The 144,179-nt window shown below is 41.8% G+C and overlaps 2 protein-coding genes across 2 annotated transcripts in view; one reads left to right on the forward strand and one right to left on the reverse strand.

Moving 5' to 3' along the window:
• Positions 1 to 4,312, reverse strand: part of LOC110533362 (gamma-aminobutyric acid receptor subunit alpha-6) — a 24,019-nt gene extending 19,707 nt beyond the window's left edge. Inside the window, exons 1-7 of the mRNA XM_021617488.3 lie at positions 3,666 to 4,312; positions 3,397 to 3,524; positions 2,864 to 2,931; positions 1,828 to 2,048; positions 1,283 to 1,365; positions 1,042 to 1,185; positions 518 to 670 (exon numbers count right to left, since the gene is read on the reverse strand). Coding sequence (XP_021473163.2) covers positions 518 to 670; positions 1,042 to 1,185; positions 1,283 to 1,365; positions 1,828 to 2,048; positions 2,864 to 2,931; positions 3,397 to 3,524; positions 3,666 to 3,754 — 886 coding nt within the window. The 5' untranslated portion in view covers positions 3,755 to 4,312. The remainder of the gene's footprint in view (positions 1 to 517; positions 671 to 1,041; positions 1,186 to 1,282; positions 1,366 to 1,827; positions 2,049 to 2,863; positions 2,932 to 3,396; positions 3,525 to 3,665) is intronic.
• Positions 4,313 to 17,174: 12,862 nt separating this feature from the next.
• Positions 17,175 to 109,227, forward strand: LOC110533363 (gamma-aminobutyric acid receptor subunit beta-2). The gene is made up of 10 exons (XM_021617491.3): positions 17,175 to 17,351; positions 17,472 to 17,563; positions 18,271 to 18,338; positions 58,371 to 58,591; positions 72,406 to 72,488; positions 93,112 to 93,249; positions 98,179 to 98,331; positions 99,519 to 99,763; positions 101,074 to 101,214; positions 104,811 to 109,227. Exons 1-10 carry the CDS (start codon positions 17,269 to 17,271, stop codon positions 105,153 to 105,155), a joined length of 1,569 nt encoding a protein of 522 aa, XP_021473166.2. The 5' UTR covers positions 17,175 to 17,268; the 3' UTR covers positions 105,156 to 109,227.
• Positions 109,228 to 144,179: the final 34,952 nt, after the last annotated feature.

Here is a 144,179-nt window from a genome sequence, read left to right on the forward strand (position 1 = left end):
CCAATTGGAAGGGAATAGAGATAAGAGGTAGAAGACATAATATATACCATGTGACTGTGCTACCTATGTCCTCTAGTACCACTCTACATAATGCAAACCATTACCATGTCCTGCCAAGAAAACACATTCAAATACTGAAGTACAACATCTTCACCAAATGTACATAAAAGGATACAGAATAGATCATGTTATGAGTGATGAAACTGTGTTATCCAAGGTTAGTTGTTTTGTTATCTTAAAAGAGGCTCTATTGTTGAAAAAAAAAACTGTTGTTTGTGAACTAACACTTGCACGTGCCTCCCCCCCTCGCTGATAGCTACTCCATTGAGGAACAATGAACTTCCTATGATAGTGCTATGTGGTTGTCCAACCTAGCTAAATGACTAAAATGTACAATGTAAATGTAGATATCACTTTAAGGGAACAACTTATATTGGGACTTGTAGGGGTTACCCTGTAACGTAAGCATGGTGGACAAGACAATGGAGTTAATGGTGGAGATCAGGAGGAGGCCTACCAAATACAGTTCGTGCAGGAACCGATTCCTTATTGATCCAAAAAGAGACCTGAGCCAGGATCACGGTCATGATACAGGGGATGTATGTCTGAATCAAGAAGAAGCCCATCTTCCTTTGCAGGTGGAAGTGAACAGTCATGACTACATATTCACCTGTCAGAAAACAAATGGAATACTGTATGTGGGCACAGAGAGTTTCGAACAGACACGTTGGTAAATCAGCATTTCACAGAGCACATAACAGATTTGTGCTACAGAAAACAGATGAGACAGTGAACTTCTCAGGGAGACCTTGTACATGCAGTACATGCATACTCTAGCACATGTCAAATTCCTGCATTTTGAATGTGTACTAAACAAGCATAGATTCAAATGAAAATTTCATTTAGAAATAAAAAAATGACTTGATTGAAATCTTCATTCAAATCCATATGCATACGGTATGCATACTGCTAGCATGGTTATTTTTTAAGCTTATTTCTTTAACCATTACTAAAGCATTAAGTGAATGAATCTATTCTTACCAGTGTTGGATTTTAACCTCTCACTGGACACTGTCTGTCCTATTAGATCGTACTGTAGCAAGCTGGAGGACTCCTCTGGGACTTCCACAGAGAACAGTGGTCCTTTTTTCCATGTGTACACAATTTCACTCATAGGGTAGGCATCTGGACAGCAGAAATAAAGATAACGTAGTCACTCTGTAATCACCAGCTAGCCTGGTGGAACCATCTGTCTGACTGAGGTTTATGAAAGACAACTTACAGCTACCAAACTTGAGAGGACAGGCATGGCCATCCATGGGGAAGTTCATCAGTCTCATGGGACACTCTGCGTTTATCGTCAATCTGCAATGGAATGGCAAAGAGTATTGGACAAACTTTATGTACAGTGCACCAATGGTCACCTATGATCATCTACAACTGATCACGTACCAGGCCAAACCGTCTTCTGAAAACAAAGCAATACTGATAGAGATATGCCTGGGTAAGTTGACGTGTATCGCACAAATATCTTAACCAGGGCTCTCCAACCCTGTTCCTGGAGAGCTACCGACCTGTATGTTTCGCTCCAACACCAGCTGTAACTAACCTGATTCAGTTTATCAACCAGCTAATTATTAGAATCAGGTGCATTAGATTAGGTTTGGAGCGAAAACCTACAGGACGGTAGCTTGGTTGGAGAATGCCGGGCACTAAACCATAGCCATGACTGTGTTTGTATGATACTCAGATAGATGTCCGGTAGAACACAGACTACTGTCCTACACAGGTCAGTTTTGGACCTGGATGGCTGTGACTCAGTAGTACCTCATAGTGTAGAGGATAGTTCCGTTCTGCATGATGCGGAACAGCTTGTTGGGAGTGGTCATGTTGTGAGAGATGGACCTCTTGCCATTCCGGAAGAATGTGTCTGGTGTCCAGATCTTGCTGACCATGAGGTTGTTGAGACGCAGAATCTCGATGGGGCCCTCGAATTTCAACCTCTCGTCAATCCACGTTTGACGGAAAAATACATCCATGGTGTACTCCTACAACATCGCAGTTTGGAAATCAAATCAGCAATCAACTCATATGCTAATAATGACATTGCTGTACAGTACAGTACATAGTCTACAGTACATCAGTGACCTAATTTACGTGAATGAAGTGTCGATAATAAGTACGATTATTATATTAAATATTTTAAAGTCTTCCTTACATGTTGTTTTTGATCTGTTGAAGTACTGTGCAGGTCCATATTTCTCAACTTCTCCACTAAGAAAACTTGAATGTATTTCATCACAGGTTCCAAGAATTATCCAAATTCTCTAACCCAACAGTATTGATTTACTTTGCTTTCTTGAATTTCTTGATGTGTACGCAATTCAGCTTTTAGCTGCCATATATAATGAAACAAAACTCAATGGATAATGGCTTTTTCAATCCAGGAATACTTTTAGCTCAAATGGATTTATTTACAGCTCTGGTCTTATCTATACTGCCTATGGGATGGCTACTAGTGGATCACATGGTACCAGAAGTGGGTTTTAGATGCTGTGAAATATAATATAGTGTGTAATGGAAATCAAACGCTCAGCCGGCTCGGGACCCTCACTGACAGGGATTGTCAACCAGATTAAAATCCCTAAGCTGCACTAATGACATCCTGCCCAGAATAATGAAGGCTGGTAGGAATATGACTTGAGGCTGTGGACGGACATGCTAGGACTGGGTGCACCAAGCAATTATTCTGTCCTGTCTGCACTAACACAAGTATGTGTTATTGAAATATAAATAAATGCCAACACTCTGGAGTTTTGTGTTATATAAGTGGACTGGATAAAGTAGTAATGAGGCCACATACCATCTCAACATCTGACACTGGACCAAAACTTGTGACAAAGATGTCTGTTTTGACCTCAGTAACTGGACCTACAAAGATAAATGTTGTTTTGACATAAGACATAAATAAACACAGCTCTTCAATCTAAAAACAAATGGACGCTGGTGAGATATTGACAGGATAAAAACGTTGTTATTGTTAATTATATCACTTTTCTAGTTTACAGTTACTTGACCTGTAGTTGTTGGCTATTACAAGTCAGCACAATAACATCCCTTAGTAGGATTGGAAATTAGCAATTTGTGAGAAAGAAACCCTGTGGTCAGTGGGTTATATGAATTGCCTGGACACTCGATGTCACAAATTCGACAGTTATATTAATGACACTAAAAGCAGCTTCCAACGATGGGACAGTGACCAATAATTAAGCTCTATCTGGAACATAGGCGCCTCACTACTGTGGAAAGGAAAAGTTTATTAACTACGTGAGTAGACTTGAATTGAGACACATTATCAAACAACCTGTTAGAAGTATTAAATATGTATTACTGTACCTCCAAATCCAGGTCGCAGTCTGTTGTCATATCCATCTAGTAATCTATCCAATACACGCGTGATGTTATCCAAATAGATATTCTCAGTTTGCGTTGATTTCACATGATTTCCCCAAACATTGCTCACACTGTAGACAAAGTGCATATTCATTATCTGGTGGCTCATTCTACTCAATACAACTTGTTACTGCATCAAAGTTGCACAGTGTACATTTATCAACATTCTAGCACTCGTAAAGTCGGGGGGAAATGAGTTCACTTGTACTCACCAGGACAGAAAAAAACAATTGAAAACGAAAGCCATGCCTCGTAAACACTCCACAGCCACAAAGCCGTGGTCAACTGTTATAATTTCCATATTCCATCATTTAAAATCATACAAAACGCTGATCACACGGCTTAGTCTAAAAACGAGAAGGCTTTTGCGCCAGTCCTACTCGACTTCCCCAGTGCGGCTGCGCCTCATCTGACTCGCTCAGTAGAAAAACTAAAGAGTTTTAAGAGACTGAAGAAGAGCAGGCACGGAGGGCATTGACAATAATCGAATAAGGCATTATGGGAGATAAGAACGAAGAAATCCACTGATAGTTTTGGCAGGGAATCAGTTTGGACCCGTTTGGAGATTTGGAAAAGGCTCAAATATCCTCCTGGAAGAGATTGCACCAAAGATGGTTTCAATTTCTGAGGAGGAGAGCAATTTTACAGATCATAATTCCTAATAAAGTTGAGGAGATAACAGCATCACTCCATTATTGCATGTTGGACTTGGTCATGTCCAACTTAGCTGTTTCCATTAGCTGTGTCCATTACAGTCTGTTTACACGTGCTGTCCTTCACATCTCCTGCAAATCAGCATGTGGGTTAACAAATAGAAAACAAATAAAACAGATACACCTTGGATGGTGTATGTGATTGTGCTGTTGGTGGTGGTGGTGGTGTTGGCAAGGCAGAAGTGGGAGGGGGTTTGCTGTTGACATTGTCAATGTCAGTTCATTTTCGATTTGGCACAAATGTGACTGTTACCACAAAAGTATTGCTTGTGTTACACCACTAAGATATAATCACAGTTGCATGGACAGATATTTTCTGATAAGTACAGTAACTGTAGGTCTCGTTCTAAATGAGAAATAAAGCACTACTCAATACAGCACAAAGGCAAATGTGAGAGCAAAGTGATTAGTGCAGTTAAATATTATATGCTGTTTAGTTCAGGTAAGTTCTCTGTCACAAGATCTACTCTGATTTTTGGTTCAGGCGTTTGATTAATCTTATCTTCTATCTTGTTAATCTGTACAGAACATGGCACACTATATTTTATTGTTAAACTCGACTTATCCATTAAGGGTATAACATTCCACATATGTATAATTTATCTAAAGCATGTTTTCTTTAAAAGCCTTAAAAGAGTTATGCAATGAAATCCCACTATCCTGGTCTCATTGTACTCAATATGTAACTTATATAATGTTGTTGATGCACTTTGAACGGTGTACACCCACCTCCTTTAAGATGTGGTGCAGTGTGTAATGCTGTGTCTATGTGGACATTGGAAAAATGTGTTAAACCAAGGCAGTCAAGAGAATAGCCATGATAAGATATGTGTTTGTATGTAGGACAATGATATAGTTGTTTTATTTATAGTAAGAGGCCTGGAGACTTATATTAGCTCCCTAAGCGAATGCCTTGGTTTAAGTTCTGCGGGCTAAGACAGTGTTGGGGGGGGGGGGGGGGGGGGCAGGAGATCTGAGTTTGACCCCAGTCACTTACAGCAGCACACTAATCATAGTAAGAGCTTGGGCCCGAGTCCAGTATGTAATAGAGTTGGGTCAATGTGATTTCTGCATTATGATGCATTTACATGACACTACGACATTCTATGGCAGCCATGTTAACTCCACATTAACATTACATGGGTAACATTAAAACAATGCTATGTAACTGAATGTCTAGAATCAAAACAATGTTCACAATTCCAAAAATAAGCCTAATTCTCTAAATATATGGCATGGGTCACATGGTCAGCTAAATCTCCTGGCCCTGATAATACTAGAAGCAGCACTGATCGTTGTAGAGGCCATAGTGATGGTAACATAAGCAAGGGCCGCGGTTGAATCAACATTATATTAAACATTACTGCATAATATGATTCACTTAGCATTAATGGAAGCCATTCTCTGAGCCAAGGTGCCTCTTAGGAAGGGAGCTTATTTCCGATTTCATTGGTGTGAATCTGCTTGTCATGCTATGTACTGCCACCATTGAAATGACACAGGGCCATAATCCACATCCATGACAATAAAGTTTAAGCACCAGGAAATGGGCACAGCATTATTAATTAAGGAGCGTGAGGACCATGGTCGATAAAGCAGAGGTTTCAACCACAGATCATTAAGGAGAGTGAGAACCATGGTCAATTCAGCAGAGGCTTCAACCACAGATCATTAAGGAGAGTGAGGACCATGGTCAATTCAGCAGAGGCTTCAACCACAGATCATTAAAGAGAGTGAAGACAATGGTCAATTCAGCAGAGGGTTCAACCACAGATCATTAACGAGAGTGAGGACCATGGTCATCGTATCTCTGCCAGCACACAAACACACATGCACGCACACACACACACACACGCACGCACGCACACACACGCACGCACGCACGCATGCCACTGAAGGCTTGTTGGCCCACAAGTGTAGCCTTATTGCTAATTGCCAATATACAACAGATCACCGGAATCTTAATAGTTGAACTGTATACATATTAATGATAATAATGGTTTACATTCAGGTTGAGGACTAAACAGCTCTAAAAACACTTTATATTGCACAGGTAACTTGAGGGGTAACCTCATCCAACACCAATGTTTATTTCTGCACTGTTGCCATTTTGAACCAGGATTTTAGTATTTAGTATTTATTAGAATCCCCATTAACTGCAGCCAAGGCAGCACCTACTCTGGGGTGCAAACAGGAAAAAAAAAACAGTTACATCATAACACAACAACAGTTTACATCATATAACAATACATCATACAATACAGTATTACAATATTACTGTATTATTACACATTTACAATATATAATGGACAATACTAAAATAATACAGTATTGTAATGTGTGGGATATCACACAGATTCAACACTGGAGAGGTAGGTGTAGGTTTTCCATTCCTCAAAAGATTTTGAAGAATAAATAACTTGGCCTTTTTTTGTGAACTGTGTCATAACTGAGTCATCTCCATAGATGACAAACTGACCTTGACTAAACCTACGACAACGTCTGAGTGTTGGCGCACAACTCTTAGTTTTATAGTTCTTCAATCAAGCAGCTTTCTCAGTGCCTTGCTGTTTCTTGCTTCACAGAAAACGTCTTTTATAACTCCCTGAACTTTGCCAAATTTCCTGGGAAAATAGCATGTTTGAAATGTTGTTTTGTTAAGTTAAAATAGAATGTTGTAAATGTTGTTTTGTTCAGTTTAATACATTTTGTTTTGGGCATCCTAAAAAAAATATGTATTATTTATGAACTGAAATGTTATCGTTCATAATTGTGCACTGAAATGCAGTAAATTAAAGTTAACTTTCTTCACCCCATAAACTTCAGCAGTGTACACTTCAGCACTGGACAGCGGCATCACCCTACCAGACCTTTTTAAGGCGGTCTAAAAACCTCGGCAATGGAAATTTCAGCACCCTGGACAGCAACAGAAGGTTGCGTAGAGCTGTGATGGCAGTCAATGCATTTAATGTTATAAAAGTTAGTAACAGCACAAGCTAAGGAGCAGGCCCTCCTCTAAACTACAGTACCCAGATTGTGACCCAGTGAATGTCCTCTTTTACAGCCATCCTAATCTGGGGCATGTTGTTGTGCTTGAGTGTCAGTCTCTTTCAATCCTAATTATATCCCCTGCTTACTGCATCACCTCTTTAATTATTTACAACAACTCTGGATAAACAACATATCCCATCATTTCACTAATTCAATTAGATAAATGTCTATTTCTAATCAACATTTTTTAAATTAATGACTTCTTAGTTCAAATGTATAACGTGTTTGAGTGTAGTAGGCGACTTAACTTCATCAGTTCTGTAGTGGTGTGTTGTATATCATATACCGCCTACAGTAGATGTGGCAATTCTCCTTTATTATACAGTATCTATGGTAACGGTTCGCTCTTACAGAAAAATAAACTCAGTGAGTCAAAGTCAGAGAGCCTGCAGAGGTGGTGTAGGTGGCAGTGGTTGTTCTGAGGTTGGGTGGGCAGTGGTTGTTCTGAGGTTGGGTGGGCAGTGGTTGGTCTGAGGTTGGGTGGGTAGGGGTTGGTCTGAGGTTGGGTGAGCAGTGGCTGTTCTGAGGTTGGATGGGCAGTGGTTGTTCTGAGGTTGGGTGGGCAGTGGTTGTTCTGAGGTTGGGTGGGCAGTGGTTGGTCTGAGGTTGGGTGGGCAGTGGTTGTTCTGAGGTTGGGTGGGCAGTGGTTGGTCTGAGGTTGGGTGGGTAGGGGTTGGTCTGAGGTTGGGTGAGCAGTGGTTGGTCTGAGGTTGGGTGGGTAGGGGTTGGTCTGAGGTTGGTTGGGTGGGCAGTGGCTGTTCTGAGGTTGGATGGGCAGTGGTTGTTCTGAGGTTGGGTGGGCAGTGGTTGTTCTGAGGTTGGATGGGCAGTGGTTGTTCTGAGGTTGGATGGGCAGTGGCTGTTCTGAGGTTTGATGGGCAGTGGTTGTTCTGAGGTTGGGTGGGTAGTGGTTGTTCTGAGGTTGGGTGGGCAGTGGTTGTTCTGAGGTTGGATGGGCAGTGGTTGTTCTGAGGTTGGATGGGCAGTGGCTGTTCTGAGGTTTGATGGGCAGTGGTTGTTCTGAGGTTGGATGGGCAGTGGTTGTTCTGAGGTTGGATGGGCAGTGGTTGTTCTGAGGTTGGATGGGCAGTGGCTGTTCTGAGGTTGGATGGGCAGTGGTTGTTCTGAGGTTGGATGGGCAGTGGCTGTTCTGAGGTTGGATGGGCAGTGGCTGTTCTGAGGTAGCCTAGCAGGTCTCTTCTGTGAGGGGGCAGAGATTGGGACAAATACAATCAAATTGTATTGGTCACATATACATGTTTAGCAGATGTTATTGAGAGTGTGGCGAAATGCTTGTAGTGTAGTGAAATGCTTGTAGTGTAGTGAAATGCTTGTAGTGTAGTGAAATGCTTGTAGTGTAATGAAGTGGCCAGAGGGGGGGGTGAGGAGCAGATGTTGCCTTGAGGGTCTCATGTGGGAGGTCTGCCGGTGGAAGAGCTCCAGTCCCTCTGTTGGAATCTCCATCTCTGAAGCCAGGACATGAAAAGGCACTGTTTGCCAAGGTCGCTCAGATATTCCTCCCAACTGTGGCTGAAGCTGACTCTCACCCCAGATTTGGCGATGGTGTCCATTGTCGTGTAGTGTGAAGGGCGTGGTGACTTTGAGAAACAGCGTGTGGCGCCTCCTCTGGTTGGTGGAGGATGGCATGGAGGATGGCCGATGGTTTCCGTTTTACTGGTTATCTACACTTTCAAGGTTGAGCTCACTCCTGGCATTGGCAGGGACACTGTTGATAGTTTTATCAAAGCACCCTGGTGTCTGTCACAGTGGAGGAAAACCAAATGGCTGCTGAACAACATTAACAGATAAGAGGTTAAGAGAGAGGCAATGTAATGCATTGTGAGATTGAATTAAATGTAACGATTGGTATCATAATTCCCTTTTTGGAGCAAATATGGATATCAGCTGCCTCTGATGTCAATGACTTAAGATCTACAAATGGTTTCAAAACAACTTCAGAAGCAGCACCTTGTTAATGTGTCAATACAGTACTGTGTAAAAGTATTGTCCCCTTTTCTGATTTTCTCTATTTTTGCATATTTTTGATACTGACTGTTATCAGATCTTCAACCAAAACCTAATATTAGCTAAAGGGAACCTGCGTTTACAAATGGGATACTTTTTGGATGACAATGGTCCCATTTTGCCTGGCGAAAACCAAACACTATATTCCATAGTAAGAACCTTATACCAACAGTCAAGCATGGTGGTGGTAGTGTGATGTTTTGGGGATGCTTTGCTGCCTCAGGACCTGGATGACTTGCCTTCATAGAAGGAACCATGAATTCTGTTCTGTATCAAGAGATTTCTACAGGGGAATTTCAGGCCATCCGTCTGTGAGCTGAAGCTGAAGAGTAGCTGGGTCATGCAGCAAAACAATGATCCAAAACACACAATCAAGTCTACATGAAAATTGCTAAAAAGCAACACATTTGAAGTTTTGGAATGGCCAAGTAAAAGTCCAGACCTAATCCCAATTGAGATTTGTATCAGGACTTGAAATGAGCAGTTCATGCTTAAAAACCCACAATGTCACTGAGTTGCAGCAGTTCTGCATGGAAGAGTGGACCAAAACCCCTCCACAGCGATGTGAGACTGATCAACAACTACAGAAAGCATTTGGTTGGATTCGTTGCAGCTAATGGTGGCACAACCAGTTATTGAGTGTAAGGGGGCAATTACTCTTTCAGACAGGGGCATTGGCTGTTGCATAACTTTGTTTCTGAAGTAAATTAAAGAAATATGTTGTTGTTTTGTTATTTTTTCACTCAGGTTCCCTTTATCTAATATTAGGTTTTGGTTGAAGATCTGATAATATTTAATATGACAAATATGTAAAAGTAGAGAAAATTAGAAAGGGGGCAAAAAGTTTTTCACAGCACTGTATACTACTCTATTCAGCGCATCTTTTGCCATGAGAAACAGATCTGGAAATGTCAAGTTCATACTAAAATACAGCTTGCTTTAGAAATCAGACTTTATTCAATGAGTCAGCTATGATCAGTCCTAGGAGTACCAGATGTCCTTTTGAGTTTTCATGCTCTGATTATGTGTTTAATTGGCCAACCTCTGTGATTTCATCGCCATAACACTCCTTTGACTAAACATCTTGTCAATAGAGAAGCATCATTCAAATGTACCTTTTAGGACTGTGACCCCCCATTGAGTTAAGAATTCTTAATCACCACTGTAAGCCCTGTCATCATTTCACTGCATTTTAAATACACTAAACCTTTTTAATTGTGGCGGAAAAAAATGTGATTATGATTTTGATACATGACACACTGTACATACAACAGGTAGAGAGAGATACCAAACAACCAAATGATCATTCAGAGGATGGGGTTTGATAAATGATGAGTACCATCTAGCCTCATTGTACCATCCTGGCATCCTACCACATCTCCATCTCCCTTTGGTCCCTGGACATGTCAGACTTCCACAGGGGTCTATACACGGATCTGTGACCAGGTGCAAACTCCCCACAAACTTTCCAAGCCAAAGAGGTTCATTAGGCTTAACAAAATAATCCAGTCTGTCCACACGTTCACTGCTATCCACTGAATCAAGTGATGATATTATTGTTAAGTATTATACTTTATGTACAGTGTGTGTGTGTGTGTGTGTGTGTGTGTGTGTGTGTGTGTGTGTGTGTGTGTGTGTGTGTGTGTATGTGCAAAAACATCCCTGGTTAGAATAGAATAGTTTGCAAAGGTTGTTATTGTGTTAAAATTTCTAGATAACGATGAAAAAGATTAAACCTATTGGGCTCCAATTTACAATCAGTTGCTTGCTCCTGAGGAGGTACATTACAATTACAAGCGTCTCCTTGGTAACAAGATTGTACTGACATAACATTTGATTCAATAATCCCTTTGAGACGTGTGATGGCATGGCAATAAACGTGTTACTCAAAATAACCTGTAGTTGGCAAGGTGTGTTAAATAGTCCTAGTCTATTAAGATCGCCATATCAAGACCATATCACCCAAGGGACAACAGGGGAAATGACATAACTGGCATTGTGTAGTTTGTTACATGTAACAAAGTCACTTTGAAAAGTGCAGTTATATATTGGAACAACAAAAAAATGCCATAAGAAAATATATCATGGGTAATTAGGCTACACGTGTGGAATTAACTTCAGCAAGTTGATTTGTAATCACACAGTCCTTGTTCCAATTGTGTAACAATCTATACCGATATACACTATAACCATGTCATTCCATAGCAGTTCCAAAGTAACCACAATGTTGTTGTAGTGAGGAAACACAGGCAAGATAGAGGCAAGTTGGTACGGTGTTAGCCAAGTATCTCTTTGTACCATTAATGTTTACATATGGAAAGACAAATGATGTTGCTTTGAGTATACTGAGTATACTTGTACTTGTGGGATCTTTATTTAAAATTATTATAATTTTTTTTTACCCCTTTTTTCTCCCCAATTTTGTGGTATCCAATTGTTTTTAGTAGCTACTATCTTGTCTCATCGCTACAACTCCCGTATGGGCTCGGGAGAGACTAAGGTTGAAAGTCATGCGTCCTCCGATACACAACCCAACCAAGCCGCACTGCTTCTTAACACAGCGTGCATCCAATCCGGAAGCCAACCGCACCAATGTGTCGGAGGAAACACTGTGCACCTGGCCCGCCACAGGAGTCGCTGGTGCGCGATGAGACAAGGACATCCCTACAGGCCAAGCCCTCCCTAACCCGGACAACGCTAGGCCAATTGTGTGTCGCCCCACGGACCTCCCGGTCGCGGCCGGTTATGACAGAGCCTGGGCGCAAACCCAGAGTCTCTGATGGCACAGCTGGCGCTGCAGTACAGCGCCCTTAACCACTGCGCCACCCGGGAGGCCCAGATGTGGGATCTTAATTTGATCACCATTTTGTTGCTGAGAATTTTCCTGCGCTGCAGCAAATGCTGATGAGCTTCTTGATTTACATAAATTCACTGAAAACACAATTATATTAACAGTATTGCACTTTTCATGTAGTCTAATTTTGGCCAGCTAATAGCCTATTGATCAAGGAACCTTATGGACTAAATGTCCTGTTACTACAGGATTATTTTGCTGCAACAATACTGGTTAAGTTAAGATCCTACACTTGTATACGTTTCCTTTGATCTGAAACGTAAAATGAAATCAGACACGTGCAGAGAGAAAAGGGACATTGTCTTCAGTGAGGAGATTGTATTACTTGTCAACAATCAAGTAAAAAGTGATCTCAAACATCATGCAACTTTGGTGTTTTCAAGAGTTTATCATTTTGAAATGAGTCATTGTCTCTTAGCATTTGAGGAATGTTTCTGTGAGTGTTTATGTGTGCCTGTAAGTTAATTGTAAAACATTCAGAATTTGAGTTATGACCTTTCAAGTTTGTTGTTGTTGGAACCGGCAAACATAACCCATCCCTGAGTGAGTGGGTATCATAGTGTGATGACTGCTAATGCTTACTTCCCCCCTCTTTTCACTGCTTGTGGTGACAGTTCAACCCAAAGTCATGGCAGACGATGATCTGTGGGGTGCTATCTGTGTACACCAGCTCCGTGCACATACAGGCCAGACAGGCCTCTCTATCAATACCCTGGATGCCAGCAAACAAACCCTGTTTACTAAAACACAGCCACAAACGTCCTGTTCCAATACATGGTGTGATGTAGTTTGACCGGACATGAGAGAGAAAATATGACTCATGTTTGATTATAATGACTCAGGAATCCATCAGACATTATCAGGCCTGGGTTCAAATGCATGTGTATATGAATGTCTGATATTTGAAATACTTCTTGGGGGGTGTATTTTCGTGTTTTCAAATACACAGCCCAAAACAAGTACTTTTATTTGGCTATTTGAATGGTTAGTTGTAAAATATATATATATATATCATAGTATATATATATATATATATGTATATATATATATATATATATATATATATATATATATATATATATATATATATATATATATGAATATTTACTCTGAATGAATGTGAAAGTATTTGAGATATTTCATGCAGTATTTGATTATTATTTGATTAGTATTTGAGGTCTGGGGATTATCATCTCGTTGCCCTTCAATCTCAGTGCTGAGTGAAATACATTCAAGTCCACTCTGGATCAACTCAATCAAGAACTGAATATTTGAGGTCTGTTCTTTAAAGGTGCACAACAAATGAATGGTAATCAAATGAGTGAAGACAGAGTACCAGAAGGGGTGTGTGTGTGTGTATGAATTAATGAAGTAGTAAACATTTAAAAGCCCATAACATTGCTGTTGTTTTTGTATTGTGCATGTGTTTTTGTATTGTGCATGTGTTTTTGTATTGTGCATGTGTTTTTGTATTGTGCATGTGTTTTTGTATTGTGCATGTGTTTTTTTTATATATCTGCTGTAAGCCATGATGCCAAATACAAATGTCAATGTTTTTGCAAATACACTGTAGACAAAGCTTTTGACCTTGACCTCGTTATTTATTTCTATTTGGCCACTAAGGCCCATGGTTTTAATGACATATGTTCTACTGGTTATTGTATCCAACCGAGGACAGGGTTTTTCTCTACATGGCCTAATTACAATCGTGCCATCATTCTCAGAAAAGCCAGGTTATACTACAGTACCTTGCAAATACACATCTCACTTCTAGCAGCTTATAGCAACCAATTAGGCTACAAGTAAACCTAAACAAAACATAAAGTAGCCGATACATACCGCAAGAGGGGACTTCAACATGTGCCATAATGTCTACTAATATCATTTTGATGTACACATGGGCCAGCTACAGTAGCTTAATGATACACATCTTAATTGTGGGTTGTTAAGGAATGACAGATGAGAGGGAGTGAGCCGATGATTAATTGTCACCATCGTCCAGGGGTTTAGTACGTTCCCCGCCCAGTGTCATGCAGCAATGCACCGGATTCCATCAAAGCATGACCACTTTAACGCAGAGGCGTCTGTCCGGATCGGATGTTGGTAGCGCTTACTTTGAAATGTATAGCGTACTTGCTAGTGTTCATGTATTATCTCAGCCTCGAGGCGCAATATTGACGTGAGCAATAGCTCGTGGTAATGTAGTCGCTCTCCATTTGAGCACGCCTGTGCACGTTTGCATCAAAAGCACGAACGCGTAGGAGCGGATCGGTTGGTGAAATTGATTGGGAAGTATTGAGTCATGTCATAATAACTTTGACGAGCATCTCTCATCGAAATAAAGAAAGAGAGAGAGAGAAAGAGAGAGAGAGAGAGAGAGAGAGACAAAGAGAGAGAAAGAGAGAGAGAGAGAGAGAGAGAGAGAGAGAGAGAGAGAGAGGGAGAGAGAGAACCCATCCAGCACAGTGCATGCATGGGTAGCCTAAAAGCCGATTTATGCTTGAACCGAAAATGAGGGCGAATGCCCTAACTTCTGCAGAGGCCATATCACAGTAAATATCATCCCAGCCGCGTCCTCAGAGCATGCGCAGACCACCTGGCTGGTGTGTTTACGGACATATTCAATCAATCCTAATCCCAGTCTGCTGTTCCCACATGCTTCAAGAGGGCCACCATTGTTCCTGTTCCCAAGAAAGCTAAGGTAACTGAGCTAAACGACTACCGCCCCGTAGCACTCACTTCCGTCATCATGAAGTGCTTTGAGAGACTAGTCAAGGACCATATCACCTCCACCCTACCTGACACCCTAGACCCACTCCAATTTGCTTACCGCCCCAATAGGTCCACAGACGACGCAATCGCAACCACACTGCACACTGCCCTAACCCATCTGGACAAGAGGAATACCTATGTGAGAATGCTGTTCATTGACTACAGCTCAGCATTTAACACCATAGTACCCTCCAAACTCGTCATCAAGCTCGAGACCCTGGGTCTCGACCCCGCCCTGTGCAACTGGGTACTGGACTTCCTGACGGGCCGCCCCCAGGTGGTGAGGGTAGGTAACAACATCTCCATCCCGCTGATCCTCAACACTGGGGCCCCACAAGGGTGCGTTCTCAGGCCTCTCCTGTACTCCCTGTTCACCCACGACTGCGTGGCCATGCACACCTCCGACTCAATCATCAAGTTTGCCGACGACACTACAGTGGTAGGCTTGATTACCAAAAACGACAAGACAGCCTACAGGGAGGAGGTGAGGGCCCTCGGAGGGTGGTGTCAGGAAAATAACCTCACACTCAACGTCAACAAAACAAAGGAGATGATTTTGGACTTCAGGAAACAGCAGAGGGAGCATCCCCCTATCAACATCGACGGGACAGTAGTGGAGAGGGTATTAAGTTTTAAGTTCCTTGGCGTACACATCACAGACAAACTGAATTGGTCCACACAGACAGTGTTGTGAAGAAGGCGAAGCAGCGCTTCTTCAACCTCATGAGGCTGAAGAAATTTGGCTTGTCACCAAAAGCACTCACAAACTTCTACAGATGCACGAACGAGAGCATCCTGTCGGGCTGTATCACCGCCTGGTACGGCAACTGTAAGGCTCTCCAGAGGGTAGTGAGGTCTGCACAACGCATCACCGGGGGCAAACGACCTGCCCTCCAGGACACCTACACCACCCGATGTCACAGGAAGGCCATAAAGATCATCAAGGACAACAACCACCCGAGCCACTGCCTGTTCACCCCGCTATCATCCAGAAGGCGAGGTCAGTACAGGTGCATCAAAGCAGGGACCGAGAGACTGAAAAACAGCTTCTATCTCAAGGCCATCAGACTGTTAACAGTCACCATTAACATTGAGTGGCTGCTGCCAACATACTGACTCAACTCCAGCCACTTTAATAATGGAAATTGAGGGGAATTGATGTAAAATATATCACTAGCCACTTTAAACAATGCCACTTAATATAATGTTTACATACCCTACATTACTCATCTCATATGTATATGTATATACTGTACTCTATATCATCTACTGCATCTTGCCATCTTTATGTAATACATGTATCACTAGCCACTTTTATGTTTACATACCCTACATTACTCATCTCATATGTATATACTGTACTCGATACCATCTACTGCATCTTGCCTATGCCGTTCTGTACCATCAGTCATTCAAATATCTTTATGTACATATTCTTTATCCCTTTACACTTGTGTGTATAAGGTAGTAGTTGTGGAATTGTTAGGTTAGATTACTAGTTGGTTATTACTGCATTGTCGGAACTAGAAGCACAAGCATTTCGCTACACTCTTATTAACATCTGATAACCATGTGTATGTGACAAATAAAATTTGATTTGATTTGAAATGCTGCACAGCCAATGCAGAGGTCAGATTGACCACGCAACATCCTTAACTCTAATTTCAGAACCATGGACAGATCCACACGGGAGTTGACCATTTCCTTGATTGACCAAGAGGTTTTCAAAAATGCCATTATAGGTTTATTTAGGCTATACATGTAGTGTTTGAAGGTACTATAAGAAATGTTGCCCCCTCTCCTTTGAACAAACAACTAACAAATAATCCGATGATTACCTAACAATATTTCTGCTCATCATTCTACACCTTTAAAAGCCCTCACGCGCGCTCTCGGAGCTGTGGCTACACATAGCTCCCCTCCAACATTATCAGGGTGCAACAACCACGAATCTGTAAATGCGTGCATTGATGTTAGACAAAGTAGCATATGCAACACCTCATCCTAATTTCTCCTAGTCCTCTTTCCCATGTTCCCACTTCGTTCAGCATGTTGTAGTTTTAAAACATGCTCTTTATTGGAATAAACCACGTGTATTAACGGAATATAAGAAAATAAAGAAAGTAAAGGTTAATCTATATTACGTTTATTTCACAGTTTTATTAAATATTGAATGGCGAGGGAGAAGCATCCGTTTGCCTCACTTACTTGTTGGCTTCACTTTCCCCTTAAATAAAAAAATATCTGTCCTGGAAATTGCTCTGCCACCAGCATCAGTAGCCACTGCTCCTTGATGTTGTGGTAAAGCATGCGCATGCGCCACACATTGGAATTACTGCACTGGCCAGAATAAGTTGGATCACGTCTGTCTTCACTGAAATCCAAAATCATATCAAAACTATGGCGGTGTTGAGAATAAGAACAATGAGATACTTTGGGGTTTGGACCTTCCTCGTAATAGTGGCTGTGGTCTGTGCGCAAAGGTAAGTGGTCGGCTTAGATGCTCTTCACTTCGAATGAATATGTTATACACTGTAGAAAACACTTCAATAATGCCTTTGGAAGCTTGCACATCTAAGAATGTATTCCTTCTCCTTCTCTAGGGTCAATGACCCTAGCAATATGTCAATCGTAAAAGAAACGGTGGATAGACTGTTGAAAGGATATGACATTCGCTTGAGGCCAGATTTTGGAGGTAATTAAATTAATTTAATACAAACTGTAATTTACTTTTCTGTTGTCAGCCCTATAACACTCAGTTGTTGCTCTAATTGTGTAGATCCTCCAAATCCCTCGTCTTATTTTTTAAAGTTAAACGCACGTAGCCTACCCTTCAGTTTGTCCAGGTAGCCTATACATACATCGGGCCACCTCGTTCCACGTGTGCTAACGACACGGATTAGGATCACTTTTTAACACAATACTAGAAGGGTATTAGAAGTTGTAGGCTCAATCAATGATACACCTTTTGACTGTAGTGTCATGGAATGAGATGATAAATTCCCTAACCCATTGTTATGTTGGCGATTGGTGTCTACCTTACGAACGTTGCTATATCTTTATTCAGGTGTAAAACCCTTGACATTTAGCTGGGTGCTTACACAAATACAAGCTGTCGACATAGGTATACAATTCCAATTTAATCGGAAGCATTTAGACGTAATGAACACCATGCACTGTGTTTTGTGAAGAAACATCAGAGACACCGTGCGCACCTGCTTTTTGAAATCCCATATTGTATCGTGTTATCTGGCTGACAATAAATGAATGACTGATTGCTCGTGTGCTGCTGCTAGGCAGTTGCTATGCAAAGGGTTACATTTGTGGTTTATGATATTAATGTTATAAACCAAAAATCATTAAATGGTTAACATTACGGCCCGTTTTGTTGGTTTGTTCTAGGTCCCCCTGTGGGAGTGGGGATGAATATAGACATAGCCAGCATAGATATGGTATCTGAAGTCAATATGGTAAGTACTCGATTATCACTCTCCCAATGGTTTGTGGGCATTGCCCTAATATTATATGCATTGTCTTTCCTAAAGGAAACCCAGTGCACTGCATGGAGTAGGTTACCAGTCAAACCAATGCTAAAATATGTAGTCTTCTCAGAGCTATGACAATCGACCTTTTTAAATTAACACCGATACGCCTAGCCATTAGGTGCATGTTGTTGCTAATTCACCCATAACAGAGTTTCACATCTGTGAATGTTTCCTAACACACGTTTCAGGTTGTAACCTGCATATCAATTTATGGCAGTTGATTATATAATTTCCTGCCGTAATGGATGAACACAACATCTTGCATACCTGTGGTTTAAGTCTTTGTAATGTGTTTACATGTAGTGGAAGTATTTACTAACGTTTTAAGGAATTTATGAAGTACATACTGAAGTGGAGGCAAAAGTTTTGCTTCATGCAAGAGCATCCCCTAGTGCTATTAGTCAGAACTGCACGTCAGTCGAGAGAGACAGGGTTTCGGGCTCTGCCTGAGAGGAATGGTCCCTACACCAATCCTCTGAGAATGTTTTTGACAAAATCCATGGTTATGCTTCCTGTCACCATGCCAATCTCTCTGCTAATCTGTGCTATTAGCGTGTTTTTTGGTTGTTTTGTCATTTGTACATTTTGAGTGTTGTGGGAAAAGGTACGCCTCCATTGTAGAAGACGGATAAGGCCCCATTTAATGACACTGAAATGGACATGATTATTATCTCTGTGCATATAAATAATGTTATGAATACATATATTTAGATTTCTGTTGAGTAGGATTGCAATGACTGTATTTGGGATGAAATAGCGGGCACTGGGCACGGACGTCACTTCAACGTTGATTCAACCAGTGTGTCCAGTGGGAAATGTCTTTTTTCCAGTTGAAATGGGGCTCCTCATAGTATGAAGTTAAGAGCACCCAACAGGCTATTTTTGGCACAAATACCCAAAGGTCTTAGTTTAAACTGTTGTCATTGTATTCGTCCCCCAGACCAAATGCAATTCTAGTTGGGTTTATTGTTTAAAACGAGATGTATGATTAACAAGATGTATGATTGCTCACAAACAGTCTTTAATGGTGGAAGTTGCCCTTGTCCTCCATTTATCATAGATCACTGGTCTAGTGCCTTCTACATTTTATTTGTCTGGCTCTGACTTCTGCATGCATTCATCTGGATTAAACACAGATTTTCACTGTGTAACCAAAGTGAGTGACCAACGCACCATGAACTGAAGGTTTTGTCAAGGTAGGCACCTCCCTGTGGCAATGTGGACTCTCGTCATTCATGGCATTTCATGGGAAACACTCCCTTTATGTGACGACCCCTGTGTGATGGCAAAAAGCTGGCCTTGGTTATGTTTAATCTCCTAATAAACGGCCTAATCCATGGCTCCTGGTTGGCTGAACCCCTGAATGAAGCAGCTGGGTTATTGTTTTAGGTAATGATTTTACCTTTAATGCTTTCAACAAATATGCTCAGCGACTATTACAGCGTTGTGCTAATCCACAAAGCCAGGCTGGAAGTCAACACAGGAAAGGGATTGTGCTCTTCTAGGTCCTCTGTGGTTGGCCCATCACCCTCTTATCTCTGGGTTGGGACTTTCACACTGCACCTAAAGGAACAGGATTAGTGATAGATCTCACTACACATTCTCCATAGCTGTACCACTCACAGCCAGCCAGTCAGCTAGCCAGCCAGTTGGCCAGTCAACCAGAGGAAACAGGCAGCAATACAGGCAGCACCAAATCATACGTCATCTCCAGCAGGGCCTCGTAGAGTCCATTCTATCAATGGACAAGAAAAGCCTGTTTCTTTTATCAATATCTGCTCAAGAGCTTTGGCCCTATAGCCCATCTAGGTCACATCGCAAGGTGTTTCCCCACTCCAGCCCATCTAGGCCAGATCGCAAGGTGTTTCCACACTCCAGCCCATCTAGGCCAGATCGCAAGGTGTTTCTCCACTCCAGCCCATCTAGGCCAGATCGCAAGGTGTTTCCACACTCTAGCCCATCTAGGCCAGATCGCAAGGTGTTTCCACACTCTAGCCCATCGAGGCCAGATCGCAAGGTGTTTCCCCATTCCTGCAGCAAAGGTCCAAATATGACTCTCTGGTGGCCCCTCTTTCATGTCCTCTTAAGTTCACAGCAGGGATTCAGATGCTTTCTTCTTCTCTATCAACTCAGAACACATAGTTGGTTGAAAGAAAACTTCCAGTTCTCTCATCTCTACCGACAACCTATCCTTTTCTACCGTCCTCCATGGTACTCTAGCAGCACTATGTCTCTACCTACCTCAGACAATGTAAATTCATTAAAGCCAGCAAAGGGAGCTGTGGTGGACAGCTACTTGGTCTGTGGTTGGAATGTGCCACGAGTCACATACAGTGAGCTCCAGAAGTATTGGGACAGTGACACATTTTTGGTTGTTTGGCTCTGTTCCCCAGCATTTTGGAATTGAAATTATGCAATGACTATGAGGTTAAAGTGCAGACTGTCAGCTTTAATTTGAGGGTGTTTATCAATTTCGGGTGAACCGTTTAGAAATTACAGCACTTTTTGTACCTAGTCCCACCATTTTAGGGGACCAAAAGTATTGGGTTAAATTAACTTAATAAAGTAATCAAAAGTGAAGTATTGGTCCCATATTCCTATCACACAATGATTACATCACGCTTGTGACTAGGATATATTTTTAAACACTTCTAAATTAATGTGGATACCATGCTTATGGATAGTCCTGAATGAATCGTGAATAATGATGAGTGAGAAAGTTACAGACACACATACTGTATATCATATCCTCCCAAAAATGTTAACCTCCCCTGTTATTGTAATGGTGAGAGGTTAGCATGTCTTGGGGATATAATATTTGTGCGTCTATAACTTTCACACTCGTCATAATTCACAATTCCTTCAGAATGATCCATAATCATGGTAGCATCCACATGAATGTAGACGTGTTCAGAAACATAATCTATTGTTATTTACAATAAAAGTGACTCCAAATTGACACTTTACATAATTTACAATTCATTTCTATTGGGCACAAAATCATCTGAAACACAACCAAAACAAACAGCAGATGCATCTAACAAGTTTTGTAGTCACAACGAGATGTAATCATTGCGTGCTAGGAATATGGGACCAAACACTAAACTTTTGACTACTGTAATAAAAATATAAGTGAATTTATCCCAATGCTTTTGGTCTCCTAAAATGGTGGGACTAGGTACAAAAAGGTCTGTAAGTTCTAAAAGGTTGGATGAAAATACCCTCAAATTACAGCTGACGGTCTGCACCTTAACCTCAGTCATTGTATCATTTCATATCCAAAGTGATGGAGTACAGAGCCAAAACAATACAAATGTTGTCACTGTTCCAATACTTTTGGAGCTCACTGTATGTTCATCCAGCGTTCCAGGTATATAATAGGCCTGTGTTTGAATGCATGTTCCCTCCGAAAGGTACTCTGCTCCTGCGTGCTCTTCCACACACGGCCCTGGGAAGAGAGCAAAGGTTAGATGTAAGGCTGGGCGATGTAAATCCTTGGGGTCAGGCCTCTCCATTTGGAGCGGCAGCCTGTGAGGTTGGAGGGAAGGTCATGCACCTCATGTTGCTTATGGTTCATATGATTTAGAGACAGACACACAATAGAACACCCAGAAAACAAGACAAACTGCAACTCCAGGTAGCTAGTGACTCTTAGGTGATGAATGGTTGGCTAAGTGGTAGACTCTAGTGCAGTGTTGCCTACAGTATCTAGTGCAGTGTTGCCCTACAGTATCTAGTGCAGTGTTGCCCTACAGTATCTAGTGCAGTGTTGCCCTACAGTATCTAGTGCAGTGTTGCCCTACAGTGTCTAGTGCAGTGTTGCCCTACAGTATCTAGTGCAGTGTTGCCCTACAGTATCTAGTGCAGTGTTGCCCTACAGTATCTAGTGCAGTGTTGCCCTACAGTATCTAGTGCAGTGTTGCCCTACAGTATCTAGTGCAGTGTTGCCTACAGTATCTAGTGCAGTGTTGCCCTACAGTATCTAGTGCAGTGTTGCCCTACAGTATCTAGTGAAGTGTTGCCCTACAGTATCTAGTGCAGTGTTGCCCTACAGTATCTAGTGCAGTGTTGCCCTACAGTGTCTAGTGCAGTGTTGCCCTACAGTATCTAGTGCAGTGTTGCCCTACAGTATCTAGTGCAGTGTTGCCTACATTATATAGTACAGTGTTGCCTACAGTATATAGTGCAGTGTTGCCCTACAGTGTCTAGTGCAGTGTTGCCCTACAGTATCTAGTGCAGTGTTGCCCTACAGTGTCTAATGCAGTGTTGCCCTACAGTATCTAGTGCAGTGTTGCCCTACATTATCTAGTGCAGTGTTGCCCTACAGTGTCTAGTGCAGTGTTGCCCTACAGTATCTAGTGCAGTGTTGCCCTACAGTGTCTAGTGCAGTGTTGCCCTACAGTGTCTAGTGCAATGTTGCCCTACAGTGTCTAGTGCAGTGTTTCCCTACAGTGTCTAGTGCAGTGTTGCCCTACAGTATCTAGTGCAGTGTTGCCCTACAGTGTCTAGTGCAGTGTTGCCCTACAGTGTCTAGTGCAGTGTTGCCCTACAGTGTCTAGTGCAGTGTTGCCCTACAGTATCTAGTGCAGTGTTGCCCTACAGTATCTAGTGCAGTGTTGCCCTACAGTATCTAGTGCAGTGTTGCCCTACAGTATCTAGTGCAGTGTTGCCCTACAGTGTCTAGTGCAGTGTTGCCCTACAGTATCTACTGCAGTGTTGCCCTACAGTGTCTAGTGCAGTGTTGCCCTACATTATTTAGTACAGTGTTGCCCTACAGTATCTAGTGCAGTGTTGCCCTACAGTATCTAGTGCAGTGTTGCCCTACAGTATCTAGTGCAGTGTTGCCCTACAGTATCTAGTGCAGTGTTGCCCTACAGTATCTAGTGCAGTGTTGCCCTACAGTATCTAGTGCAGTGTTGCCCTACAGTATCTAGTGCAGTGTTGCCCTACAGTATCTAGTGCAGTGTTGCCCTACAGTATCTAGTGCAGTGTTGCCTTACAGTATCTAGTGCAGTGTTGCCCTACAGTATCTAGTGCAGTGTTTCCCTACATTATCTAGTGCAGTGTTGCCCTACAGTATCTAGTGCAGTGTTGCCCTACAGTATCTAGTGCAGTGTTGCCCTACAGTATCTAGTGCAGTGTTGCCCTACAGTATCTAGTGCAGTGTTGCCCTACAGTATCTAGTGCAGTGTTGCCCTACAGTATCTAGTGCAGTGTTGCCCTACAGTATCTAGTGCAGTGTTGCCCTACAGTATCTAGTGCAGTGTTGCCCTACAGTATCTAGTGCAGTGTTGCCCTACATTATCTAGTGCAGTGTTGCCCTACAGTATCTAGTGCAGTGTTGCCCTACAGTATCTAGTGCAGTGTTGCCCTACAGTATCTAGTGCAGTGTTGCCCTACAGTATCTAGTGCAGTGTTGCCCTACAGTATCTAGTGCAGTGTTGCCCTACAGTATCTAGTGCAGTGTTGCCCTACAGTATCTAGTGCAGTGTTGCCCTACATTATCTAGTGCAGTGTTGCCCTACAGTATCTAGTGCAGTGTTGCCCTACAGTATCTAGTGCAGTGTTGCCCTACAGTATCTAGTGCAGTGTTGCCCTACAGTATCTAGTGCAGTGTTGCCCTACAGTATCTAGTGCAGTGTTGCCCTACAGTATCTAGTGCAGTGTTGCCCTCCACTGTATTTTATAGTGCAATTTCTTTCTTTTTTTTCTTTCTTCTTTTCTTCCACGTTGAGCCATATTACTGTTGACGGAGTCATTTTATTGTTGAAGACTATGCCAACAGTATCCACAGGGAAAGAAATACACACTGATGAGCATGAGCCAAACAACAGAAATACCATTATTGATGTAGATAAAGGCCAAGAGGAGCTTATTGATCACTTGAGAAGGTGTTCAGAGTGCAGAGCCCTCCATTTTGGAGCACAACACATTCAACTCATGGCAGCTGACGAGATCCAGATATCACGGTTCAGAACAGACTGTGCTGTATCAAAGGATGACTATACTGTATGATTTTAGTGATTGAGAGATATAACTAAGCATTAAGGCACCATGGCTAAGGGCTATTCTTATTCGTGACACAAAGCAGACACACAGCCCATAGCCATGGTATATTAGCTATATACTGTACCACAAACTTCTTCGGTGCCTTATTGCTATTATAAACAGTAAAAATAACAGGAAACAGTAATTAGAACAGTAAAAATAAATGTTTTGTCATACCCTATCTACATGGTCTCATATAACACAGCTTTCAGCCAATCAGCATTAGGGGCTCAAACCACCCAGTTTATAATGTGGAGTAACATTTGCCCAAGGCGTGTTTATGTTGGCATAGCTGGACACATTTATTGTAATACGTTTCATATATTGTAGTCTGAGTGCTATGGCAAATCTTTAATTGAGTCTGAATTTGTCTGTGTTATGATGGTTTATTGATGGGCTTTTGAATCAAGAGAGGAAGTATATACAGAAAGAAGATCCATCATCTCTCATCCAGTCAGAAGAGGTTTAAAACAACATTCTCTCTTCATCTAATGCAGTCTGAATCTGTTTCGCGACTGTGGGCAGAACAGCAGTGACTAGTGAGTGGTTGTTCAATATGTTTGGAATAGGAGTGAAATAGGCTTGCATCACAGACCCATCACCGTGGGTTGATGAGATATTTACCCATCTTAATTGAATTATAAATGACCTGATTTAATCTGTGGATGGATGATAAGAGAAACTCCAGAAGATATATTGAAATAAACAAAGGAACTTCAATCTATTACTGTGCTGTCATCACTTACAATGTGTCTGACATGACTCATGAAGCTGGTATTGTTAGTTAGCATAGCTAGCTATGCTAGCTGAGCGCAGCAGTAATTTCTGTCACATTGACCCTTTAGCATTATGACGTTTAATTAGCATACTGCTAGCCTAATGGTCCAGTCTGTTTGTGCTTTAACCATGGCAAGGATATACATATTGGCTGCTGTATGGGACTAGGCTAGCCAATAGCATAAGCCTTTCAAAAAGCCTTTGGATAAAGTCTACAATAGAGCCTGTGCGTGGGGATGTATCAGTTTTGTAGGACTGGTCATAGGGTTGGTCTGACTGGCTCATCCCTGGCCCCCTAATATGTTGCTGGTCTCCAGTCATGATTACTCATCAAGTTGTAATGTGAAATGACTGTTGCGTTACGTAATGGACAAAATGCAATAGAGGTTATCTCCGTAAGGGATGTAGAAGATATTTCAGACTAGATGCTACTGTAGAGTCCTACGTATGGCACATACTAATCTCTCGTGTGCAGATTAACATAAATGGTACCAAAGATCTGTCATGATACAATGATATGCGTGAGATAACAGGCAGTATTAGTTCTGGTGCTTTGGATAAATCACGATTTGGCAGGTGCTAGCATCTTTCGCATTTCGGAAGGGGAGAGGACACTTGGGCCATAGACTTGCCAGTTACGTGCAAAGAGAGAGGATGGAACTGTTCGTTCAGGTTGTGATCTCTTCTCTTAACACACGCTGTATGAACCCAAAACGTAATCGAGCATCTGACCAATTACACAAGACTTTAGTTCTGGGTTAACCGAGATTAAGCACATGCATATGTGCTACAGTCTCTCTATTGACACTGTTCAACACACAAACACTCCCCTATATAAACGTGTATGTACTTTCTGCAATGATGGTTCCATTGAAACAGAAGCTCATGCCTTGCTTTACTGTGGGTTATACAATGACATTACAGATGATCCTTACTGTGGGTTATACAATGACATTAGAGATCATCCTTACTGTGGGTTATACAATGACATTAGAGATCATCCTTACTGTGGGTTATACAATGACATTAGAGATCATCCTTACTGTGAGTTAAACAATGACATTAGAGATCATCCTTACTGTGAGTTAAACAATGACATTAGAGATGATCCTTACTGTGGGTTAAACAATGACATTAGAGATGATCTTTACTGTGGGTTATACAACGACATTAGAGATGATCTTTACTGTGGGTTATTCAACAACATTAGGGATGATCTTTACTGTGGGTTATTCAACAACATTAGGGATGATCTTTACTGTGGGTTATGATACATGTTGATAGTGAATAATCTGTCTTGGCTGGGCTAGTCTTCTGTACTCAATGACATGCTCAATGACATGTACAGTATCGAGAAGCCATCCTTCCAAATCTTGTCTCGCTGACTAAGCGAGCGAAGCCTGGGCTTCAGAGACTAGTGTAAAGCTAACTGTTTGTCAACCAAAGCCTTTTAGAAAGGAACAAGTGGAAGAGAAGTTTCACAGGGAAGGCTAATAAATTTGTGGCCCCCCCCCCCCCCCCCCCCGATCTACTCGATTCTCATTCTTCATGTGATTCTTGTGATTAGCCTGTAATCCTGACTGAGACATTACATGTCTTTTTAACAGTTAAAGGTCCTAATAATACTGCGTAATCCCTTTTAGTAAAAATACTAAACTGCCATGAATTACATTTCCTGAAAAAATTGTAACTAATAAAAAAATATTCAGTTTTATTTTTTATAGTTTTTTTCATCAGGCTTTGACGTATTGCCTGTTACATGGCGAATGGTTTCATTTTCAGTTCACCTGCCCTGTAATGGTTTCTTGGCTCCCTTTCACTCAAAGGCCTTTTACCTCAGGCCTGTTTCACCTGCCTCTTCCACCTGACAGCCAGGGGAGATAACCACTGCTGGGCCCATCAACAAATAGCACTGTCACAGGCAGGCCCACTGGCTTTGTATATATTGCATATGCATGTATCATTCAGGGAAAAGTATATGCTGAGGGAATTCACAAGAGAGAGTGGGTTTATGTGGGTAAGGAGAGGAGAGCAACATCAGCACATACTGCATTTTACATAATTCATTAGCTTTTGTTTGGATACGTCCCTGTAGAATTTGGGATCAATTGTATATCCACTCGTTCGCTCGATAGTACATTTAAGAAAGTGTAATATCAAGTGGATTGTTCATATGTATGCTAATAATGAGTTCCCTATCAATGCAAATGCACAGCACATTGATTCATTATGATGATGATGGCTTTACGTTCTTACATCCCACTCTCCCTCACCATCTCCACCCCCTCCCTTTACCACACTGTAGGCTTTCTCAAGGGCTTCCACTTCTTTCAAGGGGATCCCCATAGAGGTTCCCTGATGACTCACCCTGCATTTAATTACTCTACTCTATTGATGGAGGAAACGTCAGTTTGGCCGGAGGTCATGCTCAGTGAATGGTCAGCCAGACAACATAGAGGAGTGTTCACTCTTATTCAGAGAGACAGACAAAAGACAGTTTAGATAGTGATGACATAAGGTTTACACATGCAGTACCAGTCAAAAGTTTGGACACACCTACTCATTGAAGGGTTTTTCTTTATTTTTACTATTTTCTACAGGAAAGGAAGACGCAGAGTTCTCTCTGCTGCAGATCCCAAATAAATGCTTCACAGAGTTCAAGTTACAGACACATCTCAACATCAACTGTTCAGAGGAGACTGCGTGAATCAGGCCTTCATGGTCAAATTGCTTTTGACTGGCACCACTCCTAAAGGACAGCAATAATAAGAAGAGCCTTGCTTGGGCCAAGAAAAACAAGCAATGGACATTAGACCGGTGGAAATCTGTCCTTTGGTCTGATAAGTCCAAATTTTCGATTTTTGGTTCCAATCGCCATGTCTTTGTGAGACGCAGAGTAGGTGAACTGATGATCTCCACATGTGTGGTTCGCACCGTGAAGCATGGAGGATGAGGTGTGATGGTATGGGGGTGCTTTGCTGGTGACACTGTCTGTGATTTATTTAGAATTCAAGGCACACATAACCAGCATGGCTACTACAGCATTCTGCAGTGATACGCCATCCCATCTGGTTTTCACTTAGTGGGACTTTCATTTGTTTTTCAACAAGACAATGACCCAAAACACACCTCCAGGCTGTGTAAGGGCTATTTGACCAAGAAGGAGAGTGATTGGACTGCATCAGATGACCTGGCCTCCACAATCACCCGACCTCATCCCAATTGAGATGGTTCGGGATGAGTTGAACCGCAGAGTGTAGGAAAAGCAGCCAAGAAGTGCTTAGGATATGTGGGAACTCCTTCGAGACTGTTGAAAAAGCATTCCTCATGGAGCTGGTTGAGAGAATTCCAAGAGTGTGCAAAGCTGTCATCAAGGCAAAGGGTGGCTACTTTGAAGAATCTATAATATAAAATATATTTTGATTTGTTTGACACCTTTTTTTGGTTACTATATAGGTGTGTCCAAACCTCTGGCGGGCATTGTATAAAACTACTAATGAGTTGGTCAACAGATGAAACTGTTGTTGGTCTTGATGTCTATACTCTCTGGAGTTTGAGTTATTGGGAGCCTTGGTGATGATAGAACCAGAATATCCCACTCCCTCTGTGTGTCACAGAACAGGGTTCTCAGGGGAACTTTTGTTTTGCATAGTCTGTGTTTGTCTCAGATAACTATTTTGCTGATTGTATCGAAAAGACACTAGACTTTTGTAGTTTAATTGAAAAGTGAAATTGAAACCAGTTTGTTGACCTCTTCCTTCTGTGGAACTCTGCGGAGAGGCGTGGTAGTGGTAGTGGGCGTGCTCTGACCAAAAATGTTGCTGTTCAATAGCTCATTTCCTGCAATTCCACACATTTTGCCATGGGGGCTGAGATTTAAAAAAACTAAAAACATTTAAGCTAATTTCCTGCGATACTACACGGCCTCATTATGGCTATATTACCTTCCTAATATTGGTATGTCACCGTTTACATGGTGAGGCTATTGCGTGATAGGAATGAGAATGTTGAAGATTGGTATGTCACCGTTTACATGGTGAGGCTATTGCGTGATAGGAATGAGAATGTTGAAGATTGCCCTCTACACTTTACATCATTGATACTTCTTTTGTAATATGAAACCTGTAGATTTAGGAATCTTGAGGAAAGTTAGAAATGTTAAAAGTTTATTAGTTATTTTATATACTTTATTTGGTAGTTTTAAGTGAGTAGGTGGGGAGTTCCTGTTCATTATTATTATATCATTATTACCCATAAAGTTGCTATGTAGATTTTTTTTTACCAGCGAAGAGATGTGTGGAGGGCCATGTCACATGACCATCTCCTCCATTACACATATGAGTCACAAGCTAAGGCGAGCTATATGACAATTAATGGCTGACTTAACATAACACATGTTAAGTCAGCCATTAATTGTCATAATGGCTGGCTCTGAGCTTTGATATGTCCCTCTTTCATTTCACCAGCTTTACTGAAATGAATATCTGAAAAGCTATAAACCTCTTCTCTGTATATGCAGCACACCAGCCTTTATTATTATAGTTAATGAAACAAATGGCAGCTTGTTACAGTTAAGAGGCAATTGCGATTCGGATAGGAAATGTTAATGTTTCCGTGTGAATCATTTGCCTTAGTGGATTTATTACGTTGGAGATTCCAGCACGCAGGCTTCCATCAAGCACCATTTAAAAATGATGTTTGAAAGCTAAGAGGTCTTTCTAATGGTAGACTGTGGTCCTACTGCATGTTGAGCTTCGTCCTCACCTTACAGTACATGATAGGGTTTTAATATTCATTATAGGAAAAGGTCTTCTGAGTCGTCTGGATATACAGACACATGCGGTTGTTGTGTATTGTGCTTGCAGAACAATACAGTAGTATCTAGTACATTGTAAAATGTGAAATCGTAATCATCAAACATTGATCATTTTTTTCGGTGGTCTTGGTGTATGTAAGTGGCCACATTATTTCCATACAATTAAACAATGACATTCTGCTTTTAATTAGATGCAACAAGATGAACACTCCCAAATTAAACTGTCTCGAGCACTCATGGCAGGAAGTTCACACTGCAGATTCAACAAGACTATAATTATCAACTTGACTTCTAATTGTTGAAGGCACCCACTTGTCTGCTCCGCTAAGGGATGCTTCTCATGGCTCATTATACATACAGGCTGTAAAGTCCAGTCTATATAGTATTAGTGTCATTATATAGTTCAGCCATTATATGGTTCAATGGGCCACCTGCTTGCCCATTACAATCATGTGACTAGGTTCACACACACTGTTGGTTGTGGGGCCCCCTAGAACTGTTGGTTATCCTCTTGTTGGTCATTTTTGGGACACTGACGGGGCTGGTGAATTTGAACAGCTGCCGGGACGTAGGCCTAGTTAGCTAGCATAAGTCTGACTTAACTGTGCTCCTATCACAGGCTGTAGATGATAATGACTGTCATTACCAACCATTATCTGTCATTGTCAGTCATTATTATCAGGCATGTGAACCGGGGAATTCTCTAGCAGGAATTGCATTGAGACAGAGGGAGTGACAAAGAGAATGTCTGTCACTCATTTAACATTTGTTCCTAGAGCTTTAACTTGCTCTAGAATCACTGTTGATTTGCCCTGGCTACAGCCACTCTTAGTTGTCAATTCACTATGCCTGTGTGCTGAGTTAGCTGGGCTGAAGTTGGGAGAGGCTTTATAGTACCAGAATTATACCTGCTCATCGTCAGTAAGGCCCACATCTGCTGACCCTGACCCTCTATGCCAAGTTTCTATACTGTCTGTTCAAGTTCTTTTTCATGTTGTTTCGCTTTCTCAAATACTGTGTTATGCGTCGCTCGTCCACAACAGTCTGCACACCCTACCTGCTTCCTCTCTCCCCCTTCATCCACTCTTCATATACATATACATATCCTGTATCATGTGCTGCTTGCTGTTCCTTCCCTGCCATCTCTCCTTCCCACTCCACCTTTTAGTTTCAGACCTACTCTCATGCTACATCGCTCTCTAATGCTGATGGGTGCCAGCTGAAAACACTTGGATTCACAGCTGTGAAAGACAGCTGGCCCTAGAACTCATTTCAGGAATCATGGAATGGATTGGAAAACCCTTGAAAGTATTGGAAATGTGTTAGGATGACGAAGGAATTCCTATGGGGCCTAAATTATGGTACCCATGGTGAGTGTGAGATTGGGATAGCTGGGAGCAGCAGAGGAGGGTGTTTAGCCTTGAAGGAACATAGACAGTCTGACAGAATGCTGCTGGATGAGCCTCTTACGTAGCCTAGCATCGAACGGCTAGGGGGACTGTAGTCTAGCTATACCCTCATGCTCCTCTAGCAGCAATCACACGCACAGTGACAAACACTAATGATATGCTGCTTACATTATTATTAATGATGCAGCAGAGATGGCTTATCATGCAATTAGGGACTGTGCTCCAAATGTCAAGGGAAGGCAGGCATGTAATCGATTCCCTGTGGTTAGTCTACAGTGGTAATAAACTGATTCAGAGGTGCTGCTGTCAGTGAACGATGAGCTGGGATGTTTAGCACTTTGGCTGCTGCTGCGTCATATTTGCTTGTCACACAGTAGCGTTGGGAATTGAGAACATATTGTCTTGTGCCACTCATTGTGGAACGATAATCTCCCCACCTGTCCTCTAGCAGCGTTCGATAATGGCCAAGGCCTGCGCTACGGAATAGATTAGACGGAGTGACAGATGAAAGTGGGTTAATCGCCGCCAGTGCCACTCTCTCTGTGCTGTTCGTGAGGCAGCACAAACTAAATGCGCTCTATTTCTTTATCTTTAATAGTAACACTGCTCGTTGGTATGTATCCTCTAACATGTGACTTTCTCTCTGTTACTGAGTGCTGGGGTGAATATGGTACTGGGGTGAATATGGTACTGGGGTGAATATGGTACTGGGGTGAATGAACACACAAACCTAGATTTGTCTGTTGGATAAGTAGCTGACACATCTGACTGATGTATTTCTCTTCATATATTTCTCATGGGGTTTTCAGTAGACTGTGGGACTAGGATGTAAGGTAAAGATTGGAAAGGAAGTCCAGTATTTCTTACCTATGAATGTGTAGAAACAATAAGTAAAACCTAATTCATAATTATATAGCACTGTAGGGATTCAATATCAATACCCCCACTATCAGATACTAATTTGCCAATCGACTCTGACTCTTGAGAGACCACAAAAGACTGCAACAGTAAAAATACTATAGCTGGAATGAGACATGCTCTACCCTGAGCTTACTTGCCTCTCTCTCTCTGCGTGTGTTGTGGAAAGCAAAGATAACCACTCCAGTGTTACTGTGCATTATTAGAAGAATCAAGCTACAGTATGTTTGCAGGCTTGAGTGTGAAGTAGCTGCGGCACACAGTTATTTCGTATGGAGTGTTAGCGCTGTGCCTGTGACTGCAGTGGTAGTCATATCAGTCAGACACAGTGTGATGTACAGACGCGAGATGAGGTGTTGCTGCTCACGCTGTCAAGAGATGGAGTGTCATCCTTCTGCTGTCCCAATGCGTTATGTCATCAAGGACTCTGATTGGCTATTCTCCGAGCCACCTTTGAACGAGCTGTATCTGTTGGTTGTTTTTCCCACACTGAGTTTAGCTCGGTAAACATTTTTTTTAAAGAATTGACTGTTGTCAACGATCAAATGCACTGTATCTAAAGAGACTTGTCACATCACTGTATTTCTCTTCAGAGGGGATGATTGCATTTAATGAGTAAACCTGTAACCATGTTGCTCTTAGACAATTGCCCCAAAAATACTGGTAAAACATTAGCTTGCTGTCTTACATACAATGGAAAAATACAACCAGTATAGTTATTCCCCCCTCAAGCAATCAAGCAGGCTAAACGTTGGTATAGGGACAAAGTTGAGTCCCAGTTCAACGGCTCAGACACGAGACGGATGTGGCAGGGTCTACAAACAATTACGGATTATAAAATTAAAACCAGCCACGTCTTGCATCCGAACAGGCTAAACACCTCCTTCGCTCACTGATGGGTCACGGTTTTGTCTCACCAGGGGTGATGGTCAGAATCGCATTTATCGTCAATGAAATGAGTGTTACACCGAGGCCTGTACTCGATTTGGAGGTGCAGGGTCCGTCATGGTCTGGGGTGGTGTGTCACAGCATCATCGGACTGATCTTGTTGTCATTGCAGGCAATCTCAATGCTGTGCGTTACAGGGAAGACATCCTCCTCCCTCATGTGGTACCCTTCCTGCAGGCTCATCCTGACATGACCCTCCAGCATGACAACGCCACTAGCCGTACTGCTCGTTCTGTGCGTGATTTCCTGCAAGACAGGAATGTCAGTGTTCTGCCATGGCCAGCGAAGAGTCCGGATCTCAATCCCATTGAGCATGTCTGGGACCTGTTGGATCAGAGGGTGATGGTTAGGGCCATTCCCCCCAGAAATGTCTGGGAACTTGCAGGTGCCTTGGTAGAAGAGTGGGGTAACATCTCACAGTAAGAACTGGCAAATCCGGTGCAGTCCATGAGGAGGAGATGCACTGCAGTACTTAATGCAGCTGGTGGCCACACCAGATACTGACTGTTACTTTTGATTTTGACCCCCCCTTTGTTCAGGGACACATTATTCCATTTATGTTAGTCACATGTCTATGGAACTTGTTCAGTTCATGTCTCAGTTGTTGAATCTTGTTATGTTCTGTCACACCCTGACCATAGTTTGCTCTGAATGTTTCTATGTTTTGGTTGGTCAGGGTGTGATCTGAGTGGGCATTCTATGTTGGATGTCTTGTTTGTCTATTTCTATGTCTGGCCTGATATGGTTCTCAATCAGAGGCAGGTGTTAGTCATTGTCTCTGATTGGGAACCATATTTAGGTAGCCTGGGTTTCACTGTTTTTTTTGGGTGATTGTTCCTGTCTCTGTGGTTTGCACCAGTCAGGGCTGTTTTTGGTTTTCCTTGTTTGTTGTTTTATAGTGTTCGTGTTTATCCTTTTTGTTATTAAACATGAATCAATATAATCACGCTGCTTTTTGGTCCGCCTCTACTTCACCACAAGAAGACATGTTCATACAAATATTTAAACATGTATTTTTAAACATTGCTGAAAATAAACGCAGTTGACAGTGAGAGGACTATTCTATACTATGTCACTGTATCTTAGTCCAATGTTGCTCTGACATATATGTGTATATATTCTTAATCCATTCCTTACTTAGATGTACATGTTTTTTGGGTATATGTTGTGAAACTGTTAGATATGACTGCACTGTCAGATCTAGAAGCATAAGCATTTCGCTACACCCGCATTAACATCTGCTAACCATGTGTATGTGACCAATATAATTTGATTTGATTTGTAAGTTCCTGATTTGGTCTTTTTCTTCCTCAAGAGGAAGCAGACAGGAAAATGAACCAAAGAAGAAGTTAGGTGCTCTCTGGGCCAAGCGGTCAGTAGCTACAGTGGCTTGCGAAAGTATTCACCCTCCTTGACATTTTTCCTATTTTGTTGCCTGACAACCTTGAATTAAAATTGATTTTTGTGGGGTTTTTTATCATTTGATTTACACAACATGCCTACCACTTTGAAGATGCAAAATATGTTTTATTATGAAGCAAACAAGAAATAAGACAAAAAAAACTGTAAATTTGAGCGTAGATAACTATTCACCCCCCCCCCCCAAAGTCAATACTTTGTAGAGACACCTTTTTCAGCAATTACAGTTGCAAGTATTTTGGGGTATGTCTCTATAAGCTTGGCACATCTAGCCACTCAAGTTCTTGCCCATTCTTCAAGGCAAAACTGCTCCAGCTCCTACAAGCTGGATTGGTTCCGCTGGTTTACAGCAATCTTTAAGTCATACCACAGATTCGCAATTGGATTGAGGTCTGGGCTTTGACTAGGCCATTCCAAGACATTTAAATATTTCCCCTTAAACCACTTGAGTGTTGCTTTAGCAGTATTCTTAGGGTCATTGTCCTGCTGGAAGGAGAACCTCCGTCCCAGTCTCAAATCTGTGAAAGACTGAAACAGATTTCCCTGTGTTTAGCTCCATCCATCATTCCTTCAATTCTGACCAGTTTCCCAGTCCCTGCCAATGAAAAACATCCCCGTGGCATGATGGTTGGGTTTGCGCCAGACATAGCGTTTTCCTTGATGGGCAAAAAGCTCAATTTTAGTCTCATCTGACCAGAGTACCTTCTTCCATATGTTTTTTATTTTTTATTTGTTTACCTTTATTTAACTAGGCAAGTCAGTTAAGAACAAATTCTTATTTTCAATGACGGCCTAGGAACAGTGGGTTAACTGCCTGTTCAGGGGCAGAACGACAGATTCGTACCTTGTCAGCTCGGGGGTTTAAACTTGCAACCTTCCGTTTACTAGTCCAACGCTCTAACCACTAAGCTACCCTTCCGAGTCTCCCCCATGCCTTTTGACGAACACCAACCATCTTTGCTTATTTTTTTCTTTAAGCAATGGCTTTTTTCTGGCCACTCTTATTTCTGGCCACTGTGGAGTGTACGGCTTAAAGTGGTTCTATGGACAGATACTCCAATCTCTGCTGTGGAGCTTTGCAGCTCCTTCAGGGTTATCTTTGGTCTCTTTGTTGCCTCTCTGATTAATGCCCTCCTTGCCTGGTCCGTGAGTTTTGGTGTGCGGCCCTCTCTTCGCAGGTTTGTTTTGGGGCCATATTCTTTCTATTTTTTTTAAATAATGGATTTAATGGTGCTCCGTGGGATGTTCAAAGTTTTGGATATTTTTTTTTAACCCAACTCTGATCTGTACTTCCCCACAAATTTGTCCCTGACCTGTTTGGAGAGCTCCTTGGTCTTCATGGTGCCGCTTGCTTGGTGGTGCCCCTTGTTTAGTGGTGTTGCAGACTCTGGGTTCTTTCAGAACAGGTGTATATATATACTGAGATCATGTGACAGATCATGTGACACTTAAATAAAGTCCAAATGTGTGCAATCTAACTAATTACAGTATGTGACTTCTGAAGGTAATTGGTTGCTTCAGATCTTATTTAGGGGCTTCTTAGCAAAGGGTACATATGCACGGACACCTTTTACATTCTTTATTTTGTAGAATTTTTTGAAATAAGTCATTTTTTAAATTTCACTTCAGCAATTTAGACTATTTTGTGTATGTCCATTACATGAAATTCAAATAAAATCCATTTAAATTACAGGTTGTAATGCAGCAAAATATGAAAAACGCCAAGGTGGATGAATACTTTTGCAAGACACTGTATGCTAAAGCTGATCCCCAAAACAATTGCCTAGTTTTAATTATGCAAGTTGAAAACAGCAGCTAAGGGAGCTAACTAAAAGGTGGTGGAAACGGAGGGAGGCGTGGAGGGAGGAGGATTAGTGGGTGTGTGTCAGGGTTACCCAATGCCCACCCGTATCATCCACCTGTCATTATTCCATTTACTTCATTCCTAGGAGGATGTGGGCTGTTCCATATGGGAGAGGACGGATTTCTGCCTTTCTCCCTCTTTCTCTCTCTTTCTCTGTCTCTCTATCTCTCTCTCTCTCTCTCTCTCTGTCTCTCTCTTTCTGTCTCTGTGTCTCTCTCTCATATCTTAAATACCCACTGTACAATCCCAGATTGAATTCAGTGGGATATACAGAGAAATGGGAAGAGAACAACAGGGTTTATCACATGGATTGAATTCAGGGAACTGGATGTTTTGAGAGGGGTAGTCAATTTGATATCCTTTCTGTAGTACAGTTTGCCAGTAAAAAGCGAGCATAAATTGAGTTTTATTTCCTCTGAAATAATCTCAGTCAGAGTCAAATGTTGCCAATCACCAATTCTGCTCTACCACATACTTTGAAGTGTATCCCCTCCAAAGTATCAAGACTGACAGATGTCATTCTCTGCCCAGCACACCCACACGCACGCACGCACACACACACACACACACTGGTGAATAATATGAGAAGAATGCAACGTTTAAAAGAATGCAATTATTGAAAGTTGGATCTTTAGGGTAAATGTAATTACGACGCTTACTTTGAGTTTCATTTGAACACTGTTTGCAGTATTTATGAGATCTAGGTTTGACAGCAAACCTAGACCAACAGTTTCAATCATTAGCTGATTTTAGATTTTAGATTTGTCCCAGGTAGGTTTGAAATGTGCTTGTGAGGAAAGATTCAATCTCTCAGAAATAACCTGACTCCTTGGTTCTCCTTGTACTTGTCATTACCCCCCCTGATGCGAAGCCTCCTACCCTCTCCTGTAAGTCACACCAACTGAGAGGAGTTATTGCTTCTTCAAGGGTGTTCCTGTTCAGGGATGTATGTGCAAGCCTCAAGAGTGGCCGATCCATGCTGACTGAGAAATGTGGGTCAGAAACAGCAGGATGGCCTTTTCCATGATGATAACTCGCCTCCTGACATCGATCCATAAATGTCAATGTATTGCATTATCTCGTTGTTGACAATATGAGATTGGGTTTTGCTTTCGCTACGCTACTGGAATAGCAATAAGGCTGCTCCTCCGACCTCCACAGCCTCCCAGCTATGTTTCCTTAAGAGTATTATTTTCTGTGTGTGGGAGTCAGAGGACAGCTGTCTATAGCTTTGGAGGCTATGGAAAGGCAGAAGCTTGGCAGAACAACCCTCTGAAACGCACAACACAGACCCACACTCAGCCATACACACAGCTGCACTGATACTTAGGCTACACACGCACACGCACACGCACGCACACACGCACACACACAGAGTGAGCGAGGATGATGAGAGGCAAGTTAGTGTGAGAAATAGCATGGAGAGAAAGGCTCTTCTCTAATGTTAGGCTGGCTAACATTCTGATGTCCATAAATGACAACTTCCCCTCTTCCCCTTGGTGTAAAGAGCCCTAATCATTTACCCCCATTTCTCATTCCTCCCTGTTCACATAAATTGCCACTCAAGTCAACATCATTCTGGGAAACAAAAAAGGTCTGCAGATGCACAAATCATATCAAATCAATTGCATACAGTCAGTTAACTGCACTGGTGCCAACCGCAGAGCTATTGGCGTGTGCTCTGGAATCACAAACAGTCAAATTCACCTTTAAAAGCCCTGAATGTTACACTGAGTGCACAAAACATTAATTCAATCAGTGTAGATGGTTAAAGAATGATTTTTAAGCCTTGCTATTCAGAGGGTGAATGGGCAAGAGAAAATATTTAAATGCTTTTGAACGGGGTATGGTAGTAGGTGCCAGGTGTACCGGTTTGTGTCAAGAACTGCAACACGGCTGGGTTTTTCACACTCAACAGTTTCCCGTGTGTATCAAGAATGGTTCACCACCCAAATGTCATGCAGCCAACTTGGGAAGCATTTGAGTCAACATGAGCCATCATCCCTGTGGAACGCATTCGACACCTTGTAGAGTCCATGCCTGCGACGAATGGAGGTTGTTCTGAAGACAAAAGGGGGTGGAGCTCAATATTAGAAAGGTGTTCTTAATGTTTTGTACCCTCAGTGTATGTCTAAATAATGAAGGAGTAAAAAGGCCCTAGAGAGATTGTGCCTTCCTGAAATGCCATCTACTCTCCAACAGGCTATACTTAGGAAATCATCTGTGAAAGACAAAAAACTGACAGACCCCAATAAGAGGTTTAGTGCTCAGTGATGAATAATGCCCTCTGGAAATCCAATCATCCAACCAGAACATGCTCTTTTGTTGCTCGGGTTCTCAGTAACTGAAGAGTGAAACATCCTGCAAATGAACATGACACACACACACACACACACACATATATGGCGCTGCATTGAGACTGACATTTCTATACGTTGAGATTGGTTATGGTTGGTTCTCCACTTCACCCTGCAGCATTTTTTACTGTGTTTCTTTTCACAGGGCATTGGGGCAACAAATAGCAGTCCATGGCAGATATTCTGTGCAGTGTGGATAAGCTGTTGTTCAAAGACAGTCTGAATCCCACACATACCCAGACACAAGTATCCCAGGGGACTGGGTGGACATACGGTATATGGCTATGGTTATAAATCTGTCGTCTATTTTTAGGATAGTCAGCAGTGCTGCTGTATAGGCTAGGCTGTGTGAATGGAGTAAGGTAGTGAAGGGATGTGCCTGTTTTAAAAGCTTTTCCATTGACTGAAGTGAGTTAACATTAGACCGTTCTGTGGACATCTGGTTGAAGGATGGATCTTCTCACTAACTACAGTGGGGAGAACAAGTATTTGATACACTGCCGATTGTGCAGGTTTTCCTACTTACAAAGCATGTAGAGGTCTGTAATTTTTATCATAGGTACACTTCAACTGTGAGAGACGGAGTCTAAAACAAAAATCCAGAAGATCCCATTGTATGATTTTTAAGTAATTCATTTGCATTTTATTGCATTACATAAGTATTTGATACATCAGAAAAGCAGAACTTAATATTTGGTACAGAAACCTTTGTTTGCAATTACAGAGATCATACGTTTCCTGTAGTTCTTGACCAGGTTTGCACACACTGCAGCAGGGATTTTGGCCCACTCCTCCATAAAGACCTTCTCCAGATCCTTCAGGTTTCGGGGCTGTCGCTGGGCAATAAAAAATCCTCCTGTCTTACAAACCAGCATATTAAAATCCTCCTGTCTTACATACCAGCATATTAAAATCCTCCTGTCTTACATACCAGCATATTAAAATCCCCCTGTCTTACATACCAGCATATTAAAATCCCCCTGTTTTACATACCAGCATATTAAAATCCCCCTGTCTTACATGCCAGCATATTAAAATCCCCCTGTCTTACATACCAGCATATTAAAATCCCCCTGTCTTACATACCAGCATATTAAAATCCCCCTGTCTTACATACCAGCATATTAAACCCCCCCTGTCTTACAAACCAGCATATTAAAATCCTCCTGTCTTACAAACCAGCATATTAAAATCCTCCTGTTTTACAAACCAGCATATTAAAATCCCCCTGTTTTACATACCAGCATATTAAAATCCCCCTGTCTACATACCAGCATATTAAAATCCCCCTGTCTTACATACCAGCATATTAAAATCCCCCTGTCTTACATGCCAGCATATTAAAATCCCCCTGTCTTACATACCAGCATATTAAAATCCCCCTGTCTTACATACCAGCATATTAAAATCCCCCTGTCTTACATACCAGCATATTAAACCCCCCCTGTCTTACAAACCAGCATATTAAAATCCTCCTGTCTTACAAACCAGCATATTAAAATCCTCCTGTTTTACAAACCAGCATATTAAAATCCCCCTGTTTTACATACCAGCATATTAAAATCCCCCTGTCTACATACCAGCATATTAAAATCCCCCTGTCTTACATACCAGCATATTAAAATCCCCTTGTCTTACATACCAGCATATTAAAATCCCCCTGTCTTACATACCAGCATATTAAAATCCCCCTGTCTTACATACCAGCATATTAAAATCCCCCTGTCTTACATACCAGCATATTAAAATCCCCCTGTCTTACATGCCAGCATATTAAAATCCCCCTGTCTTACATACCAGCATATTAAAATCCCCCTGTCTTACATACCAGCATATTAAAATCCCCCTGTCTTACATACCAGCATATTAAAATCCCCCTGTCTTACATGCCAGCATATTAAAATCCCCCTGTCTTACATACCAGCATATTAAAATCCCCCTGTCTTACATACCAGCATATTAAAATCCCCCTGTCTTACATACCAGCATATTAAACCCCCCCTGTCTTACAAACCAGCATATTAAAATCCTCCTGTCTTACAAACCAGCATATTAAAATCCTCCTGTTTTACAAACCAGCATATTAAAATCCCCCTGTTTTACATACCAGCATATTAAAATCCCCCTGTCTACATACCAGCATATTAAAATCCCCCTGTCTTACATACCAGCATATTAAAATCCCCTTGTCTTACATACCAGCATATTAAAATCCCCCTGTCTTACATACCAGCATATTAAAATCCTCCTGTCTTACATACCAGCATATTAAAATCCTCCTGTCTTACAAACCAGCATATTAAAATCCCCCTGTCTTACATACCAGCATATTAAAATCCCCCTGTCTTACATACCAGCATATTAAAATCCCCTTGTCTTACATACCAGCATATTAAAATCCCCTGTCTTACATACCAGCATATTAAAATCCCCCTGTCTTACATACCAGCATATTAAAATCCCCCTGTTTTACATACCAGCATATTAAAATCCTCCTGTCTTACAAACCAGCATATTAAAATCCCCCTGTCTTACATACCAGCATATTAAAATCCCCCTGTCTTACATACCAGCATATTAAAATCCCCCTGTTTTACAAACCAGCATATTAAACCCCCCCCCGTCTTACATACCAGCATATTAAACCCCCCCTGTCTTACATAACAGCATATTAAAATCCCCCTGTCTTACATACCAGCATATTAAAATCTCCCTGTCTTACATACCAGCATATTAAAATCCCCTTGTCTTACAAACCACCAGGCTTTGGTTGCCATGCAGTGTGAGATATTCCAATTCAGCTTTTATCATGAACCCTTTAAAACCTTCTAGCACTTTCCAACATGATCCAACACCAGCTAGTTTATGGATAGTGTAGCTCCAGTGACTCCCTATTTATTAAGAAATAATGATCAGACTTCACATACTTGCTGTGAAATTGTCAGAAGATTTATTTTCTTCAGCATAGGCACGTGGCTTGACACAAGAGGTTTCTGTACTGAGATAGATATGGAAAGTCACAGAAATGGGGAAGAAATAAAAGGAGAGAGGGAAGGAGATAGAGAGAAACAGAAATGAAGGAAGGGGGGAGACAGTGACATCATCTCTCCCCCGAGGCTGTGTCTAATAAACCAATTGTGCCTGCAGCGTTTTTGGCCCAACGAGGACAGTCGTGCCAGGCCTACTCAACAATATTTTTTGTTGTTGTCATTGTTGTTTTCAATCTCCGTGTCCAACAGAAACAAAACACAGCAATAGCATGGAAAGAGGACTTACTGTATCTGAAATACAATTTGCGGCGATATGGAACAGGGTTATACAATGATACATGTGGAGACTTGATTAATCCCTGTTGAATATTAAAACAAAAAACCTACATTTTAATTGAGAAGTAGGCATTGGTCTGAAGCTTAAAAATAAAGATAATTCACACGATTTACCACAATACCTACTTCACCCATGCTCTACCAAGGGTTTTTAGCACACAGCTTTGACCAGGTACAGGAGCTATGATGGTCTATTGTACTTCAAACAATGTGCATGCAGGTTGCTTAGGATTCAAACCTCCTCAAACAGACAATTTTTGCTCTTAGAGGATGTTCTCCCACATTGATGTGATTTGTACCGCAAACAAGGTAAAGTATTGCAGTCTTTCCACCCCACACTCAGACATTACCCCATTCCACTACCTTTTCAAGCTTTTATATGATGTGAAAGCAAGCTTGGTTTTTATACTTACAAGACTACCAGGCTTGATTGAGTGAGTTGTTTTGTCTTGTCGTAATGCCTTACCTGTATATCCATGAATCTTTATTTTAACAATACATTCATATTTTGAATAACCTATTTTTACATCAGTAGGGGGTGTGTTGGACACAGTCATTCATATATATATAGAGGTCTATAGAGCCTGTCTGCATTGCTGATTTCTGGAACCGTTAGCTTACCTGCGGAAAATTGACATAAGCTCAGAACCACTTATTTTTCAAACATGGTCCTGTTTTATAAATTGCTGTGCTGATCAATTGACAGTGCATTACCGCTGACAAATGACTGTGTAGCTTAAAGTTGTGTGTATTTGTATTTTTTTGTGGCAATAAGAACAATAATACACATTTAAAATAGGCCTATGTCTATAAAAACATACGGCCTAATACAACCTACACATTGTTGGAAGTGCAATAGACCAACATAGGTACTGTAGTAGGTCAAATCTGTGCGCTGGAAAACCTTGGTAGAGCATGGGTGGAGTAGGCCTTGTGGTGCTGGAAAGCCTTGGTAGAGCATGGGTGAAGTAGGCCTTGTGGTGCTGGAAAACCTTGGTAGAGCATGGGTGGAGTAGGCCTTGTGGTGCTGGAAAACCTTGGTAGAGCATGGGTGAAGTAGGCCTTGTGGTGCTGGAAAACCTTGGTAGAGCATGGGTGGAGTAGGCCTTGTGGTGCTGGAAAACCTTGGTAGAGCATGGGTGGAGTAGGCCTTGTGGTGCTGGAAAACCTTGGTAGATCATGGGTGAAGTATGCAATGTGGTGCTCATGAATTTCCTTTATTTTTCACCTTCAGACCAAAGCCATGTACTACATCCCTTTGGGCCTTATTGCTTAAATATACAATTTACAATCAAACGTACATTCATCAGACATAGTAAACTTTGTAAATACAATTCAGGGATGACCACAATTGCTCTTGAAGAGCTACAGGGTTATGAATGCTTTCTTGTTCAAGCCCAGTTCTACCACACCTGATTGTACTATTCATGGTCTCGATGAACAGCTGAGGTCTCGATGAACAGCTGAGGTCTCTATGAACAGCTGAGTAGTAGAATCAGGTGAGGTAGCTCTGGGCTTGAAAAAAAAAGCCTGCAGGGATACCGTAGGGATGGCATGCATCTAACAGATGAGGGCAACGACATCTTAATGGAGAGTTTAAGAGTGGGTCCTTCTACCATTCTCTCCTCCGTAGTAGAAAGACACGCGGACTAGTACTATTACATATCACACTCGCTGTCCATTGCCACTCAACAATACCCAACCAACCCAAAGTCTCTTTTAAGAGAAACCTAATAAATTAAATAAGCACACACCGTGCTTGTGCGCTCCAATGTGTGTGTATCTCGGGAAAGGGAGGGGGTGTATGTCGGGAAAGGGAGGGGGTGTATCTCGGGAAAGGGAGGGGGTGTATCTCGGGAAAGGGAGGGGGTGTATCTCGCGAAAGGGAGGGGGTGTATGTCGGGAAAGGGAGGGGGTGTATCTCGGGAAAGGGAGGGGGTGTATGTCGGGAAAGGGTGGGGGGGTATGTCGGGAAAGGGAGGGGGTGTATGTCTGGAAAGGGAGGGGGTGTATGTCTGGAAAGGGAGGGGTATATCTCGCGAAAGGGAGGGGGAGTATGTCGGGAAAGGGAGGGGGTGTATCTCGGGAAAGGGAGGGGGTGTATGTCGGGAAAGGGTGGGGGGGTATGTCGGGAAAGGGAGGGGGTGTATGTCGGGAAAGGGAGGGGGTGTATGTCTGGAAAGGGAGGGGGTGTATGTCGGGAAAGGGAGGGGTATATCTCGCGAAAGGGAGGGGGAGTATGTCGGGAAAGGGAGGGGGTGTATCTCGGGAAAGGGAGGGGGTGTATGTCGGGAAAGGGTGGGGGGGTATGTCGGGAAAGGGAGGGGGTGTATGTCGGGAAAGGGAGGGGTATATCTCGCGAAAGGGAGGGGGAGTATGTCGGGAAAGGGAGGGGGTGTATCTCGGGAAAGGGAGGGGGTGTATGTCGGGAAAGGGTGGGGGGGTATGTCGGGAAAGGGAGGGGGTGTATGTCGGGAAAGGGAGGGGGTGTATGTCGGGAAAGGGAGGGGTTGTATGTCGGGAAAGGGAGGGGGTGTATGTCGGGAAAGGGAGGGGGTGTATGTCGGGAAAGGGAGGGGGTGTATGTCGGGAAAGGGAGGGGGTGTATGTCGGGAAAGGGAGGGGGTGTATGTCTGGAAAGGGAGGGGGTGTATGTCGGGAAAGGGAGGGGGTGTATGTCGGGAAAGGGAGGGGGTGTATGTCGGGAAAGGGAGGGGGTGTATCTCGGGAAAGGGAGGGGGTGTCAAAAACTATACATGAAAGAGAATGGTCAAAATGTCCCTTTTTGGTTCATTCACTGATTGAACGTTTACTTCTTTTAAACAGTTGATGTGTTGACAGAGGAGGAAGCGTACTCAGTGCTTGATTTGGGATGAAAGAGGTGCAGGAGATATCTTTTTTCATGTGGGTTCATTAGACCAGGGTTTCTCAAATTCGGTCCCGCCCCCCGGGGTGCATGATTTGGTTGTTGCTGATTCAAATAACCACAGCTGATTCAAATGACCAACTCATCATCAAACTTTGATGATTTTAGTCAGCCGTGAAGTGCTTGGGCAAAAACCAAAGCAATTTGATCCAGCCCTGAACCACACCCGAGTCTGCCTATCAAAGTCCTGTTGAGCAGCTGATGTTTAGGCTACAATGTTGTGTATTAGAGTGGGGCTGGAACAAAAGCCTGCACTCCCAATAGCTCTCCTGGAGAATCATTGGCCACCCTTGATATAAAATATTGCAACATCACAACCAAATACTTTTGTCTTTATATAATTATTCCTTCATTCAATGAATCAGGGATACACTTGATAAGGTAAGCTACTTTAAAGCAAGGCAGCTAACTAAGGCATGTTTATCTATAACCTTACAAGGCAAAATATTCATGCACAGAATGGAAACTATTTGCCAATTAGGCTATTCCTAGAAGAAAGTTATCGGAATTACATAGTCTACAGTTTAATAAGTGGAATACCTGCTTTAAAATAACGGTGTCAGATGTAATTTTTCAATAGTGCTGGTGGAAAGGCAAAAATTAGTCAATAACATTCATTTTTAGGCCTGTAGCTAAAAGGTTAACTAGCGAGATAGCTTGTAGCATGGCTAGTTATGGTTTAAAAGTTAGTCTATCATTATTGTACAGGCTACCTAATGCTGAAATATCTCTCAATTTATTTTATTTTACCTTTATTTAACTAGGCAAGTCAGTTAAGAACAAATTCTTATTTTCAATGATGGCCTAGGAACAGTGGGTTAACTGCCTGTTCAGGGGCAGAACGACAGGTTTGTACCTTGTCAGCTCGGGGGGTTGAACTTGCAACCTTCCGGTTACTAGTCCAACGCTCTAACCACTAGGCTACCCTGCCGCCCCAATGAAGGGTAGACCTAATTCTGATCATGGCTCATATGTAGATTTTTATGTGATTGATAATATATTTAAAAAGGAAAACACAATAATACAAATCCATGACTTTTCCACGATTTTCATGACCATAAGAACCCTCATTTGACAACTTGGAATGGCGCATTCTGCGCATTCAGGCTGGCGCATTCTTATCTGTGCAATCTCAAACTCCAACAGTCTACTGCCATGGAGACACCGAATTCACAGACTAGTGTCAAATAATCTTGAACAAAGCATAATCAGGATATGAATGCACACTCTCCATTGCTATTCAATGCAGATCTGGCCTTAAATCCAATTCGATCAACCTTTTTTTTGCTGTGTGTGAATCAGGGCAGGTGATAGGCCACTTTGTTTTATAAAGGAGATGAGATGCCGGTATGGCGCTCCAGACAGCCCCGGCCCAAGTCAAGCACTGATCATGACAAGAGGTGGGGAGTGTGTTGTGACGCTCCAATCAAGATGATTTGCACAGTTTCATTGTCGTTGGTGTTATATTGGTTTAGACATGATGGTAAGGAGATTATTATTTAACATTGAGCTTCAACCAATAGATGCCATAGTCGCTCGCGCCAACCGGCACAACTATAATAGTATTTGTAATGAAAACTTTCCTGTCAGCAGCTGAGTGAACATTTCTAATTGAGCAGCAGTCTGTAGGTATTGGGTTCTGGCCCGTGTCCCTACGTGTCTCTTCAGTTAGCACTCTGTGAAGACCGCCCGCAGACAGCATATGCACTTGCGTGTTGATTTTGTTCACCCACAACAGACGCGATCAGGACATGCAAATTGAAATATCTTAACGAACTTCGAACCAACTATATTCATTTGGGGACAGGTCGAAAAGCATTAAACATGTATGGCAATTTAGCTAGTTAGCTTGCTGTTGCTAGCTAATTTGTCCTGGTATATAAACATTGGGTTGTTATTTTACCTGAAATGCACAAGGTCCACTACAATTAATCCACAGATAAAAGGGTAAACAGAGTTTGTTTCTAGTAATCTCTCCTCCTTCAGGCTTCTTCTTCTTCTTTGGACTTTATATGGCGGTTGGCAACCAACTTTAAGGTGCATTACCACCACCAACTGGACTGGAGTGTGGACCTCAGTTCATCTTTCAATCACCCAGGTGGGTATATGCTCCTAAAAACCAATGAGGAGATGGGAGAGGCGGGACATGCAGCGTGTCAAACAAGTTCTATTTTAGCGCCTGGCAATGCAGGCGCACGTGACGAGAGCGTTGTGGTCAGCATGTTAGGCCTGAAGCACTTGAGTCTGAGAGGAGAAATACATTTTTGGGGAAACTTTAAAAAGGTAGAAATTAAAAAGATCTTCAGGTTTCAAACTTCATATTGCATACTCATACTCTTGAAGGTGAGGAAGTTTGGTTTTAAGACCGCGGTAAGGGCCACACTGAACCATTGGACATCTGTTAAAGATATTTTTCAATACAAAGCCAACAGCTGCGAGGGAGTCTGGAGACTATAATTGTCTTCATCACAGGAAGCCCAGCTCACATAAATAAAATATATAAAACTCCTCTCCTCCAGAGAGATGGAGGCTATAACACTCCTCTCCTCTAGAGGGATGGAGACTATAACACTCGTCTCCTCTAGAGGGATGGAGACTATACCACTCGTCTCCTCTAGAGGGATGGAGGCTATAACACTCGTCTCCTCAGGAGAGATGGAGGCTATAACACTCCTCTCCTCTAGAGAGATGGAGGCTATAACACTCCTCTAGAGGCATGGAGACTATAACACTCCTCTCCTCTAGAGGGATGGAGACTATAACACTCGTCTCCTCTAGAGGGATGGAGGCTATAACACTCGTCTCCTCAGGAGAGATGGAGGCTATAACACTCCTCTCCTCTAGAGAGATGGAGGCTATAACACTCCTCTCCTCTAGAGAGATGGAGGCTATAACACTCCTCTCCTCTAGAGAGATGGAGGCTATAACACTCCTCTAGAGGCATGGAGGCTATAACACTCCTCTCCTCTAGAGGCATGGAGGCTATAACACTCCTTTCCTCCAGAGGGATGGAGGCTATAACACTCCTCTCCTCCAGAGAGATGGAGGCTATAACACTCCTCTCCTCTAGAGGGATGGAGACTATAACACTCGTCTCCTCTAGAGGGATGGAGGCTATAACACTCGTCTCCTCAGGAGAGATGGAGGCTATAACACTCCTTTCCTCCAGAGGGAAGGAGGCTATAACACTCCTCTAGAGGCATGGAGGCTATAACACTCCTCTCCTCTAGAGAGATGGAGGCTATAACATAACACTCCCCCAGAGGGATGGAGGCTATAACACTCCTCCAGAGGGATGGAGGCTATAACACTCCTTTCCTCCAGAGGGATGGAGGCTATAACACTCCTCTCCTCCAGAGAGATGGAGGCTATAACACTCCTCTCCTCTAGAGGGATGGAGACTATAACACTCGTCTCCTCTAGAGGGATGGAGGCTATAACACTCGTCTCCTCAGGAGAGATGGAGGCTATAACACTCCTTTCCTCCAGAGGGAAGGAGGCTATAACACTCCTCTAGAGGGATGGAGGCTATAACACTCCTCTCCTCTAGAGAGATGGAGGCTATAACATAACACTCCCCCAGAGGGATGGAGGCTATAACACTCCTCCAGAGGGATGGAGGCTATAACACTCCTTTCCTCCAGAGGGATGGAGGCTATAACACTCCTTTCCTCTAGAGGGATGGAGGCTATAACACTCCTCCAGAGGGATGGAGGCTATAACACTCCTCTAGAGGGATGGAGGCTATAACACTCCTCTAGAGGGATGGAGGCTATAACACTCCTCTAGAGGGATGGAGGCTATAACACTCCTCTCCTCTAGAGGGATGGAGGCTATAACACTCCTCTAGAGGGATGGAGGCTATAACACTCCTCTCCTCTAGAGGGATGGCTATAACACTCCTCTCCTCTAGAGGGATGGAGGCTATAACACTTGTCTCCTCTAGAGGGATGGAGGCTATAACACTCGTCTCCTCTAGAGGGATGGAGGCTATAACACTCCTTTCCTCTAGAGGGATGGAGGCTATAACACTCCTCTCCTGTAGAGAGATGGAGGCTATTTATTTATAATAAAAAAAAAAAATCACCTTTATTTAACCAGGTAGGCTAGTTGAGAACAAGTTCTCATTTACAACTACGACCTGGTCGAGATAAAGCAAAGCAGTGCGACACAAACAACAACACAGAGTTACACATGGAATAAACAAGCGTACAGTCAGTAACACAATAGAAAAAAAAGAACGTCTATATACAGTGTGCAAATGGCGTAATTTGCGTAAAAAGGAGTAATTACAATTTAGCAAATTAACACTGGAGTGATAGATGAGCAGATGATGATGTGCAAGTAGAAATGCTGGTGTGCAAAAGAGCAGAAAAGTAAATAAAAAACAATATGGGGATGAGGTAGGTAGATTGGGTGGACTATTTACAGATGGACTATGTACAGCTGCAGCGATCAGTAAGCTGCTCAGATAGGTGATGTTTAAAGTTAGTGGGGGAAATATAAGTCTCCAGCTTCAGCGATTTTTACAATTCGTTCCAGTCATTGGCAGCAGAGAACTGTAAGGAAAGGCAGCCAAAGGACATGTTGGCTTTGGGGATGACCAGTGAGATATACCTGCTAGAGCGCGTGCTACGGGTGGGTGTTGTTATTGTGACCAGTGAGCTGAGATAAGGCAGAGCTTTACCTAGCATCGACTTATAGATGACCTGGAGCCAGTGGGTCTGGTGATGAATATGTAGAGAGGGCCAGACGACTGGAGCATACAGGTCGCAGCGGTGGGTGGTATAAGGGGCTTTGGTAACAAAACGGATGGCACTGTGATAGACTGCATCCAGTTTGCTGAGTAGAGTATTGGAAGCTATTTTGCCGAAGTCAAAGATCGGTAGTATAGTCAGTTTTACGAGGGTATGTGTGGCGGCGTGATTGAAGGAGGCATTGTTGCGAAATAGGAAGCCGATTCTAGATTTAATTTTGTATTGGAGATGTTTAAAATGAGTCTGAACGGAGAGTTTACAGTCTAGCCAGACTCCTATGTATTTGTAGTTGTCCACATATTCTAAGTTAGAACAATCCAGAGTAGTGATGCTAGTCGAGCGGGCGGGTGAGGACAGCAAACGTTTGAAGAACATGCATTTGGTTTTACTAGCGCTCAAGAGCAGTTGGAGGCCACGGAAGGAGTGTTGTATGGCATTGAAGCTTGTTTGGAGGTTAGTTAACACCGTGTCCAAGGCAGGGCCAGATGTATACAGAATAGGGAATCACCCGCAGCAAGAGCGACATCGTTGATATATACAGAAAAAAATAGTTGGCCCGAGGATTGAACCCTGTGGCACCCCCATAGAGACTGCCAGAGGTCCAGACAACAGGCCCTCTGATTTGACACACTGTACTCTGTCTGAGAAGTAGTTGGTGAACCAGGCGAGGCAGTCATTTGATAAACTAAGCCTTTTGAGTCTGCCGATAAGAATACAGTGATTGACAGAGTCGAAAGCCTTGGCCAGGTCGATGAAGACAGCTGCACAGTACTGTCTTTTATCGATGGCGGTTATGATATCGTTTAGTACCTTGAGCGTGACCGAGGTGCACCCGTGACGGAGAAGGTACGGTGGGATTCGAAATGGTCAGTGATCTGTTTATTAACTTGGCTTTCAAAGACTTTAGAAAGGCAGGGCAGGATGGATATAGGTCTATAACAGTTTGGGTCTAGAGTGTCACACCCTTTATAAAGCGGGATGACCGCAGCAGCTTTCCAATCTTTAGGGATCTCGGACGATACGAAAGAGAAGTTGAACAGACTGGTAATAGGGGTTGCCACAATGGCGGCAGGTAATTTTAGGGGTTCCAGATTGTCTAGCCCACCTGATTTTTACGGGTCCAGGTTTTGCAGCTCTTTCAGAACATCTGCTATCTGGATTTGGATTTGGATGAAGGAGAAGGCTTGGGCAAGTAGATGCGGGGGGTGCGGAGCTGTTGGCCGGGGTTGGAGTAGCCAGGAGGAAAGTGTAATTCTCGGATATCATAGATTTATCGGTGGTGATGGTCTTACCTAGCCTCAGTGCAATGGGCAGCTGGGAGGAGGAGCTCTTATTCTCCATGGATTTTACAGCGTCCCAAAACTTTTTGGAGTTAGAGCTACAGAATGCAAATTTCTGTTTGAAAAAGCTAGTCTTTGCTTTCCTGACTGACTGTGTGTATTGGTCCCTGACTTCCCTGAAAAGTTGCATATCGTGGGGACTATTCGATGCTAGTGCAGTCTTCCGCCTATAACACTCCTCCAGAGAGATGGAGGCTATAACACTCCTTTCCTCCAGAGAGATGGAGGCTATAACACTCCTCTCCTCTAGAGAGATATCATCTGGTTCATCATGCCAAGCAAGCCTCCCCTCTCAGGTACCACTGTTTCCATACAATACCAGCAATGGGATGACAAGGGGGACTCTTTATCCCTCAGCCTAACAAGCCACAGCCATGATACACTCTTTATTCAAAAGTTTTGACAGCTGGGTGAAGTAGGGTGTAGAGATGCAGTGTATTGCAGGAAATGCCTACAGTGATTATCTAATAGCTCACACCAGCCTCAATCATATTGCAGAAGATGTCATAATGATGTGAATACTGCTGTTCTAATCCAACCTGCTTCACACACAAACACACAATGCCTGTTCATTCCATTTTCTATCACTTATATTGCAGGGTCTTCACAGAAAGTACTAATAATGTGGTAACAAGTTATTTTTCTAATATTGCAACACTGAACATGGTACTGTGGTACAGTGCAGACACTAGAGCCTATACATAGCTCGTCTCACAATATCTCACTGTGATGTGTTGTTGTCTGTAGAGTACATGGACCACAGACGGATTGATATGATAGATCAGTCTAGTCAAATCCAAAAGTGAGAGTTCATACTTCAAGAGACTTTCTCATCAGAAAGAGAGAAGAACCCCATGCCTAATATTTAATAGATCATAGCAAAGAGCACGACTCAAACACCATCATTAAGTTTGCCGATGACACAACAGTGGTAGACCTGATCACAGACAATGATGAGACAGCCTACAGGGAGGAGGTCAGAGACCTGGCCGTGTGGTGCAAGGACAACAACCTCTCCCTCAACGTGATCAAGACAAAGGAGATGATTGTGGACTACAGGAAAAGGAGGACTGAGCACGTCCCCATTCTCATCAATAGGGCTGTAGTGGAGCAGGTTGAGAGCTTCAAGTTCCTTGGTGTCCACATCACTAACAAACTATCATGGGACAAACACACCAAGACAGTCGTGAAGAGGTCACGACAAAGCCTATTCCCCCTCAGGAGACTGAAAAGATTTGGCATGCGTTCTCCGATCCTCAAAAAGTTCTACAGCTGCACCATCAAGAGCACTGGTTGCATCACTGCCTGGTATGGCAACAGCTCGGCCTCCGACCGCAAGGCACTACAGAGGGTAGTGCGTACGGCCCAGTACATCACTGGGGCCAAGCTTCCTGCTATCCAGAACCTCTATACCAGGCGGTGTCAGAGGAATTGGCAAAGACTCCAGCCACGCTAGTCATAGACTGTTCTCTCTGCTACCGCACGGTACGCGTGCAAAAGCCTTCTTAACAGCTTAACAGCTTCAATCCCCAAGCCATAAGACTCCTGAACTGCTAATCAAATGGCTACCTGGACCATTTGCATTGTCCCCCCACACCCCCTATTTTATGCTGTTGCTACTCTTTTTATTATCTATGCATAGTCACTTTAACTCTACCTACGTACATATTACCTCCAGTACCTCGACTGACTTTTGCCCCCCACATTGACTCTGTACCGGTACCCCCTGTATAGAGCCTTGCTACTGTTATTTTACTGCTGCTCTTTAATTATTTGTTATTTGTAATTTTTTATTAACACTTATCTTTCTTAAAACTGCATTGTTGGTTAAAAGCTTGTAAGTAAGCATTTCACTGTTGTATTCGGCGCATGTGACAAATAACATTTGATTTGATTAGATGCTAGTGTGTATTGATGAGTGGAGAGGGAAATGTAATATCGCTCGCTGCGTTCACTCGCGTGCCTAACAACGTGTGCTGGGCTTTGCTGCCATGGAGTCTTCACAAACTACATAATGTCTGATCAACTGGGATTTATCTCAAGTGTTGGAAGGCTGCACGTGCAGTGGCCTGTTTAGTACAGTATTGTATGTTATCCTCAACCGCCACCAGCCATCAGCAGACACACCAGTGTCTCCATTTCTTGTGCCCTTACTTACCTTTGGCCCATGACCGGGCTGACTGGTTAGTTTGGCCCCTTGTTAATATAGGACCGGGCAGACCGGTTAGTTTGGCCCCTTGTTAATATAGGACCGGGGAGACTGGTTAGTTTGGCCCCTTGTTAATATAGGACCAGGCTGACTGGTTAGTTTGGCCCCTTGTAAATATAGTACCAGGCTGACTGGTTAGTTTGGCCCCTTGTTAAATAGATCCAGGCTGATGTAACGGTTTTCTTGGTGAGAAGGAGAGTCGGACCAAAATGCGGCGTGTCTATTGCAATCCATGTTTAATGAAGTAACACAATAAACTTAACGAAAACCGAAACAGCCTATACTTGTGTAACCTAACACAGAACAATGACACTAAGGACAATAAGGACAATCACCCACAACAAACTCAAAGAATATGGCTGCCTAAATATGGTTCCCAATCAGAGACAACGATAAACACCTGCCTCTGATTGAGAACCACTTCAGACAGCCATAGACTTAGCTAGAACACCCCACTAGCTACAATCCCCATACATACACACCACATACAAAAACCCATGCAACACCCTGGCCTGACCAAATAAATAAAGATAAACACAAAATACTTTGACCAGGGTGTGACAGAACCCCCCCCCCCCTAAGGTGCGGACTCCCGAACGCACCTCAAAACAATAGGGAGGGTCCGGGTGGGCGTCTGTCCATGGTGGCGGCTCCGGCGCGGGACGTGGACCCCACTCAATCAATGTCTTAGTCCCTTCTCCTCGCGTCCCTGGATAGTCCACCCTCGCCGCCGACCATGGCCTAGTAGTCCTCACCCAGAACCCCACTGGACTGAGGAGCAGATCGGGACTGAGGGGCAGCTCGGGACTGAGGCAGCTCGGAACTGAGGGGAAGCTCAGGAGTGAGAGGAAGCTCAGGAGTGAGAGGAAGCTCAGGAGTGAGAGGAAGCTCAGGAGTGAGAGGAAGCTCAGGCAGGTTGATGAATCTACCAGATCCTGGCCGACTGGCAGATCTGGCCGACTGGCAGATCTGGAAGAGTCTGGCCGACTGGCAGATCTGGAAGAGTCTGGCCGACTGGCAGATCTGGAAGAGTCTGGCCGACTGGCAGATCTGGAAGAGTCTGGTCGACTGGCAGATCTGGAAGAGTCTGGTCGACTGGCAGATCTGGAAGAGTCTGGTCGACTGGCAGATCTGGAAGAGTCTGGTCGACTGGCAGATCTGGAAGAGTCTGGTCGACTGGCAGATCTGGAAGAGTCTGGTCGACTGGCAGATCTGGGAGAGTCTGGTCGACTGGCAGATCTGGGAGAGTCTGGTCGACTGGCAGCTCTGGCTGCTCCATGCTGACTGGCTGCTCCATGATGACTGGCAGCTCTGGCTGCTCCATGCTGACTGGCTGCTCCATGCTGACTGGCAGCTCTGGCTGCTCCATGCTGACTGGCTGCTCCATGCTGACTGGCAGCTCTGGCTGCTCCATGCTGACTGGCTGCTCTGGCTGCTCCATGCTGACTGGCTGCTCCATGCTGACTGGCTGCTCCATGCTGACTGGCGGCCCTGGCTGCTCCATGCTGACTGGCGGCCCTGGCTGCTCCATGCTGACTGGCGGCCCTGGCTGCTCCATGCTGACTGGCGGCTCTGGCGGCTCCTTGCAGACTGGCAGCTTTGGCGGCATCCTGCAGACAGGCAGCTCTGGCGGCTCCTTGCAGACTGGCAGCTCCTTGCAGACTGGCAGCTCTATGCAGACTGGCAGCTCCTTGCAGACTGGCAGCTCCTTGCAGACTGGCAGCTCCTTGCAGACTGGCAGCTCCTTGCAGACTGGCAGCTCCTTGCAGACTGGCAGCTCCTTGCTAACTGGCAGCTCTATGCTAACTGGCAGCTCTATGCTAACTGGCAGCTCTATGCTAACTGGCAGCTCTATGCTAACTGGCAGCTCTATGCTAACTGGCAGCTCTGAACAGGCGGGAGACTCCGGCAGCGCTGTAGAGAAGGAAGGCTCTAACAGCGCTAAACAGGCGGGAGACTCCGACAGCGCTGGAGAGGAGGAGGGCTCCGACAGCGCTGAACAGGCGAGGCGCACTGTAGGCCTGATGCGTGGTGCTGGCACTGGTGGTACTGGGCCGAGGACACGCACAGGAAGCCTGGTGCGGGGAGCTGCTACCGGAGGGCTGGGGTGTGGAGGTGGCACAGGATGGGTTAGACCGTGAAGGCGTACTGGAGATCTTGAGAGCGGTGCTGGCACAGGACGTGCAAGGCTAGGGAGGTGCACAGGAGGCCTGGTACGTGAGACTGGCACCATCTTCACCAGCCGACTAACACGCACCTCAGGACGAGTATGGAGCGCTGACCCAGGTGCCATCAAATCCCCGACACGCTCCGTCGGGCGAATTCCATGTTTAAAACACCAACACAGCAACTCCCTCATTTCTCTCTCCTCCAATTTCCCCATTAACTCCTTCACAGTCTCTGTTTCGCTCACCTCCAACACCGGCTCTGGTCTCCTCCTTGGCTCCTCACGATAAACAGGGAGAGTTGGCTCAGGTCTGGCTCCTGACTCTGCCACACTCTCCCTGAGCCCCCCCCCCAAGAAATTTTTGGGGCTGACTATGGGGCCTCCGTCCGCGCCGCCTTGCTTGCTTCGCAAACTCCATTCTCCTATATCCTTCCGCGCACTGCTCCATCGAATCCCAGGCGGGCTCCGGCACTCTCCCTGGGTCGACCGCCCACCTGTCTATCTCCTCCCAAGAAGTATAGTCCATACTGTACTCCACTTTGGGCTGTTCTTGCCTGTTGACACGCTGCTTGGTCCCTTTGTGGTGGGTGATTCTGTAACGGTTTTCTTGGTGAGAAGGAGAGTCGGACCAAAATGCGGCGTGTCTATTGCAATCCATGTTTAATGAAGTAACACAATAAACTTAACGAAAACCGAAACAGCCTATACTTGTGTAACCTAACACAGAACAATGACAATAAGGACAATCACCCACAACAAACTCAAAGAATATGGCTGCCTAAATATGGTTCCCAATCAGAGACAACGATAAACACCTGCCTCTGATTGAGAACCACTTCAGACAGCCATAGACTTAGCTAGAACACCCCACTAGCTACAATCCCCATACATACACACCACATACAAAAACCCATGCAACACCCTGGCCTGACCAAATAAATAAAGATAAACACAAAATACTTTGACCAGGGTGTGACAGCTGACCTGTTAGTTTGGCCCCTTGTTAATATAGGACCAGGCTGACTGGTTAGTTTGGCCCCTTGTTAATATAGGACCAGGCTGACTGGTTAGTTTGGCCCCTTGTTAATATAGGACCAGGCTGACTGGTTAGTTTGGCCTTGTGATAATATAGGTCCAGGCTGACTGGTTAGTTTGGCCCCGTGATAATATAGGTCCAGGCTGACTGGTTAGTTTGGCCCCGTTTTAGTATTTTAAATAGACAGTGTTAACACACCTCGAATGCAATACTATTGCTCAATTGACATAACAATGACCAACAATGAACACGTTACTCAATATAAATAGGGGATTTACGATAAACAATGAAAACATTAACCGGGAAAAGGAATGACAAACATAAAAAAACTATGATAATGATACCCAGACTCATTTGTTCTTTCAATGTTACAATACACAATGTTTTACAGGACTAGCGATAACATAGTTATGGCAGCAAACATGTTAGGAACAAACTTTGCAGCAAAACACTGAGTTAATGTGGGGAGAAATGGAGGGAAATACTGGGCGTGAGTCACGTGACGATAGCTCACTGGCACAATCTTTGCTTTCAAGCCCCCCTTCCCAGTCAGTCCGTTTAGCCCAGTAGATATAGAGATGTCATCATATTCGCAACCAACAGGCATATGGAAAATGAATGCTCGGCCTGAGATCCTGTGTTGGGAGAAGATGAGCCAGTCGTGACAAAAGTGCCCCGAGACAGCAAGTCTCCCCAAGTTTATTTTTCATGGATGGATGGATTGCTGTGCTTCTTATTGTTAGCGTGACAGGAGCAGGGTGTTGGTTTGTTCCAAATTCACTCTGACAATTTTGCAATGCTCCTTGACTAACCCCACATGATTATTCAGCTGAAATGCAAAGGGCTCTTCAGCTCTAATTTTGTCAAATGTCGTTTTAATGGAGAATATTGTTAGTCATTTGCATTAACTCATAAGTCAATAAACTTGCTTATGAGGAGTCAGGACCAGGCTAAGTTACTGAGGATGTTAAAAACCTGAAGTAGTCAGTATATATGATGTGGGGTCATATTTTATAGCTTGTTTTTCTATTAAACTTGTTGATGATGCTATATATCTACAGTACACAGATGTACAATACACATACCATAGTGCTGACGTTGCTTCTAGAGGCCGTTTGAAACTCGGTAGTGAGTGTTGCAACCGAGGACATATGATTTTTACTTTGAAAACCAATATTAATTTATTGCCAAAATAAATGTTTTGAGGGTCACAGAGAGGTCTAGAATTCTGTCAAAGAGTCATGGTCACAGGCCACAAACTCATGTTGAGTTAACTTGAATGATTCTCCCCTGGTTCATACACACACTCTCCTCCCACTCTCTTCTTCCTCTCTCTTTCCCCTCTCCTCTCTCTCTCTCTCCCTCTCACTCCTCCCTCTCTCTCCTCCCTGAACCACTTAGTCACCCTTTACCTGACATGATCCCTCTGCTTTCAAGTTAACATCATCTAATATTGAAAGTGATCTGAAAGGTAGTGGGAAGATCTTTGAACACATTTAGTCAAATGGGATCTAGAGTTAACATCCTGATCCCTGGGCCCCAGTAATCTATATGTATATAATATTATATAATATTCTCTCTCTCTCTCTCTCTCTCTCTCTCTCTCTCTCTCTCTCTCTCTCTCTCTCTCTCACCTCCAGGACTATACATTGACTATGTATTTCCAGCAAGCTTGGCGAGACAAGCGATTATCCTACTCGGAGATTCCCCTCAATCTCACCCTGGATAACCGGGTAGCGGATCAGCTGTGGGTCCCAGACACCTACTTCCTAAATGACAAGAAGTCTTTTGTCCATGGTGTCACAGTGAAAAACAGAATGATTCGACTCCATCCAGATGGAACCGTGCTCTATAGCCTGAGGTAATGTTTGTAATGTTTCATAATACATCTTTTTTAAATGACTTGGCATTACTTAGGAGAATTACGCAGATATCTGAAATGAATTTAGGGATGTGGCTTATCCCTAACTCTAACCAATGAAGGCAACCTAGTGAGCTGGTTGACTTAGTCATCGCTCATAGTCATCCGTCTAACTAGCCAACCGCATAAGAGCGTATGGTCCATATCCTTGAATTTTCCCCAGATTCATTTTAACAAATGACAGGATTCTCTAGACAATAGCATCTGTCAACTGAAAAGCCTGTCTGAGGATTGGTCAGGTTGGATGTGGATGTCAGATTGTTGGGTGGTCCGCTGTATCTCTAGCTTCCATCTTCCCCCTGCCCTGCCCTACACACACACAAACACACATCTATACGTACTCCCACCCCCCGCACTATGATCACTATGTGTTGTTGGCTTAGCGTTCGACACGCCACATTATGTAATTCCTCTGCAACAAAGAGCAATTAGACGATTGTTTCATGGAGTGATTAATTGATTATTACATGCGTCGACCATAGAAGCCACATTATTGCTGAGGCTAGATAGCTTCAAGTTATTAGCCATTCGAGGTCCTTGTCCTATCAGACAAGAGGGACCTGCAAACCTTGTCCTCTACTATCCTATAACCTATCTTACTTCCTGATTACATGCAGCACTACTATTAAAGCTATCAGTTATCAAGTTAAGACTCAAGTACAGACTGTGTGAAGTAAAAATGTTTATTGAAACAGGGGCAGGCAAACGACAGGTCAAGGCAGGCAGGGGTTGATAATCCAGAGTAGGAGCAAAGGTACAGGACAACAGTTAGGCTCAGGGTCATTGACAGGCAGAGTTCAGTAATCCAGAGGTGGAGCAAAGACACAGGACGGAAGGCAGGCTCAGGCAGAGTGGTCAGGCGGGCCGGTACAGGGTCAGCACAGGCAATGGTCAAAAACCAGGAGGACGAGAAAAGAGAGGCTGGGGAAAGACAGGAGCGGACAGGACAAACATTGGTAAGCTTGATGAACTGGCACAGACAGACAGAAAACACAGGTATAAAAACCCAGAGGATAAGTGGGGAAGATGGGCGACACCTCGAGGGGTGGAGACAAGCACAAGGACAGGTGAAACAGATCAGGGCATGACAATATCCCCCCCCCCCCCCCTCTAGGGACGCCACCTGGCGTTCCACCTGGGTGGATACCTGGTTGACTTAGGTGCCGGTGGTGAAAGTCGCGATGAGGGCTGAGTCCAAAATGTCTTTAACGGGAACCCAGCACCTCTCCTCCGGGCCATAACCCTCCCAGTCAACCAGGTACTGGAAACCCTTGCCACGTGGTCGAACCCTCAGGAGGCTTCTCACCATGTATGGTGGCTGGCCATCGATGACACGGGGGGAGGGATGAGCCTAGAAACAGAAGACAAGGGGCAGTCGGACATGGTTTTGATTGTAGACACAGAAAAGGTAGGAAAAATACGGAGGGTACGGAGCAACAGAGGACAAAGAGCAGAAGAGCAAAGTGGCTCAGGCCTTACTGAAACCTTCCTGGAGGTCCTGGTTCTCTGCAGAGCGGGCAGACAGGTCTGGGGCAAGTCCCCAGGAAGACGACCCGGAGCAGACAGAGCTGACTTCAGGCAATGAGTGTGGCAGGACGGGCTCCAGCCCACGATGGCACCAATAGCCCAGTCATTGGAGGGATTGTGTCGCTGGAGCCAAGACAATCCCAATACCACGGGAACCTGCGGAGACTCAACAAGCAGGAATTGGATCATCTCGCTGTGGTTCCCTGATACTCGTAGCTTGACGGGGGTGGTCTGGTGGGTGACCCGGCCTATAGAGCGCCCGTCCAGTGCACTAACACCTATGGGAATGGAGAGGGGTTGAATGGGGATGCCCAGCTCGGACACCAGGGTAACAGACGTGAGACTTACATCGGCCCCCGAGTCAATGAGTACCTAGACAGACTTGGACTGGTTGCGCCACAGCAGGGTGGCATGGAGAGGGGGGCGAGTAAGGGGAAAATAAGAATTATCTTTAAGACCCATCACTCTAACGAATGAGCTAGGTCCCTTGAAGGGACAGGTAGACACAAAATGACTGGCCATACCCCAATACAGACAACTCTGGGTTTCAAGTCTGCGTATGCGTTCGGCTTGAGATAGCCTAGCCCTACCGTGCTAGGCTGTCTCCAGCCAAGACAGCCCAGCCCCATCCCTCAGCTTTTTACCAAAACAGGGGTGGGGAGCATGCTTTGTCATTGTTTCAACTGCTCACTGCCTCTTTAATTGGAATCCTAATTGGATTCAGTAAGTCTAGTGTTTCCTGATCGCTGATGCAGCCACTGTGCACAAATATTCTACATTTTCAAATTGGCCAAACTAATTTATTCGCTATTGAGCTGCCAATTCACCTGCAGAGTGATTACAAAGAGAACACCACAGGCTTTTGTGCTCCAGTGTGTTTTCATGAGGCACCTTTTGTTGACATTCAGAGACAGTGTTTTTGCTACCGATATAACTTGCAGCCTGGATTGATATTGAAAATTGAAATTCACTCCTTCAAAGGAATGTATATAGCTCCAGCTCAACAATAAAGATGCTCATTGACTTTTCAAAGGAAAGTAATTGAAAAGAGAAAACAACAGAATTTGCGAAGTTAAGGAAGGTGCCTTTCTGTAAGTTTGTACAAGCTTCGATCGGCTACAGTACAGTCTGTGGTTTTGAACATGATTGCTCTTTGTTCAAGTAGCTGTTGTCTGAGTTACTGCAGAGGAGCACAAAGCACACTCGTCCAAGAAAAACAAAAGAAGTATAGAGAGAAAATATGGAGAATTGATAGTACTGCTAGCACTGCATGTGCCCAGCACCGGGGGTGACTTGAGGTAAAATAGAAGTCTCTCTCGCTCCTTAGAAGATGACAGAATGCACAGTGAAAATGTTAATAGAGTTTTCATCTATATTCTTCGTAGCTGTCTATTTATCACCACAAACTGATGCTGGCACTAAGACCGCACTCAATGAGCCATAAGCAATGAGGAAAACGCTCATCTAGAGGCGGTGCTTCTAGTGGCCGGGGACTAGTGCAGGGAAACTTAAATCCGTTTTACCTCATTTCTACCAGCATGTTAAATATGAAACCAGAGGGAAAACAACTCTAGACCACCTTCACTCCACTCACAGAGACGCTTACAAAGCTCTCCCTCGCCCTTCATTTGGAACATTTTACCATAATTCTATTCTACTGATTCCTGCTTACAAGCAATTATTTAAGCAGGAAGCACCAGTGACTCGGTCAATAAATAAGTGGTCATATGAAGCAGATGCTAAGCTACAGGACTTTTTTGCTATCACAGACTGGAACATGTTCCGGGATTTTTATTTATTTAAACTTTATTTCACCTTTATTTAACCAGGTAGGCTAGTTGAGAACAAGTTCTCATTTACAACTGTGACCTGGCCAAGATAAAGCAAAGCAGTGTGACACAAACAACAACACAGAGTTACACATGAAATAAACAAATGTACAGTCAATAACACAATAGAAAAATCTATGTACAGTGTGTGCAAATGTTGTAAGATCAGGGAGGTAAAGGCAATAAATAGGCCATAGAGGCAAAATAATTACAATTTAGCATTAACACTGGAGTGATAGATGTGCAGATGGTGATGTGCAAGTAGAGATACTGGGGTGCAAAAGAGTAAAAAATAACAATATGAGGATGAGGTAGTTGGGTGTGCTATTTACAGATGGGCTGGGTACAGGTACAGCTATTTATTTACATGTACAATAAGCTGTTCTGACAGTTGATGCTTAAAGTTAGAGAGGGAAATATACGTCTCCAGCTTCAGTGATTTTTGCAGTTTGTTCCAGTCATTGGCAGCAGAGAACTGGAAGGAAAGGCGGCCAAAGAAAGAATTGGCTTTGGGGATGACCAGTGAAATGTACCTGCTGGAGCGCGTGCTGCGGGTGGGTGCTGCTATGGTGACCAGTGAACGGTGGGGTTTTACCTAGCAAAGTCTTGTAGATGACCTGGAGCTAGTGGGTTTGGCAACGAATATGAAGCGAGGGCCAGCCAACGAGTGCATACAGGTCGCAGTGGTGGGTAGTATATGGGGCTTTGGTGACAAAACAGATGGCACTATGATAGACTGCATCCAATTTGCTGAGTAGAGTGTTGGAGGCTATTTTATAAATGACATCGCCGAAGTCGAGGAACGGTAGGATAGTCAGTTTTACGAGGGTGTGTTTGGCAGCATGAGTGAAGGATGCTTTGTTTGCGAAATAGGAAGCCGATTCTAGACTTAATTTTGTATTGGAGATGCTTAATGTGGGTCTAGAAGGAGAGTTTAGAGTCTAACCAGACACCTAGGTATTTGTAGTTGTCCACATATTCTAGGTCAAAACCGTCCAGAGTAGTGATGCTGGACGGGTGGACAGGTGCGGGCAGCGATCGGTTGAAGAGCATGCATTTAGTTTTACTTGCCTTTAAGAGCAGTTGGAGGCCACACTTGCACAGTGTCCAAAGAAGGGCCAGAAGCATACAGAATGGTGTCGTCTGTGTAGAGGTGGACCAGAGAATCACCAGCAGCAAGAGCGGCACGGCTTGCAAACTATTATAGACTACAAAGGAAGCACAGCCGAGAGCTGACCAGTGACACGAGCCTACCAGTCGAGATAAATTACTTCTATACTTGCTTCGAGGCAAGTAACACTGAAACATGCATGAGAGCATCAGCTGTTCCGGACATCACGCTCTCCGCAGCCGATGTGAGTAAGACCTTTAAACAGGGCCACATTCACAAGGCCGCAGGGCCAGACGGATTACTAGGACATGTACTCCAAGCATGCGCTGACCAACTGGCAAGTGTCTTCACTGACATTTTCAACCTCTCCCTGTCTGTAATACCAACATGTTTCAAGCAGACCACCATAGTCCCTGTGCCCAAGAACACTAAGGTAACCTGCCTAAATGACTACCGACCTGTAGCACTCGTACGGCAAGCGGTACCAGAGCGCGAAGTCTAGGTCCAACAGGCTTCTAAACAGCTTCTATCCCCAATCCCCAATCCAGCTTCTATCCCAATCCATATGACTCCTGAACATCTAATCAAATTTCTACCCAGACTATTTGCATCCTTGAATAACTCAACCTACATGTACGTATTACCTCAATTACCTCAACTAACCGGTGCCCCCTTCACATTGACTCTGTACCAGTACCCCCTGTATATAGCCTCGCTTTTGTTATTTACTGCTGCTCTTCAATTATTTGTTACTTTTATTTCTTAATTTTTGGGGGGTATTTTTCTTAAAACTGCATTGTTGGTTAAGAGCTTGTAAGTAAGCATTTCCCTGTAAGGTGAACCTGTTGTACTTGGCGCGTTTGAGAAATGACATTTGATTTGATTTGAATTCAGAATTTATGTTACAGATGTTACAGGTGTAGGATCTTAATTTGACTGTCCTGTTGCAGGAGCACTGTCCTGCATTGCAGCAAATGTAAAATTTATAGTGTATTTGAGTTTTAAAAAGGCGTTAGAAGTGTGAAATTTGAAATTTCAGACTACAAAAATGTCCATTAATTATATTCCACATAATAATTCACATGTCCTGTTGCTGCAGGATTTTGGCTCAAATTAAGATCCTACATCTGTAATAATTATGTATTTGCTCTCATAGAATGGGGAATGACGCTTTAGCATTGGACAGGTTTGTGTCCATGAGAAATAACATTAACCCATGTCACAAACAGTCATCAGAACAGACCAGCAGTAGGAAACCCAAGGTGACCACACACAATGACCTCAATATGGTGTGAAAATATGTCCAGGGGAGATGTGCTTATACCTGTGTGTGAAACTAGAACAGACAGCAGTAGATGTGAGCTGATGGGACGTGTGGAATCTGTTTGTTCTGTTTGTTCTCTCTCCCCTTCCCCTACGGCCCTGGTCCCTCTTCCTCCTTGAGGCCTCTGCTCTGACCTCAAACTTCTGAAGCTCCAGTGGGGTTCTGGATCCTAGTGAGATCCCACACTGTACACGGAGTACACTGAGCCTGTGCCAGTGTCCCATCACGCCATCTGGCATTTGAGGTCACAGTAGGTGGACAGCCATATGGGGCTCAGTTGGCACCGCTTGTAGTCAGTAACCAGCCAGCAACCGCAGGGTGCATGTGACGTGTCTAGTGCAGTAGTGCCTAGGTAGAGGTTAGTTGTATGCCCGCTCACCAGTTGCTTGGGTACTCTTGCTTACAGCTCGCTGCCTCCGGCTAGCCCTTGTGGTGAATTGGGGAGCAGCTTCATGCACAAGTCTCCCCTTGTTGGTACAAAGCCTCTTAATGACCAAGACTCCTGTCGGGCCTCCTCGCGGCGCCACACGTTAACTGGTTGTCTTGAAACTCCAGCCTAACTGGCAGGGGATCTCGGAGCAGCAGTTGGCCCCAGAGATGCATCTGTGTCGACATGTCCTAGTAGCCATCAACCACCATCCCGCTGCCTTGTGCTCAGCGTGCTGGCGACGCGCGGTAGGCAGACTCCGACAGACTGGTGTTCCGGCAGCCTCCTTCAGCTGTGGAAGATACTGGTCATCCTTGCCACTGGAATTTCACCTTCCTGCAGTGAAGTAGTGCTGTTGGGGATTGCACACCCTCAGCGGCACTTTAAATAACTTATTTTGCACGGTTATCCACTTCTGACCTCGGTGAAGCCATCAACCAGCCATCAACCGGAAACCGGACTAAAGTCTGAGTTGGGGTGTCTGGTGATGGGGCAGAAGTGAATGCACCGGGAGCCCTTAATCAGACCCTTACAAGCCAGCTGCACAGGGCTATGATTGGACTCTACAGTCACCAAAGGATTCATCGTTAACTCAGAAGTGGAAGTCATCATCGAATACGATGGACTACCATAAGCAAGTCAGTAACCAAGCAACCAAGGGTTATGTTGGAAACGTGAAAATGATACTTAAAATTAATACTTAAAACAAATATTCACAGAGACACACAAAACATTCACGTGTGCACGCACGCACTCGCGCGCAAACACACACACACACACGCACACCACTGGCCTACCACTGGCCTACCACTGGCCTACCACTGGCCTACCACTGGCCTACCACTGTACTGTATGTGTACACATTCCTTTGTAGACTGTGCCAAAGGCGCTTGCTTAAGTTCTACCCCATTGAATCCATCTTGACACAGAGATCAGAAAGTTTCTGGCAAGTAACCGGCAATTTGCTCCTTGGTTAAACACTTGGAAGTCAGAAACCTTCAAAAGATGCATCAAAGGGAAATGACTGCTGACAAAGACAGGGTGACCGCAGGCGGAAAGAGAACATCCATCTCAACCTTGGAGGCTTTAAGGAACATGCACACTCCTGGGTGCAAAACGTCTGGAGTGTGTAATTTGAAACAGCAAGCAATATATATATTTTTTCATTTCTTCATTGATATTAACTGGCTTTGTGACAAGACTCTCTGTGTTATGCGAGAGTTTGGCCTGTTACAGGTCCAATGTAGCTGTTTTTATCTCTATCTCTTGGTAAGAATTAAGTAAGTACCTTGCAGTGATTGTTTTCAATTAAAATTGCAAAAATTGAAACAAAAATAGCTTCTTAGCAAAAAGCTATTTCTTAAGCAAGAATTGTTAGCTGGGACTGTCTGGGAGTGGTCTGAGTGGGGAGGGGGAAATTGTTATTGTCAGAGAGGTTTGGAACTCTCTTGGTTATTGGTCTATTATCTCATTTAAACTCCATCCCACCAAAAATACTCCATCCCACCAAAACAGGCTGAAACAGCATTATCATAATTTTCACAATTTCATAGTATTATTCCATCCTAATATGTTGGAAATATTAGCCCCTTGAGGCGATATAAGAGTAACACTCTGTAAACTGGTCCTCCCTATATACCCGTCGCAAGACCCACTGTTGATGCTTATTTATAAAACCTTCTTAGGCCTCACTCCCCCCTATCAGAGATACCTACTGCAGCCCTCATCCTCCACATAAAACACCCGTTCTGCCAGTCACATTCTGTTAAAGTTCCCCAAAGCACACACATCCCTGGGTCGCTCCTCTTTTCAGTTTGCTGCTGCTAGCGACTGGAACGAGCTGCAACAAACACTCAAATTGGACAGTTTTATCTCAATCTCTTCATTCAAAGACTCAATCATGGACACTCTTAATGACAGTTGAGGCTGCTGTCATGTATTGTTGTCTCTACCTTCTTGCCCGTTGTGCTGTTGTCTGTGCCTAATAATGTTTGTACCATGTTTTGTGCTGCTACCATGTTATGTTGCTGCCTTGCTATGTTGTTGTCTTAGGTCTCTCTTGTCGTGATGTGTGTTTTGTCCTATATTTATATTTTATTCATTTTTTTATTTTAAATCCCAGCCCCCGTCCCCACAGGAGGCCTTTTGCTTTTTGGTAGGCTGTCATTGGTAATAAGAATTTGTTCCTAACTGACTTGCCTAGTTCAATAAAGGTTCAATAAAACATTAAAAAATAAAACACAGAAATACAACCCCAATCTGTATGTGGCCTCAAGCCTCAAATCACTGCCATACTCCCTTCTGTACGCTTCTGTTTACCATATCTATTTTGGCAGGATGGTGCCTATATCAGACTAATGATAGGTCAAGGTATCAAGTTGTGATTGATATCTGGAACCTTTTCTCTAGTGTTGTAGATCAGTGCTACATTATCTGAGAGAAATAAACAAAGGCAATTGACAGGCGAAGTGACATCAGATGGGGAATCTGCAGGCCTAGTTTTCTGTTTCCCTGGTGGGAGATTATCTGATGGGACACTCCACTGTCTGATGATCCATTTCACAGAACCCCAATCCTTCTCACTGTGTAGTCCAGTGGGGACATAGGTACAATAGAGTACAGTAGGTGTTCAGTGTATTGAAATGAGATGTTTTCTCATCACAGGTACCATAAAGGGACGTTCTGCGGCATGTAAATGTTACACTTGAAACCCTTCATCATGTGATGATGTAGGTTTGACAGCCGCTTACTCATGCAAAAGTATTTTCGCATTGCTACCACTGTGAGAGCATCAATCAACCATTCTTTGGTCTGATTTCATGATCTCAAATAAGTTGCCTGTTATCTCTCTGGTAGAGAAGGACGGTGATGAGGAACAATGTGTTCACTAAAATGTGCTATTCTAAAGAACACGACTATAAGCGTGCCCCCTGAATGTGCGCAAGAACACCACATAATTCAATGGTAATACATATTTAATTTGTGGCAAATTAGCTAATAATGACCTGCTCGCTAACGTCAACTATGTAGCTACCTGAAATAGGGTATGAGAGAACACCCGTCATTCTGATTAATGGGAAATATGAAGAAAAGGCCCAAGCGCACCCAAATGGCCCAGTTACTGGTACTTGAAATCAACTAGTGGTTGACCAAGATACTAACTTATAGTAGATTCTTGGCCCAGCTCTCCAGACTGTGATTCTTGGCCCAGATCTCCAGACTGTGTCTAGAGATGGAGGGTGTTGTACCCTGTGCTCACTCCTGTGGTGGAGCAGAGCTGAAGGATGCATTGACCTTGCCTCAGCTCGGCTGCAGTCTAGGGACGATGGTGGGTGATATAGAGGGACAAGTGTGAAGGAGGCAGGGAGGAGGGGATTATCTCTCCGCTGTACCACAGAGGATTGGGCTCCAAGTTGAGCCTCTCCGCTGGCCGGGATGTATCAGTGTCGTCAGTTGTGCTTAGACGATTACCCATGGTGCCGTGCAGATCCGTGGCTGGCTGGCAGCACCCACTGTGGGCATCCACCTTCTCACGCAAGACCACAGCCAGAGAGAGTGACTCCCTATAACTCACCATCTATCAACTCCTTCTGTTCCTGCTTCTGCCTGATGAATACACTGACCTTATCTATTCACTCATGTCTGGTATTACAGTGTAGGACTCGGACCAGTTCCAGTATGATAAAGACTGCCCTGCCCTCTGTGGATGATTGACTTTGTTCCGGCCAGAGGTTTCTCCTGACCACCAACCTGATCAAGAACAACTCTGGTCCCTAGTTATAAGAAAAGTAACCATTCTGTCTTACTTACAGAGTGTAGAATCATGCTCCTGTTGCTGATGGAAATGGTATTGACGCAATCTCTGGCAGGCCCCTTGTACAAATATAAAAAGTCCCCTGTGTTGGCACTAAATAACAAATTTTGAAAACAATCAAATGTTAATTTAAACATGCAATATATTCAGTATTTGAGTCTGAATTTCACAAACTAGAGCTCTCCCAAGGTTTCTGAACCAGTTGCAACAGGGCAGAGTGTTCCCCTTTTAAGCCCCCCAGTATACAGAGACAGAGAGTCATTTGCTTTTAAGGTGCCCTGTCCCCCTTGGGTCACACAAGACCTTGCATAAATGTTTGACAAGTCTCCAAAGTTACCGTTTGAATACATTTCTCAAAGTATTCTACTCAGTCTGGGTAAACTAAGGCGGCCAAGTATTCACAACCCTAAAAGCCAATTAAATATGCGTTCAGAGTGCATTGTGTTTTCTAAAAGAACATCACAGTAGGTCAGACATTTGGCTTACAAATAGGAGTGTGTACAAACACATACACAGACTGTGGAAAATGTGAGTTTGTTTATGTGATCAAAGTCAGCAGACTAGTGTGCTTAACATCTCAGCGGGCAAAACTGGTTGAAAAATGACCTCATAACAAGAAACTAGTTGAAATGACAGGTCACCCCAGATGGACTGAAGATTTTAATCTATACACTTATAGATCTTTATGTAGGGTGTCCACCTACTCTGCTCAGAGTGGGTGAAAACCTGCTTTGGTGATGAAATTTCACTACCTTATGTTATAAAATATATTTTCCAAGACAAATAGGATTATTCATGTTCTGAATTGTTCAAAAGCATATCCAAAATGTCAGGTTTCGTGACCTAATACATCCGTTAGTAAGCACCGCGCTCTGTTGACAGAACGGTGCCGCTTTTTCGCAGCAACTTTTGAGGATTTCACGTGAGGTGTTAGCATGACATGAGCTGAATTGAATGTAAAACGCTGAAAATAAAAGGCTTGCTGTATGCACAGTGCTCCATTAAAATTTCACAGAGATACTGTCACGTTCACTGTCTTCAAACTCCCTGTCATAGATGAGCCAAAGAGCAGCGTGCATGTAATTCCACATCTTTTAATAAAGTGAAACTTTCACCAAAAAAAAACAGGTAAACAGAAACCGACACGATCGTGACACGACCGTGTCGCACACAAACACACACAGAAAATAAATAATTACCCACAACATAGGTGGGAAAAGGCTGCCTAAGTATGATTCCGATTCAGAGACAACGATAAACAGCTGCCTCTGATTGGGAACCACACGCGGCCAAAAACAAAGAAATAGAAAACATAGAATGCCACCCAAATCACACCCTGACCTCACCAAATAGAGAAATAAAAAAGCTCTCTAATTTCAGGGCGTGACAGACACCCTTGTTTTTGTGAGAAGCCTTCTAAAAGGAACAGGAAATTCTCATTAATATGAAGTGTATACTAAAATGTCATGTCTCAAAATCTATCGTACCTTTTTATTGTTTTATGTCCTGTGGATTCAAGAAGGAAGATGAGTTCAACGGGAAAGTGAGTCAAAAAGCCTTTATTCTCGCACAGCATCCAGCCTAGCTGACGTGATGCTGTACAACTTGCTTACTTCAGTCACCCTCATTTTTGCCACCCTGCAAGAGTAAAAACCCCAATCACTTTTAAGACCGATTATGAGACATGACGTTTGGACCATCGGTTTTCTTAGAGTATTATCTACACAATTAACATATTATTTTACCCATTGGCCAAAATATGCATTTTTGATTGGACAACCTTCTTTATGCCTACCAGTATTTGGCCTCTAAAATAATTAGTGCTCAGGTTTATTGGTGGTTTGGCAGCTGGGGCCTATAACTAGATCCATTCCACACCTTTCCAGGGTTATATGATTTCCATTTGTCATTTGAAGGACTTCCCTGAGTGATCTTTAATGCTGGTGACAATGAACACTGCAAGAGAAGAAATTGACATTTATGTTAATAATCTGGATATTAAGGCAGTAAATATTTAAAACACACATCAGACAGTTTTTGCAGGAGGCTACACATTTGCAGAGAACTATTTGCAATATTTTCTACTGTACGATGCAGCTCTGTTTTTCAAGTTAATTTCCAGTCAATAAGTTATCTTCACAACACTGACTAGAGGGCACGAGAAGTTGACTTCGAGATCTCAACATGTTCTTCACAAGGTATTCACGGCATCCATTTTCTTTGTTCTCGTTGAGTTGTGCCAGTAGACTTCCACCTAAGGCACTCTTCCCACTCAACCGATTCTGGCAGCTGAGATCTTTACAAGATGAAAAGAGTTTGTCCTCTCACCATCACCCTCATCTCTTGCCTCCCTGGGATATCTATGTCTTGTTAGTGGGCTCTGTCAGTGAGAATATGAGAGATGGACTGTAAGTTTTTACAATTACTAGCATGAACGCTTAGGCCTACCCTTTGACATACATAGAGTATGCTTTCACATATGACCTCAAGGCAATTCTACTTTCATATTAACGTATTTGATGTGCTTAGGTTATTTAGAATAATATATTCCCTTTCAGCATTGCTTTTACAAGTTAGACCACAAGGTCGCTTATGATCCGACTACATCAGAGCTCTCCAACTGGTCCTAGAGAACTACTGGTTATCTGGGCTTCATTCCATGCCTTCAGTAACACACCTGATTCAGCTAATTAGTTGACTGAAGACCATAATTATGAAAACGTATGAAAAATGTATGCAATCACCTCTGTAACTCATTCTGGATAAGAGCATTTGCTTAAATGACAAATCTTTCTGGAATATAGATAGTGTGGGGCTATTATCAGTAGCTGGCCTGGGAATCCCTGTAGTGAGCTAGTCTGTGATTCACCTCCCAGGTAAAGGGAACCTGTACAGTTTGATTATTTTAAGAATCTAGGACGAGGATTAGGTTTGGCCTTTTAATCCTTAAATCCATGGGCTGCACCCACTGATGCAGAATCATGTAGGGCTTGTTTAGTGGTTCTATAGTCGTGTAGTGCTTATTTATCTGACATCACAGGCTACTGCATAATGAGAGTTGGCTAGAGGAAAAGTGAATATTGAGGCGTGCAGCTGTAGGCTTACTCACCTGTTCTATTTACAGAAACACCACTGTAGACCGGTTAGTTCCGCGAAGTCCATTGCTGTTAAATCCCAGGTTGTTCGTGTTTTCTTTCTTTGCCACGTGCCTGGGAAACATTGAAAATGAGTTAGCTCTTTATTTGAATTGTCTAATATCTTGCTGGAAGTGCTGCTGCAGCAGTGATGTACTGTAGCTGCTAAACAAGGTGGAGATAATGTAGAGATTTACCCAACGTTGATTTAACTGGGGATCGATATCAGCTCACGGTTATTGTCGACTTCATCACACTATTAACTTCATCTGTGCACTGACAAGATATGAGAGCAATAGATTATGAAGAACCTCCTGACGCTGCTATAAAAAGCCATTAAGTAGCCATATGTGCCTGTGCTTCAAGGATGTAGTTATCTGCTAGACACAGGCACCAGATACTGATTGAGATTTTGATTGTAGCTAATAATTAATGTCTTCATGCTACTCGGCCCAGGTTCCTTGGTCCTAAAGCTCCACTTAAGAAAGTACAGCGTGAAGTTGGGATCCCATCGGCAATACCGCCTGAACCTTCAAAATGACATCCTTGGTCTGTACTGACTCTTGACAATGTCTTTTTCCCCTTCAGGATCACCACTACAGCAGCTTGTATGATGGACCTGAGACGATATCCGCTGGACGAACAAAACTGCACACTGGAGATAGAGAGCTGTGAGTATCTATCTTTCTCGCTTTCATTTTAACTCGATTACATTTCATTTGATCTAGCTTCCTCACTTTAAATTCAACTCAATTACATTTCATTTGATCTATCTTTCTCGCTTTAAATTCAACTCAATTACATTTCATTTGATCTATCTTTCTCGCTTTCAATTCAACTCAATTACATTTCATTTGATCTATCTTTCTCGCTTTCAATTCAACTCAATTACATTTAATTTAATCTATCTTCCTCACTTTAAATTCAACTCAATTACATTTCAGTTGATCTATCTTTCTCGCTTTCAATTCAATTCAACTCACTTCAATTTTATTTGAATTGATATGAATTGGAAACAACCTGTGCCAAACCAATGGTTTGTACTAGTACTGTATGTATAAGGAATCCACAAAGTTGAAGACACAACTTCAAGTCAGTTACTAGAACACAATAATATCTCAAGCATTGAAAACTACTCATGGACATGTACAGTAAATTAATCCTCATGAGGGAAATTAATAGTGTTTCCTGTCGGTAGATTTGTCAGTGAAACCTAAAGCACCCAATTCAAGAAAACTATGTCGCATCACTTCAGAAATTCAGGGATTTCTGCATTACAATGATGTACAGATATTAAGACAAAAGGCTGCCAAGGTCTACTTTATATGCTGCTTTTTGAAAAGTGTACTCCTTTCTCAACAGCTTGGTAAATGCTTTAAGGGCTTTCATTAACCTTTAAGGGGCAGTGCAGTTAAAAACTTGTTTCATATTTTGATGACATTTTCGCACTACGAGGTCGAAATAACACCGGAATTATGAAAATGATAATAATGCCCTTTTGTGTAAGAGCTGTTTGAAAGAAATGCCTGGAATTTCAGCCTGTTCAGGTGGCATGGAACCTTTGGCCTACGTCACGACATCACTATGTGATCTGATTACAAAAGACAAATGACTGTGCATCTGGGTAAAGGGGTGGGCTCTAGACCATCCTATCAGCCAATCTGTATATGTAAATATACAAAATTAACAAGAAATTAACAAGAACAAATACTTTGGAGTTATCTTCATTAAATAAACACAGTGTTTTATTAGACATACAGTGATTTAAAAATGCAATTACAAAGACTGCATGGGGCTTTAATACATCTAATTTAGTCATTGACATTAACATTAATCACTTGAATAAATCTAAATAGAAAACAAATGTTTCAATAAAAAATATCCGTTATCATCTTCTCCTCTTCAATGAATCTACAAGTGGAGAGGTCACGCAACACAAAAGCATGAGGTAACAGCACTACGTTTGCATTATCCTAATATGTTCACCATCATCTTGACAGAACCCAAGAACATTGTGCAACCATTGTGAACACAAATGGCCTAGTCAAATCTAATTGTGACCTGTTTTGACTTTGTCAGGTATAGATTTTGGGGAGGCAAACGTTAGTTCCAGTGTGATCCTGGACATGGCTCAGTGACTGAAGGCATTACAGCCAGGGACAGAGAGCCTCACAGGACACTTAGTTATTCAACATTGAGCTCTATAACACATAGCCTTCCCCTCAGTGGCTGACTTATTGCCGGGCACAACAGTGACAGTGTGAAGCGAATATGTAATGCATCTCTCCCTGATAAAGTTTTTTAAAAACACCTGAGGCCTCTCCTGTTTCATCTGTGCTGCTGGATTCGGAGTTTGTGAAGCTGCAATGTGACGTGGGCTCTGGCTCTGTAGACCCGACACCTTTGTGATCTGATGTGCTGCTTTTCCAACTTGGCAGCCGTCCGGGTCTATCTTGTCTTGATTCCCCTCTTCTCTTTCTCTTTATCTCCCCCCATATTCCTCTTTATCTCCCCCCATATTCCTCTTTATCTCCCCCATATTTCTCTCTCTCTCTCTCTCTCTCTCTCTCTCTCTCTGGTGTTTTTTCTAGGGAGCATGACAGGTTGATTGCACCTATCTCCCTTAACCAGCTTTGACAGTAGAAGCAGAACTTTCAAGTGTTTTTTATTTTATGTCAGATTTTCATCAAATTCAAATTAGTTGTGTAATTGTTTTGGACTAAAACTAAATAGCTGAACCTGATTTAATTAGCATCCTTTAAATGCAGAATATGACGTTTTCCAGGAAAGGTTATTGTTGCCGCATCGTGCTGCAAACAAAACCCCACCATTTATTATAATTATTCAATTACCATACAAAGAAGCATTGATATAACATGAATCATAATGTTCTTGTTTTGTAACTTGTAAAGGTCTGCTGCCTATTGAATAAAACAGAATAGGAGGGAAGAAACATACTCAAAGGGCATGTTGTAAATCCCAATTAAAAGTCCCCTAGGAAGTGGGTGTTGAAATGTGAAATGAGATGCTGATGAAGTAGTATTTTATAATTCAGGCTTTAAAATGACTCTTGAAAGTTGTAATAGTAGAATGGACTAGAAATGGGGTAGTGCATCATCAGTTCCTCTTGTCACGTTAGTCCTTGCATACCTTAGAGACCTACAGTATTTCTAACTTGTCGGAAATGTCCAGATAAACTAGCCCATGTCAGTTTTTTAGTCCGTAGATTTTGTTGTAATTTTTTTGTCCCTCAAATATCACATGAATACACTTTAGATGTATAGAATGAGCTTTAAAACTGCAACATTTTCTTTGCATCCCATGACAAAATGTGTAAAATTGCAGGAAATTATCTTTAAACCTGCAAAATGTTCTCCACCAACAAGAGGGGTGTGAACAGTTTGTGTCATGAACAGTGCTTGTGCCCATAGAAATGGACTTGGCGCGTGCCAAGGGGGCAAGGGGCGAGCGGTATGTTCCCCAATGCTGTAAGGGGGGCCCTAGTGAAAAAGTGTGGGAATCCTTGCTCTATACCAGGGCACCAAGGAATAAAATAAATATAGTCAAACGTTTCCATTTTTGTCATTTAGCAGACACTGTCATCCAGAGCAACTTACAGTTAGTGTGTTCATAAGAAAGCTCGGTGGGACAACCACATATCACAGGCATAGAAAGTACATTTTTCCCAATAACATAGTTATCAGTAAAGTCAGAGCTAGAGGGAGGGGGGGCTGGTTAAGTGTTTATTTTTCATTTTTATATGAGGTGAAACAGTCCTTTATCTTAGTGCCAATAAGGCTGCTGAATGACAATCACTAGCAGGTCCAGTGGGCTGGCCTACACTTGACAATGTAGTTGACAATGTTCTGATGTGTATAATGTGTTTAGTAGTGTACCATTGAATCACCTACTGTAAGAATCACACTGGTTGTATTTATTGTACACAGAGCCGCAAACACCATGTCCCCATGGGGATAATAACGTTATTGTCTTATCTGTCTGTTTTAGGCATGCATGTGTTTGGAATATAGTCTTTCAGCTCCATGTAGATGTGTATTTTTCTTTATCCCTGTCAGAGCTGATGTGTTGCTTGTTCAGACACCTTCTGACTATATCACAAAGTGTCAGATGAAAGCCTTGTCAGGTTCAGAAGGAAGGAGGGAAGAGAGGATAAAGCCTCAGAAAGTTTGGCAGGATAAAAGGAGTCCCCTAGATAGAGTATAAGCCTACAAGCAAAAATAACTATTCAACACTTCTGTGTAAATTACTTTAATCATTAGTGTGAGCACTTAATATGCACGATACAATTAGTGTGATGCAGTTATTTAGTCTCCCCTTCTATAAATTGTTCCAGTTATAAGCCCCTCTGTCTTCATACTAATTTGGTTGTAATGAAATACATCTTTTGAGCGGACTTGTTCCCTCCTGGGAATAGGAGTGTGATGAGATGAGACTTGTGCCCTCAAGGTGGACAGTGGAAGCAGTTATTTTAGATAGTCTGTCTCTCCTCTATGTGGCTCATTGCTGGGCAGGGACACTAATGTGTAATTTAAGGGAAATGCCTTTTTCATCGAATCATGTGTTAAGTGACTTTTGTTGTCTAACTGCTGTTTTTACGTCAACACAACAACACAGTATGTCTAGCAGAGTGGCCGTGTGTGGCTACTTTATATTAAAGAACAACTGACCCATGTCACTGCACAGTGCTGGGTGACTTTCAGCAATATTGCATGAGGGTTAGTTTATGACCTTAAAAAACACCTCCTGTCAAGCTACATTTGTTGTGTTGTTTCTTCCCAGCTTCTCTATAATGTTTGCAAATCTGGGCTGTAGTACAATAGGCCACATAACCTATATCTAGGAAATGAAAACCTTGGACTGCATTATTCAACAATGTCAAACTCAAAATGTTATAGTAGTTATGTAGTATAGTACATGCTCATGAATTTCACACGCACCCAGTATTTCATTAGTAAAGCATACTGTATGGACTAGTCCACTGTATAAATCGTGCTGCCAGATGTATAGAGTATACTTAATTCACACCTTCTGTAATACACTCAGCAAAAAAATAAACAGGCCTTTTTTTTAATGCTGTTGTCACAATGAAACTCTCATCTAAGCTCAAAATTCCACCAAGTAATAGTTACATTTTCTGCACCAGCAGTGCACAACGTACGGAGCGTCACTGCTATCAGATCCTATTTTAGAAACCACAAATGTCCTCTGGGGTCTGAACAGTTTGCACACTGGAGTTTTTTCTGCGCCTTAGATCTTCCCATCACAGCTCCTGCAGGTTTGCCAACCAGCTGAACTGAAGACAGCTCGCTGCGCTCTGTCGGACTTTAGAGACACTTTTAATTGGACACCAGGAATACGATTAAAGTAACTTTGAACCTTGGGTATCAAACATTAATTTTAGTTATATTTTAGAGGAACCTCTCAAGCACATGCAGGGGAAAAAGCATCAGTTGTTTGAGACTCTGACTTTTCCTGTTCTCTCTCCAGTTAAATTTGAAAAGAGCAGCAGACCTTCCCATGCATTAAGTCTAAATCTTAAATCACCCAGTGTAGCCCTTTGATGGCATTTCTGAGACTCTCTCTGACTCAATGTATACTTTACAGACTTCAATTAGGCTTGGCCTCTGCTTTTGGTTTACTTTTCATTTAAGTTTGATGATGGTGTATTTCTGTATAAACCAAGGGATGTGTGTAACTCCTAGTTACTCCTATAAAGTAAGTTTTAATTTGTTGGAGGCCACAGGTTTCCCATGTATCCTAACTGGAAATCCATCTGTGTAACTCAATAGGAATATATTATTTACACAGTTTCCAAGTGAAGCGCACCTCTCAAGTTAGTATTTGGCCCTAAGAGAGCAAACCTCCAGGATTCACTTGTCAATTTGCTCAAATTCAACACAATCTAACTCAATTCGTGCAAATATGTACAAAAAGTATTTCAGCAGATTTAGTGTGTTTTTGCTCATTTTTTGTGTGGCTTAATTAGTAGGAAATGACAACATTTTTGGTGTGACTTAATTCATAGGAACATACGTTTTGGAGAAACAATCTTCGGAACAATCTTTTGAAAGTTATTAGAACAATGGCGTTCTACACTGCCTTTTTTGTGTCCCACATTTATTCATATAAAAAACAAACGGGTTAACAACCTAATATTGTTAATCCACCAGGTTGTCACCGAATATAATTATAATATAATAGTAGCCTTACATTTTTTTGTATTTTATTAATGCCAATACTGTTTTCTATGCTTGTTTTCACTTACTACTTTGGGATACTGGTGCACTTGTAGTCAGAAAGGCCCATTTTTCATGTAGGCAACAATAGGCCTACACCATTTTCTTCATAACGCATTTCATATTTCATGGAGCCTACCTTACAACATTTTCTTCATAATGCATTTAATACAAGGCAATGATACATTTTATAAGGGTTGCCAGATTTGTTTTGTTGGTATTGATGAAGGTATTTTATTGGGGAATGGGGATGCATTTTTATGATGGGAAATTATAATACACACCATAATACACAAACACTTACACACATATACACACACTCACTTTGTTTGTTCTCATATTATAGCCAACTCTTTTGTATTAATTATTTTTAATGAAATATGTGTTATGTATTCATTATCTTTAACTGGTTAAATGTTTGTAGTTTGCATGTTTCAGTAGTGATTAGCATGGTTAAATAGTCATAAATCTCTGATTAATTTAGCTTTTGGTATATTTGGCATTTTTATACATATTCTGTATTTCCACTGAAGAAAGCAATAATTAATCAACACACTATTGTAAATAAATGGACACTACCTGTTATAAAATGGAAATTGCTCTCCGTAAATAAATGGTGAGACATGTTCAGTCTGAAACCATGTGTTTTACAGCCCTGTAAAAACAATACAAGTTATATCACCTTAAAAATTGTTTATTTACAACCTATGGGGTATAAGATATTGGTAATAGTGGCATGGGAGAGTGTGAAATTAATGATATACCCTAAACCTAAGCTATGTTCAATGTCAGCAGCAATTTCCAATGAGACATGCTCAGTCTGAAGCCATTCGGCTATGGGTTTCACAGCCCTATAATAATGATACAAGTTATACCACCTTAAAAGGGGTTTATTTACAATCTCTGGGGTATATAACATGTTGGGCAAAGTGGTTTAAGAAAATTTGACATACTAACTTGAGTTCAGCCTTCGCCAATGAGAAACAAGAGGGGCCTTGCTTCGTCCTTCATGACTGTGAAATGCCTCAATTCTAGGCCGTAGAAAATCCTACATCCATCTCATTAGATCAGAACAGGATGGATCAACAGTGATTCATATTACTGGTTTGCATCCTAAAAAAAGGATAGTTGTGTTTTGCTGCTTAACACACTTCCATTATTTGTCTACCCAGATGATGTGGATCATTGTCAGGTTATTAGATATATAAGCTTCCGCAACAACATAACACCATGGTTGTAATAACACATTAAACAGGTAGTTTCTAAATCTGTAGAATGTGTTTGTTTTGGGTCCACACTGGTAAGTTAACTTATGCAAATTAGACAGTCACAGAGGATTTTCTTCTGAATAACTGGTCAGGGCATAGCACTTTCCATTCAGCTTCAGGCAACTTTGATGTAAGGCTTGATCACACCTGTAGTGACTACTTCTATCTGTCACACCCATTGTTGCTTATCCATTGTTGCTTATCCATTGTTCACTAGATATATCAATGTAACTACACCCAACACAATGTTGAAAAACAGAATGCTTTCAACCACTAGATATCATAACTAGACGTGAGCTGGAGGTGGTACCAACGCTGCCATCAATGTAGCAGAAGAAAGTGAAAGCTGCAACAGGGACTCTAACCAGGGCTCCTACGTGGCAAAGTGAACTCTAATAGCTGTTGTCATGAAAGCCTAGTAGGCCTCTGGGCAGAGACAGTAGGTCTACAATGCTGACATATGCCCTGTTACAACAGCCTAAGTATATTACACGATTGACACGACCGTAATAAACATCATGAAACATCCTTGGTAGTGCCATAAGTGTAAGCCAACATAATTCATTATTTTAAATGAATCCTGTTTAACGGCATTGATATGGATTAATTGGTCATAGTCCAGACTCGTTATAGTGGCAAATACCATGGAGTTGCACCAGGGAAATTTAAACCAAACAGATGTTTTTCTACAGGTCTTCTGTTTCCCCACATGTTTTGATGAATTAAGTTCCCATCGTGAATAGGTGTTCCATTCCCCAATCAAATACCTTCATTGATACCACACACACACACACACACACACACACACACACACACACAAATAATACAGTGTCACGGATCCCTCTGGAGCTTTCATTGATACCACACACACACAAATAATACAGTGTCACGGATCCCTCTGGAACTTTCATTGATACCACACACACACACACACACACACACACACACACACACACACATCATACAGTGTCTGTTACCACACACACACACACATAATACAGTGTCTCGGATCCCTCTGGAACTTTCATTGATACCACACACACACACATAATACAGTGTCACGGATCCCTCTGGAACTTTCATTGATACCACACACACACACACACACACACACACACACACACACACACACACATAATACAGTGTCTGATACCACACACACACACACATAATACAGTGTCACGGATCCCTCTGGAACTTTCATTGATACCACACACACACACATAATACAGTGTCACGGATCCCTCTGGAACTTTCATTGATACCACACACACACACATAATACAGTGTCACGGATCCCTCTGGAACTTTCATTGATACCACACACACACACATAATACAGTGTCACGGATCCCTCTGGAACTTTCATTGATACCACACACACACACATAATACAGTGTCACGGATCCCTCTGGAACTTTCATTGATACCACACACACACACATAATACAGTGTCACGGATCCCTCTGGAACTTTCATTGATACCACACACACACAAATAATACAGTGTCACGGATCCCTCTGGAACTTTCATTGATTTTATTATTAGTTATTTAGTTATTTAGTTATTATATAGTTATTTTATTTTTTTCATCAGACCAGAGGACATTTCTCCAAAAAGTATGATCTTTGTCCCCATGTGCAGTTGCAAAACATAGTCTGGCTTTTTTATGGCGGTTTTGGTAGCAGTGGCTTCTTCCTGGCTTCTTTCTTTCTTTACTGTGGATATAGATACTTTTGTACCTGTTTTCTCCAGCATCTTCACAAGGTCCTTTGCTGTTTTTCTGGGATATTGATTTGCACTTTTCGCACCGAAGTACATTCATCTCTAGGAGACAGAACACGTGTCCTTCTTGAGCGGTATGATGGCTGCGTGGTCCCATGGTGTTTATACTTGCTTACTATTGTTTGTACAGATAAACGTGGTACCTTCAGGCGTTTGGAAATTGCTCCAAAGGATGAACCAGACTTGTGTCTACAATTTATTTCTGAGGTCTTGGCTGATTTTTTTTGATAATCCCATGATGTCAAGCAAAGAGGCACTGTTTTTGAAGGTAGGCCTTGAAATACATCCACAGGTACACCTCCTATTTACTCAAATGATGTCAGTTAGCCTATCAGCAGCTTCTAAAGCCATGACATCATTTTTGGGAATTTCCCAAGCTGTTTAAAGGCACAGTCAACTTAGTGTATGTAAACTTCTGACGCAGTGGAATTGTGATACAAGTTAAATAATATGTCTGTAAACAATTGTTGGAAAAATTACTTGTGTCATGCACAAAGTAGATGTCCTAACCGACTCGACTAGTTTGTTAACCAGAAATTTGTGGAGTGGTTAAAAAACAAGTTTTAATGACTCCAACCTAAGTGAATGTAAACTTCCGACTTCAACTGTATACGTGCCCTTTGTTCACTATGGTTTTGTCGATTATTGTTCAAATCAAAGTGTATTTGTCATGTGCGCTGAAACCAACAGGTGTAATGTCCGGAGTGTAGTGGAGGAAGGGGTCAGACACAGGAGACAGAGAGTTCAGAGTAGGCACGTCTTTAATACACCGAACAGGTGGGGAACTAAACTGTATCCAAAAAACAGCTCACGTACACGAAACAGCCGTGACAAACATGCGTGCACGACAAGTACACATAGAACAATCCCGCACAAAGAGCAAGGGCCGGCTGGCTAATAAAGCCCAACTAATAACCAAATGAACAATAGGTGTAACCAATAAACAGACAAGGAGGGGGAGGAAAAAAATCTGTGGCAGCTAGTAGGCCGGTGACGACGACCGCCGAGCGCCACCCGAACGGGAAGGGGAGCCACCTTCGGTAGGATTCGTGACCACAGATGTGGACCTTAAACTGAAATACTTACTTACAGGCTCTAACCAATAGTGCAAAAAAGGTATTAGGTGAACAATAGGTAGGTAAAGAAATAAAACAACAGTAAAAAGACAGGCTATATGCAGTAGAGAGGCTTTAAAATTAGCGAGGCTACATACAGACACGAGTTAGTCAAGCTGATTGAGGTAGTATGTACATGTAGATATGGTTAAATATGCTATGCTTGTATGATAAACAGAGGGTAGCAGCAGAGTAAAAAGAGTGGTTGGGGGGGACACACAATGCAAATAGTCCGGGTAGCCATTTGATTACCTGTTCAGGAGTCTTATGGCTTGGGGGTAAAAACTGTTGAGAGGCCTTTTTGTCCTAGACTTGGCACTTCGGTACCGCTTGCCATGCGGTAGTAGAGAGAACAGTCTATGACTGGGGTGGCTGGGGTCTTTGACAATTGTTAGGGCATTCATCTGACACCGCCTGGTGTAGAGGTCCTGGATGGCAGGCAGCTTAGCCCCAGTGATGTACTGGGCCGTATACACTACCCTCTGTAGTGCCTTGCAGTCAGAGACCAAGCAATTGCCTTACCAGGCAGTGACGCAGCCAGTGCTCTCAATGTTGCAGCTGTAGGATCTCAGGATCTCAGGACCCATGCCAAATCTTTTTAGTTTCCTGAGGGGGAATAGGCTTTTTCGTGCCCTCTTCACGACTGTCTTGGTGTGTTTGGACCATTCTAGTTTGTTGTTGATGTGGACACCAAGGAACTTGAAGCTCTCAACCTGCTCCACTACAGCCCCGTCGATGAGAATGGGGGCGTGCTCGATCCTCCTTTTCCTGTAGTCCGCAATCATCTCCTTAGTCTTGGTTACGTTGAGGGATAGGTTGTTATTCTGGCACCACCCAGCCAGGTCTCTGACCTCCCTATAGGCTGTCTCGTTGTTGTCGGTGATCAGGCCTACTGTTATGTCGTCTGCAAACTTAATGATGGTGTTGGAGTCGTGCCTGGCCATGCAGTCGTGGGTGAACAGGGTGTACAGGAGGGGACTGAGCACGCACCCCTGGGGAGTGTTCCTTTTGTCCAGGTGGGAAAGGGCAGTGTGGAGTGCAATAGAGATTGCATCTTCTGTGGATCTGTTTGGGCAGTATGCAAATTGGAGTGGGTCTAGGGTTTCTGGGATAATGGTGTTGATGTGAGCCATTACCAACCTTTCAAAGCACTTCATGGCTACGGATCTGAGTGCCACGGGTCTGTAGTTATTTAGGCATTTTGCCTTTGTGTTCATGGGCACAGGGACTATGGTGGTCTGCTTGAAACATGTTGGTATTACAGATTCAATCAGGGACATGTTGAAAATGTCAGTGAAGACACCTGCCAGTTGGTTAGCACATGCCCGGAGCACACATCCTGGTAATCCGTCTTGCCCCGCAGCCTTGTGTATGTTGACCTGTTTAAAGGTCTTACTCACATTGGCTACGGAGAGCGTGATCACACAGTCATCCGGAACAGCTGATGCTCTCATGCATGCCTCAGTGTTGCTTGCCTCGAAGCGAGCACAGAAATTATTTAGCTCGTCTGGTAGTATCGTGTCACTGCGCAGCTCGCAGCTGTGCTTCCCTTTGTAGTCTGTAATAGTTTGCAAGCCCTGCCACACAAGACGAGCGTTGTGTAGTATGATTCAATCTTAGCCCAGTATTGAAGCTTTGCCTGTTTGATGGTTCGTCGCAGGGCATAGCAGGATTTCTTGTAAGCTTCCGGGTTAGTTTCCCGCACCATGAAAGCGGCAGCTCTACCCTTTAGCTCAGTGCGAATGTTGCCTGTAATCCATGACTTCTGGTTGTAGTATGTACGTACAGTCTAGAGGTCAACCGATTATGATTTTTCAACGCCGTTACCGATACCGATTATTGGAGGACCAAAAAAGCAGATACCGATTAATCGGACAATTTTTATTTATCTATTTGTAATAATGACAATTACAACAATACTGAATTAACACTTATTTTAACCTAATATAATACATCAATAAAAATCCATTTAGCCTCATAAATAATGAAACATGTTCAATTAGCTTTAAATAATGCAAAAACAACGTGTTGGAGAAGTGAAAGTGCAATATGTGCCATGTAAAAAAGCTTGAGTTTGAGTTCCTGGCTCATAACATGAGAACATTTGAAAGTTGGTGGTTCCTTTTAACATGAGACTTCAATATTCCAAGGTTTGAGATTTTAGGTTGTAGTTAATATTTTATTTATAGGACTATTTCTCTCTATACCATTTGTATTTCATATACCTTTGACTATTGGATGTTCTTATGGGAACTATAGTATTGCCAGTGTAACAGTATAGCTTCCGTCCCTCTCCTCGCCCCTACCTGGGCTCGAGCCAGGAACACAGACAACAGTCACACTAAGTATCGTTACCCATCGCTCCACAAAAACCGCCAAGGGGAATAACTACTCCAAATCTAAAAGCGAGTGACGTTTGAAACAGTATTAGCGCACACCCAGCTAACTAGCTAGCCATTTGACATCAGTTACACCAGCCATTAGGCTGATAGACTTGAAGTCATAAACAGCGCTGTGCTTGCGAAGAGCTGCTGGAAATGAAATAATGCTTACGAGCCTGATGCTGCCTACCATCGCTCAGTCAGACTGCTCTATCAAATCATAGACTTAATTATAACATAATAACACACAGAAATATGATCCTTTAGTCATTAATATGGTCGAATCCGGAAACTATCATTTCGAAAACAAAACGTTTATTATTTCAGTGAAATACGGAACCGTTCAGTATTTTATCTAACGGGTGGCATCCCTAAGTCTAAATATTCTTGTTACATTGCACAACCTTCAATGTTATGTCATAATTACGTAAAATTCTGGCAAATTAGTTCGCAATGAGCCAGGCTGCCCAAACTGTTGCATATACCCTGACTCTGCGTGCAATGAACGCAAGAGAAATGACACAATTTCACCTGATTAATATTGCCTGCTAACCTGGATTTCTTTTAGTAAAATATGCAGGTTTAAAAATATATACTTCTGTGTATTGATTTTAAGAAAGGCATTGGTGTTTATGGTTAAGTACAGTCTTGCTGTATGCTCTTGCTGCTGGTGAGTCTCTGATCCACCTCTACGCAGACGACACCATTCTGTATACTTCCGGCCCTTCTTTGGACACTGTGTTAACAACCCTCCAGGCAAGCTTCAATGCCATACAACTCTCCTTCCGTGGCCTCCAATTGCTCTTAAATACAAGTAAAACTAAATGCATGCTCTTCAACCGATCGCTACCTGCACCTACCCGCCTGTCCAACATCACTACTCTGGACGGCTCTGACTTAGAATACGTGGACAACTACAAATACTTAGGTGTCTGGTTAGACTGTAAACTCTCCTTCCAGACCCATATCAAACATCTCCAATCCAAAGTTAAATCTAGAATTGGCTTCCTATTTCGCAACAAAGCATCCTTCACTCATGCTGCCAAACATACCCTTGTAAAACTGACCATCCTACCAATCCTTGACTTTGGCGATGTCATTTACAAAATAGCCTCCAATACCCTACTCAACAAATTGGATGCAGTCTATCACAGTGCAATCCGTTTTGTCACCAAAGCCCCATATACTACCCACCATTGCGACCTGTACGCTCTCGTTGGCTGGCCCTCGCTTCATACTCGTCGCCAAACCCACTGGCTCCATGTCATCTACAAGACCCTGCTAGGTAAAGTCCCCCCTTATCTCAGCTCGCTGGTCATCATAGCATCTCCCACCTGTAGCACACGCTCCAGCAGGTATATCTCTCTAGTCACCCCCAAAACCAATTCTTTCTTTGGCCGCCTCTCTTTCCAGTTCTCTGCTGCCAATGACTGGAACGAACTACAAAAATCTCTGAAACTGGAAACACTTATCTCCCTCACTAGCTTTAAGCACCAACTGTCAGAGCAGCTCACAGATTACTGCACCTGTACATAGCCCACCTATAATTTAGCCCAAACAACTACCTCTTTCCCAACTGTATTTAATTTATTTATTTATTTTGCTCCTTTGCACCCCATTATTTTTAATTCTACTTTGCACATTCTTCCATTGCAAAACTACCATTCCAGTGTTTTACTTGCTATATTGTATTTACCTTGCCACCATGGCCTTTTTTGCCTTTACCTCCCTTCTCACCTCATTTGCTCACATTGTATATAGACTTGTTTATACTGTATTATTGACTGAATGTTTGTTTTACTCCATGTGTAACTCTGTGTCGTTGTATCTGTCGAACTGCTTTGCTTTATCTTGGCCAGGTCGCAATTGTAAATGAGAACTTGTTCTCAACTTGCCTACCTGGTTAAATAAAGGTAAAATAAATAAATAAATAAAAAATAAATAAATAAAAACAGTCGTCCAACGATTGTGCTTTTTTCACAAATGCGCTTTTATTAAATCATCCCCCAGCGTTGCATCGATTTAATGCAACGCAGAACACGCTAGATGAACGAGTAATATCATCAACCATGTGTAGTTATAACTAGTGATTATGATTGATTGTTTTTTTATGAGATAAGTTTAATGCTAGCTAGCAACTTACCTTGGCTTCTACTGCATTCGCTTAACAGGCAGGCTCCTCGTGGAGTGCAATGAGAGGCAGGTGGTTAGAGCGTTGGACTAGTTAACTGTAAGGCTGCAAGATTGGATCACCACAGCTGACAAGGTGAAAATATGTCATTCTGCCGCTGAACAAGGCAGTTAACCCACAATTCCTGGGCCGTCATTGAAAATAAGAATGTGTTCCTAACTGACTTGCCTAGTTAAATAAAGGTATAAAAAAATTGGCAACATCGGCGCCCAAAAATACCAATTTTCGATTGTTAAGAAAACTTGAAATCGGCCCTAATTAATCGGCCATTCTGATTAATCGGTCGACCTCTAGTACAGTCACTGTGGGGACGAAGTCCTCGATGCACTTATTGATAAAGCCAGTGACTGATGTGGTGTACTCCTCAATGCCATCGGTAGAATCCCGGAACATGTTCCAGTCTGTGATAGTAAAACATTCCTGTAGTTTAGCATCTGCTTCATCTGACCACTTTTTTATAGACCGAGTCACTGGTGCTTCCTGCTGTAATTTTTGCTTGTAAGCAGGAATGTTACTATATCCGTTGGTGCGTATGAGTACCTGTGCTGTATATTTTGGGCTTTCATGCCTTTGTGGATTGCGCAGATGATTGCGGGTCTCGTCCCATGTGTTAATCATTGTGCACTTGTGTTATTTATTCGAGGTACTCCTCGCTCTTTTGTTTGGGTTTCAACCCTTTGTTTTTGTTATGGGGTTTGTTTGGTCTTCATCCCTGTGCCTTTACACAGCACACCATAATTTGGGGCTGAATAAAAAGCCCTATCACGCATTCCTGCACCTGTCTTCCGAATCATTTATACCAACGTAACGTACAGACAAATATGGCTTTTAACTCCAATCTGGCAACCCTCATAAAATCCGACATTGCACCAGTATCCCAAAATATTGAGGAAAAACAAGCATAGGAGAGCATTGGCATTAATAAAAAACGTTAAAAAATGAAGGATACTATTATATTATAAGTATTTCGGTGACAACCTGGTTGATTAACAGTATTGTGATGTTAACATGTTTTTGTTTTTATATACAGTGCCTTGCGAAAGTATTCGGCCCCCTTGAACTTTGCGACCTTTTGCCACATTTCAGGCTTCAAACATAAAGATATAAAACTGTATTTTTTTTGTGAAGAATCAACAACAAGTGGGACACAATCATGAAGTGGAACGACATTTATTGGATATTTCAAACTTTTTTAACAAATCAGGGGTATGTCTCTATCAGTTTTGCACATCGAGAGACTGACATTTTTTCCCATTCCTCCTTGCAAAACAGCTCGAGCTCAGTGAGGTTGGATGGAGAGCATTTGTGAACAGCAGTTTTCAGTTTTTCCACAGATTCTCGATTGGATTCAGGTCTGGACTTTGACTTGGCCATTCTAACACCTGGATATGTTTATTTTTGAACCATTCCATTGTAGAATTTGCTTTATGTTTTGGATCATTGTCTTGTTGGAAGACAAATCTCCGTCCCAGTCTCAGGTCTTTTGCAGACTCCATCAGGTTTTCTTCCAGAATGGTCCTGTATTTGGCTCCATCCATCTTCCCATCAATTTTAACCATCTTCCCTGTCCCTGCTGAAGAAAAGCAGGCCAAAACCATGATGCTGCCACCACCATGTTTGACAGTGGGGATGGTGTGTTCAGCTGTGTTGCTTTTACGCCAAACATAACGTTTTGCATTGTTGCCAAAAAGTTCAATTTTGGTTTCATCTGACCAGAGCACCTTCTTCCACATGTTTGGTGTGTCTCCCAGGTGGCTTGTGGCAAACTTTAAACGACACTTTTTTATGGATATCTTTAAGAAATGGCTTTCTTCTTGCCACTCTTCCATAAAGGCCAGATTTGTGCAATATACGACTGATTGTTGTCCTATGGACAGAGTCTCCCACCTCAGCTGTAGATCTCTGCAGTTCATCCAGAGTGATCATGGGCCTCTTGGCTGCATCTCTGATCAGTCTTCTCCTTGTATGAGCTGAAAGTTTAGAGGGACGGCCAGGTCTTGGTAGATTTGCAGTGGTCTGATACTCCTTCCATTTTAATATTATCGCTTGCGCAGTGCTCCTTGGGATGTTTAAAGCTTGGGAAATCTTTTTGTATCCAAATCCGGCTTTAAACTTCTTCACAACAGTATCTCGGACCTGCCTGGTGTGTTCCTTGTTCTTCATGATGCTCTCTGCGCTTTTAGCGGACCTCTGAGACTATCACAGTGCAGGTGCATTTATACGGAGACTTGATTCCACACAGGTGGATTGTATTTATCATCATTAGTAATTTAGGTCAACATTGGATCATTCAGAGATCCTCACTGAACTTCTGGAGAGAGTTTGCTGCACTGAAAGTAAAGGGGCTGAATAATTTTGCACGCCCAATTTTTCAGTTTTTGATTTGTTAAAAAAGTTTGAAATATCCAATAAATGTCGTTCCACTTCATGATTGTGTCCCACTTGTTGATGATTCTTCACAAAAAAATACAGTTTTATATCTTTATGTTTGAAGCCTGAAATGTGGCAAAAGGTCGCAAAGTTCAAGGGGGCCGAATACTTTCGCAAGGCACTGTAGATAAATATGGGACACAAAAAAGGCAGTGTAGAACACCATTGTCCATCATGCATTGCTCCAATAACTTTCAAATGATTGTTCCGAAGTTTGCCCCCCAAAAATGACTTTTCCTATGAATGAAGTCACACAAAAATGTGTATTTTCCTAAGATTTAAGTAGGAGAAAAATGTGTGTATTTTCACATGAGTTAAGCCACACAAAAACGCACAATGTCTGTTGAAACACTTTCTGTACATATTTAGTGTGAGATTGTGTTGTTCAATTCTAATCCAGTCAGCTCCAGTCAGAGACATATTTGAATGTCTGGTTTCAGCCCAAATGTTGTTTGAAGTCACGTTACAGTATATTATGATGAGTGAAGTCTCCCACCACACTCCTTAAAAGGTCTCCCTTAGCAAAATAAAACAAAATCAATTCAGAATTTATTTTATTAGCTTTATAAAATGCCTCTAGTCAGATGGGCCTATTATGCTACCTCTAACAATGTTATCAAGATACATTTGATGCTCCCAAACCCGTGAGTCTATGGGAAGATACTTTGTGTTAGCTTAGCATAGCCATCTATCCTTTAAGACAGGGGTGGGCAATTCCAGTCCTCGAGGGCCTGATTGGTGTCACAGTTTTGCCCCAGCTAACACACCTGACTCCAATAATCACCTAATCATGATCTTCAGAATGATGATCTTTAGAATGTAATTTGATTAATCAGCTGTGTTTGGTAGGGATAGGGAAGAAGTGTGACACCAATCAGGCCCTCGAGGACTGGAGTTGCCCATCCCTGCCTTAAGAGTTCAAATTAAAGTCAACCAGGGACAAGGGAGACCCAGCCTATGTAGAAAGGCAGGGCGTTTTCTCCTCAGTCCTCTTCTCACTTTCTCCTCTCTCCCTCCTTCCTTCCAGTTCTTGTGCATCACTGATTCTGCAAGGGGATCCAATCAAGCCAAATGCAGTGATGAAAAAGCTATGACAGCAAATGGAGGCAAAATATAATTTGCAAAGTCGGGCTCAATAGAGTTAAGTGATTCAGAGAAGCCCAACCAACCAAGCAGCGACTTGATATCGCCATCTCTATAGCAGGGGTTGGAAGGATGTTTATTGTGTAGGCTCTATAATAATAACGCGTTGGTTATTGCAAATGAACTTTGATTTCAGAATTGCAAACTGCATATTGACTTGTATATACTGTATTACCTAACTTAACGATCTATCACAAAAAACAAATAGCTCTTAACAGCCTCTTCGAAATAGCTTCAATGAAACACATACTGTACCATCATGATGTCGTGTCTGACTATGATTAAATTATTTGACATGCTATTCTATCAAATCCATGACCTAACGTTTAATTGATTTCGTGATTGAATTAAATAATGTAACAATTAAACCATAGTAGAGAGGTTATCTCCCAAATCCACTCTCTTAAAGATCTGAAGATCTTTTATATCAATAGTAGTCCATTATTAATCGTCACCTCAATCAGTCTCATTCTGATTGTCGTAAGTACTTGGTTATCTACACGAACCCTTGATAATAAATTGAATCAGCAACATACAAATTGGCTTAATTATTTATTTACTAAATACCTAAATAATCACACAGGATAACATATATGTACACAGGATAGATCACACATCGATTACTAATCATGTCATGAAAAGCCCCTAGTAGGCTAACCCTTCCACAAAGGAAGGGGGTTGGGTTTGAATGAAAGAGTGGGAAGACTGAGGGACAAAGGGATTGGGTCTATCAGACCTTGAGAAGCTATGCTACCGTAAATACAGAATGTTATGCATTCTAATAACTGCCCATTCAGAAAAGGAAAATGCAAGATATATATATTTACTCTGAGCTGAACTTTGATAGATGGTCCTTTCCTAGGCCACGTACGTTTACAGCTGCAGCTGATAAGTCGACGTCTAGGATGTATCACTTCTTTAGTGAATAATAGTTCAAAGTTCATACCAAGTTGACATAATCAGCTCGTGCTGTATTCTGGCTGGTCTAGTCGAAGTTCACCATTCCAGTGTGGTGATCGTCACCTCCACGTTGAAATTTGCCCTTTTAAATGTTAGGACAGCAGTCCTAACATTTCTGGAACTCAATGTTAATTTCGTTTGGTTGTAGTTGAAATGAGCACTTTTAAACGTATGGACACCAGTCCTCACGTCATCGGGAACTAAGTTTGACTTCTGTCAAAGGGATTTTGTACTGAGGGAGAGAAGGGCGTGTTTCATAGTTCTCAACCACTGTCTGTTCACTTGGGCATGGCCACTGAGTGGGCCTACGTTTTAATAAGAAACAATTATCTTATTTAAGAGGCTGAAATTACAATATTTTCACAAATAGTTTTATATTTAAACATTTAAATAGCCTAACAGTTCAATGTGAATCTGATAACTAGAATGTGTAGACTTTCCAAGATACAATTTATGTCGTCCTATCATCAGATATAATGCCCCAGACAACAGCTGATCTGACATCATATTCTTTAAGTACCAACGGACACTTTCAACTCGTTGAGAAAGGGAAATATTGATCCATTCCCCAACCTTTTGATGTTACCATACTCTCTCTATGAAGGCTTTCCAAGAGTCCATTCTGTAGAGTGGGTGAGGGTGAGAGGTGAGAGGACAGAGGAAGAAAAAGGGAAGGCCTGCGTGGGACTAATCAATGAGAGTTCCTGAATAGTCCTGTCAAATATCACTCAGCCCTGAGGTCCACCCGCACGTGCACACCACACGCACCATGCTCTCACACATACATATTCATGTGAATAGATACACACACATGCATGCACACAAACATACACACATGCAGGCATGCAGACACACAGTCACACAAATACACACACACAAATTCATAAACACACACACGCACATTTTGATTACCAGTCATTATGAGGAGGAAGCGTTTTGTTTGATTAGGAGAGAGACAAGAGAGAAACACCTTATTTATTTCTCATTCATTAACCTGCGATTTGGAGTGTTGCAGAACCCTCCATCTCTTTTTCTTGTCTCTGTTATAATGCATGCACACAGTTCCCTGGAGTCAGCCGAATTGACCACTAGATTATGAAGTGGATTATGCAAGGACCAGTTTCATTCTCTGATGGAGAAAAACAAATCATTGGAAATTTATAAGCTCAATAGCTCACCCGGGCGGCAGGGTAGCCTAGTGGTTAGCGCGTTGGACTAGTAACCGGAAGGTTGCAAGTTCAAACCCCCGAGCTGACATGGTACAAGTCTGTTGTTCTGCCCCTGAACAGGCAGTAACCCACTGTTCCTAGGCAGTTATTGAAAATTAGAGTTTGTTCTTAACTGACTTGCCAAGTTAAATAAAGGTAAAGAGTCTGCTGGCTGCTAATTTCTGTATGAGTTTTAATTGAGTAAGCACTGAGGCATAGAAAATAACATTGTTTTATTTCTGTATTTATGCTCAGTTAAAAAATAAAAAAATCTCATTGTGGTCAAAAGTTGACTTCATATTGTGGTTGTTTTGTTTAAATCTTCTCTATTCTGTCTATTCCGTGTGGCAGACATGTTAGGTTGACGCTACAGTATTTACAATGCTTCTGATTTAATCAACAGTCTTTGTGTGCCTTATATGATGATTATTTGCCCACAATTGTATATGTTGAATTGAATAATCCTTGGAGACACATACATGTTCATTATATTTCTGACTGGCTGTGTGCCCTTGTGTTCTCCATAAAATGCCCTGCCTCCTCTCTCGTCCTCAGATGGGTACACCACTGATGACATAGAGTTCTACTGGCGAGGAGGTCATAACGCTGTGACGGGGGTGGAGAGAATAGAACTACCACAGTTCTCCATCGTGGACCACAAACTCATCTCTAAGAATGTCGTCTTCTCTACAGGTGATGTCTTATGCACCAACTGGCCCCTATATTAAGCTTCTCTCTCCCATTTACTCATCGTTATAGCTAAGTACAGATACAAAGGTTGCAGAGTAGACAAAAAAAGTGCTTCTGTTACAAGGTAATCCTTGGCCAGTTTCTGAGTAGGATGTCATGTCGTTTTCCAGAAAATGCCGTGTTACATCAGTCTAGCTGGTTTTCTGTAATGGCCCAAGCTGAGCTCGAGGCCCTCGCTGTGCAGTGCAGGGACCATGGGGCTGACTAAGGGCCTGGCTGGTAAATTGCATCCATTTATAGGTCAGTTAGATGCTCTGACATTGGGGCTCCTCTGACAATCTGGCACATGCATGCCGTTTCCAGGACATTACCCCCATAGGGGGAGAGCGAGGTTCTTATTAAGGTGGAAGAGTAATGTAGGGTTGCGAGAGAGAGGCAAAGGGTGACCCTGTGGTGGTTCCGGAATGGATGTGGGATGTTCCTGCTTTAGCCGAACTGGCACAGGCCCCACAGGCAAAATGGAGGCCACCCCCTTCTCAGAAATGGAGCATGCTCATGACTTATTAAAAAAAAATGTTTATTGAATTATTTATTCATAATCTACATTATTTTTATTTTCATGAATTTGTTATGCAAGCAGGCAATAGGACAGTGGCAGTGTATGTAGAGGTTCGGGGAAATAACTTTATTGAATGGGAGCAGTACAATTACACAGAGTGAGTCAAACAATTACAGCTTGTCCTGTACCTTATGAAGCTCATGTGTCCCTATGAACTGGTAAACCCAATGTTTTCTGATGCATAAAGAATGTATAGTAGTTACAGCTCATCCCTTTCTATATGGGCTGTGACTGCACTGCTTAGGCATTGAGGATGGGGATTACCATTTTATACAGCAGCCTGCTGAGACCAGTAAGGGCTGACCCTCAGGTTACATGGAGAAGCACACATCAGCAGAAATGGTTGGCATTTATCAAATACCCCCCCACCCCCTCCGCCAATGTTGTGGTGAAGACCAACAAATGCCCTTGTTGCTTTATTAACCAGACTGTAACCTTAACACCCCCACTGTTTCATTAGTCCTTGAGGAAACCCTGCCTGCATCTCTATATGCTGTGCGACGCACACTAAACTCACTGAAAATCTTTAACTAACGGGAACGTCAAAACTAACTGTGAACTATTCACTGGAGAAGTGTGCCGGAGGCGGTTTTATACCCACTCTGTAATGCATTCACATTCTCTTCCTCTTGCACCTTCTGTTTAGCTTTTCCTCAGCTCCTTATACCGTGGGTCCTTCTTGATGTCAGCTCTAACGGTCCCCCTCACCTGCCATTGTAGTAATAATACAACCTAACCAAAATACATCCCAATCCCAAAGGACCCAATATATGATATAATAATATATATGAGCGTGTTCAAGCAATGCTGCCATACAGCAGTCTGCTGGGTTTATTTCAAATAAAGCCTAGATAAGAAAAAATGTAGTGCTCTCCTAGGCAGGCAAAGAAGCCCTCTCTTCATACATTTAGAGATAGTCATAACCCTAATAATGCATGAGAACGCTGATGCCACAAAGTTAGACCCAGAACAAGTATTCTTTCTGTTGAGTATTTCCCCGACAGATATCTTGCTAATGATAACAGGTAGTGGGACCCTTCAGGCAGCCTTTGTCAGGCATACTGTAGGTTGTCAATCAAATTCTGTAGTGATAGCCTCTGGAGGCAAACAAAAAATAAAATAAAATGAAATGTTATTGGTCACATACACATGTTTAGCAAGTGTTATGGTATGACAAAATGCTTGTGTTTCTAGCTCCAACAGTGCAGTAATATCTAACAAGTAATATCTAACAATTTCACAACAATACACACAAATCTAAGTAAAGGAATGGAATTAAGAATATATAAATATATGGACGAGCAATATCAGAGCGGCATAGAGTAAAATACAGTAGAATAGAATAAAATACAGTATATACAAATTATATCAGTAATGCAAAATATGTAAACATTATTAAAGTGACTAATGTTCCATTTATTTAGTGTTCAGTGATTTCAAGTCTGTGTATATAGGCAACAGCCTCTAATGTGCTAGTGATGGCTATTTAACAGTCTGATGGCCTTGAGATAGAAGCTGTTTTTCTGCTGCTCGGTTGCAGCTTTGATGCACCTTTACTGACCTCGCATTCTGGATGATAGCCGGGTGAACAGGCAGTGGCTTGGGTGGTTGTTGTTCTTCCTGTTACATCGGGTGCTGTACTACTACTACTGGTAGTACTACTACTACTACAACTACTGTGATTATTATTATTTGACCATGCTGGTCATTTATGAACATTTGAACATCTTGGCCATGTTCTGTTAATCTCCACCCGGCACAGCCAGAAGAGGACTGACCATCCCCTCATAGCCTGGTTCCTCTCTAGGTTTCTTCCTAGGTTTTGGCCTTTCTATGGAGTTTTTCCTAGCCACCATGCTTCTACAACTACATTGCTTTCTGTTTGGGGTTTTAGGCTGGGTTTCTGTACAGCACTGATATATCAGCTGATGTAAGAAGGGCTATATAAATACATTTGATTTGATTTGATCTGTAGGTGTCCTGGAGGGCAGGTAGTTTGCCCCCGGTGATGAGTTGGGCAGACCGCACCCCCCTCTGGAGAGCCCTGCGGTTGCGGGCGGTGCAGTTGCCGTACCAGGCGGTGATATAGCCCGACAGGATGCTCTCAATTGTGCATCTGTAAAAGTTTGTAAAGGTTTTAGGTGCCAAGCCAAATTTCTTCAGCCTCCTGAGGTTGAAAAGGCGCTGTTGCGCCTTCTTCACCACACTGTATGTTTGTCAGTGATGTGTACGCTGAGGAACTTGAAGCTTTCCACCTTCTCCACTGTGGTCCCGTCGATGTGGATATGGGGGTGGTCCCTCTGCTGCTTCCTGAAGTCCACGATCATCTACTTTGTTTTGTTGAGTGAGAGCTGATTGTCCTGGCACCATACTCTGAGCCCTCACCTTTCCCTGTAGGCTGTCTTGTTGTTGTTGGTAATCAAGCCTTCTACTTTTGTGTCATCTGCAAACTTGATCTTTGAGTTGGAGGCGTCCGTGGTCACGCAGTCATGGGTGAACAGGGAGTACAGAAGGGGGCTGAGCACGCACCCTTGTGGGTCCCCAGTGTTGAGGATCAGCGAAGTAGAGGTGTTATTTCCTACTTTGGAGGGTACTATGGTATTGAATGCCGAGCTATAGTCAGTGAACAGCAGTCTTACATAGGTATTCCTCTTGTCCAAATGGGATAGGGCAGTGTGCAGTGCAATGGTGATTGTATCGTCTGTGGATCTATTGGGGCAGTAAGCAAATTGAAGTGGGTCTAGGGTATCATGTAAGGTAGAGGTGATATGATCCTTGACTAGTCTCTCAAAGCACTTCATGATGACAGAAGTGAGTGCTACGGGGTGATAGTCATTTAGTTCAGTTACCTTTGCTTTCTTGGGTACAGGAACAATGGTGGTCATCTTGAAGCATGTGGGGACAGCGGACTTGGATAGGGAGAGATTGAATGTGTCCGTAAACACACCAGCTAGCTGGTCTGCGCATGTACTGAGGACGCGGCTGGAGATGCCGTCTGGGCCAGCAGGGTTAACTGGCTTAAATGTCTTACTCACGTCGGCCATGGATAAGTAGAGCCCACAGTCATGGTAGCAGGCCGCGCCGATGGCACTGTGTTATCCGCAGAGCGGGCAAAGATGGATTTTAGCTTGTCCGGAAGCAAGACGTTGGGGTTTGCGACTTGGCTACAACATCTCCTATACACTTCCTTATTAACTCAGTTACCATATCAGTATATTCGTCAATGTTATTCTCGGAGGTTACCCCGAACATATTCCAGTCCGGGTAAAAACAATCTTGAAGCGTGGATTCCAGTTGGTCAGACCAGCATTGAATAGTCCTTAGCACGGGTACTTCCTGTTTCAATTTCTGCCTATAGGAAGGGAGGAGCAAAATGGAGATTTGCTGAATGGATTGCGGGGGAGGGCCTTGTAGGCATCCCGGAAGTTGGAGTAGCAGTGGTTGAATGTTTTAGCAGCGTGAGTACTACAGTTGAGGTGTTGATAGAACTTCGGCAGAGTTTTCATCAAATATGCTTTGTTAAAATCCCCAGCTACAATAAATACTGCCTCAGGATGTGTGGTTTCCAGTTTGCATAAAGTCCAGTGAAGTTCTTTGAGGGCCGTTGTGGTATCAGCTTGAGGGGGAATATACACGGCTGTGACTATAACCAAAGAGAATTCTCTTGGGTGGTAATATGGTCGCTATTTGATTGTGAGGTGTTCTTGGTCGGGTGAACAAAAGGACTTGAGTTCCTGTATGTTATCACAATCAAACCATGAGTAGTTAATCATGAAACATACACCCCCGCCCTTGTACTTCCCGTAGAGATATTTATTCCTGTCTGCGATGAACTGAGAACCAAACGGGCTGTATGGACGTAGACAGTATATCCTGAGAGAGCCATGTTTCTGTGAAACAGAGTGTGTTACAATCTTTGATGTCTCTCTGGAAGGTAATCCTCACCCTCAGCTAATGAACTGTATTATCTAGAGACTGAACATTAGCGAGTAATATACTCGGAAGTGGTGGGTGGTGTGTGCGCCTCCTGAGTCAGACTAGAAGTCCACTCCGGGTATCTCTTCTCCGCCGGTGATGTTTTGGATCAGCCTCAACAGGGAGTGGGACCCTTCAGGCAGCCTTTGTCAGGCATACTGTAGGTTGTCAACCATATACTGTAGTGATAGCCTCTGGAGGCAAACGTAAAGCAATGTAAAATCAATAGAAAGTTATTCTGCAACAAGCCCAGCAGACACACCACCTGTATGTCAGGTATGTTAATCTTGTGTCGTCTTACGTTAACAACGTCTATATGTTGATCTTTCTCCCTGTAGGATCCTACCCCCGACTCTCCCTCAGCTTCAAGCTGAAGAGGAACATTGGCTACTTCATCCTGCAGACCTACATGCCCTCTATCCTGATCACCATCCTTTCCTGGGTCTCCTTCTGGATCAACTATGACGCTTCCGCTGCCAGAGTGGCTTTGGGTAGGGACTTGTGTGTCATGGATTTGTCATGTGACCAGTGACTAAGCTAATGAGAACCTTAGCCAAAGCAAACGTTTGAGGCATGGTTTCCTTAGTGGGAATCCATAGTGTAACACTATGTCATAAAAATACAGGATGTTGTGCTGTGTCTTTTTAAAAAATATCTATATTGGTTTTGAATCTAATCTATAATAGTCTCACCTATAATAGTCTTGCCAAACTATATTCGCTTGAATTCAGGAAGGAGAAAAAAATGTGTTTGTTTTATGTTGGAGTTTCACTTTAGCCTTTTACCAACGACAATGGAGAAAAAGGCATGATGTAGCAGCATTGCAGAACAAAACAACCGAGACGCTTCCTAAAGGAGAGTGATGGATGACTGAAGTGATTTGTTTCCACTTTGATTTGAGTGCCTCTGCGTTTTTTTGTTCCCCTTTTTTTGGAAGTCAACATTTTCTCGCTGTCATCCTTCATTACGTAAGTCTAGACCATGAGGTCTGTGGTGCGTGGGATGTAGGAAGATCCCCTCTCTCTCACCCCTCCCTCTGGCTTGCACCCTCGACAAGAGCAGTACTCTCCCTGATTGGAGACTGGCCTGCATTTATTTATCCAAGAGGGAAGCATGTGTGGGATTTAATGAAAACCAGAAGTAATGCTTAATCATGGAGTCAGCTGGACAGGGTCAACCCAGATCAGACCTCTGTTTATGAATCGTTTGACCCTGTCCTGCTTTCAGGCATTATAGACACTAACTCTACAACAAATACAGCTGTGGGAGGTGCATTGCAATTGTGTATGGATGCAATGCTTAGTTTATATCAGAATCAGAGGTGGACAATGAAGAATGTCATTTACAGAATGCATGCAGAGTCAATGCCAAAAAAAGCAAGAATAATCTGTGTCATATTAATTGAGTTGAAACAAGACATTAGTAAGCTTCGACATAAAAGTAGATAACACCAAAGTCCCTTTTAACAGTGAGTTGACCTCCAATTTGACTGTCACGACTCATTGAACAGAAATGGTAATGAAAGCCAGCAGGGGCTTTCTTGTCAGTCACAGCAGCCTACTCAGATCTAAGGTCAAGGTTGAATTTCTCTCTCTGTGGGAGTCCTCTGCTAATGAGGTGGATTGTTGGTCTCCTGTGATGATCTGTGATGGTGATGATGGGCAGGTTATTTTCCCAGGAATCACCACTGTGCTGACCATGACCACCATCAACACTCACCTGCGGGAGACCCTTCCCAAGATCCCCTACGTCAAGGCCATTGACATGTATCTTATGGGTTGCTTCGTATTCGTCTTCCTGGCCCTGCTAGAGTACGCCTTGGTCAACTACATCTTCTTCGGCAGAGGACCCCAGCGCCAGAAGAGAGCGGCTGAGAAAGAAGCTGTCGCCAACAATGAGAAAATGAGAATGGATCCAAACAAGGTACAGTGGACACCATGCACCTACACAGCATTTTCCTGTACAGAATACCCAGTATTTTAAAGAGTAAGCCACTGGATAGATGGTACAAGTTAGGTCAGGTCTCTCCATCCCTATACCTGAAGAGCTAACGTCATGTAGGTTTTTGCTCCAACCCTAATCTAGCACACCTGATTCATTAATTAGCTGTTTGATAAGCTGAATCAAGTTAGTTACAACTGTAGTTTGAAAACCTACAGGATGGTAGCTCTCCAGGAACAGGGTTGGAGTGAAAACCCACAGGAGGGTAGCTCTCCAGGAACAGGGTTGGAGAACCCTGCTCTAGGTATTGAATCATCTTTGTGCGCATTTAGAAAAAATTACTACATACTTGATAGAAATATGACTTATCATAAATATTCACAAACGGTATAATAATTACACGTGTAGTCTTTCCTGTATCGTGAATCACTGTACTAGTTGTTCCTGTCCAGTCTTTTTTCTTAACTTCACTATTTCACTGTGAACACACACACACATTCATTTTAACGCCAACATTTTCAGATGAAAGTAGTGCCATGACTTGACTCTTCAGCTTATATGAATTTGATGTTTTCTCTTTTTCGTCTTCACTTTTTGAAAGTGAATTTAATTATTGAAAGGACTGATTGTGAAGACAAGCAAGGTAATCATGATGGGGAATAGTTTCACCACTTCAAATGGGGGGTTGGATTAATGCTACTCTGCCTTACCGTCAAGGAGAACAAGCCTTCATGAGCCTACATCAGTCCTGTGAGAAATCCAAATAAGGCGCTTTGCCATCTGAAACACAGGCAGACAGAGCACATCTGTCACTGTGTTCTTTTGTCCAAATGAAATGGAATGAAAGGCCAGGAAGCCTTTAGAACCCATGGGAGAGCCTAGAGAGATGTGAAGTGAAGAATAATGTGATGTGTATTCTTCCTATTACATTGACCTGTTTTGTAATGTACCGAAATGGAATGGAGAATTTCAAAAGCTTTTCTCTAATCTACATGGTAACTGGGTCAACTCAATGAACACACGGTGTATCAGGGTCTGTTTTCAGGTTGACTCATACAACAGAAAACTTGCTTTGGATAGAGATTTGGATGTTGTGGATTTCATTTAAATAAAGAGATGAATAGTAGTTTATTGTTGTATTCAACTGTGAGTAAAAGACACACTCAGAGTAAAAAAAGATAGTTACAGCAACTGCCTCTCTGACCATGGTTACCTAAAACATCATTGTCTATTTTGTGTTGCCTCTCCCGGCAGCTGACTCAAGTGAGCATAATTATTTTTTATGCTTGCAGTGGTTGGTGGGAAATGTAGTTCAGAGAGACGATACTCTGTATGCCAGAATGAAACAGAGGGATATTGACGCTCATGACTCGATGTGGGAACCAATCTTTGTGGACGATGCAGCGATAGGACTAGGCGAGGAAAAGAATAAGGTACTGGATTAACAACTGAGAGTGACAACTTACAGTACAACGCAATACATATTTACAACCCACTTAGAGTCCGTTTTATAGTTTGACTTATTAAATTGTACCTAGAGTTTCCATCACCATCATCATTATCATCATCATCGTCCTCCCCTTATCCCTGAACTCCACTTTTAGACACTGGTTTGCTCATTCTAAACAAATGTAAATGTTATGTACGTATCTGCAGTGCTCTATATGGTAACATCTAGCAAATAACAGCGAGGGATAGCTTCCCGTTTTGGTGAATACATTATACGTTTCAGGAGCTATGTTTCCATCCAATTGGTGACAGATTTTCATGCGATTATTCTCACATCTGCATAAAAACAACAATTTCCCACCAGAGATGTATTTGCATTAAATGTACTTGTTTACAGATAAAAGGCTGTGCGTGATAATGTATTGCACCTAAAAATACATTTTGCGGTTTAATTCCCATGTACCAAATAGAAGATACAAGTTAAATGGGTTTCTATCGGTTTTTCAACTGTACTGATGGTTTTCTCACTAACACATTTGTGTTATATTATTATTTATTTTGGCCCACTCCTCCATACAGACCTTCTCCAGATCCTTCAGTTTTCGGGGCTGTCGCTGGGCAATACGGACTTTCAGCTCCCTCCAAATATTTTCTATTGGGTTCAGGTCTGGAGACTGGGTAGGTCACTCCAGGACCTTGAGATGCTTCTTACGGAGCCACTCCTTAGTTACCCTGGCTGTGTGTTTCGGATCGTTGTCATGCTGGAAGACCTAGCCACGACCCATCTTCAATGCTCTTACTGAGGGAAGGAGGTTGTTGGCCAAGATCTCGCGATACATGGCCCCATCCATACTCCCCTCAATACGGTGCAGTCGTCCTGTCCCCTTTGCAGAAAAGCATCCCCAAAGAATGATGCTTCCACCTCCATGCTTCACAATTGGGGTGGTGTTCTTGGGGTTGTACTCATCCTTCTTCTTCCTCCAAACACGGCGAGTGGAGTTTAGACCAAAAAGCTCTATTTTTGTCTCATCAGACCACATGACCTTCTCCCATTCCTCCTCTGGATCATCCAGATGGTCATTGGCAAACTTCAGACGGGCCTGGACATGCGCTGGCGTAGTGTGTTACTAATGGTTTTCTTTGAGACTGTGGTCCCAGCTCTCTTCAGGTCATTGACCAGGTCCTGCCGTATAGTCCTGGGCTGATCCCTCATCTTCCTCATGATCATTGATGCCCCACGAGGTGAGATCTTGCATGGAGCCCCAGGCCGAGGGTGATTGACCGTCATCTTGAACTTCTTCCATTTTCTAATAATTGCGCCAACAGTTGTTGCCTTTTCACCAAGCTGTTTGCCTATTGTCCTGTAACCCACCCCAGCCTTGTGCAGGTCTACAATTTTATCCCTGATGTCCTTACACAGCTTTCTGGTCTTGGCCATTGTGGAGAGGTTGGAGTCTGTTTGATTGAGTGTGTGGACAGGTGTCTTTTATACAGGTAACGAGAACAGGAGGGCTTCTTAAAGAAAAACTAACAGGTCTGTGAGAGCCGGAATTCTTACTGGTTGGTAGGTGATCAAATACTTATGTCATGCAATAAAATGCAAATGAATTACTTAAAAATCATACCATGTGATTTTGTGGATTTTTGTTTTAGATTCCGTCTCTCACAGTTGAAGTGTACCTATGATAAAAAATTACAGACCTCTACATGCTTTGTAAGTAAGAAAACCTGCAAAATCGGCAGTGTATCAAATACTTGTTCTCCCCACTGTATATACTGTATATATAGCGACTCTGGTATTTGCATGTGTGCTCTTGCCAACAGCTCACAGATAGAGTGCGTGTATAGCCCACACTTCATGAGATATTATGGACAAAAGAATGATATTATGTTTATTTGTCAAACGGCAGCCAAGCATCGATGATCATGTCACCAGAATAAGACGCTCAATATTTATTGGAAAGGAGCATCAAGTTCATCACCTTGCACTTTTACCTAGCCTGTGAAGTTCATATATATGTAGCATAATAAACTGCTTTCCCCGTGAGTTTTCTTCCATATGTTGGTTATTTTATCAATATTTGTGCATAAAAACATTTCCACTGACATTTCTCACATAATACATTTTACAGAAACAAAAAGATCCCACCTTACCTATTTTGTTTTGTTTTGTAAGTGTAAATGTCCTCTTTCCATCAGGCCTGTCATTACATTTTTTATCTTACGTACTTTACTCGCATAAAAACATTGGATGGAAACCTGGTTAGTGTGTTATTCATTTCAGGAATATTATGATATGGATGATTAGGTTGTATTACAGATGTAGAATCTTAGTTTGATCACCCTGTTGCAGGAGAATTTTCCAGGAAATGTAAAACTTGTAGTGTGTTTGAGGTTTAAAAAGGCTCCTGAAATTGTAATTTTCACTTTGAAATTTCACATGTTATTTTCCATTTGAAAAATGTATCAACCCCTACAAACATGAACGTAAATTATAATTCACATAATAATTCACATTTCCTGTTGCTGCAGGATTATTTTTCTACTGTAGCAAACTGGCACAAATTAAGATCCTACATCTGTAAGGTCACCATATTGTTGGTTCTGTGTTCACACTGAGAATGATTAAAAAGTCACCTTACCCTCTCTATCCTCCCCTCTCTACCATACATTATCGTTTAGACCAACACTGGTGTTGTTATCATCTGTTATCGCCATCTTTGTTTACACTTTGTGTTATATCCGTTTTTGTAGTCATCCAATTCTAGATTTAACAATTGTGCCTGCTATTTTGTTCATTCAACTCAACATTGTCAGTGAGTATAACTCACTGCAAAGCAGTAAGTATAGTATGCCTTTCACATTCTAGGGACTCACAGCTCCCTTTTACCCACATAAACATGGGTTTATCTGTTTTTTCAAGTTTTGTTTGCTGTTTGCATTATGAAAATATTTCTGTTAAAAGACAATTAGTACTTGAATTATAAACTGTGTTAACACTACAATATAAATATGATATGTTGTTTTCCCTGTCAGTTTTCTTCCATATGAATACAGTAAGTCATCCCAGATTTAACATGAATTGAGTTCAGGGGCTCTTACAGAAAGACAACTTTGGCGGATACTAAGTATTTTTTTAATCGCCCGCTTTGGGCTAGATGTGTCAATGAGTAGTTCATACATGTATAATCTATGAACAGAATTACTGTCTTACCTTAATTAGCCACGAAATCCCTAGTTTGAAAACGACTGTTTTTTGCACCATTTTCCCTACAGTTTCCCCCACGTGGGCCAGCCCCCTAGCAATTCGAGTTCAACCAATGAGCTTCATCTCCTTGCCATATGAGTGAAAGCTAGTAAAAGGCACGAGAGAGAGAGAGAGAGAGAGAGAGAGAGAGAGAGAGAGAGAGCTATGACATTGTGCACCTTTCAGAACTACTGGCTAAAAAAGTATACAAAAGTACAGAATAATATCTTTAAGAGTGATGTCTTGGTATGGATAGTGGAGACATTAAGCGTTAAGTTGTCCATCCATTACATGTAGCATAACTAATAATACATTTAACTTCTCACCTTGTAGATGGACCCACATGAAAATATTCTACTGGGCACTATAGAAATTAAGAATGAGATGGGAGCATCGGAGCTGACCCTTGGTCTCAGTGACCCCAGGAGCACCATGTTGACTTATGACAGCTCCACCCTGCAGTACCGCAAAGCAGGGCTGCAGGGAAGGCACAACTTTGGACGCAACACCCTTCTTCTGCCTCAGAAGAAGAACCGGCTACGGAGGCATGCTTCACAGCTGAAGATCAACATTCCCGATTTGACTGATGTAAACTCTATCGACAAGTGGTCGAGAATGATCTTCCCCACTGTCTTTTGTTTGTTCAACATAATCTATTGGCTCTACTACGTCAACTAAATGGACTTCAGCAAGGGCAGAACTAAACAAACAACAAAGCTCGTTTTTCTCTGAATAGTTATCATTTTGCTGTTTGTTCTTGCAACACAAGACTGAATTACTAAAACAAAATCAGGACTGACTCCATTTTACCTTGGAACACCTTAATTGCTGGCTAACACATGAAAACCTTAGAGGAGAGAGAGAGAAATTCAGAACATATACTGTATGGTGCCTGTACCAGAGTTTTTGTTTATAATTTTACAAGTACAATATTTAGTGAATTTAGTATTTTATCATTTTTAAACGTTTGTTTGCATATATTTGTATGTTTTTACATTTTAAAATCTTTATATATATCTCTCTATCTAATTTGTTGCCAAAACATAGTTAGAAATATTAATGATATATTGATTTTTAAATATCTCAGACCACAAAGACACTCCTTAAAACAGTTACAAGCATGTTCAGGTCAATCTTTTCTAAGACTCATTACTTCAAAGATGTAATGTTATTTATCCTAGAATTTATTTTGTCTTTATATTGTGAAGTTTCACGTTTTCATAGTATTAATATATTAAGTCATAGTAAAAGGGTTTTACGATTAACCAACCTTTTCTACCTTGATATAGTTGATAAATCATATTATTAATTTTGAAGCATTATTTCAATTCTATGAAAGTGTTTGATAGTGTAGTAGATACTATTTTAGACGACAGAAACAAACATCATTCCTAACCTTGACAGAAGAAACTAGAAAGTAAAGTTTATCGGCCGTTGACATTGAATGCTGTAGCATAGCTAACAGATAAATGCATCACAAAGCCTTTGATTCATGATTTGATATTGTTTTCTTAAAGTATTCATTCAGAAAAGGTACAGAATATTAACTTGAAATGTAGAAGTTGAATATATTGCAAAAAATGAGAAGAAACTGAGAAAGAAATGGAGAAAAAGAATGTTGCATTAGTCTTCAATCAGTTTAAGAGTCAGTGATACAGTGATAGATCATGTAGAAGATCAATTGAAGAAAAATACACAAACGTGTCTCTGAAAAATTGTCCTTTGTCCATTTCGGTCCTTTGTTCACATATCCGGAAGATTACAGGATAATATGATGTATTTGCTCATAATTGTTCTTCACATGGATATACAGAAACAAACATTGGCTCTAGTTTGTTAAGAAACATCAGATGGCATCTTGTAATTCCTATTCCTAATGAATTGAGCCAGCAGTTAAGGATTCTATGATAGGCATTTCATGATGCATCAAAAGACAATCTTTCCTATCACCATGATGTGTAAATATCTCTTGTATATGATTATTTCAAAAGTAATGATATCTATCACAGTTCCAGCGAGGATCCATCCAGAATTAGTCCATGATATAATTATCTTCAGGAAGTTGCAAGGGTTTGAAAACAAAGGTTTTGAGCAGCTCCACGTACTTAAATTATACACTGTCATTACTGCCATTTTTTATCAAATATCCAGGTGTTGATAGTAACTATACAAAACAAAGAGTATGATAGAGAGAAAAGGCTGCTCTGCAAGCTGGCAAGCAAGAGAAACCACAATGCACGAAAGCACAACGCTGCTCCAAATCTCAATTGAAAATGGACTGTCGTCTTAAGATAGTATGTTTATTTCTGATAATCAGTTCATTAAGTTTCTCTACTTTCCTGCCAAATGATTACTATAAGTATATTGTAATAATACTCCTTTCCTGCCAAATGATTACTACAAGTATACTGTAATAATACTCCTTTCCTGTCAATGCATTCGATTACTCTACTTTCCTGCCAAATGATTACTATAAGTATACTGTAATAATACTAATTTCCTGTCAATGCATTCCATTACTCTACTTTCCTGCCAAATGATTACTATACATATACTGTAATAATACTCATTTCCTGATAATGCATTTTTACTCTACTTTCCTGCCAAATGATTACTATAAGTATACTGTAATAATACTCCTTTCCTGCCAAATGATTACTACACTTATACTATAATAATACTAATTTCCTGCCAAATGATTACTATAAGTATACTGTAATAATACTAATTTCCTGCCAAATGATTACTATAAGTATACTGTAATAATACTTCTTTCCTGCCAAATTATTACTACAAGTATACTGTAATAATACTCCTTTCCTGTCAATGCATTCCATTACTCTACTTTCCTGCCAAATGATTACTATAAGTATACTGTAATAATACTCATTTCCTGCCAAATGATTACTATAAGTATACTGTAATAATACTCATTTCCTGTCAATGCATTCCATTTCTCTACTTTCCTGCCAAATGATTACTATAAGTATACTGTAATAATACTAATTTCCTGTCAATGCATTCCATTACTCTACTTTCCTGCCAAATGATTACTATAAGTATACTGTAATAATACTCATTTCCTGCCAACTGATTACTATACGTATACTGTAATAATACTCCTATCCTGTCTGGTTGTTTACCTTATTAGTAATACTCCATGAAGGATCGATCACCTTATGGCAACACTGCCAATAGTAGAGTCAGCATTCAATGGAAATTAAGAAACGTCATAAACATTTTGGAAACCGAAACACACAGTAGTACATCGTACAACTGTTGCGTGTACCATGTTTGACCACTGACTTTGTAAAACAACATTTTGCATACAAAAAGATCCAAAAGCCATAGTGTCTGTATAGTAGGTGGTGCAACACTTATTGGTGCTCTTGAGACTGCTCCCTCAAAACAGAGATATAGTTAGAAGAGAGAGACTAGAACATTACAATTTATCTCCTATGTTTCTTGAAAATGTATGGAAACACACACAGCGATAACTGCACAAATATTATAAATTATTTATTAGTGATTTCTGATCATTTTAGTGTTTGGTGACTCCCTTAGATGATCGGTAACAATTAAATATAGAAAACAACCCCATGAACATATGAATTATCGTTACATGCAGATGTTGTGACATCACCTCAAGTGCAATTGCATGTTTTCAACATACGTGGTATTCACCCCAAAACAATTCGTATTGCATTTTTTCTTCTCACTTCTTTACATCTGCATGTTCTTTTCTCAATAATATCAATGGACAAAAGTCCACTTCCTTCTCTTTTTTGGGCTTTTGATTAAGTCTTCTGACGCTTACTTTTACACAATCCAAACAAAGGTAGCCATCGCACTCTTGTTGTGACGTGATGAACATCATTTAAATGTACAGTATAAGGATGAACAAGTAATGGTTGAAAGTAAAGGGTTTGTTTAGGATTTTTTTTCTGTGTGTGTCTTTGCAGTGTTAACATTCTATTATGGTTTGAAGTGGTGATAGAAATGCAGCTACTCATTATCAAGAGAATGATTATAAAGTTGATGAGTGATACAGGATTAACATGAGACTACGGCTGGAATTCAGTCAAACCCGCACAGCAGAAAAACATGATACATTTTTTTAACATACATTTTCTGGCAGAAAAATTAAGGATAGTAAGACATGACCTAAGTGATTTTACCACCCATGTGGTTTTCTGCGGTAAAGGTTTGATTGAATACACCCTTATTAACCATGCATACTAAATATGGCTATTTAACCTAATCTATATCTATATAATGATTTGTTTATATGGGCTATTTTTTACTTTTCACTCATGTTTAATGTATCATTACAATATTGTGTTTGTGTAATTTATTTACATATACTCATATGGCCCTATATTACATTTTGTTTAATGTTCACTCACTCTATCTACATGTACATTTGTAGAAGCTTGAATATGATTAATACATACATTGATCTACAGAAATGTCTTGATATTGGTGTTGTACGATTTTTCACAGGGTTGGGGTAGGGCTGTGTTCAAAAACCTGTTTCTAGGTGTACATATAATGTATTGTTAGTAAACCTCAATTGGAGCCTGATATTCCTGTAAATAGAAGACTGAAATCAATTTTCAACTTACTTATTTGTACTTTACTGTAAGGCGAATGCAAAGCAATGTCATGGTTTCAGCTGATATGACAACGATAATGTAAATATTTTGAAGAGTACCACTCGATCACTTAGTAAAACAAACATTTGTTTTCATTGTGTTTTAATGACTCAACTCAGAATGTCTTCAGTTTTTGCCAAATTGTCAAGTATTATCAAAGGCAAGAATGTAGTTGATGTAATTTTGCAGCACATGCCTGAGGTAGCTGAGACATGTAAGCAGGAGTATAAGCATTTCTAGTTCCACTGATTGGAAAGATACACATACATGTGCACGCACACACACACACATAAACCTGCATGCACACACACACACATAAACCTGCATGCACACACACATAAACCTGCATTCACACACACACACACACATAAACCTGCATGCACACACACACCCGCACACACATACGCACACACACATAAACCTGCATGCACACACACACATAAACCTGCATGCACACACACACACATAAACCTGCATGCACACACACACCCACACACACATAAACCTGCATGCACACATACACACACACACAGGTCAAATATAAAGGAGCTTAATGGGACTCTAATAGCTAGCGTTAAGTCACCCATCTCAGGTTCGCACAACTAACCAGTTCGCTACTGAAATGTTACAGAGACGTATTCATCTGCCCAGTGATGCTACAATACAACTGTTTGTTGATTTCTATATTTGCAGTGTATTATATGTATGTGTGTGTTTGCGTGTGAGAGCGTGTACGTATGTCAGCCAGTGGGATGTTTTAAAAGCACATCTGTAACTGGCAAAATATTGGCTTCATAAAATGGCTTCACTTTGAAAAATGTGTTTGTACCTCACAGCAGTTTTTCTTTCATATATTTTTATATTTCTATAGTCCTATAAAAAGATTCCTCTGAATGAACCATCTTGGTGACAGTGTATGTTGGCACACACTCACAGATGAAGCCTTAGCATCCTGCCCTGCCCTGGGCAGTCCCTCTAGTGTCACATCAGAGAGCAGCAACCCCTCCCTCTTCTTCACAAAGAGCACCTCCAGAACACGATCTATACTGAAATCTATGAAGCTATGAATAATGTGTTTTTAATACAAGAAAACCTGTGGAGAAAAAAAATGTCAATAAATATTGTATATAGTTCAGAATCTATGAATTCACATGTTTATTGCCACTGCTGTTGGGAGTAATCTATGATGTGTCCATGTTTATTTGTCTTCTCTGTAGGCTTCTGATCATTTTCCTGTTATTCATCCATTAATCTAGAATTCAGCTTCTGTCCATCAGTCTATCAATCTGCTAAATCATTATATAGTTTCCTATTTTGTTACATTCTGTATGAAGTTATGGTATATGGTATAGCACAATTTAGTCATGCATCCATGCATAAAGAGAGATGAGGGTAAATGCACAGTGTTCTCACTCCATTACATAGGCCTACATAGATGTTCAGGTTTTCCACTTTATTGTTTGATGGAAAAGCTTTATTTGAAACCCTGTAGAACCACTATCCATGCCTTTATCATTTTACTGTCTGTGAGATTCCTACCTTTTGTTCTTTACCTGCCTCCACCACACACACACTCTTAGGAAAAAGGGTTCCAAATGGGTTCTATGATTGTCCCCATTGGATAACCCTTTTGGGTTCCAGGTAGAACCCCTAAAGGTTCTACATGGAACCCAAAAGGTTTCTACCTGGAACCAAAAAGGATCTACCTGCAACCATAAAGGATTCTTCAAAGGGTTCTCCTATGGAGACAGCCGAAAAACTCTGTAAGGCTCTGGATAGCACTTTGTTTTCTAACAGTGCACCCTTTAACAGACACATGTATGTTACGTCGAAACATACTCAGCCTCTGTATAGACAGCTGCAGGCATGTGGATAGTTTGGAATCAAAGCTTAATATCAGTATTCAAAGTGTAGTGTTTTCACCTCACATTCCTACCTGTAGAAATATGAATAGTGTTTTTTTGTCTTCTTGTGAACTTTAATTGTTTTTGTAACTTTCTTATTTAAGAATGAATCGTTTAAAATCCAATATGAGTGGTACCTTGTTACATTTTCTCTGTTTTCCCTTACGAACTGGGTGGAGTGGATGACTTCTAGACAAACCACCTCACTGGCTAAATTCATAAGAGTTGAAGAAAAGCGTCATGGCAACATGTTGACAGTGAACAATTTGTGTGATGAAAGATATTTTCTATAAAAAACAAATACAATCTTATAAAGAAATTATATATATGTATACACATTTATAAATATATTGCAGCCAATCTCTGCGTGTAAATATGAACAACTGTTGACTAATGTGTGGTTCTTGAATTTGAAATAATGCCATTATGAATAAACAATATAATTACTGAATGTGGTTTTGTTACAATTGAGCACTTATTCGTGTTTTCAGATGTAACTAAATAAAACTCTGTCTTTAGTCCTATCAGCAGTAGTACCAGCCTGTCCAGCTCACTAACCTTACTCTTAACTCACATCTAATGACAATACATAGGCCATTCAAGATAAACTGGATAGAGCATAGCATGAATTACAGTACTTGTCCGCTGCCATGATAATGTTAGTTTATGTAATTGAGTATTGGTTGACTCTGTACTGTGAAAGAAAAGTATGCACAATTTGCTTTAAGTATAGAAATATACATGCCAGCTATATTTGGATGCATCTGTAAAACCATATGTGCATCAGAACCAGTAGAGCTTTGTTTGGTGTCCCCAAGCGAATGGTTTGAAGCCATATTGTATAGACACCTTGTGTTACTTCCTATTCATTGGAGCGATAGAAGCAGTTTGATGATGTGTGTGATTTATGTTTATCTGAAAACACTTAACGGATCAAAACCTGCACATGTTCCCCAATGACTGGAAACATACAGAACCAATAAACCAATCATGTTATTGCTTGAATTCCAAATGACCTCCCAATAGAAACACATATTTGATACATCTCAAACCGATCTTGATGAAAGTGATTGACAAGCAGACACAGACATGGAAAGTAACACTGTTTGTTTTTTCCTGGGCTTGATCAGGGGAACTACATTATTACATCCACATGCTCTATCCCAGCGTGTGAACCAGAAATCCCTCAGAGCCCATTCATGTCTAATGAAAATGGGGGAAAGCATTTCAGTCTGATGGAAAAAAATGATGTAGTCACAGAGTGTATGTACTTTTCAGGAAGAACTAGAAGGTGCAGTGGTCCGGAAGCCTAAGCGAACTTGGTAGTATTTTGTTAGAATGTGATGAAAAGGCTAGACCGGTGCTGGCAGTACATTTAAACCTAACTGAAGGGTAACCTTCGACATGAAAAACCTCAAAACCTATTCCTTTAGAGGATCATTCAGCCTCCTTTCTAATGGGTGAAGTAACTATACATGTGATGCAACAGCCACCATGTCACATTCTCATCAGTGGTATAGAACACCGTTAGAATCATTTTGAGAGGTGATGCCCACACCCCCACATGTAGATTTAACATGTTTATACACATACAGTATGTGACTCTTTTCAGGAAACTAGGAGTATGTTGCATGTACCTACTTCACACGAGAGGCATTTGAACATTTTTTTTGAACATTTTTTGAACAGTTTTTGGGCAAAAAAGTATTCTGGAAGGTGAACTTTCATGTGCTTTAATAACAAACTTGTATTCCATCCACAAATACAAATAAAATTGTTGAATTACGAGTCTAGTTTGTTTAGCCACGGAAAAAGACAGGGAGGGACCTTCCAGCTAGCCATGATGCCGGGAGATGAGTTTGGATTGGTCTGCCTTGTAGCATGCTTCTGTCTATAACGTGAGCTGCTCAGTATGTGTTGATAGTCCGTCCTACTGCACCGTTTTTGAAAAATATATCGTTAGCCATCAAGAACTACAAAAGTTTTGCTACTTTTCTCAACAACGTTGATGCCCTGAATTTAGCAGGCGCTATCAACAGATCAGTTGGAAAAAGTGATGGGCTACTTTCTGCACAGGAGTTAAATGGTTCCAGTCTGCCATGAAGTGTTCATCCATGTATACAGGTAAGAGTCTAGATACATTTTCAGATATTATACGTTTTAAATTTTGTCAGACAATCGTTTTCATTGCAAGTTAAAGCGTACTGTTCGCTAGCTAGCAAACATTACCTTGCTGGCCAGCTAACATTGCGTGTACGTTATGATCTGTGTAGTAATATTATTTGAATCAGAAATCCATTTGCATTGCTAGATAAAGCCTAATGTTAGTTAGCTAATATTGAACCTAGTTGGTTAGGTCTTTAGCTACCTGCAGATTCATACTACAGCTATGACAAAGTGTACATGTCTAGACAATAGTGACCCATCCACTTAGCTAGATGTGGCTGGGGGGTGATTACAGCATTTCCTTCACATCACCCATCAATTTAGTGCGTCGGGTAAGTGGCATCTAATAATTATAAAATATTTTTATCTGGACTGTTTTTGATATTGCAACTATGCAAGAAACCATTTCACTGTAGAATTTACACCTTCTGTATCCTGTGCATGTGACAAATACATTTATATTTTAGTTGATGTAGTGTGTGTTTACCAGAGACGGTGATGTGAAGAACAGTTTATTTGTCACATGCACATGATACAGACGGTGTAAATGGTACAGTGAAATGGTTACTTGCAAAGTGGAGACTTTTATTTAGACATGTAGCTAGCTAGCTAAACAATGAACCATAACCCAAACTCATAACGTTACTACCCTGCATGAATCTGCAGGTAGCTAACCAACCAGATTCAATGTTAGCAAATTAGCTAACTTTAGGCTATAACTAGCAATGCAAATGGCTCTGAGATACAAATAAAATTACTACACACATCATACACATAACGTTAGCTAGCGAGCCAGTCATTTTACGTTAGCTAGCTAGCTAACAGTACGCTTTAACTTGCAATGAAAATGACTTTCTGACAAAATGTAGGTAGCTAGACTCTTACCTGTATACATGGATGAATGCTTCTCCTTCTCTGTCACAGATGCCATGGTTGCCCTTAATTTGAAGATGTAATCGGGAGACGGGTATTACATACAATTGCCTTCTGTGTGTTCTCTTTTTGACTCCCTCTGCATACATGCAATCAAACACCAGATTTTTCTCCATCTCATTAGCTATCATACCTGGCGGTGGAGAGCAACATTGTGCAGTTCTACTACGTGATACAGTGCCTTGCGAAAGTATTCGGCCCCCTTGAACTTTGCGACCTTTTGCCACATTTCAGGCTTCAAACATAAAGATATAAAACTGTTTTTTTTGTGAAGAATCAACAACAAGTGGGACACAATCATGAAGTGGAACGACATTTATTGGATATTTCAAACTTTTTTAACAAATCAAAAACTGAAAAATTGGGCGTGCAAAATTATTCAGCCCCCTTAAGTTAATACTTTGTAGCGCCACCTTTTGCTGCGATTACAGCTGTAAGTCGCTTGGGGTATGTCTCTATCAGTTTTGCACATCGAGAGACTGAATTTTTTTCCCATTCCTCCTTGCAAAACAGCTCGAGCTCAGTGAGGTTGGATGGAGAGCATTTGTGAACAGCAGTTTTCAGTTCTTTCCACAGATTCTCGATTGGATTCAGGTCTGGACTTTGACTTGGCCATTCTAACACCTGGATATGTTTATTTTTGAACCATTCCATTGTAGATTTTGCTTTATGTTTTGGATCATTGTCTTGTTGGAAGACAAATCTCCGTCCCAGTCTCAGGTCTTTTGCAGACTCCATCAGGTTTTCTTCCAGAATGGTCCTGTATTTGGCTCCATCCATCTTCCCATCAATTTTAACCATCTTCCCTGTCCCTGCTGAAGAAAAGCAGGCCCAAACCATGATGCTGCCACCACCATGTTTGACAGTGGGGATGGTGTGTTCAGCTGTGTTGCTTTTACGCCAAACATAACGTTTTGCATTGTTGCCAAAAAGTTCAATTTTGGTTTCATCTGACCAGAGCACCTTCTTCCACATGTTTGGTGTGTCTCCCAGGTGGCTTGTGGCAAACTTTAAACGACACTTTTTATGGATATCTTTAAGAAATGGCTTTCTTCTTGCCACTCTTCCATAAAGGCCAGATTTGTGCAATATACGACTGATTGTTGTCCTATGGACAGAGTCTCCCACCTCAGCTGTAGATCTCTGCAGTTCATCCAGAGTGATCATGGGCCTCTTGGCTGCATCTCTGATCAGTCTTCTCCTTGTATGAGCTGAAAGTTTAGAGGGACGGCCAGGTCTTGGTAGATTTGCAGTGGTCTGATACTCCTTCCATTTCAATATTATCGCTTGCACAGTGCTCCTTGGGATGTTTAAAGCTTGGGAAATCTTTTTGTATCCAAATCCGGCTTTAAACTTCTTCACAACAGTATCTCGGACCTGCCTGGTGTGTTCCTTGTTCTTCATGATGCTCTCTGCGCTTTTAACGGACCTCTGAGACTACCACAGTGCAGGTGCATTTATACGGAGACTTGATTACACACAGGTGGATTGTATTTATCATCATTAGTCATTTAGGTCAACATTGGATCATTCAGAGATCCTCACTGAACTTCTGGAGAGAGTTTGCTGCACTGAAAGTAAAGGGGCTGAATAATTTTGCACGCCCAATTTTTCAGTTTTTGATTTGTTAAAAAAGTTTGAAATATCCAATAAATGTCGTTCCACTTGTTGTTGATTCTTCACAAAAAAATACAGTTTTATATCTTTATGTTTGAAGCCTGAAATGTGGCAAAAGGTCGCAAAGTTCAAGGGGGCCGAATACTTTCGCAAGGCACTGTATCTTTCAAAAAAGCCCCTTTAGAAAGGATTACCTATACATACTGACCAGCTCATGTTATAGACAGAAGCGTGTTTCACAGCAAACCAATCCGAACTCTTCTCTCAGCATGTCCAGCCCATCCATTATCTCTGCCAATCATAGCTAGCGGGAAGGTTCCGGTCTTTTTCTGTGGCTAAACCAACTAGGCTTGTAATTCAACAATTTGATTCGTATTTACAGATGGCATCCACATTTGTTATTAAGGCACATGGAAGTTCACGTTACAGAAGGCATTTCAGCCCCCTAAAATGCTGTGTACTTTCAAATGCCTCTCCTCTGAAGTAGTGACGCGCGGCATATGCCTAATTTCCTGAAACAAGTCAAATTTTTTTGAAGAGGATAAATTAACATTGGTTTTAAAGTTATTCTGTCTGCCTGCAGTTGGAGGTAATGGGAGAGAGTCCTGAGGGATGTAACTCAACAAAACATTTGCAATTTGGTTTTGGTAAAATATGTAAAATGGGCACTCTAAAAAATGTAGTGGTTCAATCAGTGAGGTGTGAGAACCCTCCGAGACCCTTGTCCTTATGCAAATAACTTCTCCCTGCCCTTTTATATTCACAAATACATCACAATCATAATACATACTTCATAACTGTGATTTGATTTGATAATCCAAACTTTGCAGCTGAAGCAGTTTTCACACCCCAAAAAAATCTTTGTATTTTTTGTATTTATTTTTTTAGCTTGGTCTCTGGGAAAGACATGATGAGTGCATAATAATAGTGTGGGGTGGCCCAGGGGAGACCCGGAGAGGAAGAAAGGGGAGTGGGGATGTGGAGATCTGCTGGAAGAGTGCTTTTTGGTCCTGACGGTAGAGACAATTCCCGGGTGAGGGGAGACCCATGTGTGTTCTTCCACTTCTGGGGCCCAGGCAACATAGTTAGCAGCATTCAGCAGAGCACTCATAATTGAGCATTACTCTGTAGCATTCCGCTGTAGCATGGCAGTAAACTCCTGTTGACTTAGATTGCATAAATACACCTGCATTCAATGTGGGAGTGCATACAAATAGTGTTTGTTTGGAGATTTTCTATTAAATGTTTGACGGGCTCAGATCAAGGGCTTTGTTCTATCTAATCATGGCTTGTGTAGCATTTTTTCAATCATAGTATCCTGTCTCATCAATTCATCTAAAGGCCATAAACGAAGCAAAATCATTTGCTATGGCTATGTCAGGAGAGGTTACTGACAGCTTGGATGTTGTTGGCTCATGTTTCTTTATGTTTTCCAGTGAAGCCTACATTAAAACTGAAGCTCACGGAAGCTCTACTGATGCCTGAGAGTAGTACTCTCTCCTGTCAGACAGCTCAAAGAGTCTTGGTGTCACCTGGATGATGCACACACACCAACGCTGCCTAGCAGTTTACACCACACTGGGACTGACGCATCACCGGCGGGTGCCTTATCTGCCCTACCCGTCAGCTGAAACTTGGCCATATCCCTTGGGTTGCTTGAGGAGGGAAGAAGAACGGCATGACTCATGACACCGTATGTGGGCATGTTTGGCAGGGCCAAGAGAACTCTCTTCCCTGTGCTGCTCTTCACACACAGCCCCTGGTCCTGGATTACAGTACCGAGCATTTCAGATTACACATAGAAGGGTTGCTGAGCCCAGATAACATAGAGAAGATATTGTTGCAGGGTGAATCACTCACAACAAGAACACGTCATATTTTCATCTAAGGCAGATGGAGATTTCTTATTATCTGGAGGACGGACCCACACTGGAAAGAGGAGGCCACTCTTCCCAAACCCCCTGTGTTTTAGAAACAGGAGGGAGTTTCACCCCCGTGTGTTTCGGATGAGGAGGCAGCTTCACACCCCTGTGCTTGGTAAAAGGAGGCAACTTCACCCCCTGTGTTTGTGTGTGTTTCAAGATTTATTAGTCATACAGTATGTACGGGATACAAATTATATACACCGTCCAACGAAATGCTTACTTGCAGGTTCCTTCTCGACAATGCAACAACAATAAGAAATAATACAAGATAAGAATACGAACATAAAGTAAATGGCATAAGTATAATTGAAAAAACAGCTAGCTGGAGCTCTTCTGAGCAGTTAGCTTTTGAGCCTATCTACTTAAAGCTAATTTAATGCTGATTCTGACTTCGGCTCTGACCCACTACAGGATGTCCGGTAAGAAGGTGGATGCTTCTGATGTTTTTATTGCTTTTCTTCAACAACACCACAAATTAGGCACACACACACACACACACTTCAGTTCTTTACAAAAGTTTATCTCAATACTTTGTTATATACCCTTTGTTGGCAATGACAGAGGTCAAACGTTTTCTGTAAGTCTTCACAAGGTTTTCGCACACTGTTGCTGGTATTTTGGCCCATTCCTCCATGCAGATCTCCTCTATCTATTCTGATTTCAGAGCACTCTCGTCTGAGTGTGCCAGAGTGCAAAATAACTGACGAAATTACGAACGCTCAACACCTGTAGAATTTGGCCGGTGTCAGTAAAAAAACGTATTAATAAATTGTTGAAAGCAGCACATTTGCAGTCACCAACGCTCTGGGTAACAAAAAAACAGCCTAACCAGCTCTGCTAGAATGAGTGAAATTGTCAGAGTGAGCTGTTCTCTCATTTGCATCTGGAAGTAGCTAGCAACCTAGCCAACATTAGCCAGTTAGCTTGGGTGCTTGACTGCTGTTAGGACAGAACGCTCGGATCAAACTTACTCCTTGGCCTGAGCATGCAGTGTGTGCTCTGAACGCTCCGAGAGTGAAACGCTCTGAATTTACGAATGGACAATCTGACAAAGCTCTGAAATTTACAGGCGGGGCTATAGTTTCAGAAGGTGTGAACGATGCTGAATGGGTGTAGACAAAGAAGAGCTCTCCAGTGGGTGTAGCAAAACATTCATAGGCCATTTTCTCAAAAGTGAGGTTACAAGTTTAACAAACTATCCCACTGTTCCTCAACTGTAGTGTATAATATAACATTTTATATTTCTGAGTCTCTACTTTTATCCAATGTAAAAAACTCTGTTTCACATTTTGCTACAAAAGACCGTGTCAAGCAGGACAGGTCACATATGTCCGGGTAGGTCGTCATTGTAAATAATAATTTGTTCTTAAAACCTCTACAGGATCGGTGGGTCCCCCACGGGATGGTTGAGCTAATGTAGGCTAAAGCGATTAGCATGAGGTTGTAAGTAACAAGAACATTTCATAGACATATCTGATATTGGCTTAAATTTGCATTAATCTAACTGCACTGTCCAATTTACAATAGCTATTACAGTTAAATAATGCCATGCTATTGTTTGAGGAGAGTGCACAGTTATGAACTTGAAAAGTTATTAATAAACCAATTAGTCACATTTGGGTAGTCATGATACAAAATGTTGAACAGAAATGCAATGGTTCATTGGATCAGTCTAAGACTTTGCCACATACACTGCTGCCATCTAGTGGCCAAAATGTAATTTGCTCCTGGGCTGCAATAATACATTATGGCCTTTCTCTTGCATTTCAAAGATGATGGTACAAAAAAACGGCAGTTTTTGTCTTTGTATTATCTTTTACCAGATCTAATGTGTTATATTCTCCTACATTAATTTCACTTTTCCACAAAATACAAAGTGTTTTCTTTTCAAATGGTATCAAGAACATGCATATTCTTGCTTCAGGACTTGATCTACAGGCAGTTAGATTTGGGTATGTAATTTTAGATGAACATTTTAAATAATTAAGAAACATCTGTTTAGTAGTGTGTCTGGTTGGGGATCTGCGTGGCCCCAACTGACCCAAGGGCAAAGCCTGCTTTAGTACTGTAGCCCTTTCCTGCAGTCAAATGAATTAAAACTCCCTCCAGGACTTCCAGCTTATCAATAGGAACAGTGGCTGTATCTGAAATGGCTGTGTATGTTCCCTATGGGCCCTGGTAAAAAGTTGTGCACTAATGTAAATCGCTCTGGATACGAGCGTCTGCTAAATCTCTCAAATGTGACAGATTGCCTCAATTTGGTCTTATGTAGCAAATTGTGTATTTTACATTGTATAAAGGTATAGACTCAGAGCTAGAAATGGTATAGTATATCATACACTACAGTTTAGGAACAATGGGAAAGTAATTCTGCTTTGGAAGTTGATAAACTTGCAACCCCACTTTTGAGAAAATGGCCCTTGAATGTTTTAGTACACTACTGGAGAGCTCTTCTTTGTCTACACCCATTCAGCATCGTTCACACCCGGATTCACATGTGAGGCCATGTGCTAAACAGAGTGAGCAGTTTAGTAAATATCCAAAGATTTCAAGACTAAAAGTGGTAAAAGTAGTAGCCTAGAATAAGGAAAATCTCCAGGTAAAAATGCACTTTATCTAGTCCTTGGCCCATATCCTAATCTAACTTTGGTGCAGGTCATGTTGTTCTACACTTACAGTCTCTGGTAAACACACACTATATCAAATAAAATCTAAGTTTATTTGTCACATGCACAGGATACAGAAGGTGTAAACAGTACACTGAAATGGTTACTTCCATAGTAGCAATATTAAAAACAGAAAGTGTCCAGAGAAAAAATATTGTATAAATATTTTATCATTGTTAGATGATATTTACCCAACACACTTGTCTAAATTGATGGCTCATGTTAAGGAAATGGTAGAACCACCCCACATCCACATCTAGCTAAGTGGATGTGTCACTATTGTCTAGACATGTACACATGATCATGAAATACAACAGATGGCCGTAACCACCCCCAGACACACCTGGCTAACTTTTGTTTAGACATTTAGCTAGCTAGCTTGATAAACAATGAACCTGGATAATCCCAACATAGCTGTCATAGCTGTAGTATGAATCTGCAGGTAACGAAAGCTAACCAACTAGGATCAATGTTAACTAACAATGCAAATGGGTTTCTGATTCGAATAATATTACAACACAGATCATATAAGTAATGTTAGTTAGCTAGCTAACAGTACACTTTAAATTGCAATGAAAACGACTTTCTGACCAAATGTATAATATTTGAAAATGTAGCTAGACTCTTACCTGTATACATGGATAAACGCTTCATGGCAGACTGGAACCATTTAACTCTGTTTTGTTTGTAGCTACATCTTGTCTGGTCAGCATTGTGTCAAGTCATTTTCGTTAACACTGACCGTGGTGTGTGCAGAAAGTAGCCCATCACTTTTTCCAACTGATCTGTCAATCAGCTCACATTATAGACAGAAGCATGCTACATGGCAAACCAATCCAAACTCATCTCCCGGCATGTCCATCCATCCATTATCTCAGCCAATCGGATGGAATACAAGTTTGTTATTAAGGCACATGAAAGTTCACATGTTCCAGAAGGCATTTCAGCCCAAAAATGTATTTCGATAAAAAAATAAAAGAGTCAAGTTACTCTGTAGCATTCCGCTGTAGCATGGCAGTAAACTCCTGTTGACTTAGATTGCATAAATACACCTGCATTCAATGTGGGAGTGCATACAAATAGTGTTTGTTTGGAGATTTTCTATTAAATGTTTGACGGGCTCAGATCAAGGGCTTTGTTCTATCTAATCATGGCTTGTGTAGCATTTTTCCAATCATAGTATCCTGTCTCATCAATTCATCTAAAGGCCATAAACGAAGCAAAATCATTTGCTATGGCTATGTCAGGAGAGGTTACTGACAGCTTGGATGTTGTTGGCTCATGTTTCTTTATGTTTTCCAGTGAAGCCTACATTAAAACTGAAGCTCACGGAAGCTCTACTGATGCCTGAGAGTAGTACTCTCTCCTGTCAGACAGCTCAAAGAGTCTTGGTGTCACCTGGATGATGCACACACACCAACGCTGCCTAGCAGTTTACACCACACTGGGACTGACGCATCACCGGCGGGTGCCTTATCTGCCCTACCCGTCAGCTGAAACTTGGCCATATCCCTTGGGTTGCTTGAGGAGGGAAGAAGAACGGCATGACTCATGACACCGTATGTGGGCATGTTTGGCAGGGCCAAGAGAACTCTCTTCCCTGTGCTGCTCTTCACACACAGCCCCTGGTCCTGGATTACAGTACCGAGCATTTCAGATTACACATAGAAGGGTTGCTGAGCCCAGATAACATAGAGAAGATATTGTTGCAGGGTGAATCACTCACAACAAGAACACGTCATATTTTCATCTAAGGCAGATGGAGATTTCTTATTATCTGGAGGACGGACCCACACTGGAAAGAGGAGGCCACTCTTCCCAAACCCCCTGTGTTTTAGAAACAGGAGGGAGTTTCACCCCCGTGTGTTTCGGATGAGGAGGCAGCTTCACACCCCTGTGCTTGGTAAAAGGAGGCAACTTCACCCCCTGTGTTTGTGTGTGTTTCAAGATTTATTAGTCATACAGTATGTACGGGATACAAATTATATACACCGTCCAACGAAATGCTTACTTGCAGGTTCCTTCTCGACAATGCAACAACAATAAGAAATAATACAAGATAAGAATACGAACATAAAGTAAATGGCATAAGTATAATTGAAAAAACAGCTAGCTGGAGCTCTTCTGAGCAGTTAGCTTTTGAGCCTATCTACTTAAAGCTAATTTAATGCTGATTCTGACTTCGGCTCTGACCCACTACAGGATGTCCGGTAAGAAGGTGGATGCTTCTGATGTTTTTATTGCTTTTCTTCAACAACACCACAAATTAGGCACACACACACACACACACTTCAGTTCTTTACAAAAGTTTATCTCAATACTTTGTTATATACCCTTTGTTGGCAATGACAGAGGTCAAACGTTTTCTGTAAGTCTTCACAAGGTTTTCGCACACTGTTGCTGGTATTTTGGCCCATTCCTCCATGCAGATCTCCTCTATCTATTCTGATTTCAGAGCACTCTCGTCTGAGTGTGCCAGAGTGCAAAATAACTGACGAAATTACGAACGCTCAACACCTGTAGAATTTGGCCGGTGTCAGTAAAAAAACGTATTAATAAATTGTTGAAAGCAGCACATTTGCAGTCACCAACGCTCTGGGTAACAAAAAAACAGCCTAACCAGCTCTGCTAGAATGAGTGAAATTGTCAGAGTGAGCTGTTCTCTCATTTGCATCTGGAAGTAGCTAGCAACCTAGCCAACATTAGCCAGTTAGCTTGGGTGCTTGACTGCTGTTAGGACAGAACGCTCGGATCAAACTTACTCCTTGGCCTGAGCATGCAGTGTGTGCTCTGAACGCTCCGAGAGTGAAACGCTCTGAATTTACGAATGGACAATCTGACAAAGCTCTGAAATTTACAGGCGGGGCTATAGTTTCAGAAGGTGTGAACGATGCTGAATGGGTGTAGACAAAGAAGAGCTCTCCAGTGGGTGTAGCAAAACATTCATAGGCCATTTTCTCAAAAGTGAGGTTACAAGTTTAACAAACTATCCCACTGTTCCTCAACTGTAGTGTATAATATAACATTTTATATTTCTGAGTCTCTACTTTTATCCAATGTAAAAAACTCTGTTTCACATTTTGCTACAAAAGACCGTGTCAAGCAGGACAGGTCACATATGTCCGGGTAGGTCGTCATTGTAAATAATAATTTGTTCTTAAAACCTCTACAGGATCGGTGGGTCCCCCACGGGATGGTTGAGCTAATGTAGGCTAAAGCGATTAGCATGAGGTTGTAAGTAACAAGAACATTTCATAGACATATCTGATATTGGCTTAAATTTGCATTAATCTAACTGCACTGTCCAATTTACAATAGCTATTACAGTTAAATAATGCCATGCTATTGTTTGAGGAGAGTGCACAGTTATGAACTTGAAAAGTTATTAATAAACCAATTAGTCACATTTGGGTAGTCATGATACAAAATGTTGAACAGAAATGCAATGGTTCATTGGATCAGTCTAAGACTTTGCCACATACACTGCTGCCATCTAGTGGCCAAAATGTAATTTGCTCCTGGGCTGCAATAATACATTATGGCCTTTCTCTTGCATTTCAAAGATGATGGTACAAAAAAACGGCAGTTTTTGTCTTTGTATTATCTTTTACCAGATCTAATGTGTTATATTCTCCTACATTAATTTCACTTTTCCACAAAATACAAAGTGTTTTCTTTTCAAATGGTATCAAGAACATGCATATTCTTGCTTCAGGACTTGATCTACAGGCAGTTAGATTTGGGTATGTAATTTTAGATGAACATTTTAAATAATTAAGAAACATCTGTTTAGTAGTGTGTCTGGTTGGGGATCTGCGTGGCCCCAACTGACCCAAGGGCAAAGCCTGCTTTAGTACTGTAGCCCTTTCCTGCAGTCAAATGAATTAAAACTCCCTCCAGGACTTCCAGCTTATCAATAGGAACAGTGGCTGTATCTGAAATGGCTGTGTATGTTCCCTATGGGCCCTGGTAAAAAGTTGTGCACTAATGTAAATCGCTCTGGATACGAGCGTCTGCTAAATCTCTCAAATGTGACAGATTGCCTCAATTTGGTCTTATGTAGCAAATTGTGTATTTTACATTGTATAAAGGTATAGACTCAGAGCTAGAAATGGTATAGTATATCATACACTACAGTTTAGGAACAATGGGAAAGTAATTCTGCTTTGGAAGTTGATAAACTTGCAACCCCACTTTTGAGAAAATGGCCCTTGAATGTTTTAGTACACTACTGGAGAGCTCTTCTTTGTCTACACCCATTCAGCATCGTTCACACCCGGATTCACATGTGAGGCCATGTGCTAAACAGAGTGAGCAGTTTAGTAAATATCCAAAGATTTCAAGACTAAAAGTGGTAAAAGTAGTAGCCTAGAATAAGGAAAATCTCCAGGTAAAAATGCACTTTATCTAGTCCTTGGCCCATATCCTAATCTAACTTTGGTGCAGGTCATGTTGTTCTACACTTACAGTCTCTGGTAAACACACACTATATCAAATAAAATCTAAGTTTATTTGTCACATGCACAGGATACAGAAGGTGTAAACAGTACACTGAAATGGTTACTTCCATAGTAGCAATATTAAAAACAGAAAGTGTCCAGAGAAAAAATATTGTATAAATATTTTATCATTGTTAGATGATATTTACCCAACACACTTGTCTAAATTGATGGCTCATGTTAAGGAAATGGTAGAACCACCCCACATCCACATCTAGCTAAGTGGATGTGTCACTATTGTCTAGACATGTACACATGATCATGAAATACAACAGATGGCCGTAACCACCCCCAGACACACCTGGCTAACTTTTGTTTAGACATTTAGCTAGCTAGCTTGATAAACAATGAACCTGGATAATCCCAACATAGCTGTCATAGCTGTAGTATGAATCTGCAGGTAACGAAAGCTAACCAACTAGGATCAATGTTAACTAACAATGCAAATGGGTTTCTGATTCGAATAATATTACAACACAGATCATATAAGTAATGTTAGTTAGCTAGCTAACAGTACACTTTAAATTGCAATGAAAACGACTTTCTGACCAAATGTATAATATTTGAAAATGTAGCTAGACTCTTACCTGTATACATGGATAAACGCTTCATGGCAGACTGGAACCATTTAACTCTGTTTTGTTTGTAGCTACATCTTGTCTGGTCAGCATTGTGTCAAGTCATTTTCGTTAACACTGACCGTGGTGTGTGCAGAAAGTAGCCCATCACTTTTTCCAACTGATCTGTCAATCAGCTCACATTATAGACAGAAGCATGCTACATGGCAAACCAATCCAAACTCATCTCCCGGCATGTCCATCCATCCATTATCTCAGCCAATCGGATGGAATACAAGTTTGTTATTAAGGCACATGAAAGTTCACATGTTCCAGAAGGCATTTCAGCCCAAAAATGTATTTCGATAAAAAAATAAAAGAGTCAAGTTCAAATGCCTCTCTTGTGAAGTAGTGATGTGCGACATGCTCCTCCTTTCCCGAAACGAGTCACAGATGTTAATGTAAAATGTACACTATATAGTGTGTCATTTCCTTCAATATTCCACAATATGGCCAGTTTGGATGGATAAAAACATGAATGATTAACTCACTTTAGCAGTGCTTCTCTGTTAGTACTAGGTACAATTAAGTTTTAACTAATGCCACCCCATGACACATACAGTACCAATCAAAGTTTGGACACACCTACTCATTCAAAAGTTTTTCTTTATTTTACTATTTTCTACATTGTAGAATAATAGTGAAGACATCAAAACTGTGAAATAACACATATGGAATCATGTTGTAAACAAAAAAGTGTAAAACTGCCACGACTTCCGCCGAAGTTGGCTCCCCTGCCAGTTCGGGCGGTGCTCGGCGGTTGTCGTCAACATCCTACTAGCCGCCACCGATCCCTTTTTCGTTCGTCTGTTTGTTTTGTCTTATTAGTTTCACCTATGTTTCTGTTGTTTGGTTTAATGAGCTTCCCTATTTTTAGTAGCTGGACCCGCCCTTGTTTTGTGCGGGATTGTCTTTATGTTACGTGTGTGCGTTTTAGATAGAGGTGGATTTATTTTCTTAACTTGGCACCCTGTGTTTTTTGGGTTGTCACGTTGTTGTCCGCACCCTGTATTGTTGGGCTTATCATTTTGTGTGCCGGAATAAAGAGCACTTTTCCCCAGTGGAACTCTCTGCGTCTGATTACTTCACCCACCTAGTCCCGCGTGACAAAAACAAATCAAAATATATTTCATATTTGAGATTCTTCAGTAGCCACCCTTTGCCTTCATAACAGCTTTGCACACTCTTGGCATTGTCTTAACCAGCTTCATGACGTAGTCACCAGGAATGCATTTCAATTAACAGGTGTATCTTGTTTATTTTCTTCTTAATGCGTTTGTGCCAATCAGCTGTGTTGTGACAAGGTAGGGGTGGTATACAGAAGATAGCACTATTTGGTCAAAGACAAAGTCTATATTATGGCAAGAACAGCTAAAATAAGCAAAGAGAAACGACAGTCCATCATTACTTAATACATGAAGGTCAGTCAATGTTTCTTCAAGTGCAGTCGCAAAAAACATTTTTTGGTTCTAACCGCCATGTCTTTGTGAGATGCAGAGTATGTGAACGGATGATCTCCTCATGTGTGGTTCCCACCGTGAAGCACGGAGGATGTGGTGTGATGGTGTGGGTGTACTTTGCTGGGGACACTGTCAGTGATTTATTTAGAATTCAAGGCACACTTAACCAGCATGGCTACCACAGCATTCTGCAGCGATATTCCGTCCCATCTGGTTTGCGCTTAGTGGGACAACGACCCAAAACACACCTCCAGGCTGTGTAAGGGCTATTTGATCAAGGAGAGTGATGGCGTGCGAGACTGCCTAGAGGGAGGAGGTGAGGGCCCTGGGAGTGTGGTGTCAGGAAAATAACCTCTCACGCAATGGCAAACAAAACAAAGGAGATGATTGTGGACTCCAGGAAACAGCAGAGGGAGCACCCTCCCCATCCACATCGACGGGACAGTAGCGGAGAAAGTGGAAAGTTACTCGGCGTACACATCACGGACAAACTGAAATGGTCAACCCACACAGACAGGGTGATGAAGAACACACAACAGCGCCTTTTCAACCTCAGGAGGCTGAAGAAATTTGGCTTGTCACCTAAAACACTCACAAACTTTTACAGATGCACAATCGAGAGCATCCTGTCGGGCTGTATCATCGCCTGGTACGGCAACTGCACTGAAAAAGGAGTGTTTTATGGCAACAATGTAAATGTTCTGTCTTTTTCCCTGCTCTTGTTTATTTATGTCCTTATTTCTCACTAGGAACATCAAGCAGCTTCTTATAATTCCTCTGTACCTCTCTAATTAAGAAGAAAACATGTTAATGGGCTGCCTCCAGCGGAATAATTAAGATTGTGATTAGAGCACAGATACTGTCTGCCAGAACATGTCTGGTGCTAGGGTAATCATCCAGACGCTGACATTTACAGCAGCAACATGACGTCAACTGGATGCTTACAGGCAGAGCTTCTACTAAAGGGAAAAGATGAGACATGATTCACATCGTTTGTCCGTCATGTGTTGTATCAACAATTTTAAATGTAATAGAAAAGCAGGTGTTTCCAACCTGGTGGTGAAATGTAGGTGGAAATGTAATGTTATCCTTTACAGTATAAAGTGCCATTGTAAAATATGGCTGTATATCATCCTTTCCGATTCAACAATATTGAAAGTCCATGCACTCAGCAACTGCATACGCTCTTCCAGATTTCTCTGTGAATTGCAGTTTGCTCAATTCTCAATTGCATTCAAGTCTGACTTACATAATACATTAGCTTGTGAATTAATTAGTTAGATGGAGATGATAGACATAAATATACTGTATGTAATTTGTGAGTGTGAGTGTGTGTGTGGCACCCTGGCTAAAGCTTGTTCAAACAACCAGATGATATTATTTAAGTGACCATCAGTGCATCATGGAAACAGTAGCCCTGAACTGCTTCCTAATGAGATGTGGAGCTACCTTAGTCACATTGCTGTGGAGGGAGGGTGTCACATTGGGTAGAGAAGGCTGCAATGTGCAGGCAGACCACGTTTCCTCCCACTAATGAGAAATTCAAAGGTTTCTCCCTGATAAAGCCAGCATAGCAACAGTAGAAAAAAAAGCTGCTGTCTCAGATTCTCTCTCTCTCTCTCTCTCTCTCTCTCTCTCTCTCTCTCTCTCTCTCTCTCTCTTTGCGCCTTCAGGTTTAGTTTGTTTCATCATGTTTTTCACAGTCTGACGGACTTCTCCTATTTCCTACCTTCCGTGGAAATTCAGCAGCAGAAGTATTGGTTTATCTGGATCCCCATTAGCTCTTGCCAAAGCAGCAGCTTTTCTTCCTGGGGTCCACACAAAAACATAAAACACGACAAGTAACAAAACATTGATACACTGATAGACAAGAACAGTCACACAAATCTTAAATACAACAATAAAGTTGCAACATGTAGTGACACGTGTCTGTGCTGCTTGGAGTTAGTCTTCAGTGGTCTACAGCGGCTGCCACTCCTCCCCCTTAAGCTTCTCATCTGCACACTGAAGATCCAGAACAATGGTACAGAGATGCACAAAGTGGCAGGGTTCAATCTCTGCCTCTATAATCATTCAAATAAATCTTATATATGCTTGAATGGCCATTGTGCCTTGATGTATGAGCCTGTGTTGCAAGGTTGCGGATGTAAAGTAGCGAATGTTGGACATATGTAATTTTTCAGGTGAATTAAAGAGACAGGAGAATTAAAGAGTCAATAAAAATCTATCTGGTTTAATACATGTTGCAACAGGGAGACTAGATCCAAGAGAGAAGCAGAGCAAATGACTCCTGGTCCTTCTCTGAGAAGGCACTTATATATTTATCCCACAGCACCTAATGTTCTGTAAACACCAGCCTGAGAGGCTTGTAGGAAGTCACAACATCAACTGCTACGTAGATGTCAGCTGTTACATAGACATGGTGGCCCTATTCATGGCTCCTAAGCAACTTTTAAGTATTTTTTAATATATTTTTTATATTATAACTCACCAGCATTTTGACCAGAAATACAATTTTCCTGAATCGGACCCTTTGTTAGTTCCCCCCAAGGCAGATTCGGTTATCCCAGAGACTGCTCCAAGGCGCCACCGGCGGAGAAGAGGTATTCGGGAGGGACTTTTAGTCCAACTCAGGAGGTGTGCATATCATCCATTGCTTCTGAGTATATTACTCGCTAACATTCTCTGTTTCACAGAATCATGGCTCTCTCCGTATATGCTGTCCCCGTCCATACAGCCAGCTGGGTTCTCAGTACATCGCGAAGACAGGAATAAAGAACTCTCTGATTCATGGTGTGATTGTGATAACATACAGGGACTCAACTCCTTTGTTCGTCTGACCTAGAATACCTCACAATCAAAAGCCGACCGCATTACATCCCGAGAGAATTATCTTTGGTCATCGTCACAGCCGTGTATAGTTCCCCTCAGCCGATACCACAATGGCTCTTAAGGAACTACACTGGCCTTTGTACAAACTGGAAACTGCATATCCTGAGTCCACATTTGTTTTAGCTGGGGACTTTAATAAAGCAAATCCAAGGAAAACTCTACTGAAGGTATATCAACACATTGCCTGCGCCACTCGCGCATCAAAAACTCTCAACCATTGCTACTCTCCCTTCCGGGACAGCTGCAAGGCCCTCCCCACCCTCCCTTTGGCAAATCAGATCATGCCTCCATCCTGCTCCTCCCTTTCTATGTTTGCAGACAACACAACAGTGGTAAGCCTCATTACCAAAGACAACGAGACAGCCTACAGGGAGGTGAGGGTCCTGGTGGAGTGGTGCCAGGAAAATAACCAATCCCTCAATGTCAACAAATGAAGGAGCTCATTGTGGACTTCAGGAGACAGCAGAGTGGTCACGGCCCCATCCACATCAACGGCGCTGCAGTGGAGAAGGTGAAAATCTTCAAATTCCTCTGCGTCCAAATATCCACTATTTCTAATGGGTCCATAATATTTGTGATTTCCTTAAGTGCACGGTGATGATAGTTTGTAGAGTGATTACCTTTGTGGTCCATTGAGGTACTTAACACTGTGTTATAGTCTATAGTTATAGTATAAATGTTTTTGAAGAAGTATGGATCATCCTGAATTGGACGTATAGATTAATGAGCCAAATGTATTTTTCGTCCACTTTCATATTCAAAACATCAACCTTCTTTGAGAATCCTTCCTGACTATTTGCACATTCAGATCAACGTTTTTGTTCATTAATATCATCACAACTTCTGAGTTCCTTTGTCCATGACATCAAACTATTTCCCTACCCCATTCCTTTTCCATGCAACTTCATCTAAGGATGTAGAGTGAGTTTCCTGTAAACAGTATATGTTATATTCCTTTTCTTTTATCCATGTAAAGACTGATCTTATTTTTTTTATAATCTGCTAAACCGTTACAATTATAACTGGCTATACTTATTTCACCCCGTACCATAACTAGATACTATTCCGTCTAAATTGACCATAATTAGTGATTGTAAAGTTACTGCCATCAGACTTATTATGACAGTCATAAAAAGGACCTTTCAAATATCAGATATTTTGAATTCAAGAAATAGGTTCTAGCAATATTTGTTTTATTCCCTTGCCTGTTTGCCTGTGAGCCAATGCCACAGATGTTAGAAAATTGAGACAAGATATTATGTGTGTAGTAAATCTGAGTAGGTTGATGTGTATGATATTGGATGTGATTTAGTGAGAGTATGTACAATGTCTGTATAAGAGTAAGACTATAATGTTGATGTCCAAATAAATAATAACTCCGCCAATTTGCATGGTTGAATGTCTAAGTGTGTATCATGTTGTGGGTATAGCCTTAATATTAATGATGATAATTGTAATCCATATCGTATCATCGTCATAGTTGCATCACAATTACCTTTAATATCATTGAAAAACACGTCCCAGCATTTCCATAGCAATTGACGTTTCACGTGATCATGAAAGAGACCTTGCATTACTCTAGAGACGGCTTCACTACAGTACAAATGTATTCCGTACAATATGTTATTATTCCCCAACGCCCCTATTCTGATATATTCCCCTTGCTTGTTGTAAACATATATAAACTTGTAGACAAATACATAAAAATGATAGACAAACAATAAACATATTACATTATAAAACAGTTCTCAACAACAGAGAGAGAGGGAGAGAAGAGAAGACAAGAGAAAATATAGAGAGAGTGAGATCAGGTGTGTTTTGGTGTATGTATAAGTCCGAATGTGTAAGCGAGCATGTAATTGAGTACGTGTGTGTTCATATCCACTTCATAGTGTAACCTGAAGTCCCTGTAGAATTTAGTCATCTGTCTTTTAGCTATCAAATTTCTTAACTTATTTGAGCGAACAAAAGTAGACATATTGGCACCAGCGGAGAGCATCGGCCATATCCCCAGTGAGTGCACACTGCGCCATATTCACTCCTTATAATCATTGGGTCAGTGCCACTTAAAAGTCATCTATTTGTGTTTCCCCTTCTCGTAGGCCAACTATATGGACAATGTTGTCTTTAATGATATGTTAGTCAGTGTGAGAAGAGTAGGCTACCATGTAATTTGTCATCATTTTTTAAAATTCTGCCCAGCAATCAGTGGAGAAGTGCATAGGTCAGGGAGGTGATCAAGAACCTGATGGTCACACTGACATAGCTCCAGAGTTCCTCTGTAGAGATGGGAGAACATTCCAGAAGGACAACCATCTCTGCAGCACTCCACCAGTCAGGTAGAGTGGCCAGATGGAAGCCACTCCTCAGTAAAAGGCACCTTGGAGTTTGCCAAAAGGCCCGCTTGGAGTTTGTCGAAAGGCAGGACTCTCAGACCATGAGAAACAAGATTCTCTGATCTGATAAAACCAAGATTGAACTCATCGGCCTGAATGCCAAGCGTCATGTCTGGAGGACACCTAGCACCATCCCTAGTGTGAAGCATGGTGGTGGCAGCATCATGCTCTGGGGATGTTTTTCAGTGGCAGGGACTGGGAGACTAGTCAGGATCGAGGGAAAGATGAACGGAGCAAAGTACAGAGAGATCCTTGATCAAATTCTGCTCCAGAACGCTCAGGACCTCAGACTCGGGCGACAGTTCACCTTCCAACAGGACAACGACCCTAAGCACACAGCCAAGACAACACAGGAGTGGCTTCGGAACAAGTCACTGAATTTCCTTGAGTGGCCCAGCCATAGCCTGGACTTGAACCCGATCAAACATCTCTGGAGAGACCTGAAAATAGCTGTGCAGCGACGCTCCCCATCCAACCAGACAGAGCTTGAGAGGATCTGCAGAGAAAAATGGGAAGAACTCCCCAAATACAGGTGTGTCAAGCTTGTAGCATCATACCCAAGAATACTTGAGGCTGTAATCGCTACCAAAGGTGCTTCAACAAAGTACTGAGTAAAGGAATACTTTAAGTAAATGTGAAATTTCAGTGTTTTTCTTCAACGTTACAGGATATTGTGTGTAGATTTGTGAGGGGGAAAAAACAATTTAATCAATTTTAGAATAAAGGTGTAACATAATAAAATGTGGAATAAGTGAAAGGGTCTGAATACTTTCCGAAGGCACTGTATGTATTACCAGTTCTTACTTTAAGGATCCGGCACCTCTCCGTTTCTAACTGTTTCGTTCCGGAACCTATTTAAATGGATCCGTTACCTTTAGTGACATGAACAATCATTTTAACTTTTTACAACGTAAAAATAAAGTTTTTTACAAATTCAAATAAAAGTTATCAAAGTTCATTCTAGTTCACCATTTGTTAATTCTTCTCCGAAAAAGTTATGTGAAAAAGTAGATTGTCAGCCCGGGACTGATATTCTAAGAGTTGATTTGGGTGTGGCAGTGGTGTAAAGTACTTAAGTAAAAATACTTTAAAGCAGTTATTTTTTTGGTATCTGTACTTACATTTACTATTTATATTTTTGACTACTTTTACTTTTCACTACATTCCTTAAGAAAATATTGTACTTTTTCCCCCATACATTTTCCTTGACACCCAAAAGTACTCATTACATTTTGAATGCTTAGTAGGACAGGAAAATAGTCAAATTCACACACTTATTAACCGAACATCTCTGGTCATCCCTACTGCATCTGATCTGCCGGACTCACTACACACACATGCTTCATTTGTAATGATGTCTGAATGTTGGAGTGTGACCCTGACTAGCCCGTGGCTTTCCGTAAATAAAAAAAACTAGAAAATGGTGCAATCAGGTTTGCTTAATATAAGGAATTCAAAATGATTTATACTTTTACTTTTGATACTTAAGTAAATTTTAAACCAACTACTTTTATACTTTTACTCAAGTAGAATTTTACTGCCTAACTTACTTTTAGTTGAGTAATTTTACATGAAGATATCTTTACTGTTACTCAAGTATGGTTATTGGGTACTTTTTCCACCACTGCGGTTGGGCCGGCCCGGAATTATAGTTTGCACAACATGGAAAACTATGTTTGAGACCAACACGTGGCAGTGGCTGTGCGAGACGCACATCTGTCTATCTAACAGAAGTAGAATGAGATTCACTTTCTATAATTTATCTCCCTCTCTCTGCTCTGATAGACATGAGCCTGCAACTCTCATCTCTCCAGTGTTGCACCTTGGTCATTTATTTCTTTATAGAATCATAGCTGCAAGGCGGGTTCTGAAGGAGCTGCAGCACCCCTGATACATTGAAATACATTTGCCAAAGTTATGAAATTACTGCTGTCTGTTCAGAAATAAATGAAATAATTCAGAATAGCCTGCCATGAAAAGGCCTACAATTTAGCCACAGAGGTGAGATAACTTCTTTAAAAAAATATATAATAATAAGGCATAGCCAACAGTCTGGAACGCGCAGCAAATGTCAGTGAACAGCATGCAGACAAACAGGCCTTTCGCAATATTTAAAATACAGTCATGGGAAAACACAGGTTGGAAAGCAAGTGGCTCCTGCTGTAAAGAGAATAGTCTAATCTGTCTGCTGTAGGCCACCGAAATATTTGATCAACTTCCAAATGTTGTTTAACAACCACCACCAGCGAGTGAACTGAATCAGTGAACTGGAAAGCATTTTTAGGAATATAATTTATATTCTAGTCTACAATATGTGTGTCACCACACACCTAGGCCTGGGCTATTGATGGATATAAGACAAGGTTGTTTGTATTGATCTCATATTCTCAGTTTATCATTGTCAAAGTAGCCTGTCATTTCAATTATTTGTGCAGTATTAAAAAATATTCACCTAAGTCTACAGTCATGTAAAATTAAACAGAATTGCATGAAATGCATTTATAAAAGGAAAACATTTTCACAGACCCTAGGATTCAAAAAATGATCCCCATGTGTGCAACTTCTGTAAGTTCCTATACTCTACTGCTCTATGCCACTATGCAAATAGAATGATATTTATTATACTGAACAAAATGTTTAATGCAAAATGTAAAGTGTTGGTCCAATGTTTCATGAGATTAAATAAAAGATGGACAGGTGAGACAAAAAATCTGGTTGCATTCATTTTGTACAAGCTGGACATCCAATTACACCATTCTGTATACTTCTGGTCCTTTTTGGACACTGTGTTATCAACCCTCCAGATGACACCATTCTGTATACTTCTGGCCCTTCTTTGGACACTGTGTTAACAACCCTCCAGATGAGCTTCAATGCCATGCAACTCTCCTTCCGTGGCCTCCAATTGCTCTTAAATACAAGTAAAATTAGATGCAACCGATCGCTGCCTGCACCTGCCCGCCCGTCCAACATCACTACTCTGGACGGTTCTGACTTAGAATATGTGGACAACTACAAATACCTAGGTCTCTGGTTAGACTGTAAACTCTCCTTCCAGACTCACATCAAACATCTCCAATCCAAAGTTACATGTAGAATTGACTTTCTATTTCGCAACAAAGCATCATTCACTCATGCTGCCAAACATACCCTTGTAAAACTGACCATCCTACCGATCCTCGACTTCGGCGATGTCATTTACAAAATAGCCTCCAATATCCTACTCAATAAATTGGATGCAGTCTATCACAGTGCCATCTGTTTTGTCACCAAAGCCCCATATACAGTACTACCCACCACTGCGACCTGTACGCCCTCGTTGGCTGGCCCTCGCTTCATACTCGTCGCCAAACCCACTGGCTCCAGGTCATCTACAAGACCCTGCTAGGTAAAGTCCCCCCTTATCTCAGTTCGCTGGTCACCATAGCAGCACCCACCTGTAGCACACGCTCCAGCAGGTATGTTTCTCTGGTCACCTCCAAAACCAATTCTTCCTTTGGCCTCCTCTCCTTCCAGTTCTCTGCTGCCAATGACTGTAACGAACTACAACAATCTCTGAAACTGGAAACACTTATCTCCATCACTAACCTTAAGCACCAGCTGTCAGAGCAGCTCACAGATTACTGCACCTGTACATAGCCCATCTATAATTTAGCCCAAACAACTACCTCTCCCCCTACTGTATTTATTTATTTATTTTGCTCCTTTGCGCCCCATTATTTTTATCTCTACTTTGCACATTCTTCCACTGCAAATCTACCATTCCAGTGTTTTACTTGCTATATTGTATTTACTTCGCCACATCCCTTATCTCACCTCATTTGCTCACATTGTATATAGACTTATTTTTCTACTGCATTATTGACTGTATGTTAGTTTTACTCCATGTGTAACTCTGTGCTGTTGTATGTGTCGAACTGCTTTGCTTTATCTTGGCCAGGTCGCAATTGTAAATGAGAACATGTTCTCAACTTGCCTACCTGGATAAATAAAGGTGAAAAAATAAACACAAATTAGTTCTCTGAGATACATTGGAATAGAAATGGTCAAGATGTCACGCAGGGTAGGGTTCATTACCAGGAAACTTCTTCAAAGGGATTTGTTCTGGATCCGAAGGCTAAACACACTGCCTCCTCTTGGCCTTAACGAGGAGTTCGATTTGAAACCGTTTTTATAGTTTCAAAAATATTGTTTTTTTATACTAATTGAATATTGTATGTGCATATATACAGTACCAGTCAAAGGTTAGGACATACCTACTCATTCAAGGGTTTTTATTCATTTGTACTATTTTTCTAAATCGTGGAATTATAGTGAAGACATCAAAGCTATGAAATAACACACATGGAATCATGTAGTAACCCAAAAAGTTTTAAACAAATCAAAATATATTTTACATTTTAGATTCTTCAAAGTAGCCACCATTTGCCTTGATGACAGCCTTGCGCTGTCTTGGCATTCTCTCAACCAGGTTCACCAGGAATGCTTTTCCAACAGTCTTGAAGGAGTTCCCATATATGCTGAGCTCTTGTTGGCTGCTTTTCCTTCACTTTGCAGTCCAACTCATCCCCAACCATCTTAATTGGGATGAGGTTGGGTGATTGTGTAGGCCAGGTCATCTGCTGCAGTACTCCATCACTCGCCTTCTTGGTCAAATAGCCCTTACACAGTCTGGAGTTGTGTTGTGTCATTGTCCTTTTAAAAAATGAATTATACTCCCACGAAGTGTAAACCAGATGGATTGCATACCACTGCAGAATGCTGTGGTTGCCATGCTGGTTAAGTGTGCCTTGAATTCTAAATAAATCACAGACAGTCACCAACAAAGCACCCCCACACCATCACACATCCTCCTCCATGCTTCACAGTGGGAACCACACATGCCGAGATCATCCATTCACCTACTCTGCGTCTCACAAAGACACAGCGGTTGAAACCAAAAATCTCAAATTGCACTCATCAGACCAAAGGATAGATTTCCACCGGTCTAATGTCCATTGCTCGTGTTTCTTGGCCCAAGCAAGTCTTCTTCTTATTGGTGTCCTTTTAGTAGTGGTTTCTTTGCCGCAATTTGACCATGAAGGTCTGATTCATGTAGTCCCCTCTGAACAGTTGATGTTGAGATGTGTCTATTACTTGAACTCTGTGAAGCCTTTATTTGGGCAGCAATTTCTGAGGCTGGTAACTCAAATGAACTTATCCACTAGAGCAGAGGTAGCTCTGGTTCTTCCTTTCCTGTGGTGGTCTTCAGGAGAGTCAGTGTCATCATAGCCTTGATGGTTTTTGCGACTGCACTTGAAGAAATGTTCAATGTTCTTGAAATGTTCCGTATTGACTGACCTTCATGTCTTAAAGCAATGATGGACTGTTATTTCTCTTTGCTTATTTGAGCTGTTCTTGCCATAATATAGACTTGGTCTTTTACCAAATATGGATATCTTCTGTGTACCACCTCTACCTTGTCACAACACAACTGATTGGCTCAAACACAACTGATTGGCTCAAATGCATTAAGAAGGTAAGAAATTCCACAAATTAACTTTAAATTTCATGAAGCTGGTTGAGAAAATGCCAAGAGTGTGCAAAGCTGTGGCTACTTTGAAGAATCTCAAATATAAAATATATTTTGAATTGTTTTACACTTTTTTGGTTACTACATTATTCCATATGTGTTATTTCATAGTTTTGAGGTCTTCACTATTATTCTACATGGTAGAAAATAGTAAAGTGAATAAAAAAAACCTTGAATGAATAGGTGTGTCCATACTTTTTACTGGAACTGTATATACGTATATACGTATATATATATATATATATATATATATTATATATATTACTGTCAATATTGATCACATTCCTTGTGTATGATCATATATTTGGATACATTGAAGGTTAATATTGAATGTTAATATTGTGAACCTATGTTATATATTTTTTACCTCCTGTTTCAGAAAGTGATGTCACTGAGTACTGCCCCTATATATAGGACCTTCGAACCCTGGAGATATGGGATATACCTAGGATCTGGATGCCTGATGAAGACCTAAGGATCAAAATGTTGTTGTAAATAAATATCACCTGAGCAGCAGCGTGCTGCATTTTGCTTTCTGTTTTCATGAAATAAAAGATTCCAAAAATATTCCATATGCACAAAAAGCTTATTTCTCTATAATTTTGTGCACTAATTTGTTTACATCCCTGTTAGTGAGCATTTATCCTTTACCAAGATAATCTATCCTCCTGACAGATGTAGCATATCTAGAAGCTGATTAAACTTCATGATCATTACACAGGTGCACCTTGTGCTGGGGACAATTAACGATCACTCTAAAATGTGTGGTTTTGTCACACAACACAATGCCACAGATGTCTCAAGTTTTGAGGGAGTGTGCAATTGACATGCTGACTACAGGAATGTCCACCAGAGCTGTTGCCAGAGAATTTAATGTTAATTTATCTTCCTTCCAAGGCTGGGGGGACTTTTTAAACCACTGCAAACCCAGGGAATACTCCTCATGACTGAAGAACAAGAGAACCAATGGAGCTTCACATCCCGTTGGAAACCCAGGATAGATAGTGGTGCTTTGAATTAGTGATTCTGTAAATGATTGTTGTCTGAGGTATGGGCTTGTTCTGGTGGATAGGAAAGGAGATGTGTTGTCCTCCTCTGCACATACAGCACTTGACTCACCTGTGAACAAAGTGTCAATTCAGATCTCAATTGGTAATTCTACACCCTTTAAAAAAGGGTTCCAGAAGGGTTATTTTGGCTGTCCCTAAAGGAGAACCCTTTTTGGTTACAGGTAGAACTCGTTTTGGTTCCATGTAGAACCCTCTGTGTAACGGGAACCCTTAAGGTTCTAGATAGCACATTTTTTTCTAAGAGCATATTACTATACATCTGACATCATTAACCATTGGTAACAGCATTGATTATGAAGAATGATGAACACGAGAAAAACAGGTTTATTTAAACAACCTGTATATTTGCATTTACAGCACACTTCAATGCATGTACAGAACTTTTATGACAACCAGACATTTTAGTCACTAAAACATTACACCCAATATGGAAATAGAGCCTTTCGTCTGTACGTTTGAAGTTAAATGGGATCCACCTCAAAGCCATGAAAGTCAGGACTTGGTGTGGGAGAGAGAGACTGTGAGGACACTGATCCTACCCTGCCTGGGGGCTTGTTCCTCAGGGTACCTGGGGAGGTAGGGACCCCCTGCTGGATCTCCTCTCATCATAATCACCTCCCAGAATTCTCCCCACACATCAGACAACTGTTCCTTCCGCTCCAGAGACAGGGGCTGATGCAGAAAGTCTTGCTGTCATTAAGCAGCCGCATGCTCTTGATGTGAGCTCACATACCATGTCTTCTTCTCCACCCCACAGGTCTTCAGCTTTCCTGCCATGTGTGAATGGCACAGAAGAAACCTCATAAACCTCAAGTAGGTTTTATTTTACTAGGGGTTCGTACTGTAGGCCACTGATACTTTAATCTTGATATCACCAAAGGCCAAGAGGACATTTAATGTGTTGATCATACTAAATTACTTCTTAGATTGACTAATAGCCATTTTTGCCAAATTCATTTATGGGATAAAAGGCTATAGTTGATGCAAAATACTCTAAAATCTCCTGGTCTTTCTCGACTAGAAAGACCAGGAGGCCGTGTGGCAGCAGCATGGTGTCTTTGCAAATACCTCCTGTTTACTAATCTTCGACCTCTTTCCGGTCAACATCATGCATGTGAACCATGTGTCCTTTTATGTTAAATGTGAATGTCTATGCACACTAATGTGTGTCGGTGTACTTTACGTATGTGCTTCCATCCATGGCAGCGATGGTGGATGGTAGCACACACACACACACACACACACACACACACACACACACACACACACACACGTGGTTTATGAAAATGAGTCATGGTGCTTTAATAGAGGAAGCGAGCACAAAGCCAACAGAGATATTTCTCCATGGCCACCAGGGCTAGAGGACTGGGAGCGTGTCATGGGCCGACACACTCACACCTCTCCCCTGTGTGTTTTATTCACCAGGCATGGCTGTCAATCCATTATTTCTCACACTGCGATCCCTCACCATATGCGGGCAAGTCCGCCTCACTCCTACAGGATCACTGCACCCTTTTCCTCGCCAACTCTGCCAGGTGCTGGGTCACTGAGGCTTGAGGAGTGGAGGCACTGGCAGTTACTGGGATAATTGACCAGCTCCAGCCTTATGAAATACTATGAAATACTATTTCTATAGCAGTTCTCTCCAGCTGAATTTGAGAAGGTAACAAAATATAGAGAACATATGGAAAGATGATTCAATTGCATGCAGCAATTGTTGGAAATTGTACTATTAAGTTGTGAAGTATGAATCAAAGAGGAGATTGGACAACAATGGTAAGAAAGTATTCCTCTCTGAGCACATGTCCTTGAGGAAAATTATTTTGTCTAGTTACCATAAGAACCTCCCCATGAGGAAGAACAAGATGGATGATAGGGCCTCTTTCAGCTCATAAAACAAGATATAAAGATAAAGATGTCCCAAGGATAGATTCTTAATGAATTGTTGGTAGTGTTTGATGTTGGTTATGCTGTCTATCCCTGGAATGCTCTATGTACACACTGTACATTTTACAGAACATTCTGTCATAAACATGTGAACACGCAATAATCTTGACTTCAAGTGGTAGGTAGCCTCGAGGTTAGACCGTTGGTCAAGCAACTGGAAGGTTGCTGGTTTGAATACTGGAGCCGACAAGGTGAGTTTTTAAAAATGTTTTATTATAATCTGTCGCTGTGCCCTTGAGCAAGGCACATAACTCTAATTGCTCCGGGGCACTGTACAATGATGACCCCACTCCCTGCCGGTGTCTCAGGGGGAGTTGGGATATGCAAAAAAACACATTTCCATTAGACACTTTTGTGGAACAGGACAAATACAAGCACCCCCAAAATTAGTATTATCATCATCATCAACTCCAAGTCATGATGTTACAGAGTTCAAACTGCCTGTGAAAAGTTTTACAGTGTAAAATCAGCCAAGTTAAACTCCCATGGTGCACTGGGGGGAGGATGAGGTCACTCTGAGACGTGGAGTCCATATCCTGTCATGAGCATGTGGAAGGAAGAGGGATGCTGTGAAGCTCCTGTATGGACAGCATTTACAGGTGGGAACAAGTGAGCTCTCTCGCTAAAAACTGTTGTATAAGTCACGGGGCGGGGGGGGGGGGGGGGGTATATGGCCAATATACCACGTCTAAGGACTGTTCTTAGGCACTACACAATGTGGAGTCCCTGGATATATATTGGCCATATACCACAAACCCCCAAGGTGCCTTATTGCTATTATAAACTGGTTATCAACGTAATTAGAGCAGTAAAAATAAATGTTTTGTCATACCCGTGGTATACGATCTGTTACCACCAAGTTTATAATTATGTGTTAATCTGCCAAAGCGGAGAGGAGAGGCAGGACTCTAACTAACCTGTTTGCTCTGCAGAGGCCAGGAGCCTGGACTCCTGATATGTGAAAATGACTAAGAATAGCCATCTGCCCTTCTTAATACGGCAGCAGTTACTCATGTTTACAAAACTGATGTCATGCATGGAATTGTTCCATGTGGCTGGTTTTGCTGGGAGATGCTGGGTGTCCGACCATGTTCATTTACAGCAAACAAAATAAAAATCTTGCCAAGTGACATATTCACCCTCCTAAAGTCCCATCACATACAGAATGATGTGGATGTGGCCTGATTGGGTCTTTCTATAATGAATCAAAACCGAATGAAGGATGTTGTGAATGGAAGATTCCCTTTATGCACTGTCAAAGCTAGAAGCACAAGCATTTCACTGCACCAGCAATAACATCTGCTAGTCACGTGTACAGTATGTGACCAATATAATTTGATTTGATTTGATTTCTATGGTTAGCCTATTTTCATTTTCAAGAGAGGAGAAGAGAACAGATCCATCATAACAGAAGTGAGTGGGAAGGAATCTCTGTAATCTCTTTGCTTTACCAGGGTATCCACATGCACTAGTAAGACCACGCACGCACGCACACATGCATGTGCACATGCACAAGCTTAAACATGCACATGCTTCCTACTGCACTTTGCAAGTCATTCAATATTAAGATACTATATTTTACCGTTGTTTTCTTGACAGATTTAAGCAATTATTACAAACAGGAACAAGCTAGCTGTTTTTTGATAGGGTTGACAGGTATGAAAATTCTCTGAAGAAATAGTGTCTAGAAAATGACTGATGTTGCGTTGCAGCATAAAACACACACATTGAATGATTTGATATGCACTGTCTCCTCCAGCCAACCATGGAGCAATCATGTAGATTGAATTTAAACAACTATTCATAGTTTGAGCATTGGGAGAATGAGAAGCGAGGATAATGCACAACAATGCAGAGTTCCATGCACAGACTGATTGTTGATACAACCCATGCGTGCTATTAGCACAGAGGTGCATGTAAACAGTTACTGTTACATTTTACAATCTGGGTTGGACCTGTCTGAAAGCCTCAGATGTTACCACATGTTAATAACTATACTTATTGAGCCCTTACAATCTTAGGCTCTTCTATATCTGTTTTCTTTCGAATTGTTAAAACAGATTACATTGCTTTACTACAGGCCCTAAAATAATCGTTTACCTCTTGGATTACATCAGAGGATCACATTAGTGGATCACATCAGTGGATCACATCAGTGGATCACATCAGTATATTATATCAGTGATCCTCTGCTGATACCAGACCTATGATATTATTCATGTTACTATGGTGATGTGTCCATTCCATGCATGGGGACTTTGACTGATGTAAATGTTAATCGGACATGTTTTCTACCCATATTTGTCTCCTCTGATTAAACCTTTAGCGATGAGTCAGACCCTGTTGGCTCTTACTAAAGGCCATATTGGTGGTGGGGCCTGACCATTTTGGATGCTTCCCATGGAGCATGTGCTCTTAGCAGCAGCAGGCTCTCTCTCCACACATCATGACCCCTATGTTGTTCACTCTCCACATGCTGATTAATTTATGATTTATGACACTATGTCACACGAACAAACATTAAATAGACTTGTACACATTCACGTGGGGCCTGGACAATGTGAGGGAATCTTATTGAAATGTCATTGATAACTGCTCCCCAGAGACTCAGATCGCACTTCCCCAAAGACTTAAAGCTACGATGGACCTGCACTCTTAGAAAAAAAGGTCCTCTCAAGAACCTGAAAGGGTTCTTCGGCTGTCCCCATAGGAGAACCCTTTGAAGAACCCTTTTTAGATCCAGATAAAACCCTATTGGGTTCCTATGGGGACAGACAAAAAAAAATGTTTTAACCCTTTTTTCTATACAGAAAGAAATGATGATTGCAGCATGTAAAGTGTTGGTCCCATGTTTCATGAGCTGAAATAAAATATCCCAGAAATGGTTCACATCCACAAAAAGCTTATTTCTCTATAATTCTGTGCACAAATATGTTTACATCCCTGTTAGTGAGCATGTCTCCTTCGCCAAGATAATCCATCCACCTAACAGGTGTGACATATCAAGAAGCTGATTAAACAGCATGATCATTAGACAGGTGCACCTTGTGCTGGGGACAATAAAAGGCCACTCTAAAATGTGCAGTCTTTTCACACAACACAATGCCACAGATGTCTCAAGTTTTGAGGGAGCGTACAATTTGCATGGGGACTGCAGGAATATCCACCAGAGAATTTGGCAGTACTTTCAACAAGCCTCACAACCACAGACCACGTGTAACCGCGCTAGCCCAGGACCTCCACATCCGGCTTCTTCAACTGCGGGGTCGTCAGAGACCAGCCACCAAGACAGGTGATGAAACTGAGTATTTCTGTTTGTAATAAAGCCATTTTGTGTGGAAAAACTGATTCTGATTTCCTGGGCCTGGCTCCCCAGTGGGAGC

This window comes from Oncorhynchus mykiss, chromosome 10 (assembly GCF_057628025.1).
Source record: "Oncorhynchus mykiss isolate SJ-2025 chromosome 10, ASM5762802v1, whole genome shotgun sequence".
Lineage (NCBI taxonomy): Eukaryota > Metazoa > Chordata > Actinopteri > Salmoniformes > Salmonidae > Oncorhynchus > Oncorhynchus mykiss.

Bases quoted from the DNA above. Each gene is read 5' to 3' on its own strand.
- LOC110533363 (XM_021617491.3), top strand. From the start codon at position 17,269: ATGGCGGTGTTGAGAATAAGAACAATGAGATACTTTGGGGTTTGGACC. The intron at 58,592-72,405 runs GTAATGTTTGTA...TTTCCCCTTCAG, and splicing joins ACCGTGCTCTATAGCCTGAG to GATCACCACTACAGCAGCTT. The intron at 101,215-104,810 runs GTACTGGATTAA...CTCACCTTGTAG, and splicing joins TAGGCGAGGAAAAGAATAAG to ATGGACCCACATGAAAATAT.